General features: G+C 43.7%; 3 protein-coding genes across 3 annotated transcripts; 2 read left to right on the top strand and 1 right to left on the bottom strand.

Annotated features, from left to right (window-relative positions):
* Positions 1 to 18,183: 18,183 nt before the first annotated feature.
* IPCEF1 (interaction protein for cytohesin exchange factors 1) lies at positions 18,184 to 71,070 on the top strand. The gene is made up of 11 exons (XM_069955381.1): positions 18,184 to 18,355; positions 23,486 to 23,517; positions 34,113 to 34,149; positions 34,537 to 34,706; positions 57,743 to 57,816; positions 60,214 to 60,285; positions 63,608 to 63,669; positions 64,658 to 64,716; positions 66,709 to 66,982; positions 68,130 to 68,311; positions 70,177 to 71,070. The coding sequence occupies exons 2-11, from the start codon at positions 23,494 to 23,496 to the stop codon at positions 70,348 to 70,350; spliced, it is 1,128 nt and encodes a 375-aa protein (XP_069811482.1). The 5' UTR covers positions 18,184 to 18,355; positions 23,486 to 23,493; the 3' UTR covers positions 70,351 to 71,070.
* A 4,701-nt stretch (positions 71,071 to 75,771) lies between these two features.
* TBP (TATA-box binding protein) lies at positions 75,772 to 94,204 on the bottom strand. The gene is made up of 8 exons (XM_069954698.1): positions 94,106 to 94,204; positions 89,423 to 89,579; positions 88,241 to 88,563; positions 86,957 to 87,044; positions 79,430 to 79,521; positions 78,542 to 78,709; positions 77,524 to 77,618; positions 75,772 to 76,389 (listed from the first exon to the last, which is right to left on the bottom strand). Exons 2-8 carry the CDS (start codon positions 89,471 to 89,473, stop codon positions 76,310 to 76,312), a joined length of 897 nt encoding a protein of 298 aa, XP_069810799.1. The 5' UTR covers positions 89,474 to 89,579; positions 94,106 to 94,204; the 3' UTR covers positions 75,772 to 76,309.
* An 8,120-nt stretch (positions 94,205 to 102,324) lies between these two features.
* PSMB1 (proteasome 20S subunit beta 1) lies at positions 102,325 to 109,650 on the top strand. The gene is made up of 6 exons (XM_069954418.1): positions 102,325 to 102,505; positions 103,479 to 103,586; positions 105,012 to 105,093; positions 106,234 to 106,363; positions 107,323 to 107,429; positions 109,377 to 109,650. Exons 1-6 carry the CDS (start codon positions 102,396 to 102,398, stop codon positions 109,560 to 109,562), a joined length of 723 nt encoding a protein of 240 aa, XP_069810519.1. The 5' UTR covers positions 102,325 to 102,395; the 3' UTR covers positions 109,563 to 109,650.
* Positions 109,651 to 126,107: the final 16,457 nt, after the last annotated feature.

The following is a 126,107-nucleotide window of genomic DNA, read 5'->3' as shown; positions in this document are numbered from 1 at the left end:
AAATTGCTAGAGTTCCCCTTTAATACGCCAGTAAGGACAGTCCTTATAAGTTATTAATATAAAGGTGCCTTATACATGAAGACATTCACACACTTAGAATACAGGTCACCGTATCAGCTCATCTGCATCCCAGACTCTAGACTTTCCATGTAGATTTGTGAGGATCCTTCCTCTTCCTCCTCCTCCTCCTCCTCTTCTTTCTTTCTACACCTTATAAACATGATTGCACTTACTGGCCAAGCAAAGGGGCAAAGTCGTAAAGCGAAGGGGGCGACAGGAAGATGACGGGACGATCTGTTTAGTACAAAGACTATGCAAAATGCCTTTTAAATCTAGAGACAATGAGAAAGAACGGTGACGTTTTCTCACCCTTGTGTCCCCTGATGAAGATGAGCTTAGAGTGCCTTCACCCAGCATCACTTACTATGTTCACAATGTCCATTGCGTTGTCATATACATACTAACCCATACATCCAAAGTGTAAAATAGTCTCTGCACATGTGTCAGTCGGAGTGACCCCTTAGCTGCGACTTGTCTGTAATACAATGCCCAGTGTACAGTGTATGTATGCATCATTGTTTAGTATAGCTCTGTATATGAACATATGCTTTACGCTTGGCCTTTGGCACTAAGCGCTATTTATCCAGTAAATCATCTATAATCACTGATCATCAGGTCGGGTATTGAAAGCCATGTGTCGCACTAGCAGGGATATTTGTCATGTGCTTAGACATTAAAATCTTCTTTTTATGTTATGTTTTTGGTTTTTTTTGCCTTACGCTATCATATGGGATAACTATTTATATACTTTGTTATATTAGCCCTTCACAACTGAAGGGGAACTCCGGCAAAGTTTTTCTTCTTTCAAATCATCTGGTGTAAAAAAGGTTCTACAGTTTTGTAATTTGTCTTCCAGTACTTATCAGCTGCTGTATGTCTTGCAGGAAGTAGTGAATTCTCTCCAGTCTGACACAGAGCTCTCTGCTGCCACCTCTGTCCATGTTAGGAGAGGTTTTCTATAGGGCAGGGGTAGGGAACCTTCGGCCCTCCAGCTGTTGCAAAACTACAACTTCCATCATGCCTGGACAGCCAAAGCTAAAGCAGGACCACTTCCTGCAGGACATACAGCAGTTTATAAGTACTTGAAGACTTTAGATTTTGAAATAGAAGTCATTTACATTTAAAAGTCAGGACATGTCCAGAGCAGCAGCAAATCTCTATTGAAAACCTCTCCTGCTCTGGACAGTTCCTGACACGGACAGAGGTGGCAGCAGAGAGCACTGTGTCAGACTGGAAAGAAAACACCACTTCCTGCAGGACATACAGCAGCTGATAAGTACTGGAACAGTGGAGATTTTTAAATAGAAGTAATTAACAGATCTGTATAACTTTCTGATACCAGTTGATTTGAAAGATTTTATTTTATCTTTTTGGCCTAGTTCCCCTTTAAGGGAATACAAAAACAACACGGGCCTGTTATACACTTACATCCGTGTGAATATTTTTTCAAATTATTTTATTGCTGAGACAAATTTATATATGTATATATAATGAGACGACGATGATAAATTCTCTGCTGTGACATATACCCTATAGTATGGATTCATGTGTTTCCATAGGATTGTGTCATTCCATCATCCTGTCCTATAGCCAGGCCTTCCTTATGTAGACAGGTCAATGGTTTGTGGCTGTACAGACTATTTATTTGCATTTTGAGCTCAGTTTGATCCATTTTCCTTACATTTTACTAGCACTGTGGTTTTAGCTGAAAGGATTCTTCTCACCACAAGTATTTATGACCAATTAATAATGGACTCTCAAAGTGAGAGAAAGCCGCATGTGTGGCCTCGGCCTATGGAAATGAAAGCAGATTCTATTAGCGACTGCCTGCATGTGGTTTCCACAACCCCTCATATAACCATCAACCGCCATGAACGTAAAGCGGCCGGTTCTTTAGATTGTCCACGTCCCCGTAGATATATGTTTTGTATAGGTCGTAAACCTTTGGGTGGGGAGCTCTAAAGAAAGTGGGCGCTTAATACACAACCTGGGGAAAATATTATGGAATCGCCACTCTTTGTGGATGAACACCTAGCTTTCTTGACCCAAAAAATTGTTTAAAGCGTACCTGTCACAGTTTAAAAAAAAAAACATTTTTTAAGAAATCAGCAGGGGTTATGATCTCAAGTAGTTTTGCAATAGACTCGCTTTATTTTTCTATGTTTAAATCAATGTTACACATACAGCCAAACTGCAGCTTACCAGGAAACAATGCTCTTTGTTATGTATAATGTCACTGTGAGGTTACAGAGGTTTTGGTGCTGTGTGACAGGAGAGCCGACCATACAATGCAAGCACCCCCAGGATTCTTTGCTCCTGAATGTGGATGCCCAGCAGTATGCACAGTGAAGGGGAGACATGTATAAACGTTGATTTAAACGTAGAAAACACAACAACAAAAAATTGCAAAACTGCCTGCAATCACAACCCTTGTAGATTTAATTAAAAAGAATCTCAACCGATCATGAGACTGGGGCTCTGTGTCTGGGAAAAACATACGTCATCCCTTGATGTAAAAGATGGATGTCCATTTGTTTGCGGGTGTTTCACGAACCCGGAAGGTTCAGCTATTAAAGTGTCACTGTCGTTTAGATTTTTTTTTGCAGAAATCAATAGTGCAGACGATTTTAAGAAAGTTTGTTATTGGGTTTATTAGGTGAAAAATTTATTTTTATTATGAAAAAGCAGTTTGAAGCTCTCCCCCTGTCTTCATGGTTCTCTTATGTAGAGGGGAGAGGTGGTGGAGATGAGGCACCAAAATAGGACAACAAAGAGTTAATTTACAGCTACATCATCGGGCTATCTCCTCTGAAGTTTGCACTGACCTCTCTGACCTCTGAATACCAGCTTTCACACAGCTCTCTCTGTTCTCTGCTCTCTGCTGCCGACTACTCTCCCTCCTCCCCTCTCCCCTCTCCATAGAACAGACAGGGCTTGAGTGATGTAAAAGAGTCGAGATTTCTTGATAATGAGCAGTGAATGTGAGAGAGGAGGGAGGGGGGATCCTGGGAAAAGGATTTTTCAATGCAGATAATGGCATAGTTGCCTAATAAACCCAATTACAAAGTTCCTTAAAATCACTTGTACTATTGATTTCTGCAAAAAAAAAAAAAAAAAACCATCAGTGACACTTTAAATTTTAAATTTTTTTGCCAGGGTTGATTTCCATAGACTGACTGCTGCCTCTAATCCCAGGAGCTAAGCTTGGGGAAACATTTTTACAAGAAGGATATTGGAAAGTCTCAGTATATTTCTGGACCCGTTTTAAAGGGATTATCCAGCATTAGAAAAACATGGCCACTTTCTTCCACAGACAGCACCGCTCTTGTCTCTAGTTAAGGTCGGTTCCATTAAAGTGAATGGAGCTTAATTGCAAACCGCACCTAAACTGGAGACATCTGCATTTTATTATCTGACCCTTATAGAAAACAGTGACCTACAGGATTAGCGGCCATTTATTCTGCCTCATTCTTGTGGTTTGATAGAGAAGATAATAGCTGCAGTTTATAAGGATAGTAGGACATCTGTATAATGGGAAATTATTATTATTTTCTAAATAATGTGGTTAATATATAGAATGCTACAGAATAAATCTAATGCTATGTAAATGGATCCTATATTGTTGTTACTGCAGCATCCCACACTATAATATATAGACTGACTTCATGTGACCTTAGTTATCCAGGCTTACTAAAAGATAGCCGCTTTCTTCCAGAAACAGCGCCTCTCCTGTCCTCAGTTTGGGTGCGGTATTGCAGCTCAGTTACATCAAAGTGAATGGAGCTGAATTGTAATACCACACACAACCTGAGGACAGGGGTGGCGCTGTTTTTGCTAGAAAGTAGCTCTTTGTTTTCATAACCTCTTTAACACAGTTATAATTTAGCATCTGTATCTCAACCAATCTCTGGATCTGGTTGTTTGCTGGAATACAGATGCTAAAACGCATGTTAGATGGGCCTGAACAGCGGTAACCTTTCCTCTTGTGTGAGCTTCTGTTATCCGTCGCCGTACTTTATCCGTTTCGAGGGTTTATAGACCGAGCGGCGTTCACTTTTAGGTATTTTCCTCTAAGAGCTACAATAAGATAATGTCTATTTTTATGCAATATATGAAGATTAGAGGTATATTTATAAGGTTTTTATGTTGATGGTTTCTTTTCGCTGCAGTTTATGTACAACCCTTATTATGTGGAGAAAGTCTGTAATACTTAACCAGAACTGCCTTCCAGAAAACCGGACATTTCACGTTTGGAATATTTGATTTACAAAAGATATAAATATTAAATGCATTTTACAGAAACCTCCTGTGCCTTGTTCTGTTTACTTAGTGTTTTTTTTTTTATTGTACTTTGTATAAGGAAATCACATGTTACATTGTGGTCAGTAACGTGTATTTACTTTGTGTGACGGTATTTCTTGTGCTTTAGTCTGCAGATAAAACAGTAGGGGGGAGATTTATCAAACATGGTGTAAAGTGAGACTGGCCCAGTTGCCCCTAGCAACCAATCAGATTCCACCTTTCATCCCTCACAGACTCTTTGGAAAATGAAAGGTGGAATCTGATTGGTTGCTAGGGGTAACTGGGCCTGTTTCACTTTACACCATGTTTGATAAATCTAGTTCACCAACACATTCACATGAAATGCCTATTACACCAAGAGATTTGGCAGATTATGGGCCGTTACGTCTGATAACCGCTTGGTGTAATAGCTAGTGTTAAAAAGCAACAATCAGCCGACATGCATGATGTCGACTGATCCTTGTCTTTCAACATGTTGAACAAAATTACAACAATAACGACGGTCTGCTGGCCGTCGCTCTGTGCAATAGGATATCTCCTATGGGCTCCCAAGACCCCCCCCCTCTTACCCGCTCGCTGTCAGCGCTTGTAATAGCGCCAGCAGCAAGCAGGGAACGAGGAGCAAGCGAGCGCTGACCTGACAAGTCGGCACTTGCTTGCTCCTCCAGATCAGCCCATGTCCGATCTGGGGGTCTGTCTTTCTTCTGGGCCTGGTATCTTGGCAAAAAACAAGTTTTATTCCAATGGAAAGAAAATGAGACATCCTGAGATACTGGTTGTGGTGTGTTACTTTCATGCTTTAAGATGCTGTCTCGGGGGTGGAGGAATAGCCGCCCTGAGACACTGTTGGGGTTTGGGTGCGAGACGCTCTGGGATGCTCTTCCAGGAGCATCGCAGCTAGTACCATGGGAGCAGGCCATGCTGTGCCAGGGGGAGCCCAGGCCTACCTGCCACACGTGCCCCTTAGCAGTTGCGTGATCTGCCTCCATGGTTGGTGCGCCACTGATCCCCGTCGTGCAGTGTGTTGGTGAAGGACATCAAGTTTCTTGACATACCTGGAAACTTTACTGAACAGTTCTTCAAAGTGTACCTGTCATGAAAATAAACTTTTTACATATCAGATAGACATGTGAAACATTTTTATCAGTCTGGTCTGTGTGTTCTGACTGATCCTGACTGGGCCGCTCCCCGCTCTGTGTCAGAGTGAAGAGACGTGTCCCATAGACTTCCATTGTGCAGCCATCTCCTTACGTGACACAGAGCTGGGAGAGGACTGCGCTGAACACTGACTTTTTCCCGCTTGTTTTACCGATTGGTTGTGATCTGAATGCTCGGGCCCAAACCGATCAAAACTTATGTCAAAATTTTATTTTCATGTCAGTGCCTCTTAAAATACAGTCCAATACAATACACAAGGTGCAGAGAAGCTTGTTACTCTGGGAACTAGTAATCTGGGCAGTTTCCCTTTTTAGTATCTCTGCTGCTAGAAGGTGAACTGGAGTTTGAGCTGGGAAAGGAGTTTGTAGTAAAAAGAGGTCACACGAACTGAGATGGGCAACTACATCAGGTATGCTCAGTCCAATTAGACCTAAACCCTGCTGGCGTGGGCCTGCGCAGTTTGGCTGGCTGCACGTTGAGAGAAGAGGGGAAAATCCTAAATTCACTGGGAATTCTGCGAAAACTGTCAAATAAAACCAGTGGGTCATATAAAGGAGCACGTCCATCAATGTGAAAGCCGATCAGCACTGTCTGTTACTGGAGGCCTGGAGGAAGACAGTGAGCACTGTGTCAGACTGGAAAGAATACACTACTTCCTGTAGGACATACAGCGGCTGATGAGTACAGATTTTTAAATAGAAGTAAATTACAAATCTATATAACTTTCTGACATCAGTTAATTTAAAAGAATTTTTCCCCCCGTTGGAGTACCCCTTTAAGGGGTTAAATCGCCCACGTAACTGAATGGCATGGCATAGTACTAATAATGTTATACCAGCTGTGTTTTGAAAGCACAGTGATATCAGTGTATGATGATTCTACTATGGTGCTTGTCTCCTGTTATGATTCGTGTTTTTGTTGTGCTGGCGTGATACTGGAATTTCCCTGGGGATCAATAACGTGTATTGTATTGTATCGTGCAAAGGCAAACTGTTCTGCGGCTGCAATTCCAGGAGGGCATTATTAGCCATATAAGAAGATCTTAAAGCACACACTCTCTCTCCTGGCCACTTCTGCACCTGTTCACATTGTTTGTATGATCAGTTGCAATTTTGGTAGTTTTCTTCATAGCTTTATTGCACTACAATAGATGACATATACCTCTCAACATGTTCTGTACCTTCATTTCTAAAACTCTTAATAAAAATTTATTTTGCTATTGATGCAGAATGCGTTGCCCAGTTGTGCTGGGGAGACATGAATTGGGAAGATTGGTGCTCAATGCAGAATAGCAACAGCGCCACCTTGTGGCTTCTCCAGTCCGGACTTCTCATAGTAGCACTCAGTTGTACCACGGCCGTGATTATTACGAGAATATACGTTGCATTGCTATCTATAGGATCCTGGCAGGAGCGTATACACATAATATACACTCTGGCCGGGATCCCTAGCGGCGTCGCAAAAAACATATGTCAGTTTTCTGCGGCCGCTATTCATTGAAACCATGTCAGTGCACACTGTGGAGTGAGCTGCTCCGACCATACACTCCACAGCGTGCAGTATAAAGTTCTGATGCGGGCGCGCAGTGCTGTACCAGCCGGGATGATCTCTTCAGAGACCGGATGTTCCATGGCCCAGCAGGGTCATGGAACGGCCGGTCTTTAACCCTATGTGAACATAGCCTCTGCCAAAGCAGACGCTGACTTATTTCTGTATCCGGAGACCGCGCTGGGGACAAAATTATTGCTGTAGTGCTGCCACTGCAGCGACTAAGCACAGTCACTCTAGGTCCTGGGAGCACACATGCCTCCCATGTACCGCACCCCGCTCGGTCTTAAACAAGGGCCAGTGAGTAGCCGCTGAGCGGCAAATAATGACTTTATGTACACTGTTAAGCCCATCCAATGCATACCCTGCATGTATATAGGCATACAGCTCATACAGAGCTACAGACCCCTACTCTTGGGCATGCTGGCACTTTGAACTATAAGCACCAATTTCCACCACTTTTGGCACTGGTGCTGATATACTCCCCTGATGACGCCGCGATAACGAGTGGCAGAAACGCGTTGGAAGAATACGACGCTAACATATTATATTTGGGGCTCACCTAGCCTCTTTATGGTTCATTCATACTAATCAATTTTGGTTGAGTACGCACTCCGGATATGCGACTATCCAAACCATTCATTTTAAATTTGTAACTTGGTGATGGGTACACGATTTATGGTGTTTATTAATCATCTCTAATAAAAGTTACGTTTTAGGCACTTTCCCTCTTTTTCTTTAACTATGTGAACATAGCCTAAGCTTGTAACAGAGGAATAGAATTCCACTGATATTACAGGGATATTCTATAGGAATTTTTTCCTTATATATAAGGTTTGTCAGGCTGAAGGTAAACATATACAAGGACTTACCTCCCTTGCTCCCCTGCCACTGTAGATTATTGTAATGATTTTTTATGAAATTTAACAATTTGTGGCTTCTCTCAGGCTCATCAGATGGAAGCTCTTCAAATTCCGGGGAAATTCTCGAAAATAAAAATCACAGGCTGGCAGGGGGAGGGGGGGTTCAGGAACATAATAGATATAGTAAGGAGAAAGTGTGTTATATGGTTTGTTATTTTGCTGCTGATTCTCCCAGTTTCTCAGGACTGGATCCAGCTTTTCCAGACACCAAAGTGTCACAGAGTTCAAAGGCAGCAGGTTGATAAGCCGACCGCTGAGCTGACCAAATGCTTCACTTCATTGTTACTGTAAATTCGCTCATCACCAATATAAATATCATAAGTTCCCATTGCTTAGTCTCCCAGTTTCACCTTTTTCTCTGCGACCAGAACCTTTTCCTTTGATCTGTGTCTGTATTTGCCATAACATGTAGATAGCTCCGTGGTTAAAGGCCTATAAAATGTGTGTGTGGGGCGGTACTTTGCCTGTTTTGCCCCCTACCTACAGTCAGCAGGTTAGATATGCTGGGACCCCACATACATTTCCTGTCCAGTCCATGTCTAACACGCACAGGAAATTCCATAGGCTTCTGTTTATATGAAATATGTTTCCATTCCGCTCCTGTATTCCCGGCTGGTTACTTACACCAGGACAATGTGCTCTGTCACACTGGGAGATGGCAAAGAGCTGCTAGTGATGACTTGGTGTCCAACGTGGTTCCTCAGATCTGCAGGACGCTCTGGAAAACTGTCGGATTCATGGAACGTTGAGTTACTATCAATGCAATGTTATTGCCAGTATTTGTTATAGTGAGGTGGACTGAGGGCTCTGTCACACGTTCAGAAAATCTGACGGATTTCTGGACCCATAGACTTTACATTAGTCACGGACACCCTTCAGGATTTTTCCTGAAAGGTGTCCATTCCGGAAAATAGGTCAGCAAACAATTAGAGGCAGCGCTCATCCAATAAAATAAAGAAATAGGTAGACTCACCAGGTGATAATGCTGGGAGAACCACACAGATGTAAGGGTATTTCTTATATATATATATATATATATATATATATATATATATATATGTGTGTGTGTGTGTGTGTGTGTGTGTGTGTGTGTGTGTGTGTGTGTGTGGAATATGATGGTTTATTTATATGGCTTGAGAAAGGTGACAGTGTAGTCCCCGAAACGCGTCGCCTATGTACTTTTGGAATAAAATACTGGCATCTTAGGAACTTGGTTCCCTGATTAACTACATGCTAACCTGGAGGAGGGTTGTTTCAGCTCAAAGGAGAAGTCCAGTGAAAATTTTTATTAAAGTACTAATACTAGGGCATCCGGCACCTCTCACAGACCCCTGACTCGTAAGCCTTAAACTATCAGGTCTCCCCTGATACGACTGAGGCCCTATTCACACCTCTGTGGTTCTGTCCAGACCCGTCACTGCAGAGAGAAAATGAGGCCAATAAATTTCAATGGCCCCATACACGTGGACGGCTCTGCGATCCTCTATGACGCTCGGAGCACTACTGATGGACATTCATAGTGCAGCCGATGGATGTGTGAATGAGGCCTTACCGTGTGTCTCATACATAAAACCACAAGGACAGATGGCATTACAGGTGGTTAACCCCTACGTGCTGGAAATAAAAGAAGATCCACCCCATATAGAGAGAAAATGGTATCCCAATGGTTACCCCACTTTTAGAGGAGCCTGCCTTTTGTTCCTCTATATATAGTGGCCACTGCTTTTATAATCCACTGACCTTACAACAAATAATACCAAATCTCAGCAGCCTACTCCATATACTCTGCTAACAACAATATCTCCCCCCAGAAAACCAGGAAGGAAGACATGATGAAGGCTTTTAGTTTTCTCTCTCTGTTCTGATCATAAAACATTCCCAGCGGTTATCTGGCGCCATCTAGTGGCCGTTTTCTGTATAACTCATAAACACCTTGAGGGACATTTACTAAGGAATCTAATGTGTTTGTCGCTTCTACAGTGTAATGGGGATTGGTGTATATTTTCTTCCAATATCTGGTGACTGATTTATTAACATGAAGCACTCCCATAGTGAATGTATTTAGGTAGAAAGTCACAAAACAAAGTCGCAGAAAAAGTAACAAAAAAGCAAAATTGCGCAAGCATATTCCCCTGCTACTGACCAGACGTAGGCCTGTTCCTCTTTAAAAAGTTGCAAATGATAAATTAGGGTTAATCCCAGATTATGCAAATGTTTGGGTGAATACTCAAAATAGGCAGATTTTTTTTTTTTTTTAAAGTTGTATCTAAAAAATGGATAAACCATCTTCTCCAACTGCTGGTAAGACCTGGATTTCTCCATTACACCAGGGATGTACTGGGAAGCTGTGACAATGTGGTTTCTCCCAAACGGACCTGGTCAATGTACGATATCAACACACTGTACATCTCCATCCTGCGTAATGTAGCTATACAGGCGTTGACATCTCCGATAATGATGACTTCAAACTCTATATGAAGACATGGGGGGAGATTTATCAAAGGGTGTAAAATTTAGACTGGTGCAAACTGCCCACAGCAACCAATCACAGCTCAGCTTTAGGCAGTGCTGAAAGGAAAGCTGAGCTGTGATTGGTTGCTGTGGGCAGTTTGCACCAGTCTAAATTTTACACCCTTTGATAAATCTCCCCCATGGAGTTCAGATATTACACTCAATCCATTTTATTAAAGAAAGGCACATTTACAGCTGTGATAACCCATTCTCATTCTTATCTTAGATACATAGATCATACAAATAATACTGTTTTGTTGGGATTTACCATTTTTCCTAAGCCTATGTCTGGCAATACAATTGTGTATTCCTCCAGTAATCATTCAACACATACTATGGCATCCACACCAGTGGGGGACCTCAGCAGATACGAAAAGAATTTTAGTAGACCCCAAGATTTGAGGTTTCCCTTCAAAAAGAGTAGATACTCAAGAAAATGCTGCAGTTAGCCTACGTATCCTACTGCAACGCATGGCTGTTCTGAAAAGTTTCAGGAAGTCTTCTGAACCCAGCGCAGGGACCTGGGGCCTTGTACTATCCTAGCAGGATGGGTATCTTGACACTGTAGGGCATATGGTGGTCAAATCTAAGTTATCTATACATGAGTATGTTGCTTGAAAAAGGTTTCATTGAGAAACTGAAACGTTGTATTGCACATAATGGGTAAATAAATTCACTTGCTTTATTCACTATATCTTCTTCACTATATCTGGAATGGCGCCTCATCGCTACGTTGTTTGGAATACATGAGTATGAGTATCTTCTCCTTCTGCTTCTCTTCTCAACTACGCTATCCTGGCAGAGTACACAGCTACCTTGGACAGGGTACTCAAGACACTCCTCTACTCTCACTTCTACACTTACTACTTCTTCTACCTCTCGCCTGCACCTACAGTTTTTTAAGCCTTATTGTTGTATTGAACTGAAGAACTTAAGTAAATGGACGTTATTCTGGTTAAGCTACTGGACTCTGTCTATCATTCTGCACCTACACACCAGGTTACACTTGGGTTATCCAAACCTGTGGAAGCAGTGCCTGTCTGACCGGGAGTGGGTACCACCACCACCCCAGGCTACCGTGGCAAGTGCCCAAGTGACCCTACACCCACCTAGCAACCACAACACCACCAAAGCTACCAATGGCAATCTAACTGCTTCGCCAGTTGGGTATATATTTATATACTTTTACTTATTGGTATATATTTATACTTGTTTATAATGTTGTTTTTACTTTTATCTATGTTTTGATGGTTTGCACTGGTAGAACGTGGGTTATTGGGTTAATTAATGTGGCTTTTTACGATGGTGTCATCGCCAGTTTCTATCATTGTACGTCAATAAAGAAAATGTGGTTTTAGAGGAACCAGCTGCATCTGCTACAGCTCTTCCTGTGTGGTAATATCCAATTGAAAGTGGCAGACCTTATGGTCATGGCTCCCCAGCTATTGGTTGAACCCTTACGTTTCATTAAGGGTCAAAAGGAGGTTACCCACTCCCACAGTATGCCTGACCTGGAATTATTCAGAGAGTTGCTGCAGTGACCCAGGGGGGGCCAGGTGTGATGTGGCTGGGCTAGTTGTTGAAGCATCACTAAGGCCTGGGTGGTAGGTTGCTCACCCCTGGATACACTGGTACGGCCGCTCTTTTTTCCTAGGGGTTTGTGTTGTGCAGAGTGTTGCATACTAATGAGCACCAAGTCCAAGTAACCATTTAGGGTCTTTACTGTAGAACTTTGTAGTGCAATACAGGTTATAAGAACTCTCTGTAAACACTACATAAGATAATACAACAGCGATCTGAGATTCCCTTGGATGGGGTTTGACCTTGGAATATAATTGAATAGGTTGTTAAAGGGGTTGGCCACTTTATAGTAAAATAGGTCAGTACAAAGTATTAGTAAGTGCACTCACTGTATATACTGACAGCAGCTCCCTGTGTACCTCATAGAGCTAATATCAGACTCCCCTTCACCAGGCTGGGCTGCCCTGCTCTGTTTTGTTTCAGTCCACAAAATGGCTGACATGGAGGAGCATGTGACCATGCCCTGTCCACTGTGTTCTCCATAGACATATAAAGGCTCAGTGGTGGACACTGGGGGGCGGGGCGTGGTCACATGTTCCTCCGTGTCAGCCATCTTATGGACCAAAACACCACAGAGCAGGGCAGCACAGCCTGAAGGAGGGGAGTCTGATATTAGCTCTATGAGGTACACAGGGAGCGGCTGTCAGTATATACAGTGAGTACACTTACTAATACTGTGCATTGAGCAATTTTACTATAAAGTGGCCATCCCCTTTAAGGACAAGTTGCACCTGGACGTTGTTAGGTTCGGCTATGTTCTTGGCTTTAGCTTAATGCAGAGTAGTTACTCAAGTGAAGGGGGCTTATCAAGGCCTGAAGATTCTCAACAAGTGGTAGCTCTGGCCACCTTAGGATTGGCAATAGAAAATACCTGCTTCCACTGGAATGAATGTCCACCTTAGCTATCCTGTGGGCACTGAGTGACACATGATCAGAGATGCAGGGCTTGACTTAACCGTTCTTGATAGTGTTAATAGTGTTCTATGGAACAGTGACACCAAGTGGTGGGAGTAGCATACTACAGACCTTAGTCTCAGCACCTATACATACACAAAGTACTGACCTTTAGTTGCTAAAAATGAGCAGTGGACACCTGCTCCGGGACACTGCATTGCAACAACCACTTGAGTATGATGCCCCTGCACCTCCAAGGGTGTGTATGAACACTATATCACTACTTGCTGCCACTTGCTTCCAGAATCACCTTAAAGGGTTTTTCTAACTTAACCTTACTTGTCCCCTATGCAGAAACTCCATAGAGAATGAATGAAGCAGCTGGTCACACAACTCTATTTATAAAAAAAAAACGATCCAGGGCGCCAATCTCCAGGAGACACGGAAGTGGGTCCCCCCACGATCTCATACTTGACCCCTATGGACATAGAGACCTGGGACCTGACATGGCAGACGAGCTCAGTCATTCAGCGGCTGTAGTACTGTCCTGTCACGGCGCTGAATGGCTAGCCGGCCTGCCACGTCACAACCAAGGTCTCTGCTCACCACCAGAAAGTGTCTGGGGACCAGAGCCTCAGACTGCGGGTATCAGTGCTGGAGGTAAGTGAAAGTTTTTGTTTTCACCAACCCACTCCCTGGGCATATTGAAAAAAGTGTCCTGCCCGAGTTCTCCTTTAGTGTATGAAGAACAGACCAGGCACGCATTCTCCTCATTCTCCACCTAGATGGCAGCATATTACCACATTTCACAGTATCATCAGGAAACAAATATGGAATACACAGTGTAATCAAATGGCGATGACACATAGTAACAACACTGCAGTCATCCTACAACCAACTCGCTCTATGTAGTAAAATCTGTACAGAGATACTGCTAGCGTCTGTACATAAGTCTGTGTGGACCCCATCGCACCTTTGTTTTGGTGATGGTTGATGTCCTGTTAATGAACATACACAACGTTGTTTGACTAATATTGGCGTCTTTGTTATCTGTAGAGATCCTGTCCTTGACTGCATCTGCATCTTTTACAGTCTGAACTAGAACGTTTTCTTTAAAGGGGAACTCAGGCCAAATCTAAAAATCCAATGCAGACAGGAGATGAGGGATCACATAATAAAGTAGCTATACTTACCTGTCCCTGTACCCCCGCAGTGCTGCATCAGTAGCTCTCTGACAGCAGCCAGTCTCCCGTTTCTCCCGGGTTCCTGCCTCGTCACGTCCCTGCAGGAAGTACCCGCTCAGCCAATCAGTGACTACAGCGGTGTACTGCCACAATTACTGGCTGGCTAAATGGGCAGTTCTGAGTCACGACATGGCTGGCAGGAGCTGCAGGAGGCCAGTGGCTGTCAGGTCGCTGAAGATGCTGTACTGCGGGGGCACATTGACAGGTAAGTATAGCTTCTTTATTGTGTTCTCCCCACCCCCTGTCCGCACTAGATTTTTAGACTAAGAAATTCTGTTACCAAGTACACATCAAATAAACAACAAATGGCTGTTGTGTTTTGGTAACGGACAAGTCGTGTTGATCTGTTGAATAAAAATGAGGAAGTAAAAATGTGAAATATCTGGTGAAAAGAGCCGACAGGAAATGTCAGCACTAAACTGCAGGCAGTGTCATAACGGAGAGAAGAAAAGAGAAAAGCTCGGTGTAAAAACAGAATGTAACCATGAGCGCGTTCTTAGAGTTGCCATCAATTCGTATAGATATGATGATAGAACTGTAACGGGTGAGTGCTCGACCGAGCTCAGGGATGGGTAGTTTAGCAATGGGAGTATTCAGCGCACTGCTAATCTCATGTGCCCTAGAGATGTGAAAATATACAAAATAGTAGGCTCTCAAGATTAGTCCTTAAAGGGGTCGTTCACTAAAAAAAAAAAAAATTAAATCAACTGGTACCAGAAAGAAGTGACAGAGATTTGTAATTTACTTTTATTTAAAAAATATCGGGTCTTCTAGTAATTATCAGCTGCTGTAAGTCCTGCAGAGACTGGTGTATTCTTTCCAGTCTGACACAGTGGTCTCTGCTGCCACCTCTGTCCATGTCAGGAACTGTCCAGACCTGCAGCAAATCCCCATAGAAAACCTCTCCTGCTCTCCAGACTACAAAGAATTTTACCACTTCCTGCAGGTCATACAACAGCTGATAAGTACTGGAAGACTCAAGATTTTTTAATAGAACTAAACTACAAATCTGTGGCACTTTTTGGCACTAGTTGATTTGAAAGAAAAAAATTGGGGGGCGAACAACCTCTTTAACATGTGTTATTTAAAAAAAATATTTATCGTAGATGATAAAAACATATCTATATATTATAAACAATATAAGATAAAGGTAAAAACATAATGGACACAGAAAAGAAAAGACAACAGAAATTGACTTTCACAGTTTTGAATAGATGGTTTGTGCCCTTGCAAGACAATCCCCGTATTGTATTATTATTATTATTATTATTATTATTATTATTATTATTATTTATAGTTCAGCCCAAAATTGCAAATGTAGGATACAATGTTTTAACTAGATTACAGTCTTATTGATAATATGCATAAATTGCTGTTATTGGGTACTATGGGGGAGATTTATCACGGTGTAAATTGAACCAGGCCCAGTTGCCCCTAGCAACCAATCAGATTCCTCCTTTCATTCCTCACAGACTCTTTGGAAAATGAAAGGTGGAATCTGATTGGTTGCTAGGGGCAACTGGGCCAGTTTCACTTTACACCATGTTTGATAAATTTCCCCCTATGTTTGTAAATAGTATTAGAGATTAATGAATTTTCAGTATTAAGTGAAGCACTTTGCTAGTCTCAGGTGTCAGCCTGTCAGTCAGCTGCCTTTAAACTCTGTGCCGCTCTGCTCCAGGTGCCGGGAAAAGCTGGATCCAACCCTGGGAAACTTCTCCCAGCTTCCCAGGACTGGATCCTGCCTTCCAGGTACCCGGAGTAGAGCGGCACAGAGTTTAAAGCGACTCTGTACCCACAATCTGTCCCCCCCCCAAACCACTTGTACCTTCAGATAGCTGCTTTTAATCCAGGATCTGTCCTGGGGTCCGTTCGGCAGGTGATGCAGTTATTGTCGAAAAAAACTACTTTTAATCCAGCAGTGCTGTGTCTAACGGCCGGGGCTTACATTTCTATATGCATTAGGCTGGCACCACCTCTCTGTCCTTCCTCCCCACCCTCCTCATTATTAGGAATGATCCAGGAACATTTACTGCTGTTTGAGCTTTGCACAGGTGTATTAACAATCCAGCCCATGTTCATTATACACACAGGTGGGGAATAGGAAGCAATCTGCCTGGAGCATTCCTAATGATGAGGAGGGTGAGGAGGAAGGACGGAGAGGTGGTGCCAGCCTAATGCATATACAAGTGTAAGCCCCGGCCGTTAGACACAGCGCTGCAGGATTAAAAGTTGTTTTTTATGGACAATAACTGCATCCCCTGCCGAACGGACCCCAGGACAGATCTTGGATTAAAAGCAGCTATCCGAAGGTACAAGTGGTTTGGGAGGGGTCAGATTGTGGGTACAGAGTCGCTTTATAGGTATCCGGCTGATAAGCCGTCAGCCGAGACTAGCGAAACGTTTCACTGTGTTAGGCTGGGTTCACACTATGTTTTTGCAATCCATTTTTTTCATGCACTTGCGTGCATCTGTTTTGATCTGTTTTTCCATTGACTTTCAGCATAAAAAAAAACCAACAATCAAAACGAATCCATTTTTTTTAACATACACATAAAAGAGGTCTACCACGTTAAATAAAAAGTAACCGTTTTAATCTTTTCAATGGAAATCCATGGAAAATCGGATCAAAACGGATGCACACAAATGCATGTTTTTTTCATCCGTTTGTTTTTTTTTGTTGCAAATAACGCATGAAAAAAAATGGATTGCAAAATTTGCTCATTTCTAGTTAGTATAGTCCGGTAGGTGTAGATAAAAGCACACAGTTCATTAGTTATATAATAGCAGCATATTGTCGCAGTACAGAATCAGAAGTTGCCGTTCTGTGACCCAACCGGGGTCTCAGAAAAGGTCATCCCAGCCGGTACTGCAGTACTGGCCAGATGATCTTTAGCGCCGCTGAATTCCCCGCTGCTCACAATGGAGCTTGCGGCCGGAGCCGCACGCTCCATTGTGTAAACTGACAGGGTTTTTTTGCGGACGCTATTAAATGAAGAAACATGTCAGTTTCTCACGGCGCAGCTAGGGATCCCAGCCAGAGTGCATACTATGTGTATACACTCCGTCCGGGATTCCTCAGAAGGCAGCACTATGTAAGTACTGTAGAAATCACGGCCATTGTTACAATGGCCGTGATTACTACGGAACTTACGTAGCCTTAGAGTGCGACCAGAGTCCCTTATATTTCTCCCCACGTCCTAACTAGTGCGAGTCTTAGTGGACAAGAGTATCCAAAATTCAAAAAAGAACGGCAACAAAAAGGTTCTGGCCGTATAGTCCTATATAATAACTACACCTACATCTACATTGATTGGCCGTACCAATTTATAGAGCACATTGGGACGTCAGTGTGGTTAGTTTGGGCTGATATCAGTTATCGGAGGTGACTGTGTAATATTTCCTGTCTCTGCCAGTGATTGAGTGGTCATTTCCTGGTGTCAGAACAGAACCAGGAAGTTGTGATCAGTGGGGACCTGGTAAGCGTCAGGACATCGGCTGCAGGAAAGAAGGCAGGTCAGTGCTCTTATCTTTTATTTATATATGTTTTTTCCAAAAAGACAACCCCTTTAATTAAAGCAATATCAGCACTTATCAGCTGCTGTATGTCCTGCAGGAAGTGGTGTATTCTTTTTCAGTCTGACACAGTGCTCTCTGCTGCCACCTCTGTCCATGTCAGGAACTTTCCAGAGCAGGAGAGGTTTTCTATGGGGATTTGCTGCTGCTCTGGACAGTAAAAGTAAAAGTAAAAATTTGCTGAAAAACCCGTTAAGCTCCATTCACTTCAATGAAACTAAAACCTCACCCAAACTGGAAACAAGAGCGGTGCTGTCTCTGGAAGAAAGCGGCCATGTTTTTCTAACCCCTTTAACATAACAAACATAACTTTGCACACTTTGTTTGTTTCATTTCCGCTCTAACACATTACGCAACTTCTACATTCAGGAGCGGCGACCGTGATTATTAGAAGGTGACGTCCCTTCTATCGGACACATCGGATACATCAGCGTGCACATGCTACTTTCCTCTTAAGCAATCTTAGTAACGTAACCAGCTTGTGAAAAGGGTTTCCTGTCCCTGAGATGTCGGCAGTAGGTCTAGCACCTGACTAATGCTGCTGCACACGACTACGGGGTATGTCGCTTCTTCTCTATTTTGCTTCTTTTAAGCGTTTCGTGTGATATTTAAATTACAGGTTTTGCTATTTGTCTTCTTACTCCGAAACTGTTGTTATACGCGAATGCCGGAGAAACCATTTGCATATATTATCGGGTTCAAAAAGTGCTATTTCCCTTCTGCTACAACGTCTTTCTACTTCTCTATGTTTAGTTCCTGAATTAGAATGTTCTACAGCAAATGCCGCCTGCAGAGATCCCGGGCCTAGAGATATTAGATTAACATACGACTATATTAACTGTATACATTGGAAGTGATGGTACATAGCTGTCTAGAGCAGGGGTAGGGAACCTTGGTTCTCTAGCTGTTGTAAAACTACAACTCCCATCATGCCATCAGGCATGATGGGAGTTGTAGTTTTTGCAACAGCTGGAGAGCCAAGGTTCCATTCCCCTGCTCTAGAATATGGGGGAGATTTATCAAACAAGGTGTAAAGTGAAACTGGCTCAGTTGCCCCTAGCAACCAATCAGATTCCACCTATCATTCCTCACAGATGCTTTGGAAAATGAAAGGTGGAATCTGATTGGTTGCTAGGGGTGACTGGGCCTGTTTCACTTTACACCATGTTTGATAAATCTCCCCCATGGTGTAAAGTGAAACTGGCTCAGTTGCCCCTAGCAACCAATCAGATTCCACCTTTCATTTTCCAAAGCATCTGTGAGGAATGATAGGTGGAATCTGATTGGTTGCCGGGGGCAACTGAGCCAGTTTCACTTTTCACCATGTTTGATAAATCTCCCCCTGTGAATCCATTTGTCTATTTATCTAGAATCTACCTATCTGTCTCATATATATATATATATATATATATATATATATTTCTCATCCGTTTGTTAGATTTTTAAGAAAGAGGAAGCGGCAGTCTCTTTGAGGCGTTCTTCTTCTGGTGTAATTATACTTCATCTATTTCTGTACCAATGTTCTTTGAACCGCGCTTCATTGTACGCGAACTGTAATGTCATCCTAGAAAACGCCTTTACTATATCTTATATATTATTATTATTGTTATTATTATAGGACTTTGTTCCCCCGTACAATTATTTCTCCGCCATGCCTCCCACTCATGGTTATATACGGCCTGTGACTAAATATTCCAATGAGTTGACACTCATACACCCACAAAAATGGAGTAGATCAGCGTGCGGCGTGCACAGCCTGGATTGTGCGTTCTCTGATTTTATTCTTTGTGGTGACCACTGGGAAGTGGTCTTTTATGGGGGTGGCCTTCTTAACTCTTTCACGACCAGAGCTATTTTAATTTTCACACTTTTGTTTTTTGCCCCTTGTGTTTTATTTTCCACCTCCAGCCTTTTTTCTTTATGACACCGATTGTACTTTTTTTTTTTTGCAATGACATAATTATTTTTCCATAAAATAAGCTGCAAAGAAGGGAAAAAAAATTTGCATAGTGAGACCATGTTTACACAACGTATGGTTTATATAAATCCCGGCCGTTGTTGCAATTTGCAACAACGGCTGTGATTTCTACAAACCATACATTCTCTGTGAATGAATGGAATCCCGGCCGGAGCCGGGTGTCAGTTTTCTGCGGCTGCCACTTAACAATCCCCTGCCACTTAACAATCAAGACCCCCGCAGTGTGACTGCGGGAGTCCCGATCGTTGTAATGGACCGCCAGAGGTCTCTCACCTGCACAGGCAGGCTCAATGAGCAGATCGCCTATCACACTGACCAATGCTATGCCTATGGCATAGCAGTGATCAGTGTATGAAATCAAACAAATGTATGTAAAAGTCCCCCAAAGGGACTTAAAATGTGTAAAAAAAAAAAAAAAAGTAAAAAACATTATTACACTACCCCAAAGCCCCTCCCCCAATAAAAGTTCAAATCACCCCCCCCTTTCCTACTATATAAATAAAACATATAAAAATAAACATATTATATACAGTAGCGTGCGTAATTGTCTGATCTATTAAAATATAATAAGCGTCATCCGCGCTACACAAATATGGTATTAATAGAAACTAGAGATCATGATAGAAAAAAATGACACCCCATACAGCCCCATAGGTGAAAAAATAAAACTGTTATAATGAAAAAAAAACAAAAATGAAAATTACGTGGCCCATTTTGAGCCTGGTCCTCAAAGGTTTAAGGTAACTTTTTACTTACTGGCGAAACTCAGCAGTGATGTAACTGTATGTAATACGTGCTCAAGGATGGTTAAAGTGTAGATTTAACCTCGTGTGAAGTAATATTTGGAGTCCATTATTGTCATTTTAAGACAACTTAAAAGTCATTGTCAAATAAATTAAAATTCAATTTCAGTCTCCTATAATCTTAACTAAATTAAATCCCAATTTTCCATAATTAACAATAATGGAGGGAGACAGTAGGAGTATTCGAAATGACATCTAGTACATAGTTCTATTCAAAATGTGACAGCAGAACTTTTCATGTATTTTTAAAGCTTTTCAAGTTATTACTTTTACAGATGACAAGAGTCTGAGATGAAGTAGGAGGACAGTAAAACATATCAAATAAAATGGTGATAACTGACAATATTAAAGGGGTAGTTCACAAAAAAAAATCTTTTAAATCAACTGGTGTCAGAAAGTTATATAGATTTGTAACTTACTTTTTTAAAAAAAAAAAGTCTTCCAGTACTTACAAGTACTTATCTATAGGGATTTTCTACTACTCTGGACAGTTCCTGACCTGGACAGAGGTGGGAGCAGAGAGCACTGTGTCAGACTGGAGAGAATACACCACTTCCTGCAGGACATACAGCAGCTGATAAGTACTGGAAGACTGAAAATGTTTAAATAGAAGTAAATTACAAATCTGTATAACTTCCTGACACCAGCTGATGTGAAAGGAAAAAAGATTTCGCCGAAGTACCCCTTTAACTATTTAAGTATCCATGACGTACAGGTAGGCCAGTGGGTCCAGTGGTGCTATGATGTGAGCTCACTTCATAGCATGTGGGGAGCGACTGCTATATGTTCTCAATGTTAATTACGGACCACCGAACGCAGTGACAGGAGCTGCAGCTCCTGTCACTGACTGATCGGGACCCTCGCAGTGTGACTGCGGGGGTTCTGATCGTTCTATCTCACTGCCAGACGTCTCTTACCTTCCTCCCGGCAGTCAGATCGGCAATCACTGTATAGAGTCTGCACAGGCAGGCTCTATGCATTGATCACAGATAACACTGATCAATGCTATGCTATGGCATGGCAATGATCAGTGTATTAAATGCAATGTAAAAATTCTAAAGTCCCCTAGGGGGACATAAAAAGTGTAAGATAAAAAAGTGTAAAAAGTTTTTACAAACACACCATAGCCCCTCCCCCAATAAAAAATTCAATCACCCCCCCCCCTTTCCCATTTTATACTATAAATAAAACACATAAAAACAAATAAATAAACATATAATATAGGGTAGCGTGCATTATCGTTCGATTTATTAAAATAAAATAATATTGTTCCTGCACGGTGAACGGTGTAAACAAAAAGCGATAAAAAACACCAAGATTGATGATTTTTATTACATTTTATTAAAAAAAATAATAAGAGTAAAAATAGATTAATACGTCTCATCTACACAATTATGGAACTAATAAAAAGTAGAGATCATGGCGCAAAAAAAATGACACCCCATACAGCCGCGTAGGTGATAAAGATAGCATGTCAGCTTTACTGTAAAGTGCATTACATAAACACGGAACCCCTCCTTAAATTTGCTGAATTGCGGTTTTTTTTTTCCAATTTCACCCCATAAATTATATTCTGGGGGTTCCGTCCTATATGTATTGGTAGATCGAAAGACGCCATTACATATGATCTAGATACTTTTGTACTTATTTCCTTCAGCTTCCGCCCAATGTTATCTGCTGCTCTTCTTGGATTGATTTGTACTATTACACCTTCCAATGTGATCCCATGGTGTTTAAACTTACATATTATCATTTCAACATATGAATGTGGTATCTTCAAGCATTTGGAGATTCCCCCCCATGAAGCACCAGGTACAGGTACAGGTACAGATAGACCTCCAGTTACCTAACTTACTTTAATAGGAGTTTCCCTGCGATAGGCCAGAACCACTGCTAACCAGAAATGGAGCCAACTGCTTCCACCATGTATATGCACTAACACTGCAGCACTCTGATCGGTAAAAGTAACATTACTGACATTACTGACATTGATGGTCTATCCTGTAACTAGGCCATCATTGCCATCAAATACCCCCCAAAAAGCCCCCCTTAAAGGGGCACTCTGGAAAAGTTATATAGATTTGTAAATTAATTCTATTTCCAGTCTCCAGTATTTATCAGCTGCTGTATGTCCTGCAGGAAGTGGTGTATCCTTTTTAGTCTGACACAGTGCTCTCTGCTGCCACCTCTGTCCACGTCAGGAACTGTCCAGAGCAGGAGAGATTTTCTATGGGGATTTGCTGCTGCTCTGGACAGTTCCTGACATGGACAGAGGTGGCAGCAGAGAGCACTGTGTCAGACTGGAAAGAATACACCACTTCCTGCAGGACACACAGCAGCTGATAAGTACTGGAAGACTGGAAATTTATTTTAAATTATTTTATTTATTTTTTCATGGAAGCAGCACAGACCCAAAAGGCAATAAAATAGCCAATAGAATAGTTGTTGGTTTTTATTCATTAAAAAGCTGGAAAAATGCAATATCTACTAATTTGTCTAAACTGATGACAACCTGGGGGTTGGTGGTGACTTGCTTGACAAGCTCTGTATACAGACCCAACTTACATACGTGAGATTCTTATGTCTTTTGTGCACCCATAAATTAAAATTAGACACCTACAGCTTTGCATGTCACGTTATAGGAGTCCCTGTAACCATAGGATACAATAGCAGAAGCCACATGAGCTCCCCTTCCTGGTAGGCCATCTCATCATTGTAGATAAGGCTGTATTGGTCAGAATGGCTGCTTTAAGGTGTTACTGCGGGTTCGGAGGAGGTTGACGAACAGTTTGACAGGTCCGGTCAACATTAGTTAGAAGACCAGAAGAAGCAACCAAAAAAGAAAACCTGATAACTGGCTTCGTTTCCAAAGGGTGAATTGACTCTGTTCATTTTGCTTCTTTGCAGGTATCATAATGGCTTCTGAGGGAGGAGAAGAGGTGAGCACCATAATGTCCTATATTACATTCAGACTGTCAGTTTCTCATTGAGTCCGTCTTTGTTCATTGCACAGGCAGCCAAGAACCTGGTAATTTCTAGCTGGAGGTTAATTATCATTATCACATAAGGGTGTATTAGATGGTATTTTTTTCCTTTTTAGTTTTTATTAAATACCATTAATTATATCTTTGAATTTCTCTTTTCAGTATTTGTTCTTAGAGGGTGTTTTATATGGAAAATAAGGTTAAAGGGGTACTCCAGCGAAAATCTTTTTCTTTCACATCAACTGGTTTCAGAAAGTTTTATAGATTTGTGATTTACTTACTTATTTAAAAATCTCAAGTCTTTCAGTACTTATTAGCTGCTGTATGTCCTGCAGGAAGTGGTGTATTCTTTCCAGTCTGACATAGTGCTCTCTGCTGCCACCACTGTCCATGTCAGGAACTGTCCAGATCAGGAGAGGTTTTTTTTATTGGGATTTGTGACTGCTCTGGACAGTTCCTGACATGGACAGAGGTGGCAGCAGAGACCACTGTTATTCTGGAGAGAATATGCCAGTGGTAGCTAAGTTCTCGAACATCCTGCGTGAAATTCAAACCGTCCGGCGACCAGTACAGGAGCCTAGAGAGGGGTGCCAGGAGCTGGGCAGACCGGCAGGGGTGATCCCCGTAGCTTGGGGAGTCGGTAGAGGTGGCGGGAAGAAGTGGGAGCCGGCGGCCGTGGTTCTAGAGAAGGGTGCTGAGAGGACGGGGGGAAGAGTCAGATCTGCTGGGGGAAGAGGGACCCAGCGGCTGCTAGGTGAGCAGTGCGGGGGGCCAAACGTGCAAGGGACTCCCATCATTATGACAGGAATCCCCGCTCTGTGTTACCGCAGCAGAGAGTGAGGCATGAGTAGGCGGCTGTTTAACCTCGCCTGTAAACCCAGGAACCCCCTGTAAAAAAAGCAGGGATGCCTGTCATAATGATGGGAATCCCCAGTCCTGTAACCTTGATGTTCCCGAACACCCCAATAACTGTCAGCTGTACAGCTATCTCTCCTGATTTTGTTCGGCTACCAAAGTGTTCGAACACCGAGGGGAAACGAGGTATAACTGTATAACAAAGAAAAAGGGGGAAATATCGTAGTTATGGTATTCTCTTTATTAATATCAAAAACTTCACAAAGTGGAATAAAACTGTGCACACAAGGAGTACTGTCACAACCAAGGAAATAACGTCACATCAATATGAACTACGCCACTATATATATATATATATATATATATACACACACACAATCCAGATATGAACTACACCACTATATATATATATATATATATATATACATATACACACACAATCCAGATATGAACTATGCCACTATAAATTATATATATATATATATATATATATATATATATATATATATATATATTTATAGTGGCATAGTTCATACCTGGATTGTGTGTGTGTGTGTGTGTGTGTGTGTATGTATATATATATATGCAAAAAAGGGGTCCGTGGAGCCTCAGTTACGAGTCTCAAAACATGGGAATAGCCAGATATCCCTCTCTCCAGAGAAGAAAGCCCATTGGACCTGAGGGACTACGTATCAGGGTGGTTTGGTGCTCTCCCCACTAGGAGGCGCCCCTTGGCAATGGGCTTCCTTCTCTGGAGAGAGGGATATCTGGCTATTCCCGTGTTTAGAGACTCGCAACTGAGGCTCCACGGACCCCTTTTTTGCATATTTAAATTTTGTATGGGACAATCAATGGAGACTCGTAAATGAGTACTCCATTGGAATTTTTCACTGTTCTCCCTGAGTTCAGTGATTGTTGTGTTTTGTTGGTCTATATATATATATATATATATATATATATATATATATATATATATATATTTATATTTATAGTGGCATAGTTCATATCTGGATTGTGTGTGTATATACATATATATTTATAGTGGCATAGTTCATATCTGGATTGTGTGTGTGTGTGTGTGTGTATATATATATATATATATATATATATATATATATATATATATATATATATATATTTATAGTGGCATAGTTCATATCTGGATTGTGTGTGTTTATATATATATATATATTTATAGTGGCATAGTTCATATCTGGATTGTGTGTGTGTGTATATATATATATATACACACACACACACAATCCAGATATGAACTATGCCACTATAAATATATATATATATATATATATATACACACACACACACACACAATCCAGGTATGAACTATGCCACTACACATTATATATATATATACACACACACACACAATCCAGATATGAACTATGCCACTATAAATATATATATATATATATATATATATATATATATATATATATATATATACACACACACACACACACAATCCAGGTATGAACTATGCCACTACACATTATATATATATGTGTAGTGGCATAGTTCATATCTGGATTGTGTGTGTGTGTGTGTGTGTGTATATATATATATATATATATATATATATATATACACACACACAATCCAGATATGAACTATGCCAATATATATATATATATACACACACAATCCAGATATGAACTATGCCAATATATATATATATATATATATATATATATATATACACACACACAATCCAGATATGAACTATGCCAATATATATATATATATATACACAATCTCCACCATAATAGAAACATCATTCAGAGCCCCATAATCTCTCTGCAAAGTTATTTTATTGCACTTCTGTCCCACATATATTTGAGCAAAAACGCCCACGGCCAGATGTTAGCTGCGATTCAATGGAATATGGATGCCCTATGGATCAAATATAGCCAAGTGAAATAGTAAAGACTGGTAATATGGATCCGCAATATAGACTTGAAATGGCATCAGTATGTGATCAGTATTTTATCACTATTAATAGATTATAGGCTCATACTGTGGATGGAAAGAAAAACTAATGGAAGGCAGCAGCTTTTGTTTTAGTAGCTGGTAAATCTGAATTAAAGGGGTACTCCAGCTAAAATAATTTTCTTTCAAATCATCTGGTGTCAAAAAAATGAAATATAGATTTGGTGACTGACATATCACTTGCAGCCCCGGCATGATCATTAATGATCAATTTATCTTGGAAAAACCCTTTAAGGCAATCCCTATGACAGATGTAAGAAGAGTACAGAAGAGCACGGCTACATGTTAGAGCATGACATTTTTTAAACGTTTCATTTTCTCAGTAATTTCACCATTTTGTGCATATGTTAAATCATTTGGTCTGCATTATAAAAATGACTGATGTAGGAAGCATAATAACATTTCAGCAGCCGTTTTTCTTAAAGTGACGTCTTCTGATTTAATCTGATGTAATTGTTTTATCCTCACGTATATTATGTTGGAAAAGGGGGAAAAAAATCAATTTTACAGTTCCGATTAGCTCTCAAATGAAGGGAGACAGGTGTAATTATATCTGGTTGTACCATCAATTATCCGAAAGACATAACGCTATAGTACAAGCTAACACAATACTATGGACTTTGTAAACAACCATTATAAAACGATGGATCCACATTATTCACTTCTCTAAGGTATCTATAGCAGTTAGCTGAAAAAATACTAAAAATGTTTTAAAAGGGGTCCATGTGCCTTAAAGTGACTCTGTACCGGCACCTTGCTGCCCCTAACCGCCGACACAGCAATGTAGAGCTCCTCACGCTGTGCCTGGCTCGGGGGTCGGCCCGTCTCCTGGTGCCAGTATTTAGAAGATAAATTACTTTTATCAATGTGGAGCTGGCAGTCAAACTGGCGTGGCCTATAGCATCAGTGCCCCAGGCCTGCGGTGCCTCTCTCCCAGATTCCCTTCACTGGGCTGGATGGAAGCAGGTAGAGAGGCCTAGGGCACTGATGTTATAGGCCACGCCAGGTTAACCGCCTGCCCCGCTGCATTAATAAAAATTGTTTTCCTTCTAAATACCGTGAGACAGGCCGGGAACCGGGAACAGCGTGAGTACCTCTACAATATGGTGCCGGCGGTCCGCGGGGCGGCAAGGTGCAGGTATGGAGTGACTTTAAAATACAAAATAAGGAATACTTATCTGGTCTGCCATTTGGCTGGTGCCTGGACCCCTTCTGCTTCCTGATGATGATGATGATGATAATGCACAGGATCCTGAGCTCGGGGAACAATATTATCATAGATAAACACATAAGTAGGTGGCGGTCGGTCCGTGCAGTGAGGGGCCAGGGAACACCGCAGCTCATACAAGGACCTAACTTACATATCTGTATCTGTATATAATCTGTATATTCTTGTATGTACGAACCTGCTATTAGTTCTCCATAGACTGATGATGGAGTGAGTGCACAAGTATATGACTCCAAACGCTATTTTAGGGACCATTCACACTACGGAATCGGTGGCAAAATTCTGTGCAAAACCCACATGCGCAAACTCGGTGCCGGATCCTGCCTGCTATCTGTTTGAAGACATGTCAATTCTTTGAGCGGAGAGGCGAGGAGAGTGGAGAGGCGAGGAGAGTGGAGAGGTGCGGAGAGCGGGGAGGTGCGGTGAGCGGATAGGCGAGGAGAGTGGAGAGGCGGGGAGAGCATAGAGGTCCGGAGAGCGGGGAGGTGTGGTGAGCGGAGAGGAGAGTGGAGAGGCGGGGAGAGCATAGAGGTGCGGAGAGTGGGGAGGTGTGGTGAGCGGAGAGGCGAGGAGAGTGGAGAGGCGGGGAGAGCATAGAGGTGCGGAGAGCGAAGAGGCAAGGAGAGTGGAGAGGCGGGGAGAGCATAGAGGTGCGGAGAGCGGGGAGGTGTGGTAAGCGGAGAGGCGAGGAGAGTGGAGAGGCGGGGAGAGCATAGAGGTGCGGAGAGCGAAGAGGTGTGGTGAGCGGAGAGGCGGGGAGAGCATAGAGGTGCGGAGAGCGGGGAGGTGTGGTGAGCGGAGAGGCGAGGAGAGTGGAGAGGCAGGGAGAGCATAGAGGTGTGGAGAGCGGGGAGGTGTGGTGAGCGGAGAGGTGAGGAGAGTAGAGAGGCGGGGAGAGCATAGAGGTGCGGAGAGCATAGAGGTGCGGAGAGCGGGGAGGTGTGGTGAGCGGAGAGGCGGGGAGAGCATAGAGGTGCGGAGAGCATAGAGGTGCGGAGAGCGGAGAGGCGAGGAGAGTGGAGAGGCGGGGAGAGCATAGAGGTGCGGAGAGCGGGGAGGTGTGGTGAGCGGAGAGGCGGGGAGAGCATAGAGGTGCGGAGAGCGGGGAGGTGTGGTCAGAGCCGGCTCCAGCTTTTTGTGGGCCCTTGGGCGACAGAGCCTCGGCGGGCCCCTTTGAGGAGCAAATCATGGAGAGACAGGCGAGGAAAGATTTGCAGCAGAAGAAACATGCGGCTGCTGCATATCTTTCTCCTCCTGTATCTCCTGATCTCTGCAGTAGTCAGGACTCTGGAGGAGTCAGACCCAGTCACAGGATTATATATATATATCATGCTGGTGCTGCTAGTTCTCTAGTATACAGCTCCTTCTGTGTGTGTGTGTGTGTGTGTGTGTGTATATACATACACACACACAGAGCAGGAGCTGTATACTAGAGAACTAGCAGCACCAGCATTATATATATATATATATATATATATTTATTTATAATATGAACATGGTGAGACCTCTAGTACTCCTATATACAGGCCCTGCAGTGATATACAGTGTGTGTGTATATGTATATATATATATATATATATATATATATATATATATATATATATACACACACACTGTATATCACTGCAGGGCCTGAATATAGGAGAACTAGAGGTCTCACCATGTTCATATAATAGATAGGAGATAGGGAAATAGATAGATAGATAGATAGATAGGAGATAGGGAAATAGATAGATAGATAGATAGATAGATAGATAGGAGATAGATAGATAGATAGATAGATAGATAGATAGATAGATAGATAGATAGATAGATACAGATATCTAGTTGTTTTGTGTATAGAGGTCCTGCTGTAATATATATATATATATATATATACTGCTGTAATAGATATATATATATATTACAGCAGGATCTCTATACACAAAACAAGTAGAAGAACCAGCACATACAGGACACTTAGTTTGCAGAGCCTACCTGCTGCCCTCTATCAGGTCATGTGTCCGATCACATGACCCGTGACATCATCAAAGGTCCTTCAGACTCAAAGGTCCTCTTTCCTACTCGGCTGTAGGGAAGATTTGTGATGGAAGACAGGTGCTCGGGGGCCCCAGTATGGATCGGCGGGCCCCTAACTGTCACATGCGGCCTCTAGGGGCCCAGTCCCCTTTGTTACTACACTTTTTTTTCTTTTTTACGAACAAAAAAAATGTAGTAACAAACGGGAGTGGGCCCCTAGAGGAGCTGGGGGCCCCGGCATTTGCCCTACTTAGCCGGGTGCTGACGCCGGCCCTGGGTGTGGTGAGCGGAGAGGCGAGGAGAGTGGAGGTGTGCGAGCCCTCCCATTCGCGCGGGGGTTCCACATGGAATTTTGACATTTTTTGGCCTCAAAATGGTCAAACGAACAACAACAAAAAAAACGGTGTGAACCTAGTTTCAATCAAAAAAAAAAATCATAAAAAAAAAATTAAATAATATTAACAATTATGATACTAATAAAAACTGGAGATTGTGGCTTAAAAAATGACACCCCAACCAGCCCTGTAGGGGGGAAAATAAAAATGCTATTGAGCTTGGAAGGCAAGGAGAAAAAAAAAAAAAAAAAATAGCCTGCGATAGTTCTCACAAAAAAAAAAAAAAGAAAAAAATAATAATAATTCTTTTCAATCAACCAGTGCCAGAAAGTGCCAAAAATGTGAATTTTTTTTTTCTATGAAAAAGTATCTAGTCTTCCAGTACATATCAGCTGCTGTATGTCCTGCAGGAAATAGTGTATTCTTTCCAATCTGGCGAGCAGGATAGTTTCTCTAAGGGGATTTGCTACTAATCTGGAAAGTTTCAGAGGTGGCAGCAGACTGGAAAGAATACACCACTTCCTGCAGGACACACAGCAGCTGATAAGTACTGGACGGCTTGAGATTTTTGTAATAGAAGTAAATTACAAATCTCTGGCACCAATTGATTGGAAATAATTTTTTACTTTTATTTTTTGCTGAACTACCCCTTTAAGGGGTTAAGAGGGCCCAGGCACAAGCAATCTTCTATTGTAATATAAAGAGCTAAGAAAAAAAAAACACAGCTGCTAGAGGTAGCAATTCATAATAAAGTGTATATTTCTTTCAGTTCAATAGGATTTATATACTTTCTTATGGATTGATAACTCTAGTTTTTTGTAAGTGTTTAACATTTAGTCATGTGGAAACCCATGAAATAAACTGAACGCTAAACCCTAGTATGCATGAGTGCCAGTGCAGGTGGCAGGGCGGACGCTTATGTCAATGGGATTTCTACCTCCACCTGCATTCCCCCAGAGCTGAGAGCCGCTATTGATGTGGTTCTCAGCTGGAACATACACAGTTTGTGACCTCAGCTTGCCTAACAGAGCATATAAGCAGGAGGTTGTGTGTAACAGTCAACTGTATGTATGTATGTATATATATATATATATATATATATATATATATTTCAAATCAACTGGTTTCAGAAAGTTATATAGATTTGTAATTTACATCTATTTAAAAATCTCCAGTCTTCCAGTACTTATCAGCTGCTGAATGTCCTACAGGAAATGGTGTGTTCTTTCCAGTCTTTCACAGTGCTCTCTGCTGCCACCTCTGTCCATGTCAGGAACTGTCCAGGGTAGCAGCAAGTCCCCACAGAAAAACTCTTCCAGATAGTTCCTGACATGGACAGAGGTGGCAGCAGAGAGCACTGTGTCAGACTGGAAAGAATACACCACTTCCTGCAGGATATAAAAATCTATATAATTTTCTGTAACCAGTTGATTTGAAAATAAAAAAGCTGGAGTGCCCCTTTAACAAGCTCATCATCCTTTTGGAATTCTCTTTTTTTTATTTACTTTTCACTTTTTTTTAGGGAAGTTAAATTGACTTGTGGCTTATTGGTATGAAAGTCTCTGTATTAGTGAATCTAATGTTACAGTTTAAAGGGATTTTTCAGGCTAGGAGGTATTTTAGCTATTGTCTCCTGGTACAGTGGAAATAAGAAAGCAGCTCTATTCACCTGCTGCCGTCTTCTTTCTTTTTTATATGACATTTCATTTTGGCAGGGGAGGCCCACTCAGCCCAAACTAAACATTCCAAGCATTAAAGGGGAACACCAGATAAGAAAGATTTAACCTTGTTCATTCCCCACCAATAATCTTAGCTTGTGTGTAATAGGTTTCTATTACATGAATTGGGCCATTTGTCTGCAGCACATCCTGATTCTGAAAATCCTCACTTTCTGCTCCGCTCTGTCGCCCCTACTCTGTCTTCCCCCTCCCTTCTGAGACAGAGGTCATGTGATCTCTGTCTCTTCTGTTACCAGGCAAGCAGTAACACCTCATCTGTACCTTGCCCACCACTGGCATCACACAGTGATCACCTGGCCCTAGGCGGGGAAACAACAGCCTCTCCTGAGACGTATAGGGGAAAGGAGACACTGTTGTTTCATCTAGATAGATAGATAGATAGAAGATAGATGATAGATAGATAGATAGATAGATAGGAGATAGATGATAGATAGATAGATAGATAGATAGATAGGAGATAGATAGATAGATAGATAGATAGATAGATAGATACTGTGCTAAGTAGAAGCAGATGGAACCATTGGTGTGCGGATACTACAAGACAGGGGTGGGTACCCAGCAGTTGGCTCTGATGTGCAATGCATGCTGGGAGATGTAGTTTCCCAGCTGGGTGCCCTGATATAAAACTTGGACTATTTGTGTCAAAATTGTAAATCCGGGGCTAGGAGCAGCGTAGACAAGCATGAAGGGTGTCCAATAATTGGTTGTGGTATCGGTGAGTGCACCTATATACCTTTTGAGCATTTTATTTTTTCATGGGATCACTGGAGTTCCCCCTTAAAGAGTGAAAGGTGTCAGAGCATCAGATTGGCAGAGTGAGGCAGGGGAGTACAGCTGCTTTTATATTTCACTGCATCAGGCATTTGCTAAAAGAACCTCCCAGCCAACAAGACCCCTTTAAATAAATTTACTACTATAAAGACTTTCATAGCAATAAGCAACACGTCAGATCGATAGGAGATAGATAGATAGATAATAGATAGATAGACTGACATGTAGATGGATAGATAGATAGATAGATATAGATAAATAGATAGATAAATAGATAGATAGGAGATAGATAGATAGATAGATATTTCAACGAATTTCCTGCAGCACAATTTGTAGTGAAAAATTCAGTGAAATTTATTTAATCTCAAGGTAGAAAAACATGAGTGCAGCACAGCAAAATTATATACAGGTATGATGCAACGTTTCGGTGACCTCCGTCACCCTTTTCAAATGTCGCATCATACCTGTATATAATTTTGCTGTGCTGCACTCATGTTTTTCTACCTTGAGATTAAATAAATTTCACTGAATTTTTCACTACAAATTGTGCTGCAGGAAATTCGTTGAAATAGCTAATTTTGTACTTCGGTCAAGTACGTTCCTGCTGGCACAGAGTATTCACTAACAGGAGGTAGTGCCGCTAGTATATTGTTGGACTAGATAGATAGATAGATAGATAGAGAGATAGATAGGAGATAGATAGATAGATAGGAGATAGATAGGAGATAGATAGATAGAGAGATAGATAAGAGATAGATAGATAGGAGATAGATAGATAGGAGATAGATAGGAGATAGATAGATAGATAGATAGATAGATAGATAGATAGATAGATAGATAGATAGGAGATAGATAGATAGATAGATAGATAGATAGATAGGAGATAGATAGATAGGAGATAGATAGATAGATAGATAGATAGGAGATAGATAGATAGATAGATAGGAGATAGATAGATAGATAGATAGATAGATAGGAGATAGAGAGAGAGATAGATAGGAGATAGAGAGATAGATAGATAGATAGGAGATAGATAGATAGATAGGAGATAGATAGATAGGAGATAGATAGATAGATAGATAGATAGATAGATAGATAGATAGATAGATAGATAGATAGATAGGAGATAGATAGGAGATAGATAGGAGATAGATAGGAGATAGATAGGAGATAGATAGGAGATAGATAGATAGATGATAGATAGATAGATAGATAGATAGATAGATAGATAGATAGGAGATAGATAGATAGATAGATAGATAGGAGATAGATAGATTCTAGGATCTTACAGAACACTCCGCCCATCTTTTATTCTTTTATTACCTAGAAGTAAACATAAAACTTGATGGATTTTATGGCAAATCAACTTCTCATTAAAATGTCAGCACTGCGAGCGCCTGATTCATCAGGAAAGAGAACTGATCTGCAAGTGAAGCATTTCAGTGGAGCTTCCTCATTTGCGGGTGGCCGTGTGTGTGCAGTGTATAGACTGTCCTCCTCACAGACCCTCCTTTTCTTCTAACTCCAGCCTCTTCCATAACAAGCACAATAAGAAATTTCCTCTCCATCTCGCTTTCCTCTGTCCGTTTCCTGCAGGTTTCCTTGCGGTCAAAGCAAAAGAAGAAATCTCGAGGTAAGCTCCAGCCGGGCTACGTTCTCATTTGGATAGAATATGGATTTGCCATTGACTAGTTTGGAGCTTTGTATAGACGTAGCTATAGATTAAGAACAAAAAAGAAAAGTACTGGCTTATCTGGAGCAGTTCTATCTGTTAGGGACTGTTAGCATTTCCTAAGTGTTCTGTATATGTCATGTTTGTACTGTGATCACCATAGCAATAAAATAGTGTTATAATGAATAGAAGGACTTGCAGATTGTAGGGTTGATGGTCATATAAACCCAGCGTAGTGTCGGGAATATAGAAGTAGGTTCTGGCATTTTATACCCTGCTAATATCTGTATCCGATTGTTGCATAGGTCTGTATTGCTAAAAATATTATCGTCTTTATTTATCGTACAGTTAGTATATTTAAAATGAGCCGAAGAAGGATCTCCTGCAAAGAATTAGGAAACGCCGATTGTCAAGGATGGCTGTATAAGAAGAAGGAAAAATCATTCCTTGGCAACAAGTGGAAAAAGATTTGGGCAGTTCTGAAGGGTTCGTGTTTGTATTGGTATACTGGTCAGATGGTAAGTGCTCATGTTTACTATCTCCATTTGTTATGTTTGTCCAGGTTTGGCTTAAAGGGAACCTGTCACCAAGACAATGCTATCTAATCCATCGCCATCATGTTATAGAGCAGGAAGAGCTGAGCAGATTGATATATAACTTTGTGGGAAAAGAGTCAGTATAACTTGTAACTTGTTGATTGAAATCCCTGATCATTCTTTGTTAAGGAGTCAAGTGGGCGGTGTCATTCAATGGCCTGGACTCTTAAGCATGAAAAGATCAATAAATTACAAATTATACTGAAACTTTTCCCACAAAGAGATATATCAATCCGCTCAGCTCCTTCTGCTCTATAACATGATGCCGATAGCTTAGGTAGCATTTTCATGGTGACAGGTTCCCTTTAAGGTGCCTGTTTTTTTATATTGTTAGCATTACTCTATGGTTATTTAATCTTTGTCACTGACACATAGTATAGATGATGTTAGAATATATCAAGACAGAATATAACAGCACAGGAAGATACAGACAGTACGGTGCCCGCCTCACCAGACTGGACCCAGGTCCGATTTCACAAATAAAAATACAATATCCAAGATGGCGGCAAAGATTCCGGAGCTTCTACTGCGCATGTGTCACCTGTCCCTCTGACTTACATCATTGGATATGTGACACATGCCGAAGAAGCTCAGGTCGTTGTTTGTAGTCTCTAGGAAGTCGCCATTATGCAAAGGGGTAGCGCCATTGCTGGTAATTATAGATTATTTTCTTTGAATAATATTGTATCAATTATAGTGCACGCTAAACCGCTCAGGTTACCAAAAATACAAAGAATTTTTATCAATTAAAAAAACAATACACAAAATATATGTATGCATGATGGTCCGCAGAACATTAAACTGACAGAACATTGACAGAGGCTGACAAACGTGGACTGCTACTATAAGGCCATGTGCAGACCTTGTAGGAGACCGGAACGGCCGGTCTCAGAAAAGATCATCCCAGCCAGTACTGCAGTACCGGCCAGATGATCTTTAGTGCCGCAGAGTTCTGATGCGGGCACATCTGTACGCGCCTGCATCAGAACTCCCCACTATGGAGCGTGCGGCCAGAGCCGTTTGCTCCACAGTGTGCACTGACAGGGTTTTCTGTGGCCGCTATTCAATGAATAGCGGCCGCAGAAAACTGACATGTCAGTTTCTCGCGGCGCCGCTAAGGATCCTGGCCGAAGTGTATACTATGTGTATACACTCTGGCCGGGATTCCATCGGCGGCAATGTTACGTATATTTTCAGAATAATCACGGCCATTGTTGCAATCGGCAACAATGGCCGTAGTTTTAAGAAAAATATATACGTAGTGTGAACATAGCCTAATTCTGCATTATATCTGAATCCAGTGCAAGTGCCATGAATGCATGGCAACAGGAAACACTCCATAATAACATATATATATATATATATATATATATATATATATATATATATATATATATATGTGTGTGTTATCAGTGAGTGTTTCCTGTTACCATGTATTTTAGTAGCAGTCCACGTTTGTCAGCCTCCCGTGTGTTCTTTTGGTGTTTTTAATGTTCTGTCAGTTGCAGATCATCATGCATACATTTATTTAGTGTATTTTTTGTGTTTTTGGTAATTTGAGTGGTTCAGCGTTTTTTTGTATTGGTAGAGTCCGAATGTTCGGCATTTGATTTGAATACCGGTGGCTTAAGAAGTTGGATGCAGCCCTAGGGAGTCTGGGAAAACTTAAATACAGCCTATGGCCTATGGCTGTATCTATACTTTCCAGGACTCCCTAGGGCTGCGCCATCGGTAATCAAATGCAGAAAAATTGCACTTGAGATGAGTTGCGCTCATCTCTGTTTTTAGCCAATTAACAGGATTCTTGTAATGTTTCATATGTCCCTTGGTTCAATATTTTTTTTTTTTTTTTTTATATACACTTTGGATTTATTATGCACTTACCTGTACGTGACTTTGTATATAATATCCTCTTTGCACGCTTAACTATATGTAAAACAAAGGATATTGATTTTTTTGGCACCCCTGTTTGTAATGCGCACGTATCTGATGATACCCTTCACCTGTGTCTGAATGTCTGCTGTGGCATATATTCTTCATATTCTTTATGCTTTAGAAAGTCCAAAACGTTGCATCTAGGGGGAAAAAAACGTTGCATCGGGGGGCGATAAACATTGCAGCTGGAGGCAAAAAACGCTGCAACTGGGGGCAATAAACGTTGCATCGGGGGGCAAAAAACGTTGCATCGGGGGGCAATAAACGTTGCATCGGGGGGCAATAAACATTGCATCGGGGGCCATAAACGTTGCATCTGGGGGCAAAAATGCTGTATCTGGGGGCAAAAACGCTGTATCTGGGGGTCATAAACGTTGCATCGGGGGGGCAATAAATGTTGCATCTGGGGCCAATAAATGTCGCATCTGGGGGCAATAAACGTCTTATCTGGGGTAATAAATGTCGCATCTGGGGGCCAATAAATGTCGCATCTGGGGGCAATAAACGTCTTATCTGGGGGCAATAAACGTCTTATATTTAAATAAGCGCTGCGGAATCTGTTGGCGCTATACAAATAAATATTATTATTATTATTATCTGGGGGCAATAAACGTCTTATCTGGGGTAATAAATGTCGCATCTTGGGCCAATAAATGTCACATCTGGGGGCAATAAATGTCGCCATTCAAAAAAAACCATTGCCGTCTCATATTTAGTTTTTTTGAGGTTCGCATAAGTCCTGTATGTGCATACTATGGCAGAAACTTTTTGAAAGCTTTTTGTTCTTTACTTTTTTATATTTGTTCTATCTAAGAAAGCAATGGTAGAATAGATGTTGGCGTTAGTTACTGACATCGTCTCGCCCATGCCTCCTGTCAGAGCAGAACATGGCTCTTTTACATTGGGACCTTCTGGTATATTGTTTTCTGTTTTTGTGCTCATCTGCCTGTAGGTCCAGTAAAGTCTTTGATAATAAAATAGAGGATGTATTTTTGAGGCTGTATCCTATATTGCATGTTCTGTTGCATAATCACCATTTAGGTTTCGTTTTCTTCCTCTATATATTTTGCGGTTGCCATTCCAGAGCAGACTTGAATGCTATTAGGGCAAATCCCCATAGAAAACCTCTCCTGCTGTGGACAGTTCCTGCCATGGACAGAGGTGGCAGCAGAGAGCACTGTGTCAGACTGGAAAGAATACACAATATGTTTTATATATCTTCCCCAGTATCTGGATTTTTTTAGAGTTTCTTTAGGAATGGGACATCTCATTGGATCATGTATTTCTCTGCATAGATGGCTCTAAACTAAAGGGAAATGATCAGAGACATATGACGGATAAACTCATTATAGAAACCCTTTAACAAAGCCGGCCGTGCTTATCTCTGTTCTGTAACAGGGTCTGGCTTTTGTTAAAGGAAGAACATAGACTCGGTATCAGTTTCAGACAGGAGATTGAAATGGAAAGATTCTGTTGTCCTGAGATAGACGATAATCACTTGCCGCAAGCGCCATTGTAACTGCAATACTAATACAATGGGGAAAGGAGAGATTTCCAAAGTTTGGAAAGTTTTAGGCTTTGATCAGGTGGAATCCCTGTATCACAATAATTTGTTTAAAAAAAGGGGGGTGGTGGATAGTACCCTGTTTTCCCGAAAAAAAAACCATCAGCTGAAAATAAGAGTTAGTAGCGAATTTGGTAAATTGCTAAATATAAGGCCTCCCCCGAAAGTTTGGAAGCATACCTGGCGAACAGAACACCAGGGCATGCAGCTGGGATTCTTTTTAGCCCGCCCCCATTGTCCCCTACCTTCACCATCCAATGCAGAGCAGCTGCATGCAGGACATGAAGACAGCCACCTTTCACCAACCCCGATGTTCCCTTCTGCTGCTGTCACTTGTAATTGTGCCCATAGGAGATACTACATGGTGCAGTAGATTGTTGCCACTGTCGTTAGTCTTTCAACATGTTGAAAGACATTGAAAGACAACAATCAGACAACATCGTGCATGTCGGCTGATGGTTGCCTTTTATTACACAAAGCGATTATCGGCCGTTAATATGGCCGATAATCGGGATTATCCAGCGATACAAAATCATGGCCACTTTTGCACCACTCTTGTCTCCAGTTCAGGTGCGGTTTGCAATTAAGCTCCATTTACTTCAATGGAACTGAGTTTCAAACCCCACCCAATCTGGAGACAAGAGTCGTGCAAAAGTGGCCATATTTTTGTAGCACTGGATATCCCTTTTAAAGGGGAACTCCTGGTAGAGGTTAAAAAAATGAAACTTCTGCAGAAGCATATAGCATTACTTACCTATCTATCCCAGTTTTGAAACAACCAAAATCCATTTGGGGGGGGTGGGGGGTTGTTCTGTATTGCGTTTCTGTCCTTCCTGGTTGAGCAGTTCCCAGAATGCAATGCTTTCCCTCAGCTGATTATCACAGTCCCACACTCATCACAATCAGTAAAATTAGTGCTGCACCTGCTTCTGGCCATTTAGAGATGATAAATCACTCAAGGGATTGCGGGATTCAGCCCCGCCTCCTGTGACATCACGCCCTGCCCCCTGTCTGCATCATCAGCCTGTGCTCAGAAAACACACACAATGTGAGACAGAGGCATGAAAGATTTGTCTCCTAAGGGGGGAGAGCAGCAGGAGCAGGAGACAATGTGAATTGGCACAGGGGCCATTTTTTTCACTTCCTGGATTTCTATCAGCTATCAGTGTGGCAAAACTGTACAAATACGGTAATACATCGTATAGACACATCTATATAACTTTTAATGTACTTTTAATAGAAAACAAGTTTTTCTTATCCGGAGTTCCCCTTTAAGAGTCTTCAGAAATGCAGCTCAGAAGCTTCCTTGTATTCTCCCACACAACATATAACCACACTGTAGGCCGGACAATGCCTCTTTTTTCACTTTATGACCTTTTGTAAAAGTATGAAAGTATTTGTGTACAAGAGACTATGGGGGAGATTTATCAGTTAAACTGGCTTAGTTGCCCCTAGCAACCAATAAGATTCCACCTTTTATTTGCCATCTGATGGAATCTGATTGGTTGCTAGGGGCGACTGAGACAGTTTAACTTTACACCATGTTTGATAAATCTCCCCTTATGTCTATGTGTGAAGCTCCCTTAGTGCCAGTGACGGAGTGCGAAATGTTTTATATACAAACCTACCCGTTACTTTATAATAAACCTCAGTTTTCATAATCGCTGTTTTTCCAGTTCTCTGAGTGCAGCCAGCAGTAAATAATAGATTTTTTTTCATTCTGGTTGCTATGGCTCCATCTATCTCTGTGTATAAGTATACAAACATCTAGCTCAAGTTTGTACTTAAAGTGGTCTTCCTATTTGAGCATGTTATCCACGATCTATAGTAGAAGGTATAACATGCTGATCGGTGGGGGTTCAACCTAAATGTTCGGGGGTCCCATTGAGAATCATTGGAGCGCTAACAGTGCATATGCATAGGGGATTACATGCTCAGATGCTTGCATGCTTAGAATATCTCTCTACTCCAGAAACAAAATAATTTTTTTCAGATCCACTGGTGTCAAAAAGTTTTATGGATTTGTAATTTACTTCTATCTTAAAATCTCCAGTCTTTCAGTACTTATCAGCTGCTGTATGTCCTGCAGGAAGTGGTGTATTTTTTCCAGTCTGACACAGTGCTCTCTGCTGCCACCTCTGTCCGTGTCAGGAACTGTCCAGAGCAGCAGCAAATCCCAATAGAATACCTTTTCAGGTCTGGTCAAGTTCCTGACATGAGCTTGTAATGACAGCCATTGGTCTATTATGTAAGTTTAGCTTGAATGATAGCCGCATTCAACATGGGTGTGGCTATTATTAAAGATCCATTGAATTGTGTTGAAAATACGGTGAAAGCGTGGGCCAAAAAATTGGGTTTATTATGTAAGTTTGCCATTATCTGCATTCAAAAAGACTTTCCCCAGGTCCCCCCCCCCCTCTCTCATCCACTGCTCATTATCAGAAAATCTCGACTAGTTTACATCAGCGGAGCCCTGTCTAACCTATGGAGAGGGGAGGGGGGAGGAGGGAGATTAGTCACCAGCAGAGAGCAGAGAACAAAGGATTACACAGTGGGAGCTGTGTGAAAGCCGGTAATTAGAGGTCAGAGAGGTCAGTGCTGACTTCAGAGGAGATAGCCCGGTGATGTAGCTGTAAATTTACTCTTTGTTGTCCTGTTTTGGTGCTTCATCTCCCTCCACCTCTCTCCTTTCTATAGAAAACCATGAAGACAGGGGGAGAGCTTCACACTGCTTTTTCATGATAAAAAATGCATCTTTCAGCTAATAAACCCAATTACAAAGTTTCTTAAAATCGCCTGTACTAAAAAAAAAAAAATTAAACGGCACTGACACTTTAAACATTTATATAAAGGTTTACAAAGTATTTTTTTTTTCACGGCCAGCTTATTTATAAGACGTTTAAACCCCCCTGACAATCCTCCTCAGATACAATACTGCACTACACACCCACATTAACTTGAATAGCAGCCAGTGCTACAATACTGAAATACATGGGAAGCAGTGTAACTGTACAAAACAAAGAAAAAGATTAAGGAAAGAAAAGAATTCCCTCTGTTTATGTGTATGCTCATACGTTTTGTACTCTGTTAACTCTTAAAAAACTTAATAAAAACTTATTGAAACGAAAGAAAAGAATTTCCCACTCTTCCACCTTCTCTCCCTCTGTAATCTGTGCTATGATGTGTACAGCCTATGTAGTGCTCACAGCTATTCCGAGCCCTCGGTTGTCACAGGGCACACAGGTGGGAGCCATGAGCCGGGGTCAACAGGAAGTAAGTTGTTCCTGCTGATGCTCTACAGGAAGCTCCGTACTGCTGGCAGATGATATCTATATGATACCAGTATTGTTATTTTTTGCTTTCACTTATTAATGAAAAAGATCAAACAGGCTTCACAGCAAAAAGACAGAAGTGATTGAAAAGGAAAACAATGCCTTGTGTCCCATATATTCAGCACTGTCAATGGGCTGACTAGGCTTAAAGGGGAACTCCACTGGAAAAAAATTATTTCAAATCATCTGATTTCAGAAAGTTATACAGATTTGCAATTTACTTCTAATAAAAAATCTCCTGTCTTCCAGTATTTATCAGCTGCTGTATGTCCTGCAGGAAGTGGTGTATTTTTTTACGTCAGGAACTGTCCAGAGCAGGAGAGGTTTTCTGTTTCAATATATTTTATTGAATTTTCTCAATAGAGTATTGCATACATAGCAAGTTTTGCAATCAAAAAGGAACAATATATTCAAACACATTGTATAGATAAAGTATAAAGAAAGGCAAAGAAAGTAAACAATAATCACAATATAACATATATTCAAGCAATAGGTCTTTAGAGTTATTCATAAAAATGTGATAAGTCTGCATGTATTACGTTCATACACGCAATTATTCTATGTTCATAAACAAATAATAAACAAATGGTAAAAACAATTAGAAAAGAATTAAGGTAAAAAGAGTGGACTTGACGTCCATGGTGACCACATCTCTCTGAATTTGACAATAGTATTGTTGCCATAGGCTATATTTGTACGATCTATTTATCTCCTGAACCAGCTCAATTTTAGATGGTATATCAGGTGTTTTCCAACGTCTAGTAATTAGTAATTTTGCTATTGTTATAAGCAGGCAGAATAGTGACCTGTGTTGAGGTACAATACGTTGTATTCCCAAAAATAACATCGCTAGTTGTGGTGTAATAGGCATTGGATATCTGAAAATTTTGTGGATTATATCTGAAACTTCTGACCAGTACTTAGTCACGAGAGGGCAACTCCATAAAACATGTATTAAAGAACCTTCATTTCCACAATTCCTCCAACACATTTGTGAGGTGGAGGGGAACATTTTATGGAGTTTCAAAGGGGTGTAATACCATTGTAGCCTGGTTTTAATGCTATTCTCCACATGTGAGACGCAGTGGAGGGCTTTATGTGACCAGCAAAAAGCTTGTTTCCAATCATTTTCGGAAGGTGATATATTTAGTTCTGACACCCATTTTTTTAAAAGGGCCTATGGGCTCAAACATCATTAGGTTACCTAGTAAATTGTATATATGTTTAATGCCTTTCGGTTGCAAGTTAAATAGTCGTGTAAGCTCCGAACTATATTTCAAGGAAGCGTGTTTCTTTGTCATTAAGTAGTATCTTATTTTTAAAAATTTATAAAGGTCTTTTTTCGGTAAATCATAAGTATTTTGTAGTTCTAAATAGGAGTGGAGAATGCCCTCTCGGAACAACTGGTTTACTTCAGATAGGCCTCGTGTGATCCAGTTAGCTAAGTCTATCGTAGGAATAGCAATATGAAGTACATCCAATGGCAAATGTGGTAAAATAATATTTTGTCTTTTGCCTACCACAGTATGCGACACAATCCAGGTTTTTAACTTCCTGGATAACATGGTAATGTCACTTCCTGGATAACATAGGGGTGTCACTTCCTTGATAAAATGGTGATGTCACGACCCTACTCCCAGAGCTGTGCAGGCTGTGGCTGCTGGAGAGGATGATGGCAGAGGGATGCTCAGTGTCCCTCCAGTGCCCTGTGTCCCTCAGTGTCCCCCTGCTACCATTCTCTCCAGCAGCCACAGCCTGCACAGCTCTGGGAGTCGGGTCGTGACATCACCATTTTATCCAGGAAGTGACATCACCATGTTATCCAGGAAGTGACATCACCATGTTATCCAGAAAGTGACATCACCATGTTATCCAGAAAGTGACATCACCATGTTATCCAGGAAGTGACATCATCATGTTATCCAGGAAGTGACATCACCATGTTATCAAGGAAGTGACATCACCATGTTATCCAGGAAGTGAAGCCTTGATAACGCCCCCTGAGGAAGCGCCAAACGTGAAACGTACGTTGGGGAGACGCTGACATGGGTGAGTGGTGATTTGATTACGGGCTCACAGGGTTTATGGTTCTCTTGGGTGGAAGTTAGGAGATAGTCCCCATTGTGGAAAGCTTGTGCTTGGTCTTATCCCATCCCCCTGTGTATAACCTATGCTTATACTGCACTGAGCACTTTCGGAGCAGTTGCCTGTTTGAGCCTATGCTACCCATCTCACTGTGTCAGTTTATCTGGATTGCCATAATACACCATGTAATGTAGTTTTTTATATTTTTTATCATGAGCAGTGTTATTGATAAAGATTTCTTGTCATTATACTTGGTCCCTTTTTTGTATATACTGCCATTGTGGTGCATGAACAAATTTTTGGGGTGGGTAGGTGCCATAGATACACATACATTAGTGACTTAAGTGTATGTGGTTTGACCAAGTACTGCTCAATGGTCATCCAGGGAGGAACTGTGCTGTTCTTAAACCATGCATAAGTTCCGCCTGGATTCCGCCTGCTGAACTGTGTTTATAAAGCAGGAGAGGTTTTCTATGGGGATTTGCTGCTGCTCTGGACAGTTCCTGACATGGACAGAGGTGGCAGCAGAGAGCACTGTGTCAGACTCGAACGTATACACCACTTCCTGCAGGACATGGAACATTTGTAAATAGACGTAATTTACAAATCTGTATAACTTTTTGACACCAGTTGATTTCAAAGAAAAAACTTTTTGCCGGAGTGCTCCTTTAATCATATATAATTGCTATGAGAAGTCAGAAAATGTCAAATATTCATCTCTGTTTGCCTACTGTAACCCACTACCACCACAGTACAGAATACAAGCCTTGTCTGATACATCTTGGCATTGTGCCTATACATCCACAGATCTGTTGGTCATATCAGTCTCTTGACAAGGTCACATGACCACATTGAAGAATGCACTGTATATAGCACTCAGCACAATGTACAGGCTGGCCAGGAAGCACAGTGTTACGTATGGCTTGGGGCATATAGGAAGCACAGTGTTACGTATGGTGCACATAGGCAGCACAGTGTTACGTATGGCTTGGTGTATATAGGAAGCACAGTGTTACGGATCTTTTGGGGCATATAGGAAGCACAGTGTTATGTATGGCTTGGGGCATATAGGAAGCACAGTGTTACGTATGGATTGGGGCATATAGGAAGCACAGTGTTACGTATGGCTTGGTCCATATAGGAAGCACAGTGTTACGTATGGCTTGGGGCATATAGGAAGCACAGTGTTATGTATGGCTTGGGGCATATAGGAAGCACAGTGTTACGTATGGCTTGGGGCATATAGGAAGCACAGTGTTACATATGGCTTGGGGCATATAGGAAGCACAGTGTTACGTATGGTGCATATAGGAAGCACAGTGTTACGTATGGCTTGGGGCATATAGGAAGCTCAGTGTTACATATGGCTTGGGGCATATAGGAAGCACAGTGTTACGTATGGCTTGGGGCATATAGGAACCACAGTGTTACATATGGCTTGGGGCATATAGGAAGCATAGTGTTACGTATGGTGCATATAGGAAGCACAGTGTTACATATGGCTTGGGGCATATAGAAGGCACAGTGTAACGTATGGCTTGGGGCATATAGGAAGCACAGTGTTACGTATGGGGCATATAGGAAGCACAGTGTTACGTATGGCTTGGGGCATATAGGAAGCACAGTGTTACGTATGGGGCATATAGGAAGCACAGTGTTACGTATGGCTTGGTCCATATAGGAAGCACAGTGTTACGTATGGCTTGGGGCATATAGGAAGCACAGTGTTATGTATGGCTTGGGGCATATAGGAAGCACAGTGTTACGTATGGATTGGGGCATATAGGAAGCACAGTGTTACATATGGCTTGGGGCATATAGGAAGCACAGTGTTACGTATGGTGCATATAGGAAGCACAGTGTTACGTATGGCTTGGGGCATATAGGAAGCTCAGTGTTACATATGGCTTGGGGCATATAGGAAGCACAGTGTTACGTATGGCTTGGGGCATATAGGAACCACAGTGTTACATATGGCTTGGGGCATATAGGAAGCACAGTGTTACTTATGGCTTGGGGCATATAGGAAGCACAGTGTTACATATGGCTTGGGGCATATAGAAGGCACAGTGTAACGTATGGCTTGGGGCATATAGGAAGCACAGTGTTATGTATGGCTTGGGGCATATAGGAAGCACAGTGTTACGTATGGATTGGGGCATATAGGAAGCACAGTGTTACGTACGGCTTGGTGCATATAGGAAGCACAGTGTTACGTATGGCTTGGGGCATATAGGAAGCACAGTGTTACGTACGGCTTGGGGCATATAGGAAGCACAGTGTTACGTATGGCTTGGGGCATATAGGAAGCACAGTGTAACGTATGGCTTGGGGCATATAGGAAGCACAGTGTTACATATGGTGCATATAGGAAGCACAGTGTAACGTATGGCTTGGTGCATATAGGAAGCACAGTGTTACGTATGGCTTGGGGCATATAGGAAGCACAGTGTTACGTACGGCTTGGGGCATATAGGAAGCACAGTGTTACTTATGGCTTGGGGCATATAGGAAGCACAGTGTTACGTATGGCTTGGGGCATATAGGAAGCACAGTGTAACGTATGGCTTGGGGCATATAGGAAGCACAGTGTTACATATGGCTTGGGGCATATAGGAAGCACAGTGTAACGTATGGCTTGGGGCATATAGGAAGCACAGTGTTACGTACGGCTTGGGGCATATAGGAAACACAGTGTTACATATGGTGCATATAGGAAGCACAGTGTAATGTATGGCTTGGGGCATATAGGAAGCACAGTGTTACATATGGTGCATATAGGAAGCACAGTGTAACGTATGGCTTGGTGCATTTAGGAAGCACAGTGTTACGTATGGATTGGGGCATATAGGCAGCACAGTGTTACGTATGGATTGGGGCATATAGGAAGCACAGTGTTACGTATGGATTGGGGCATATAGGCAGCACAGTGTTACGTATGGCTTGGGGCATATAGGAAGCACAGTGTTACGTATGGCTTGGGGCATATAGGAAGCACAGTGTTACGTATGGCTTGGGGCATATAGGAAGCACAGTGTTACGTATGGCTTGGGGCATACAGGAAGCACAGTGTGACCAGAGCAGAATGTTTCTGATTAAAATACAAATCCCACAGACTGAGATTTTCCAAAATGCACTTTAAATTCACATTTTAAACACTTGATCTTCTATAGAAATGTCATTTCACTTGGGAAACATTTAGGGAGACAAACAGCAGCTTTAAATGTATTTACAGAGATAGAACGGTATCTATGGAAACAAGGAAATGGCTTTAGTGAAAAGTTTGTGTATCTGTAAAAAAATCATTGTGCTTAGATAAAAAATGTATCCTCAGATGAGATGAATACCAATGGACCTCCACAATTATACATAACATGCGCATTGCATTAAAGGAAAACTCCAGTGATTTTATTTATTTCAGAAAGTTATACTATTTGCAATTGTATAGCAATTTGCAACAACGGCCGTGATTTATGCCAAACATACATTGTATTTGGACGAATGGAATCCCGGTTGGAGTGTATACACACATGGGAGGAGATTTATTAAACATGGTTTAAAGAAACTGGCTCAGTTGCCCCTAGCAACCAATCAGATTCCACCTTTCATTCCTCACAGACTCTTTGGAAAATGAAAGGTGGAATCTGATTGGTTGCTAGGGGCGACTGAGCCAGTTTCACTTTACACCATGTTTCTTCAGAAATGAAGATCATCCGGCCGGTACTGCAGTACCAGCCTGGATGATCTTCAGTAACATCGGCCGTTCTGTGACCCGGCCAGGTCACAGAATGGCCGGTGTTATACCATGTGTGAACATGGCCTTAACAAGTAACTTCTTTCTATAGCCCAATCAGCCATCAATGGATGCCTTTTATTTTCAATGCTTAGTATTTTTGCCTCTCCCACCATGTAGTAAATGGCGATGTGAGTGCTTTCTGCCCAGGGGTTTTAATGCTCTTTAACCCTAATATATTTAGATATTGGACTTAGATGTATACAACTGGGTTGTCAGGAAATACACCTAGAAACCAAAGTGAGATTACTCTGTTTCGAAGGCTAGGAGACTAGCCATTTATAGTAGTCTGTCATATGTTAAAGGAGAAGTCCAGAGAAAATTTTTATCAAAGTATTGTATTGTCCCCCAAAAGTTATAGAAATCACCAATATACACTTATTACGGGAAATGCTTTTTTCCCCTGCACTTACTACTGCATCAAGGCTTCACTTCCTGGATAACATGGTGATGTCACTTCCTGGATAACATGGTGATGTCACTTCCTGGATAACATGGTGATGTCACTTCCTGGATAACATGGTGATGTCACTTCTTGGATAACATGGTGATGTCACTTCCTCGATAAAATGGTGATGTCACCTACTGGATGAAATGGTGATGTCACTTCCTGGATAACATGGTAATGTCACTTCCTGGATAACATAGTGGTGTCACTTCCTGGATAACATGGTAATGTCACTTCCTGGATAACATCGGGGTGTCACTTCCTGGATAAAATGGTGATGTCACTTCCTGGATGAAATGATGATGTCACGAACAGACTCCCAGAGCTGTGCAGGCTGTGGCTGCTGGAGAGGATGATGGCAGGGGGATGCTCAGTGTCCCTCCAGTGCCCTGTGTCCCTCAGTGTCCCCCTGCTATCATTCTCTCCACCAGCCACAGCCTGCACAGCTCTGGGAGTCGGGTCGTGACATCACCATGTTATCCAGGAAGTGACATCACCATGTTATCCAGGAAGTGACATCACCATTTTATCCAGGAAGTGACATCACCATGTTATCCAGAAAGTGACATCACCATGTTATCCAGGAAGTGACATCATCATGTTATCCAGGAAAATACATCACCATGTTATCAAGGAAGTGACATCACCATGTTATCCAGGAAGTGAAGCCTTGATGCAGTAGTAAGTGCAGGGAAAAAAGCACTTTATAAGCATTTCCTCTAATAAGTGTATATTGGGGATTTGTATAACTTTTGGGGGGCAATGCAATACTTTAATAAAAAATTTCGCCAGACTTCTCCTTTAAAAGAAAAATTGATCAGTTTCACATCTGTGTTTTCCGTATATTCTAGTTTTTCCCCACTGGCATTGTATCAGGTATGTAGAATATTTGGTTAGTAAAGACACAGCTGTTTGTTACAGTCACTCAGTTACACCCCAGATATTGTTATTAATCCAAGGAGGAGACGCCCCTCAGTTTCCAAACACCACGGCTTACATATTCTTCTTATTTGAAGAGCATTTCGGGGAACATTTCTGAATTGATTTGCTCCAAACAACATGGTTTGGAAGGGCAAGATTAACCCCTCAACAACAGATAACGTGTAATTAGCCATTTAAAAGCAGATGTCAAAACTGACAGCTGCATTTATATGCTAATAAAACCACACCCGTGATGGTATACTGGGCGCATCTTCCCCCCATCCCCATGCACGCAATGCAATCTACCCGCCGGGGTGGGTATTCACAATGATGTTGATCCTGGCTACGTTCTCCAGGGGAACTAAAAATATTTTTTTTTATTGACATTATTAAAAAAAAAAGAAAAAAAAATGCACAAATAATTTGTGTCTGGTTTCGCAGCATATTTCATGGGAAATATGAAGTCTCTCATTGCAAAGTACAAATGGTTTTGCAAAAAATAAGGGACCATGTGGGTCTCTAGGTATAAAAATGCAAGCGCTACGGCAGTTTGGTAGATTTGCTGAACTTTGAAGAAAAGTTTGGGTTTGGTTGGGACTACCCAAACTTTTCTCAAAGGCGAACTATAAATAAATATATTCATAAGTGAATATACACAAAACAAGCTGGTGGGGTAGAAAGCACTCAGCACACATGGGGATCAAGTCTATTGCTTTCTACTCCGCCAGCTTGTTTTGTGTATATTCACTTATGAATATTTGGCAGCAGAGAACACTGTGTCAGACTGGAGAGAATACACCACTTCCTGCAGGACATAGAGCAGTTGATAAGTACTGGAAGTAAATGAGAGCTTAGTGCTGCTTTCATTGTCTTTCCTATAAAGCTTCACATTTCAAGTCAAATTTATATTCACCAGCAGTAACAGCTTTTACAGACGTCTGTGCGTTCATTGTGTGTAGGTCATAAAACCGCCTATGGCGAAAGCCAGAACTATATGGAAAAGGTGATAAACCTGGAAGCTCGGACAGATAATCAGAGAAGTGGAAGACAGAAAAACATTCACATGATGCAAAGTGTTACACGGACCCCTGACATTCTGTTGCTAAGTAACTGACATAAAGCATTACATTAAGTTACAGGCAAAATTCAAATTCCGGGTCACTGCATTATGGACCATTGTCATCGCACATGTCAGATTCGTGCACATTCGGGAGTTATTGAATCTTCATGGAAAAATATGTCAGATTTGAAAATCTATAATAGGCTATGTTAACATGAGAGAAAAGGCGGCCTCCTTTTCTATTTAAAAAGACGTCAGTTTTTGCCACTATGTAATTGACTTCAATGCAATGCAGAAGTTAGTTGGAGGTCATAGAAGTTTACGATATGCCTTACACACATGCCGTTTTTTTGGTGTAGTGTTTTCTCGCCTCTGGTGTTTTTGGGACTCTTTGGCAGTTTTTCCAAAACGCAGCAAGAGGGGGTGTTTTTTTTTGGGGGGGGGGGGAGGGTTGAACTGTGGCTTTTTTTTTTTTTTTTACTATAGACTTCAGGGTGCCCTCACACACACTTTTTGTCTGTTTTTTTTTTTTTTTTTTTATGCACTTGCGTTTTTTAGTAGTGTTTTTTACTATATGTGTGGATGATCTTTTTGTGGTTTAAGAGTTTTTGTGTGCTGAATTTTTTTTTTCCTCTGCCATCACATGACCTAGCTGTTGGACCATAAAAGGGAAAGGGCTTTTTGAATGCAGATAATGGCATATTTGCCTAATAAACCCAATTACAAAGTTCCTAAAATCGCCTATACTATTGATTTCAGCAAAAAAAAAAAAACAAACCAAAAAAAAAACTGTGACACTTTAACCCCTCAAGGACCGGGCCAATTTCGATTTTTGCTTTTCCGTTTTTTCCTCCTTGTGCTGAAAAAAAAGCATTTTGTTTATTTGGGGGGTATTTGTTTTTACCCTGTTCGCCCTGGGGTAAAACTGAATTACAACGATATGTAACATGTATAACTTTTCTTTTATTTGATGGCTAGTAAAAAATTCAAACCATTGACAACAAATATATGTTTCTTAAAATCGCTCCATTCCCAGGCTTATAGCGCTTTTATCCTTTGGTCTATGGGGCTGTGTGAGGTGTCATTTTTTGGTCCATGATGTGTTCTTTCTATCGGTATCTTGGCTGCGCATATGTGACTTTTTGATCACTTTTTATTACAATTTTTCTGGATTTGATGCGACCAAAAATGCACAAATTACCACTTTGGGATTTTTTTACTCTTACGTCGTTTACGGTGCGAGATCAGGAATATGATAAATTACGTATACGGCGATACCAAACATGTTTGTTTATTTATTTTTATTTATAACATGGGAAAAGGGGGGTGATTCAAACTTTTATTAGGGGAGGGGGCTTTTTATTAATAATGACACTTTTTTTTTTTCCCCACTTATACTAGAAGTCCCCTGGGGTTAGAGTTATTCCCCCTGGGGTTAGGGTTATTCCCCCCTGGGGTTAGGGTTATTCCCCCTCGGGTTAGGGTTATTCCCCCTGTGGGACTTCTAGTATATGCACTCTGATCTCTCATTGAGATCTATGCTGTATTGTTATATAGCATAGATCAATGAGAAAGGCATTGGATTGCTTTCGGCTGCTGCAGCCAGAGGCAATCGAGTGCCGAGCCGGGATCAGCGCCATTACGGAGCTGACCCCGTCCGGTAAAGGATGTGTGGATCACTCCTCCAGGACAACGTCCCGGGGGGTGATCCACCCCACTAGACACCAGGGAATCGGCTGCATAAAGGATTCAGAGGAAGCTGTCAACTTTGAAAGCTGCATCTGAATCCTTAATTAGCGGGCACGGCGATCGGACCATGCCCGCTAATTGCCGTGGTCCCGGGCTACATGGCGCACCCGGGACCGCGGCGGTTCAGAGCTCTGAACTCCCCAAGGCAGCCGTAGGGCGTAAATATACGCCTGCGGTCATTAAGGGGTTAAGCCAGCCTCAATGGGATTGTTCTGGTTGTCTCTAAAACGCCAGTGCTGTGCGTATATACAATATATATATATATATATATATATATATATATATATATATACATACCAACAAAACACAACAATCACTGAACTCAGGGAGAACAGTGAAAAATTCCTGTGAAAATTCCAGTGAAAAAGTACTCATTTACGAGTCTCCATTGATTGTCCCATACAAAATTTGAATATGCAAAAAAGGGGTCCGTGGAGCCTCAGTTACGAGTCTCAAAACACGGGAATAGCCAGATATCCCTCTCTCCAGAGAAGGAAGCCCATTGCCAAGGGGTGCCTCCTAGTGGGGAGAGCACCAAACCACCCTGATACGTAGTCCCTCAGGTCCTCACTCTGTTGCGAGCTTTGGGACCTAAATAGGGAAACACCAGGGTGGCCCCTGTGAGTCAAAGTCTAACTCTGTGGCGAGTATAACGACATAAGACAAGGGTAACCAAGGCTAGGCATCCATCCACAGACTGCAGTTTCAGGGTATTTGCCCCTCGTCAGTGTGGAGCAGGATTCTGGCTACTGGGGTAATGATAAATAGACCAACAAAACACAACAATCAGTGAACTCAGGGAGAACAGTGAAAAATTTCAATGGAGTACTCATTTACGAGTCTCCATTGATTGTCCCATACAAAATTTGAATATGCAAAAAAGGGGTCCGTGGAGCCTCAGTTACGAGTCTCAAAACACGGGAATAGCCAGATATCCCTCTCTCCAGAGAAGGAAGCCCATTGCCAAGGGATATCTGGCTATTCCCGTGTTTTGAGACTCGTAACTGAGGCTCCACAGACCCCTTTTTTGCATATATATATATATATATATATATATATATATATATATATTTATTTATTTATTTATTTATTTTTCTGGTCTTTTTGTCACCTTTTGTGGTCCAGATTGCTCACACATAAAGTCAAAAACAAAAATGAAAAAATGAAAAAAAAAATGCATAAAAAAAAAAAAGCCATGTGCTGGTAGTTTTTTCGGAGGGGGCCTGAAAAATGCCAGACAAAAGTGTGTGTGAGAGCACCCTAAAGACTGAAAGGGTGGGTTCACACTACAGAATTCTGCGGAATTCTGTTGGCTGTCCGCGGCTTTCCGCCGGCTTCATAGACACCATTCTATCGGCCGGCGTATTCCGCATTCCGTCACACTTCTTTCGGCGGATAGCGGAATACACGGCCCATAGAATGGTGTCCATGGAGCCTACGGAAAGGCTCGCGGCTGTGCGTGCGGACAGCCGACGGAATTCCGCTGCGTTTATCCGCGAGAATTCCGTAGTGTGAACCCACCCACCCCACCCTTGATTCTGGAATGAAGGCCGCTCTAACAATAAACAAATAAATAAATAATAATAATTTTTGCTTCCTGGCCATTTGTCATCCAGACATCACTCTCACTCACCTTATAATAGGTTTCTGTTTTCCTCCCAGTAACCTCTAACTTGTTTTATAACATAATGATCTGCTCTATTTCCCATGATGCCTTGCCCATGTATGAAAGGACACTATTGTGGCTAAATCACATCTATTAGAAATTTCAAAAAACCCATGATTTTCTGTGAGAGGCGACAGGACTGTCTGCTAGGCAGCGGCATCCATGTCAAGGGAGTGTGCAATCTGTAGGCCAAGCAGAGGCATTATATAATAGCCAGTTACAATCTACAGAATAAAAGAAGAAATATAGGTCCTCTAGACAAGTTAATACAATGAGTAATTGCAAATCATACGAATAAAATTATATAGTTTACTGTATAAAAATAGTCAACAATAAAACAAGGCATGTAAATAGCGTGGTGTGCGATAAAATCACATATACTCATTAGACAAATGATAAAAGGGTCATTTAGCGGAAATATCCGGATGAGGGTAAAATGAAAAATGAGGATATAAAAAATAAAATTATCATCAAAAGGAAAATGAAAAAAATAATAAAAAATGCTATATATTTAGTGTCACCAGACACCAAATAGGTTAACCTCGTCAAGTTATCAGCAGTCGAACTCACATTAACCCTATCCTCTGTTGTAGTTACAATCTACAGGATGTATAGCCAATAGAGATGAGCGAACCGGGTTCGGGTTCAAGTTCAAGTCCATCCGAACCCGAACGATCAGCATTTGATTAGTGGTGGCTGCTGAGCTCTAAGGTTGTCTGGAAAACATAGATACAGCCAATGACTATATCCATGATTTCCACATAGGCTTAGAGCTTCATCCAACTTCAGCAGCACCCGCTAATCAAATGCCGAAAGTTCGGGTTCGGATGGACTCCAGCTGCTCAAGGTTCGCTCATCTCTTATAGCCAACAATATTGCGGTGCAGTGCTAGCCAAAAAATATGTGTGATGCTAAGTGCTTTTGTGTCAAACAAGTGTTAGAGAAGTGATGTGTTTGTTGGTTAGCCAATGGTCACCCAAGACACCCTTACTTTGCTGTTATTAAGCGCATGTATTGGCTAATGTATTATTTTCAATTGCTTCTCATAAGATCTAACATGTAGCTGTAGTTTCGAGTAGCTTTTCAGGGTAAGTTGTCCTGTGTGTGTGCATGAGGAGTATCCCTATATCTGGCCTTTATATAACTTTTTCATGGCTTTTTAATAGAGATGAGCGAAGTGAATCTGATGAATTCTGATTTGCAGCAAGTCTGGCATTATACTCAATTCATAGTGATTTGCGAATTAGCCACATTCGCTTTGCAAATTCACCAAACATGGCAGCCGTACATGTTATCTTACAGAACTGTCTTTTGGCTGGAACAAGGTATAATACACAATCCCTTGCGCCCGTCCAATCAGCTGCAAACCCCACTGTGATGTCAGAACCCCCTCCCCCTCTATATAAGGTGATTGGCTTCCTGGAAGCGGCCAGTCGGCTGTGTATAGTGGAGAGTAGGATGGCAGCAAAGAGAGAAATACAGAGAGATAGGGACAGAGAGGAGAGGAGGGTGGAGTATGGGTGGTTTTCTGTGGGAGAAGTAAAGCCATTGTCCAGTATACCAAGTAACTGGGTGCTGGGTGCTGGGTGTGCATTATAGGAAGTCACTGGGTGCTGGGTGTACATTATAGGAAGTCACTGGGTGCTGGGTGTGCATTATAGGAATTCACTTGGTGCTGGTTGTGCATTATAGGAAGTCACTGGGTGCTGGGTGTGCATTATAGGAAGTCACTGGGTGCAGGGTGTGTATTATAGGGAGTCACTGGGTGCTGGGTGTACATTATAGGGAGTTACTGGGTGCTGGGTGTGCATTATAGGAAGTCACTGGGTGCTGGGTGTACATTATAGGGAGTCACTGGGTGCTGGGTGTGTATTATACCAAGTAACTGGGTACTGGGTGTGCATTATAGGAAGTCACTGGGTGCTGGGTGTGCATTATAGGAAGTCACTGGGTGCTGGGTGTACATTATAGGGAGTCACTGGGTGCTGGGTGTGTATTATAGGAAGTCACTGGGTGCTGGGTGTGGATTATAGGAAGTCACTGGGTGCTGGGTGTACATTATAGGAAGTCGCTGGGTGTGTAATATAGGAAGTCACTGGGTGCTGGGTGTACATTATAGGAAGTCACTGGGTGCTGGGTGTGCATTATAGGAAGTCACTGGGTGCTGGGTGTGCATTATAGGAAGTCACTGGGTGCTGGGTCTGCAGTATAGGAAGTCACTGGGTGCTGGGTGTGCATTATAGGAAGTCACTGGGTGCTGGGTGTGCATTATAGGAAGTCACTGGGTGCTGGGTGTACATTATAGGAAGTCACTGGGTGCTGGGTGTACATTATAGGAAGTCACTGGGTGCTGGGTCTGCATTATAGGAAGTCACTGGGTGCTGGGTGTGCATTATAGGAAGTTACTGGGTGCTGGGTGTACATTATAGGAAGTCACTGGGTGCTGGGTGTGCATTATAGGAAGTCACTGGGTGCATTATAGGAAGTCACTGGGTGCTGGGTGTACATTATAGGAAGTCACTGGGTGCTGGGTGCGCATTATACGAAGTCACTGGGTGCTGGGTGCGCATTATAGGAAGTCACTGGGTGCTGGGTGTGCATTATAGGAAGTCACTGGGTGCTGGGTGTGCATTATACGAAGTCACTGGGTGCTGGGTGTGCATTATAGGAAGTCACTGGGTGCTGGGTGTACATTATAGGAAGTCGCTGGGTGTGTATTATAGGAAGTCACTGGGTGCTAGGTGTGCATTATAGGAAGTCACTGGGTGCTGGGTGTGCATTATAGGAAGTCACTGGGTGCTGGGTGTGCATTATAGGAAGTCACTGGGTGCTGGGTCTGCATTATAGGAAGTCACTGGGTGCTGGGTGTGCATTATAGGAAGTCACTGGGTGCTGGGTGTGCATTATACGAAGTCACTGGGTGCTGGGTGTGCATTATAGGAAGTCACTGGGTGCTGGGTGTACATTATAGGAAGTCGCTGGGTGTGTATTATAGGAAGTCACTGGGTGCTAGGTGTGCATTATAGGAAGTCACTGGGTGCTGGGTGTGCATTATAGGAAGTCACTGGGTGCTGGGTGTGCATTATAGGAAGTCACTGGGTGCTGGGTCTGCATTATAGGAAGTCACTGGGTGCTGGGTGTGCATTATAGGAAATCACAGTGAACACATTGTCAATCATAATACCTCACTGCTTATTTACCAATGTCTACTGCTGTCCTGGGAGAAAATTATTACACCGCTAATCCACCAACATCCACTACTGTCCATAGCGGAAATTGAATGATTGACAGGCTGATTGACATTTTAAAAAAATTTACATTTTTAAATTCTGACACTCACAGCAAGAGCTCTTGAAAAAATCGCTACTCTGTAGTAGTCCCAGTATTGTAGCACAGGGACCTGGGACCTTGTGCTACCCTAGCAGGATGGGTATCCCAACATTATAGGGCATAAGGCGGTCAGATCAGAAAAGGGATCTATACATGAGTACGAGTAACTTCTTCTTCCTCTTATATATTCAGCTATGCTATCCCGGCAGAGTACATGGTGACCCTACACCCACAGAGCTGCCACAACTCTGCACAAGCTACCCCAGTATACAGCACCAGCACTACTGTATGTTCCTATCATTCTCTTTACCTCTTTGTGAGTAGCTATTCCACCTTTGAGCCCCCTATTTCTTCAGTATTCCACAATCTTCTCCTTGTCTTGTTCCGGTGCTTATCAGTACAGCAGGGGTAAGTTACACAATACAGTGGTACCTTGGTTTAAGAGTAACTTGGTTTAGGAGCGTTTTGGTTTAAGAGCTCACAGTTTTTCAAAATTGTGACTTGGTTTAAGAGCATTGCTTTGGTTTAAGAGCTCCCTGTACTGGGTGGGAGGGGGGAATGGGGGAGGGACATGGTCTACATAGCGGGGTCTACAGCTCTGTACTCTGACCCAGGAAGTCTCCCTTACCTTCCAAATCATAGCAGATCAGGCTGGGGCTTACATCAGGGGACAGGACTGTGGAGGTAATCTCTCCATAGCTGTAACCCCTTTCTCCCCGGACAGAGAGTGCTGCATGTATGTGCCCACATCTGCCCTGCTCATTCCTTCCTGCTCCCTGCAGTCTCTGTCCGCCCTTGTGTTTCCCATTCTCTCCATTACTCTACAGTAACTTATACTATCACATATTCTGCTGTTTCTCATTGTTTGTTTCATTTGTTTTACATGTTATTCAGAATAATAAATCATTATTTTGGGGTGTGGAACCAATTGTCTGCATATCAGTGATTTCTTATGGGAAAAATTGCTTTGGTATAAGAGTGGATTTGGATTACAACCCCAAATAAATGTACATTGTGTCACTAGTAATATAACATGATGGAAATAATAAAAACTAAAGAAAATTCTACATTACAGGCAGAGAAAGCTGAAGGTTTCATCAAACTTCCCGAGTTCATTGTGAATCCGGCCACTGAATGCAAGAAAAAATAGTGAGTGGAGAAACATTCTGTACTGGTTTATTTGTCTACTTATATAAAATATCATTGTGAGGGACAAAATGTGCCCGTCCAGCATTGATGTGAATTACAGCTATCACCGGCGTGTTCCAGGCAGGTTTTTTTCTAGTCAAAGTTTAATTAGATGAATGTCCTAGATTATTTTACAATAAGACAATATATCAAATCAGACGTAATGCACCAACTCACAATAGGATGTCCCTGACACCCACCCACCTGAGAAAAAGAAATTCTACAAAATAATTTTTATTTATTAATGTATGATAGCTTATAGGATATTGTAAATTTATCTTTTAAGCTATGTTCACACAACGTAAAATTTCACATTGCATTAAAGTCAGAGGGAATCCCGGCCAGAGTGTTTACACATGGGGGGGATTTATGAAGACCGACGTACAAGTAAGCTGGTCTTATATTAGGCCCCACCCTCTTTCCCCCCGCAGGATTCACTAAGAGGCACACACCTCTTAGTGAATCCGGCCAGCCAGGTGCCCAAAATCTGGGAGCTGGGAGCTGGTGTAGATACCTGCGAGCAGGCGTAAATCATGATAAATGAGGCGCGGGAGGAGGCCACGTCTCCTCCATGCTTTGTGCGGAGCGTACAGCAGGCGTACGCCAGGGAGAAGGGGCGAATCTGCACCTTCTCCCTGGCATACGCCTCGGGCGGACGCTTTGTAAATGTCCCCCATAGTATACGCTCCAGCCGGGATCCCTATCGGCCGCAGAAAAAACTGACATGTCAGTTTTGTGCGGCTGCTATTCATTGAATAGCGGCTGCACACCACTGTCTGTTCACACAATGGTAAGTGCGGCTCCGGCTGCACTCTCCTTTGTGTGCAATGGTGAATTGGGATGCGGGGGCACACGGATACGCATACCTGTCCATGCTCCCCTGGTGTTCAGCCGCCTCCAGTCCCGCTCAGGCAATCACTGACTGAGGGACAGAGCCGCGACCAGTGATTGGCTGAGCGGGCTGTTACTCTCCAGACACAAGAGTGACAGCCCCTTCAGCCAATCACTGGCCACAGTGATGTCCCTTCTTAGTCAGACAGCGATTGGCTGAGTGGTCTGTCAATCTCTGCTTGATAAATGTCTCCCTAAATATTATTCCAAATGAATTATATGATATAGAATGATACAGCCAGGTCTAATACCTGCAAAACAGATTACCATTCCTCGTGTCCATTTACTGGGGACTAGAGATGAGTGAACCTCGAGCACACTCAAGAACACTCGTCCGAACCTTCATTCCCTGGGTGAGGAAGTTGGATGCAGACCCATGGAGTCCTGAAAAACATGCAGATAGCTCATGGCCTACAGTTATATCGATGTTTTCCAGGACTTCCTAGGGCTGCATCCAACTTCTTCAGCCACCGGTAATCAAATGCCAAGACTTTGGGTTCAGATTAAAAGAAATGGCCAATTTTGAGCTGTAAAAAAGCAGTTTTATACCCCAAAACAAGATCCTAAAAGACATAGGGGGAGATTTATCAAACATGGTGTCAAGTGAAACTGGCTCAGTTGCCCCTAGCAACCAATCAGATTCCACCTTTCATTCCTCACAGACTCTTTGGAAAATGAAAGGTGGAATCTGATTGGTTGCTAGGGGCAACTGAGCCAGTTTCACTTTACACCATGTTTGATAAATCTCCCCCATAGTCTTGATGTTAGGCAGCATTAGTGAACCTGCAGCAGTATTTAAAGGGGTATTTTGGGAAAAATTTACTTTTCCTCTCTTCACTGGATAGGGGAAAAGTAGGAGATCTGACCCCTGAACCCCCCCGGAAATCTCAGCTCTGTTATGAATAGAGTCCCAGGTCGGCACGTGACCCACGGCTGTATTTATTCCTATGGAGCGAAGGAAAGAGCTAAGTACTCGGTGTACTCGGCTGCTTCTGTCACTCCATACGAATGAATAGAGCCGTGGGTAACGTGCCGACATGGGTCAATATTCATAACAGAGCCTGTGGGGTCCAATATGGAGATCGCCAGAGGGTTCCGAGGTCAGACCCCCCCCCCCCCCCTGCGATCTTCTCCTTTTCCTCTATTTAATTTTTCCCGGAATACCCCTTTAATAAACTCCTATGACTACATGGCAGAACTGTGCGGATAGATCTGTGATTGACCCACTGATTCAGGGTCCATTTACACAGACAGATTATCTGACAGATTATCTGCCAAAAATTTGAAGCCAAAGCCAGAAACAGACTATAAACAGAGATCAGGTCATAAAGGAAAGCCTGAGATTTCTCCTCTTTTCAAATCCATTCCTGGCTTTGACTTCAAATCTTTGGCAGATAATCTGTCAGATAATCTTTCTGTGTAAATGGACCCTCATACTAATGTCAATTCTGTTTGCTTCTTTCATAGTGCTATAAAGATCAGTCATCCCAAGACCAAAGCGTTTTACTTTGCTGCTGAAAACAGAGAGGAGATGAATAAGTAAGTGGAGAGAAGTCATCCTCTGTATCTGAATAATTATTTGTAATTGTCTCTAGATTTTATCCCACATCAGGTGTGTTGGGGCATCGCTCCCTCCAGCCAAATGCTGCCGCCATTCTTGGACATCATGTCCGCCTGACACATCTGCCTCTTCTTCCTTCCGTATTTGTCTTTACTAACCTTATTTGTTAGTTTATTTTTGTATTGTAATGAAATCTCAGACTTCTTTACCATATTTCTTCTTATCATATTCAGTCCAAGTCTTTATGCACATGGTTGTAGTTAAGCTAAGTTTTTGTACAAAGCCATAATAGAACTCTCATTGTAGTGCATGGGACATTTGCACATGCACATATGATGTTTTTTTTTTCAAAATTCATATAAATCCAGCACAAATAAATCTAGTTTTAAAGCCTCATGTCACACAGACATAGTATAAGTGTATGGAGCATCTCCTACATGGAAAGTATGGGAGAAGTAACCTACCCTGATATACATATAACCTAGGTCAGTGATGGGGAACCTGTGGCTCTCCAGCTGATGCAAAACTACAATTCCCATCATACCTGGACAGCCAATACCATATCTTTATTTGTCCAGGCATGATGGGCATTGTAGTTCTGCAACAGCCTTCAATTGATGAAGTTATGATCACTTAATAAATCCCCATCACACCATCATTATAGTGAGATATAAGTCGCAGTTACCAGTGAGGAGGAAGCTGTAATAAGTCACATGAGAAGTTGTAGTTTATAACATTTATTGATAATATAAAGTATAAGAGCTGATGTCCCAGAGCTTGATGTCTGCTCAGGCTCTTCCATGATGGTAGCCGGCAGATGGACGGCCGTTTTCTAGGTCTTACAGGCCCCAAAGCATATCTAATAGTTTCTCCTTAGGGATTTGTCCGAATGTCTGTTCCACATATCACCCAGGAAGCGGATACAGACACAGGTAGAGATGAGCAGGATTCCCAGGACCATCAGCAGCCACGTGCTCCAGGACATACCGCCATCTTTCTTCTGCGGACACGAGCTCTCAGCACGGTGTCTTATCTTATGCAGAGGATTGTGGGTAGCTGGATCTTCTGGCTTTGATGTTCTATCCAGGGGTGAGGTCCATCCTTCCACCCCTCTTCTCAGGGCTTCATATGGAACGGGGTCTTGGACATTTCCCCTGTAGCCGCTCCTCATAGGACTTATGTACACCTTGATCTTCTTGATCTACCGGCTTTCCAGTCTGACAAACTGATCTCTGCTGCCACCTCTGTCCAAGTCAGGAACTGTCCAGAGCAGTAGCAAATCCCCATAGAAAATCTCTCCTGCTCTGGACAGTTCCTGACATGGACAGAGGTGGCAGCATAGAGCATGGTGTCAGACTGGAAAGAATACACCACTTCCTGCAGGACATACAGCAGCTGATAAGTACTGGAAGACTGTGGATTGGGGAGATTTATCCAGGTGTCTTACAGTAAGATCGGCCTTTGTTGCCCTAAGCAACCAATCACAGCTCAGCTTTCAACTATTCATGAGCCCTGATAACATGAAAGCTGAGCTCTGATTGGTTGCTATGGGCAACAAAAGCCGATCTTAATGTAAGCGTCCATTCACACATACAGGATCTGCTGCAGATTAGATTTGTTCAGTGTGTTTGTATCTGAGCTTTTTCTTTAGATTAACCAAGCTCACAAAACCTCCAAACAACATGTGCAAATAACCCAAGCTCCATGCGTCACATAGAAGCAGCAATCCCCAATGACCTTCCCCAATGTCTGCGGATGAGAACTTGGTTTCTATAGTAGCACATTATATATCTACTGCTGGATTCCAACAAAACCACTCATTATAAGCCACTGCCAGCTCCTATAACAATGGAAAGTATTCATTACCAACCCACAGTGATTTCATATTATATATGGAAATATATAGAGATATAGATATAGATAGATAGATAGATAGATAGATAGATAGATAGATAGATAGGAGATAGATAGATAGATAGATAGATAGATAATAGATAGAAGATAGATAGATAGATAGATAGATAGATAGATAGATAGATAGATAAATAGATAGATAGATAGGAGATATGCAGATAGACAGATTTATCTGACAGATCTTTGAAGCCAAAACCAGGAACAGACTATAAACAGGGATCAGGTCATAAAGGAAAGACTGGGATCTATCCTCTTTTCAAATCCGGTCCTGGCTTTGGCTTCCAAAATCTGTCAAATAAATCTGTCTGTGTAAACGCACCAATAGATAGATAGATAGGAGATTGATTGATTTGGTACTGCTCTGGACAGTTCCTGACATGGACAGAGGTGGCAGCAGAGAGCACTGGGTCAGACTGGAAGATCAGAAGCAACATAAGAAAATATTATTTTTCTGAAAGAGTAGTAGATACTTGGAACAACAACTTCAAGCAGATGTGGTTGGTAAATCTACAATAAAAGAATTTAAACATGCCTGGGATAAACATATATCTATCCTAGGATAATAAGAAAGGAAATACTAAAAGGGAAGACTAGATGGACCCAGTGGTCTTCTTCTGCCGACAATCTTCTATGTTTCTATGGAAAGAATACATCACTTCCTGCAGGACATACAGCAGCTGATAAGTACTAGAACACTGGAGATATTTAAATAGAAGTAATTCACTAATCTGTATAAGTTTCTGTCACCAGATGATTAAAAAAAAAAATTTTATCAACAGAATTCCCCTTTAGGGTAGCTTCACACGTACCGGATCCGTAGCGGATTTCACGCTGCAAGTTTGCAGCGAAATTTGCTATGGTTCCTGGTAGTGTAAAGTGAATGGGTCACATACCCGCAGCGGAATTTTCATTCCGCTGCCAGTATGTAACCCGGCCCCTTTAACCCTCCCGCATCCCGCGGCCTGCAGCATACATTAACTGCACGGCACAGCGGCTGTGTGTGAGGCTTCCGGCTCCTCTCACTGCACTGATTGGCTGATGGGGAGCGAGGGGAGCCAGGAGCCTCACACACAGCTGCGGCACCGAGCTGGTAATGTATGCTGCGGGCAGCGGGATGCGGGGGGTTAAAGGGGCCGGGTTACATACCGCTGCAGGTATGTGACCCATTCATTTCACACTACCAGGAAACGCAGGGGATTTCGCTGCAAACTGGCAGCGTGAAATCCACTGCGGATCCGGTACGTGTGAAGCTACCCTTAACCTATAAATCTATATTCTTAGGAGAAAGGTCATTCCCATAGACAAAGCACAGGCATGTTGGAAATGCAACTTTAAAGACCTACAACATCTGGTGAAAAGTATCATTTTTTTACCTTCTCTTTTCAGATGGCTGAATAAGCTGGGCCTCGCTGTAATCACTCATCCAATCAAAGATAAGAAAGATGAAGGTAATATTGTAATACTGTGTAATGGGTATAATGGTCCTTTTACACGGAACGATTGTCGTTCGTTTTTGCACGATAACGATCGCATTTGAGCGATAATCGTTCCGTGTAAACGCTGCGAACGATCAAACGACGAGCGAAAAATCGTTCATTTTGATCTTTCAACATGTTCTCAAATCGTCGTTGATCGTTCGCAAAAAATTCGCAGATCGTTCCGTGTAATACCACCCTAAATCTGCACTATTGTCTGAGCTTCTCAGAATTAATAGGGCTCAAGAAGAAGATACCCATTGACATGGGGTTTGGGCATTTAACATGTATGTATATATGCAGCATTGTATGTAAACATATATATATATATATATATATATATATATATATATATATATATATATATATATATACACACACACACATTTAAGACCTCCAGTGTTTGTTTCTACACATTGCATTGCTGCATTAAAGGGGTACCCCAAAGGAAAAAGAATAATTTCAAATCAACTGATGACAGAAAGTTCTACAGATTTGTAAATTACTTTTATTAAAAAAATCCAAAGTACTTATCAGCTGCTGTATACCCTGCAGGAAGTGGTGTATTCTTTCTAGTCTGACACAGTGCTCTCTGCTGCCACCTCTGTCCATGTCAGGAACTGCCCAGAGCAGTAGCAAATCCCCATCAAAAATGTCTCCTGCTCTGGACAGTTCCTGACATGGACAGAGGTGGCAGCAGAGAGCACTATGTCAGACTAGAAAGAATACACCACTTCCTGCAGGGCATACAGCAGATGATAAGTACTGGAAGACTGGAGATTTTTAATAGAAGTCATTTACAAATCTGTATAACATTCTGGCACCAGTTGATTTGAACATGTATATTTTATTCTCCCGAGTTCCCCTTTATGTAACAACCACAGTAGAGAAATGGCAGAAAGCAGCAGACGTCATTGCCAGCCAGCCAGTTAACAGAATTCCGCTTTTGCTTCTCTTGTAGATTGCTGGAGTGAGAGTGAACACGATGATTCTGATCTCGCGGCGGAGACGCCTCCCTTTGTACGTGCTACACTGGAAAATGTTATGATTTCTTGTGTTATAGCAATTAGGCTGTCTGCCATCCTGTTGTCAGTGCAGCATTGTCACATCCTTCATGCACTTCATTCAGGTTTATAAGTAGAACATCAAGTAATTGTGAGTAATTATACAGCGAATGACAACCCAAGACTGACATTTTATAATGGAGGCTTTAATAAGGTGCTGGTGGGGATAGAAAATATGGGGTGCCTTTCTATAGTGCTACCTTGTGTTTTGCAGCACATGCTGACCTGTTACACATTACAGACTACGGCCATGTTCACACAACGTATATTTTCGTAAAATTACGGCCATTGTTGCCGATTGCAACAACGGCCGTGATTAATACGAAAATATACGCTACGTTGCCGTCTATGGAATCTCGGGCGGAGTGTATACACATAGGAGATTTATGAAAGGGTGTAAATATACACCTGGTGTAAACTGCCCACAGCAACCAATCACAGCTCAGCTTTCAGCTCTGGTAAAATAAAAGAGGAGCTGTGACTGGTTGCAGTGGGCAGTTTACACCAGGTGTATATTTACACCCTTTCATAAATCTCCCCCATAGTCTACGCTCCGGCCGGGATCCCTAGCGGCGCCGCGAGAAACTGACATGTCAGTTTTCTGCGGCCGCTATTCATTGAATAGCAGCCACAGAAAACCCTGTCAGTGCACACAGTGCAGCGAGCGGCTCTGGCCGCACGCTCTATTGGCGCTCAGCAGTGCTAAAGATCATCCAAACGGTACTGCAGTACTGGCCGGGATGATCTTTTCTGAGAACGGAATGGCCAGTCTCATACAATGTCTGAACATAGCCTACAAAAAGAACCCAAAACCAATTAGTCATACAAGAACAAAACTAGACTAGAACAAGGAAATAGAAAGCACAAAAGATACTGGAAATACAGAGCTTACACTATAGTCCGCATCATACATCATAAGCCAGGGATCTTTAAAGAGGTATTTCCAGCTCAACTAACATTGAAAAAAAATGAACTTGCTGATCCCTATCAGTTTAGCTAATACACTGTACATCCTTCTAACAGATTTGCCTCCTTCTCCTGATATTCCTGTTCCTTTCCCCCCTGCGTTGATAGGAAAAGCCCAATATTTGAGATGTCTTGTTTACTATACTATATTTTAGTCTGTTAATTCATTATGTTTGCCAAGTCGGAAGCCGTGCGACATGACTCCGAGCGTTCTCATTCTCTGAGCGTTGGACTCATCTCTGATGAGCACGCGCACGGCTTCCGACAGCGATATCACGGGAGCGGGTCCAGGAGCGGGACTTTGTGCACGGGGTAAGTATAAGGGTCTCCACCAGGGGGTCGGTCGGGCTCTGCCCCAACACAGGGGTGACAGGTTCCCTTAAAAGCAGTGGTCTGGTTGGTGTATATATACAGGGGGAGATTTATCAAACATGGTATAAAGTGAAACTGGCCCAGTTGCCCCTAGCAACCAATCAGATTCCACCTTTCATTCCTCACAGACTCTTTGGAAAATGAAAGGTGGAATCTGATTGGTTGCTAGGGGCAACTGAGCCAGTCTCACTTTACACCATGCTTGATAAATCTCCCCCAGTGTGTAGATGTATAGAGATAATAGTGGGTATTCAAGAAGCTGCCAACAATGGGAGGGAAAGGGCAGCATATCAGGAGGAGACTGGTTGGCTACAATAATGTAAAAATATTTAAAGGGATATTTTCCAATAATAACTGCCTCACCTTGTTATGCACCTCACCTACCAAGGGAAAAAACAGCTTGATCCAGCATTCAGGGTAAAATATATACTTTTGTATTAGTATTACACAGCAGCATATTCCAGGGGAATAAGGTGGCGGTCTGTCAGATCGCTGCTGGACCAGCTGGAAACTCCTTTCTCTTTGATCAGAGATGGCGCCAGGCTTGGTAGGTGAGAGAACGTCAGATTGCCCTAATCCTATTACTTATTGTATATTTCTCTGCCTGCAGACAAAACATAATTCACCATCAATTTCTTCTGAACTTGCTTTACCACTACATGATAGTTCCCTAGCCCACAACTCCGGATCATCACTATGTATCATGGAATATCGAGAAAAAGTATCCCGCCATCACATGACCAACAGTTCATCCGCTCCAGAACTTGAGAAATTGTTTACACAACAGAATTTTCCCCAAAAGAAAGAGTCCAACGAGGAGGGACCAGTGTTAGACAACAGTTTGCCTTCCGTGGTTACAGACGGCCTTCATATGAAAACTAAAGGTAAGTACGCATGGGTACTGGGCGCCCTAGGCAACACCCCCCCCCAGTAGATGTGAATAGATAAAAATGTATGTAAGTCAACACATGCATTCTATATCCATGTGCCCGGCGCATCTCTGTTGGTCCCATAGATTCCATTCTATAGTCAGGCAGATTTGGCCATCTGACCAAAGAATAAACAGGTTCATTCTTCGGGTGGACGGCAAAATCTGCTTGTGCATAGAATGGAGTCTATGGGACCGGCGGAGAGGCGCACGGGCGTGAGCAGGGGTGAGCGGTGGAATCCATGGCAGGTGATCCGCCTGGATTCCTTAGTGTGAACCCACCCTAATTCTAGGCAAACCTTTTAAAGTTTTTTTCCTTTTTAGGCTATGTTCACACAATGTAGAAACAATGGCTGCTGTTTTTAATAAAAATTGAATGGAAGTCTATGGACAACAGCCAGAAGTAATTGACATGATCATAATTTCGACGTCCATTTTAAACCACGGCCAGTTGTTCAATATATTGTGTGTATTGACTTCAATGCAAACCATTGCAGTATGAAAAGAACGGCGTTGTTTTAATTGAAAACAATGGCCCTTTTTTTTTTGTAAAAAGTATGTTGGGTAAAGTTGCATTAAAGGAGACATGTCACCCCCCCCCCCCCTGTGACGGGGTGAAGGCCGCTCGACCCCCTGCTAGAGACCCTTATACTTACCCCTTCTCTCCAAGTCCCGTGCCTGGAGCCGGTCCTGGGACGGAGATATCCCCGTCGGAAGCCCAGCGCGCGCTCCTGAGGTGGGTCCGATGCCCAGAGAGAATGAATGGAGCCATTCATTCTCTCTGAGCGCCGGACTCATCTTAGGAGCGTGCGCGCACGGCTTCCGACGGGGATATCTCCGTCCCGGGACCGGCTCCAGGCACGGGACTTGGAGAGAAGGGGTAAGTATAAGGGTCTCTAGCAGGGGGTCGAGCGGCCTTCACCCCGTCACAGGGGGTGACAGGTTCCCTTTAAAATGCAATAAATGTACACAAAACACAATGTAAACCTAGCTACCAAGCCTTAGTATCCATGAATGATTTGTAATACAGCCATAAAAGGCGGTGTGACAAACATCCCTGAATTACATTTTCATGCCTAAATGTTCCTATTTTCCTCTCCAAGAACCAGATGATGATGAAATGGAGAAATTATACAAATCTTTAGAAGAAGCAAGTCTGTCACCAATTGGAGATCGCCGTCCCTCATCTAAAATTGAACTGAGAAAGTCGTTTATTAAACGCAGCAAGAACCCTTCAATCAATGAAAAACTGCACAAAATCAGGACTTTAAACAGCACTCTGAAGGTAAGGATACATGTCAGGCCTGGTCCAGCTCATCCTAAACAGTACTCTGAAGGTAAGTATATAGGTCAGGCCTGGTCTGACTCATCCTAAACACTACTCTGAAGGTAAAGATACAGGTCAGGCCTCATCCAGCTCATCCTAAACAGTACTCTGAAGGTAAGTATACAGGTCAGGCCTGGTCCGACTCATCCTAAACAGTACTCTGAAGGTAAGTATACATGTCAGGCCTGGTCCAGCTCATCCTAAACAGTACTCTGATGGTAAGGTTACATGTCAGCCCTGGTCCAGCTCATCCTAAACAGCACTCTGAAGGTAAGTATACAGGTCAGGCCTCATCCAGCTCATCCTAAACACTACTCTGATGGTAAGGTTACATGTCAGGCCTGGTCCAGCTCATCCTAAACAGCACTCTGAAGGTAAGGATACATGTTGTCAGGCCTCGTCCGACTCATCCTAAACACTACTCTGAAGGTAAATATACATGTCAGGCCTGGTCCGATTTAGCCTAAACAGTACTCTGAAGGTAAGGTTACATGTCAGGCCTGGTCCGACTCATCCTAAACAGCACTCTGATGGTAAGTATACAGGTCAGGCCTGGTCTGACTCATCCTAAACAGCACTCTGATGGTAAGTATACATGTCAGGCCTGGTCCAGCTCATCCTAAACACTACTCTGGGCAACTATGGGCAACTTAAAGGGGTACTCCAGCCAAAAAAACCCTTTTAAATCAACTGGTGTTAGAAAGGTCTATAGATTTGTAAATTACTTCTATGTAAAAAAATCTCCAGTCTTCCAGTTCTTATCAGCTGGTGTATGTCCTGCAGGAAGTGGTGTATTCTTTCCAGTCTGACACAGTGCTCTCTGCTGCCACCTCTGTCCACAGTCTTCCAGTACTTATCAGCTGGTGTATGTCCTGTGGGCAGTGGAGTATTCTTTCCAGTCTGACAGGAACTGTCCAGAGCTGGAAAGGTTTTCTCTTTGCTAATACTTTGGACAGTTCCTGTCACGGACAAAGGTGGCAGCAGAGAGCACTGTGTCAGACTGGAAAGAATACACCACTTCCTGCAGGACATACAGCAGATAATATGTACTAGAATACTGGAGATTTTTTAATAGAAGTAAATTAGAAATCAATATAACTTTCTGAAACCTGAAGTTCTATGTATTGTAGTATAGTATAGTAAGAGTTCTATGTATTGTAGTATAGTATAGTGAGAGTTCTATGTATTGTAGTATAGTATAGTAAGAGTTCTATGTATTGTAGTATAGTATAGTAAGAGTTCTATGTATTGTAGTATAGTATAGTGAGAGTTCTATGTATTGTAGTATAGTATAGTAAGAGTTCTATGTATTGTAGTATAGTGAGTGTTCTATGTATTGTAGTATAGTATAGTAAGAGTTCTATGTATTGTAGTATAGTATAGTAAGGGCCCTATTCCACCGGCCGATTATCGTTCAGATTATCGTTAAATCGTTCGAATCTAAACGATAATCGTTCGGTTGAAATGCAGTTAACGATTAACGACCGAACGAGAAATCGTTGATCGCTATATAAGACCTGGACCTATTTTTATCGTTGCTCGTTCGCAAATCGTTCGCATTGAATAAGACATCGTTCAGTCGTTCGCAATAGATGTGAACGCATTAGCGAATAAATAGCGAAGAAAAACGATCGCAATTACGATCATAAGTAACGATTATCGTTCCATGGAAATGAGTGTACATTTTCAGGTCTTTCGCAATAGCGGTCGTTTGAGATCGTTAATTGTTAACGATTATGCAAACGATAATCGTCCGGTGGAATAGGGCCCTAAGAGTTCTATGTATTGTAGTATAGTAAGAGTTCTCTGTATTGTCTTTTTAGTGCAAAGAACACGACTTGGCGATGATTAACCAACTCCTGGACAGTGGTGAAATCACTAGTGCAAAATACAAAGAGTGGAAGGATAACAACACAATTCTGTTCCAAGACCTCTACCCCTCGCCTTGTCTTCAGGTCTGTGCTGACAGCGCCACACAAGAGACACTCTGCAGCTGAACGCAACAGCCATGGAGTTACCTGGGCTATTTGTACATATTTGACCCCTTATTAAATATTTTTTAAACCCTCCCAGTGAAGACAGACAAAGGAAATGCTATGGGAATGTATTCTATGCATAGCCAGGGTATATATATGTAATATATATATATGTATTTGCCGCCACCGGTTAGAATCTCCTAAAGTCCTCAAAAATATTACCAGTTCTGGCGTCGTCTCCTTCCACTTATACAGTGACTTTACGGTAAATTCTTACAGTACTTGGACAAGACTTGGACAATAAAGTACTCTCACTTCGGAGTGGATTGGCTGAACGTGCATTGCGGTAAAGCGAAACGCTGCTGATAAATGAAGAGGGCATTTTCAAAAGGAAAAGGAAATTTTGGGGGGCAGAAAGGATATACAGAATAGCTCTCACACTGCTTGGGCAAAGTGATTTCCCTTCAAGTATCCTTTTGACCCACATGGGAATTTTCTGACGTTCCCCCAGCAGTTGTGGCACCTATAGTTCTGGACTGAGCTTCAGCTATAGGCTTATTATAACCCAGAGATACATGGACTATTGTGCTGGTTGTCATTGGAAATGGTCGACATGTTTGTTACCAGACACATCCCCAACAGCTTAGGGGCCTACAATGTATCGGCTCAGTTCTTCTTCTATCAGAATACTGGACACTGGCTCGGAGATAGATGTCGGTGTGCATACCCTTTTCAGCAGGGATGTGGAATCTTCAGCCCTCCAGCTGTTGCAAAACTACAATTGCCATCATGCCTGGACAGCTGAAGCCTTAGCTGTCCAGGCATGATGGAAATTGTAGTTTTGCAACAGCTGGAGGGCCGAATGGTTCCCCATCCCAGCTTTACAGTTTACTCTGAGGACCATTGCCTTGTATACAATGAATGTGCTGTCATGCATTGTGCCGTCTTGTATTTTGTCAGTCACTTCTTTTATTTATGAACTCACTGAATATTTTTATGATTTTTGTGCTTTTTACAGCAACCAGATGATTTTAGTTTCCTATATGGTCAGTAGAATAATCTTTTTACGGTGGGTTCACACATAACGTATCCACAGCAGAGTTGGTAGCAAAATCCGCTGCGGATACCATCACCATCACTTTCAATGAGATTACATATTCTCAGCGGAATTGTCATTGTGCCGCGAGTATGTAAAAGGCAGCCCTCTTAACCTCTCCCTCCCCCCCTAGTACATACATTACCAGGGCCGCGTTCTGGCTTGCTCGACGTCCTGCTCAGCCAATCAGTGCTCTGCCCCACTGCTGCCATTGATTGGCTGAGCGGGAACCAGACACTAGGAACAGAAGCAAGCTGGAGCGGGGACTGGTAATGTATGCACCTGGGCCGTGGGGGATTAAGGGAGCTGCCGCTTATATACTCTCAGCGTGATAACAATTCCGCTGCGAGTATGTAATCTTATTGCAAGTTACAGTGATCGTATCCGCAGCGGATTGCGCTGTGAACTCGCAGCGTGAAATCCGCTGCGGATACGTTATGTGTGAACACTTCTCTGCAGTTACTTTATTCTCAATACAGTATATTGGGGAACTGGAGGATGGATATAAATCATATATCAGTATTATTTTCTGCTTTATTTATTGTTTACAAAATAATGAACATAACATATATGTGGTTATAATATTTACAATTACAGACCTGAATATTATACAAATTCCATATTGTTCATGTTATAAGACGCACCTGACTGTAAGATGCACTCCTAGTTTAGACAATGGAAAATAGGGAAAAAAAAGAAATCATATTAAACTACCCTGGTGGTCTAAGGAAGTGAATGGGTTAAAGTAGTGAAAGGTCCATGTTAAAGGGGTTATCCAGTGCTACAAAAACATGGCCACTTTTCCCCCCTATCTTGTCTCCAGATTGGGTGGGGCTTCAAACTCAGTTCCTTGGACCTTAATTGCAAACCACACCTGACCTGGGGACAAGAGAGGGGGAAAAGTGGCCATGTTTTTGTAGAGCTGGATAACAACTTTAAAGGAGTTATCCAGCGCTACAAAAACATGGCCACTTTCCCCCCTACTGTTGTCTCCAGTTCAGGTGCGGTTTGCAATTAAAGGGAACCTGTCACCCCCCGTGCCGGGGTGACAGGTTCCCGACCCCCCGTTAGAGACCCCTATACTTACCTCATCGCGCCGGGTCCCGCTTCTGAAGATGGTCGGGTCCCGGAGATCTCAGCCGCCGCAGCCCGGCGCGCGCGCTGAGAGATGAGTCCAACGCTCATAGAGAATGACAGGAGAGTCCAGCGCTCCGTCATTCTCTATGAGCGTTGGACTCATCTCTCAGCGCGCGCGCCGGGCTGCGGCGGCTGAGATCTCCGGGACCTGACCATCTTCAGAAGCGGGACCCGGCGCGATGAGGTAAGTATAGGGGTCTCTAACGGGGGGTCGGGAACCTGTCACCCCGGCACGGGGGGTGACAGGTTCCCTTTAAGCTCTATTTACTTCAATGGAACTGAGTTTCAAAACCACACCCAATCTGGAGACAAGAGTAGGGGGAAAGTGGCCATGTTTTTGTAGTGCCGGATAACCCCTTTAACACTCTCCATGAGGCTAGATTCACACGTAACAGATCTGCAGTAGACTTCACAGCACTATCCGCTGCAAATCCCTTACTGACAATCTGAATAGGGTTACATACTCGCAGCAGAATTTTCATTCCACTGCAAGTATGTAAATACTCTCCTCCCCGTTAACCCATAGCGACCTGATGCCCGCGCTCCGGCCTCCTCCTGTGGCTCCCGGCATCCTGCTCAGCCAATCAGTGGCAGCTGCAGGATGTCAGGAGCAGGCCTTGTGTACGTAGTCACATGCTTCCTTGTAATGTATGCAGACGACATTTCCTCCAGAAGGAAGAAAAACCTTCTCTATAGCCAACATATAATCCACATCTCACTCATTATAAAGCCTGAAACAATCCTATAGACTGGCAACACTAGACGGAATTGTTTTTCCTTTTGCTTTCAGCTCTCATGATAAGGCCCATTTACCCAAGAATAAGCGTTTATACTTATACGTGGACAAAGTGATCATTGGTGAATACTGTACTTCTAGTGTGACAATACAATCAGTGAAAGTCTTATATGGACAAGAGATGATGTTTACACTGTTACAGAGTGGATGATACGTGTGATAGTGAGGGGGTGGCCGTCAGTGAGAAGGTACAATGTATTCTATGCTTGTATAATGCTCATGTATATTCATGTTATACTAAGATCTAGTGGTCAATACAAATAATTACAATTGTGATCATTCTGCAGTTTACATGGAAATAGCAAATCAGACTACCCTAAAGATTTATGTGAAAAAAAATCTAATTTATATTTAAAAAAGAAATCTATAATAAGAAAATCAACATTTTAGTGTCCCTATTGTTTTTAAAATCAACTGGTGTCGGATTTGTTAATTATTTTTTTTAATCACCAGTACTTATCAGCTGTTGTATGTCCTGCAGGAAGTTGTGTACTCTTTCCAGTCTGACTCTCTGCTGCCACCTAAGTCTATGACAGGAACTGTGCAGAGCAGCAGCAAATCCCCAGAGAAAAGTAAACAAAAGTTACCAGTCCTGTAGTCCATTCAAGAGTAAAAGCAGCCCACGTATTTTTATATATATATATATATATATATATATATATATATATATATATATATATATATATATAAATAAAAGGTAATGGCATCCACACGGTATAAAGTGCAAAAATCACAAAGTGCTTTATTTCTTCATAGCAAATAACAGCGACATTTCGACCTACATGGTATTCTTCATGCTGAGGTTGCTGTTATTATTTGCCATGAAGGAATAAAGCACCCTATACCGCCTAGATGCCATTACCTTTTCTTTTTAACTAGGCCTTTTACTGCCAGAGGGTGACAGCAGTACTAAAGCAGTAGTTGTTACTGTTAAAGATTGTGCTCCCTGATGGGGAAGGACTATTTTATTTGTTGACCATTATATAAAGTTTCCAGGTAAATAAACTCACATCCATGTATTAAGGAAGCAAAAAGGGGGAAGGTGCTTTAGGTGTTGCACAGCCCGAAGCATACCGCCTGTACAAGTCAGACTGTGAAATTCCAGCTCTCCTAGATCCATTTACATTAACTGCAGTGTGTGCTGTTATTGTGCAGTGGCTCCAAATCCACAATAAGAGGAGAGGAAACCAAGTGCTGAGAGTATAGTATACAGTGACATGAATTGGGGCAGTGAAAATACTGTATTTCTCGCTTTATAAAACACTTTTTTTCTATCCCAAAGTTGGAGGAAAAGGTTAGACAGTATAAAAAAAAAAAAGTGAAAGTAGCCCCCTTTTAATACTCGCCACATCTGATACTGTAAAGGGGCAGTGAGGGCAGCTAGAACATCCGCCAAATGGCACATCAGGAACATCCAGCAGCCATAGATATCAGGAGAAGGGTTAAAAGAGTATTTCAGTGCTACAAAAACATAGCCACTTTTCTCCAGAGACAGCACCACTCGTCTCCAATTTAAGTGCAGGTTTTGTGACTCCATTCCATTAAAGTGAATGGAGCTTAATTGCAAACCACACCTGACCTGGAGAGCGGTGCTGTCTCTGGAAGAAAGTAGCCATGTTTGTGTAGCACTGGATAACCCCTTTGGAGTGCCAGAAGAGACACTGACAACCAATGATCAAAAACGCATTAAAAGGAGCACATGGCATTGCAAACTGTGTCAAGCCCTGTTGCTGTACCTGATAGTTGTCCATTAGTGTACCCTACTGTCACCGCTGTTACTGTACGTAAAATCTGAAGAATTTGCTTCTAAACTTCTAAGCCCTATAACATCCTAAGAAGTAAAATGACCTTTACCAAATAATGCAGACATTACACCCACTTTTCGTTTGAAAATATTTCCCCCCCTATTTTTCCTACCCTAAAACTCAGATGTCTTATCAGGTGCAAAAAAATACTGTACATCCTCTGAAGTTCCTAATCAAGTAAGGGTCCCTTTACACTTACACACACACAATCTGACAGATTTTTGCAGTCAAAAACAGGAAAGGATTTGAAAAGTGGAGACATCTCAGTCTTTCCTTTATGACCTGGTCTGTGTTTGTCTGTTCCTGGCTTTGGCTGCAAAAATCTGTCAGATAATCTGTGTGTTCAGGGACCCTTACACTGGCAGTCTGATGGACAAATCTGGGCTTGCCAGAGAATGCTACTTACCAGAAGCCATTGTGCCTACTACAAGACAAGTGGACAGATCAGCAGTTCGACAACCTATTTTCAGTTGCGGGTAATGATATTGTATAACATGAGATCTGGGAAAGTTTCATACTTGCAGCTTTGGTCCAGGGGTTTGGGGGCAGGCCATATTTCCCAGTATGACTGGGCAGGTGGTCATTGCTTCAGTCAAACATGTATTACATTCGGAGAATAAAACTTTATTTTTGTCCAGCTAAACACTGAGATTCAGGAATGTTTCTGGCACAAGAAAGTCATAAAATGTGCACTGGAGCAATTTACAAACAATGGCGGCTTAAAGTGGCTTTACTGAAATTAAAAAGACATGAAATACTGCAGATTAACAGTACCAAGAAAACCCATAGGGGAAGAGTATGGGCCCCATGTGGCATATGTACAAGTGCTGGGCCTCCTTCCAAGAGATGCAGAGTAATAAAATAAAAACTCTGAAAAAAAAGTTATACAATGGTAAAACTCAGTAAAATGCAGTATTAGACGCCTCATAAAACTATTAAAACAAAATTTTTTACATAAAATCTGCATTCTCTGAACCATTTGGCAATTAAATAAAATGTGAAATTGGGCGAGAGGAACATACTGAAGTCATTGGAACACCATATGTAACTAGAGTCCATCTCTTCTGATAACGGGATGTCAACCATGTAGAAAGGCTTTTGGATTGCAAAACACATACAAAAAAGGTAAAACTGCAAAAGCGGCTGCTATGTTGTCTTTCTAAAGCCTTTAAGGATAGGGTATATGTTTTCAAACGCTTCATAGATCTCTCCTCTAACTTTAGCACCTGAAAAAAAGGAAAAAACAGTAATGATGTCATTTAAAGAAAGAGGAAAACCCCTGGATGCAGCAAAAATTACCATGTGTGAACATGGCCTGAGAACAAAAAATCTCAGGAGGTCTAGAGGGTAATGCTGGGACTTTTAGTTCTTCAATACAGTGGAAGAGTGTATTATATTGTAAAGTACCTATTCTAGACAGGGTCTGGGTGCTACCACATGCACTGCTGGAATACTAGCAGACTGTAGGGCTGTACTACAATCACTGGGAGAGGGGGGTGCAGGGGCTTGAGCAGGATTCACAGCCATCGAACGTCTGCAGAAATCTGCAAGATTCAGCCTATTCTTACCTTTCCGCTCTCTTCTGGTGTCCTCCTACGTCATCTTTGTCCCCGGCTAAACGATCCATCCTCTACTTATAAGCTGGACTCGCCTGGCGGTGACAGCCACTGGCCATAGCTCTGTCCCATCTCAGTCAGTGACCGGCTGCCGGGGCTGTCACCCTCAGATGAGTGTCTCAGAAGTGGAGTCAGGATCGTTCAGCCGAGGACCGGAGATGACGCAGGACGACACCGAGACAGCATGGAAAGTTAAAAATAGGCTGTTTGTTATGTCCTGCACCAGGGAAGCAACATATTAAAGAAAAGTTAATTATGAGTGGAATATCCTATGAAGTTGTAAATTTGAAAAATAAATAAATAAATAAAATAAAATAAAATTCACTCGTGTCTTTAGTGAAATTAGATGTTTTGCAACAGCTTTAGGAAGGGTACTGGCAAGAGTGCTGGGGGAGGGGTGTAGGCAGGGTGGGAGGACTATGATGGTGAGCTGAGTAAATGCAATGCATTCTAGTACTGAGCAATTGCTCAACCAGGAGTGCAACCACAAAATACAGAACTAAGACACCAAAACAAATGTATTTTAGGTGTCAGACAGGTAAGGAATGCTATATGCTTCTGCAGCGCATCTACTTGTGTTACCAGATGTCTGAGAAACCCTTTAAGAATACGCTGACATGTACATAATCTGCTACAGATATTATACTGCAGAAAATACCTAACAGAGGTGGAAAAATACCAAAAACCCGGGCAGCAAATCCATTACATTTATTTCCATAACACATTGAGATGATTGTCACTTACCTGTTAATACCACTTTTCCAGACACAAATATCAGTAGAACAATTCTTGGCTTGATCATTCTGTAAATAAGACCTGGAAATAACTCTGGTTCATAGCTAGACAAAAAAAAGGAGGGGAAAAAAAGTTTCTAACTTTAGCATAAGAGTGAAAAAAAAATTATTAAAAGGAGTTGCCAGGCTAAAACAACTGATTTGTAAAAGTGAATTGTGGATCCCATGGGCAGCCTATCAATAGTTGATTAACAGGATGGTAAAACCTGGCTCCCCGACTGATCAGCTTCTCTCTATTCATTGGGTAGCACTGGCAATGTGTAACTAACTCTGCTTCTATTCAATCGAATAGGACCTTAGCTGCAGTTACACATTGCCACTGCTACACATCTTGTGACATATCAGGCATGTCAAAAGTTATTGATCTCATCAGGTTTCACTGCTGTGATGAGGAGATATAGCCAGGGAGAAAAGGGCGACAGCAGCGAGATTCACACCCCGGCAAAACCTCCTGATCGTCTAATTTCAACAATGTAAGTCTACAAGGCTACATTGTTGAAATTAGCGCCGGACAGAGAGTTGATAACATGGCCGCTACACACTCTCCCTGGGTAAATCTCCCCATCATAGTGGGACCCGATGTGATCAATAAACTTTTGAAATACCTGATGACATGTTAAAAGTTATTTTTAACACAGGTTTAAAGCATTCAAATGATTGGTGAGACAGTACACTGCAATACCATTATACTGGACTGCAAATGTAACCCTGCAGCCACAGATACCTACAGGTGCAGGACCGGCGGCAGTGAAACCATTGTCTAAATGCAGCAGCTGTAAGCAGCAGCACATACAGTCCCTAAGGCGGTGTACTATAAATGTTAAAACGCTATACACGCAGCCAAGTGGCAAACACGTTTCGTGATATATATGAAATAAAGATATATATCTACATAAGTAGATATTGGTGTATTTACAGCAATATACCCCACTAAATACTGTGGAAAAAAAAAAAAAGTTCGATTTTACCTGCTAAACTGTTGATGCGTAAGCACCAGACCTTCTAATCGGATTGGAAACTTCACATCGCAGCTCCCCACCATATTTTGGATTTTAAAATCTAAAAACTTTGCAGGGAATCCTAACTTCTGTACAACTCGAGCGTACTTTCTCGCCGCTAACCGGGACTGTTCTTCACTATAAATAAAAAAGATAAACAATTAAGCTCATGGATATCTCACTGCTGCAGTACAAATAACATTCAGTTTAATGTTTTCCAAGAGTAAGATAGATGGGATATTCTTTTATTAGTCATCAGCATATAATCAGCGAGCGCCCAGAACCTCAAAGTCAGGGAAAACTTATAATTTCTGAAAACTAGACATTCGTGTACCACCAGCCTATTCAGGTCCTTTCGAAACCGCATGCAGCACTTGATTAGCGGTGGCTGCAGAGGTTGGATGTTGCCCTAGTAAGTCCTAAAAAACATGGCACATATAGCTTATGGCCTATGGATGTATCCATGTTTTCCAGGCAGCATACAACTTCTGCAGCCACCTCTAATCAAATACCACACGCTCAAAGACAGTAGCATGCATGGCATTCGTCTCAAATATATAATCAGAGTGGGTCTCACTGCTGACACTCGCTCTCATAAGATGAGAGCAAAGGAAAGATCGTGGCAGCACAGTCTGTCAAAAATCATTATCAAAATCTATGGGAAATTTTGACATTCCGAGCTGTCGGCTGGGAAGTGGATCGTGCTGCCGTGATCTTTCCCTGGTTATATCTTCTGATTACAGGATGTGTCAGCTGTCAGACCCGCTCTGATCAATACCTTTCGACAAGTATGATGACGCATCAAAAGTTTTTAGTGACATTGCCCATTTACTCTGCAACAGATCAGTGAATACTTGCCTTTTAGCTCCTGTGCAAACCATTTTACCCGAGCTAAATATAAGCGCCGTTGTACGTGGTTCTCTTATCCTCATAATTACAGCAGCAAAACGCTAGATGGAGATAGAAAGAAACCAATGTTATACATATTTCCTGACAAAACGTAACAATTCTTCTAATATTCCTGGATAATGTCAGCAATAAGATTAAGGGTCCATTTACACAAAAAAATTGTCTGACAGATTATCTGCCAAAGATTTGAAGCCAAAGCCAGAAACAGACTATAAACAGGGAACAGGTCATAAAGGAAAGCCTGAGATTTCTCCTCTTTTCAAATCCATTCCTAGCTTTGGTTTCAAATCTTTGGCAGATAATCTGTCAGATAATCTCTCTGTGTATATGGGCCCTAAGATGGGTGACAGCTTAAGATTTTCAATGAAGCATATACACTGGGATAGCAGACCTGTGATGATTAAAAATAAACCAAAGACACTTAAAGGCTTGAGTTTTATCATAAATTACTCAAGAGTTGTATAGAGTATACTGTACTTTGATATGTCCGGTGGCTCCACAGAGAATGAATGACGCTTTGGGTAACGCACAAACCTGCAGCTCCATTCATAACAAAGGAACCGGGGAGACTATCTACAGATCTCTGGGGGGCAGATCCCCCATGATAAGGAACAAACAAGTTTAAATTGGCAAACCCCTTTAAAGTAATATATTCATCTGCAACATAAGATGAACAATATCTTGACTCTTCTTTCCTAGAAAAAACATACTGCTACTACTGGTGACTAAGGCCCCATTCACACGTCCGTGTCAGTTTTTACTGTCAGGAAATCCTGATCAGGAGGCCTCAAATATCATCCGGAAAGTATCAGGATTTCCTGACAGTAATCCGTTTTTACCATCAGGAAAAGCCTTCAGGATTTCCTGATGGAAAAAAAAAGCCGGAGTTACTCACCGGTAATGTAGTTTCCCCGAGTACATGACAGCACCACCAGAGAGAGGGACTCCGCCCCCCAGGGACAGGAAACCTAGAGAATAAAAGGAAAGGCCCTCCTCTCCACCCTCAGTGAATATCCGAGACTGAAGAGAGCCTTATAATTTTTAATCATGCATATACACGGTGTACAAACATATAATCATAACATAAATTTATCCATCTTGCTTTTAGAATAGGAAACACCTCCTTACCTATGAACTGTTAACAGAACCCCCTAGGTGTTCACCCAGTGAGAAATAGAGTATTAAGGGGTGGGAATGTAATGGTGCTGTCATGTACTCGGGGAAACTACATTACCGGTGAGTAACTCCGGCTTTCCCCATCGACATGACAGCACCACCAGAGAGAATACCAGAGAGGAATTCAGGGTGGGACTACAGCTTGCAAGACCCTTCTACCAAAGGAAATATCAGAAGTAGAAGACAGATCCAAACGGTAGTGACGAAAAAAAGTGTGAGGAGAAGACCAAGTGGCAGCCTTACAGATCTGCTCTAGAGAGACATCTCCCTTCTCTGCCCAAGATGTTGACACTGCTCGCGTGGAGTGAGCCTTAAGAGAGAGAGGAGGCGAAAGACCGGTGGAAACATAACATAAACTTATGGCCTGTCTGATCCAGTTTGCTAGCGTACCTCTAGCCACCTTGTTCCCTTTATTGGGACCAGAAAATTGTACAAATAAATTTTTTGACTTCCTAAATGGTCTAGTGATGTCTAAATAGGCAAGGACTGCCCTCCTAACATCTAGACAATGATACTCTCTCTCTTCCTCATTTGTGGGCTTATCAAAAAAGGAAGGCAAAACCACTACTTGGGACCTGTGAAAACTTGAAGCAACCTTCGGCAGGAAAGCTGGATCTGGGGTAAGTATAATTCTATCCTCTAGAACCTTTGTATAGGGTTCCGAGGCCGAGAAGTGAATCATCTCACTTACCCTCCTGGCCGACGTAATTGCTACCAACAGGACAGTTTTTAGAGTTAGCAATTTTAGAGACGTCTCTGCTAGCGGCTCAAAAGGGGCTTTTATTAGGGCTGAGAGAACTATATTAAGATCCCAAGGGGCCACTCTATTAGTAATCTTAGGACAGAGTCTAGTTAAGGCCCTAAAGAATCTAACAATCCAAGGGTGTTTTGCTAACGGGTGATTGTATAATGCTCCTAGAGCCGAGACCTGTACCTTAAGAGTAGCTGCTTTTAGTCCTTTCTCAAGTCCTTTTTGCAGGAAGTCCAGAATCGCAGCCAGGTTCGGTTTGTCAAGGTCTATTGTCGTGGTGCCTATAAAAGTAAAATATGCCTGCCAAATCCTAAAATAAATTTTACATGTTATAGGCTTTCTACTTTTTTGTAATGTCGTGATGACTGCATCCGACAACCCTTTACCTTTCAGGATTAACCTTTCAAGAGCCAGGCCGTCAAGTGGAGCTTGTCCACTTGTGGATGCTGCACTGGCCCCTGAAGAAGAAGATCCGGACGGTCCGGGAGAACCCATGGGTCTGATATGGACATCTGAGTTAGGCAGGAAAACCACGCTCTTCTGGGCCAAAAGGGGGCCACTAGAATCACCCTGGCCCTGTCCTGCCTTATCTTCCTCAGTACCCTTGGAAGAAGAGGTAACGGCGGAAAGGCATACATTAGCCTCCACCTCCAAGTCTGTGACAATGCGTCTATTGCTAGAGGCTGGTCCCGGGGAGACAGCGAACAGAACTTTGTCACCTGCCGGTTGGCTCTTGTGGCGAATAGATCCACCTCCGGTATTCCCCATAAGTCCGTGATCATGTGAAAAACTTCCGGGTTTAGTTGCCATTCTCCCTGGTGCAGTGAATTCCGGCTGAGGTAATCTGCCCTGATGTTTTGTGTTCCTTTTAGGTGAACCGCTGATAAGGATAGTAGATTTTTTTCTGCAAAGGAGAATATTTTGTAACAGAGGTCCAGCAAAGCCGTACTTTTTGTGGTTCCTTGCTTGTTTACAAGTGCCACTGAGGTGGAATTGTCTGATAATATTTTCACGTTAGAGTTTTTAACATAATGTTTTGCCGATTTTAGGGCTTCTAATATTGCTGCTAACTCACGATAGTTTGAGGATCTATCCCTGAAAGATCCATCCCAACTACCCTGGAAGTCCAACTCCCCTAAGTGTGCTCCCCACCCCCTAGGGCTAGCATCAGTTGTGACCAAAATTGGAGAATACATATTCCAACCTAAACCTATTGTGAGATTTTTCTCTACTAACCACCAGGAAAGACTATCCGTGACTTCATGGGGAATGACTGTCTTTTTGTCTAACCCTTTGGGAGACCCATCCCACACCTCCAAAAGGCGTCTTTGTAAGGGTCTACTGTGGATTAGGGCCCAAGGTACTGCTGGGATGGTTGCAGTGAATAGACCTAATAGAGACATACCCTTCCTTATGGTTATTCTGGGGTTTTGTAGTACTGCGGTTACTGTATCCCTTAGTTTGCGTATTTTGTCTTCTGGTAGGTAGGATTTTTGAGAAGATGAGTCTAAGTCTATTCCTAGGAATCTTTTCTGCTGGGCTGGGGATAGAAAGGATTTTTCATTATTTACAATCCATCCTAGCTTATCTAGAATATCTAGGGTTCTCACTATTTGAGTATTTAGTTTCTGCTCTGACTCAGCTACCAGCAAAAAATCATCCAGGTATGGAATGAACAAACCTGGACCTTCCCGAATGTGCGCTGCCATCTCTGCGATTATTTTGGTGAAAACTCTCGGGGCTATTGCAATTCCAAAGGGAAGGGCCTGGAATTGAAGGTGACACAGGTTATTATTAATCCGTATAGCAATCCTCAAGTATTTTTGATATTGTTTGTGTATGGGTACATGCAGGTAGGCATCTTTTAAATCAATGGAGGCCATAAAGCAATTTTTCTGTAATAAATTTATTGTGGACTTAATGGATTCCATTTTAAATCTCTGATACTTTAGGAATCTGTTAAGGGGTTTTAAATTAATAATGACCCTAAAGGATAAATCGGGTTTTTGAACTAAAAAGAGTGTAGAGTAAAACCCCTGTTCTATTTCACCGTGTGGCACCGGGACAAGCACGTCCTTATCAATAAGAGAAATAACTTCTTTCTCTAGAGTCTTAGCCCCTACTTCTCCCATTTGGCTCTTCGTTATTACGAATCGTGTGGGGGGGTCGGGAGATAAAGTCAAAGTCCACACCTTCCTGAATGTATCTCAGGACCCAGGAGCTGCCACAGATCTTCTTCCACTCCTGGGCAAAAAATTTTAATCTACCCCCCACCCTGATCCCAGTATTACTGGGTAGATGGCTTCTTATAGGTATCGGATTTTTGGTTGAAGAGGTAGCCCCTAGATTTACCGTATCCTCTACCTCTTCCTCCTCTGTCCGATCCTCTTCTACTGAATCCACCCCTACTTTGGGGACGAAAAAATCTATAGGCGTTTGGTTGAAAGGAGGAGGGAAACCCCTTCTTTTTATCTCCTGCCTTCTCCAATAATTTGTCCAGTTCTGACCCAAACAAAAATTCTCCTTCACACGGAAAACTGCAAATTTTTGCTTTTGCAACTGCATCGCCAGACCAGTTCTTAAGCCAAATAGCTCTTCTGGCTGAGTTTGATGATGCTGCTGACCTGGCTGAGAATCTGAGCGCATCGGCTGAGGCATCTGCCAAAAAAGAGGTAGACTTCTTAAGTTGAGCCAAGGAGGATAGAATAGTCTCTTCTGACTCCTTGGCCTTAATTGCATCCTCCAGTTGTGTTAACCAGACTAACATTGACCGGGCAACACAGGTACCAGCTACATTAGGTTTAAACGTAGCCGTAGAAGACTCCCAGGCTTTTTTAAGGTAACCATCCGCTTTTTTGTCCATGGGGTCTTTTAACGTGCCTAGGTCTTCAAAAGGCAGCTGAGACCTTTTTGAAACCTTTGCAATAGCTGCGTCTATCTTGGGGGGCCCTTCCCAAGATGGGACCTCCTTTTCGTCAAACGGATACTTCCGTTTTACGGCACGAGGAATAAAGCCTTTACGGTCAGGTTTTGCCCATTCTCTATTAATCAGTGCTGATATGGTTCTGTGCACCGGGAACACCCTTCTTTTCTTGGATTCTAAGCCACTGAACATGATATCCTGCACGGATCTCTGTTCCTTCTGCTCCTCAATCTCCATAGTGGAGCGCACCTCCTTAACTAGAGTATCCACATCCTCCACTGAGAATAAAGGCTTCCCGGAAAGTTCATCATCTGAATACTCCGCCTCTATCTCATCAATAACCCCCTCTTCAAACTCAGTGTCTGCAAGGGCTACTGCTTCCTGAGAGGTACTTGGAGTAGCGGGGTTAGGAGCAGAAACAGGTGCAACCGCAGGAGATACCTGCACAAGGGATTTTTGGATTTCCTCTTTAATTAAATCCCTAAAAATAGAAAAAAATAATTCCTGAGAGAGCTGCCCTTATTATATTATTTAACATAATAGAGAAACAGAGAGAAGGAGAAAAACAGGAAAAAAGAAACCGTCTCACTTCATGGATGATAGAATAGAGGATATATTAGGTGTTTCTGCAGCCACCATCTTATCAATGCAGGATTCGCATGTTGGTCTGTCATAATCTGTAGGCAGTCTCCCCTTGCAAATTCTACACTCCTTCTTTGCAGGCCTAGACTCCTATCAAAACACATTTCATTCAGTAATGTAACAAAAAATACAGACAGATACTGCTCACCACTCTGTGCCTCCGTCTGTTACCCTGGATTTCTCTGCTGGCCCAGCAGCATCCTTCTTCCTCTCGCTCATGCTGGCTGGCACACAACAAACACTGTGAGATGCTGGCCACCACTCACTCCGGCACGATGTGCAGCTTTTGAATTCCCCGCCTCGCTTCCTGGTGCCCGGCGTGTGACGTCACATCCGCCGCGCGCTCCGAGAATCCCGTGACGCGTCACCGCGCGTCACTTCCGGGTATTCTCCCGCCGGCCGGATCAAGCTCCACAGCCCTGCGATGAGGCGCACGAGCGTCCGGCCGGCCTCCAGGACTGTGAGTGTGGGCTTATGAACCCAACTAGGGCCCGTTTGAGACTCCCCCTCGGCCGCACCGAGCCACCAGGGATTAGAGGGAGCTCCAGCATGCTACATCTCCAGGCTCCCTGCAGGGACAGGAAACCACTGAGGGTGGAGAGGAGGGCCTTTCCTTTTATTCTCTAGGTTTCCTGTCCCTGGGGGGCGGAGTCCCTCTCTCTGGTGGTGCTGTCATGTCGATGGGGAAAAAAGTGATTTCAATATGGTGTAGTATGCCAACACATATCACAAGTACCCACATCACCCGTCATGTACCCTGCCACCGCGTCCCCCTCGTGTACCCTGCCACCACGTCCCCCTCGTGTACCCTACCAATGCGTCCCCCTCCTGTACATATTCACAGTCTCCCCCTCATGCCGTGTATTATCCTCTAATCTGTTGCAGAACTACAACTCCCATTATGTGATGTAGTCTTGCGTATTACCACGCAAACCATGATGGGAGATGTAGTTCTACTGTGCCCCTGCCTCCCCCTTCCTATACTGTGTCATCTTCTAATCTGTTGCAGAATTACAACTCCCATCATGGACTGTTAGCAGGACATGATGGGAGAAGTAGTTCTGCATCCTGAATGGCCACATGTTGCAGAACTACAACTCCCATCATGGACTGTCAGCAGGACATGATGGGAGTAGTAGTTTTAGGGGATAATCTCACCTGTCCTGGATCCTGCTCTGGCCTCCGTAGTCCTCTTCTCCTTTTGATGGTCCCCGAGGTGAGGGGTGGGGGGTGCCGCAGTCCTGGGGGTGCTGCGGTCCTGGGGGTGGTGATCGGGCTCCTGGCATGGGATTGGGGGGGTCGCTGAGGAGGGGGAAAGGGGGAGAAGAATGGGGGTGCCGGGTGCCGATCACTGAGGTCCGTGGGGGGGGGGGGGGGGGGGGGGCAGTATGGGGGTGTCGGACGGCGTGCGCTGCGGCCCCGGGGGGGGCATAACGGAGGGCATGTGCGGCGGCTGCTGAGGTCCGGGGGCGGAATGAGGGTGCTGGGCAGCGTGCGCTATGGACCGGGTGGGGGGAGCGGCGGTACGGAGATGCCGCGGCGCGCCAGGGGTCCGAGGGGCAGTATGGGGGATCAGGCTGCAGGAGGCCGGGAAATACCTGAGGCGGCGGAAGGAAGAGGCCGGGGGACCGGAGCACACCAGCGGAGCAGACCAGGAACAGCAGGAGGCCGGAGCCGGAGGAGACAACGGGTGAGATTCAGGGGAGAGGGGTACGGGTGGTGGCCAGACAATGCTGAACCCCGGACGCTTTCCTGATATGCATCAGGAAAGCGTCCGCGGTTCCGGCGTTCCCATAGGCTTCTATGGGGGCGTCCGGGCCGGAATCTATTTTCCGGAACGGACACCCTTCCGGAAAAATCCGGAAGGGTGTCCGTGACTAATTAAAGCCTATGGGTCTGGAAATCCGTCCGGATTTCCTGATAGGAAATCCGGGTGGATTTTCCGGACGTGTGAAGGGGGCCTAAGAGGAAACATACGTTTTACCTTTGGATTATATTCAGCATTTCGAGCTCTAAGTGCAATTGTTTTTAAGTCCAATTTGCAGCCAAGATTCACTGTGGACACGATATTTCTAGAGAGAAAAAAAAACAAAAAAAAAAACAACAGAATAAGCTCAACATAAAGCTTGCAGATACAATATTACCAGTCATTCTATACCCCTAAAAAGTTATTCAGGTCTAGCAATTATAGAAGTAAATTACAATTCTATATAAAACTTTCTGAAACCAGTTGATCCGCAAGGAAAAGATTTTTGCTGTAGTACTGCTTTAAGCTGGTGTGGTGCAGTTCTTTCAAGAAAGTAGCTGTTTTTTTCCATGTCCTGAATAAGCCCAGATAGGCTGCGGATCTGCAGCGGGTTTCTCGCTGCGAATTTGCAGCAAGACCCGCTGCGGATCGCTGCCCAGTGCACCCTATGGGCAGACAAACTCCCAGCAGGATGCACATCCCGCTGCAAGTATATCCACAGCCCGCCCCATTAACACCCCCCCCCCCCCCCCCCCGGCCACCGGAGCCTATACGTCACCAGGTTCCCGCTCCGGCTTGCTTCGGGGCCCCCAGTGTCTTCACGTCCCACTCAGCCAATCAGTGCGCTGCGGCGGGGCACCCCCAAAGCAAGCCGGAGCGGGGACCAGGTGAAGTATTGGCTCCGGCGGCCAGGGGATTAACGGGGCGGGCTGCGGACATACTCGCAGCGAAATCCACTGTGGATCCCTTCACTGTCACTTTCAATACAATTACATACTAGCGGCGGAAAATTGTAATCCCGCTGCGAGTATGTAAAAGGCAGCCCAAAGGTTCACACAAACCCAAAAGGTCACCATTTAACTCCAGGTGTCTGGAGAAGTTGATACAGCCAGGACTCCCTAGGACGGCATCCAATTTCTCCAGACACCAGGAGTCAAATGCCACGCGCATTCAGATGAATGGGGCTTAACCTGAACTTTCGGCAAGCTTGCTCAATACTTGAGCACACTATACATGTTCTTCGCTTAGTCCAAACCCAAGCACGCGGCATAAACATACTGGTGGCTGAACTTAGATGCAGCCCAAGGGAGTTCTGTAAAACATGGATAAAGCCATAGGCTGTATCCACCAGGATTCCCTAGCACTGCATTCAACGGCAGCCGAGTCGATAGTACACTGTTTACAAATATTGAAAACCTCCCTAAGAACATATAATCCCAGGTACAGGTATATAAGTACTATTAGGTAAACCAGCTAACAACTTACTTTCAATTTAGATCTATAAATCCAAAGAGTACTTACTGCAACTGAGGTACAATTCCAGAACTTTCTGAGGCAGGAGTGGCTGGGGTGATAGGAGTCATGGGGGTCATAGGGGAAGGATACAGAGGTGTATTGCCAGGTAGAGGTGCTGTAGTTAGAGTCTGTGAGTGAAACAATTGTGGGGTTTGGCCTGACCCCGGGACGCCTTGCTGGGATGTAGACTGCTGAGCCTGCTGTTGCTGCTGTCTCTGTTGTTCTTCAAGAATCGATAAACTGTTGGTTGTTTGTACGGGTTGTGGGGTTAAACCAGTTCCATATGGCATCATAGGACTGAAGATGGGGATACCAGGTGTCATTGCTCCCTGCAAGGTGCGGTGCAAGAAGTACAAGAGAAAATATGAGAGAAACATTTTACATTCAGCAGGTATGGTTCTCATAAGACAAGACAGACCGATTAAAGGCATAGTTCACATCATCTGGTGCCAGAGATTTGTAATTTACTCCTATTAAAAAAAATCTCAAGTCTTCCCATACTTATTAGCTGCTGTATGTCCTGCAGGAAGTGGTGTACTCTTTCCAGTGTGACACACTGATCTCTGCTGCCACCTCTGTCCATGTCAGGGACTGTCCAGAACAGGAGCAAATCCCCATAGAAAACCTCTCTTGCTTTCCAGACTGGAAATATTTCACCACTTCCTGCGGGACATACAGCAGCCGATAAGTACAGGAACACATGAGGTTTTTTTTTTTTTATAGAAGTAAATTACAATTCTCTGGCACCAGCTGATTTGAAGGAAAGTTTTTTTTTGTGAACGACACCTTCAATAAAGATGAAGGCTCAAGAGACAGCCAAATAACACTGATACAGTGAGTGCAGGAGGAATAATACATCAATACTACAGAACTTCCCCTGTTGTAAAAAAAAAATAATATATATATAAACTCAATTTAACCTTACAGCCTATATATTAAAGCTTGGGTTTTGTCAGTCTGATATCCCAGGGGACTAACTGGTATAGGAGGAAATTAGCCACATGGGAATTATGGCCAACAGAACATTGGTTGGGGTGGTTTATATGTATAATTTTGAGGTATGGCACCTTCTTCCTCTTTTCAGAGGGATGTATATAATATGTATGGAGATTTTATTATTATTGAAAATGAATAAAAAATTTTGTTAAGTAAAAAAAAACAAAATTTTTTTGGTATGATGTTACTCACCTGGGGGGATGCAAGACCCTGGAAAGGGGGCAAACTATTATTCTGATCCATCTTCTCTAACACTTCACACAAAGGGACAAATTAAACAGAAACAGAAAAGGTTTTCACGTTTTTAGGCTTTCAGGTTTCATCGAATCATCCCGAATGTTCATCAAATCTGCAAAGGTACAAAGAAAAAAAATCCATCATACGTATGTAGGCCACTGGTGTATCGACAACTAGATGGTTAGAGTATTATTCAGATGCCTATGATCAGTAATGAGGCTTCAGCCCCTAGACAGAGCATCAATACTGAAGGCAGCAGCCATGCTTATCCCCATCCCTCATCTGTTCTATAAGACACCTATATCCTGGAATTATGGAGATTTTAACCAAATACTAAAGGGGGAAATTTATCGAGACCGGCGTCTCTATAGACCAGTGTTCCATACATCCCATCGCTGGATTTAACAAGAGGCGTAAACCTGGCAGATGCCGTATGGCAGGCGAAGGACTCCACACCTCCTCCATAGCAGACATAGATCTCTGCCATGATTTACTCCAGCCTAGTAGGCGTAAATACTGATAAATCAGGCGTGAAAGGGGTCACACCCCGCCCTAAATTTCCCTTTAAGTAACTGTTTGGCAGCCAAGCACATTTTAGCCCATATCGGCCGTTGTCACACTGGCCGTGCAAGATCACTGACAGACAGGGACGGGCAAAAGTAACCCACAGATACTACACAGGACCACTCGTGGGTTATACTCTTCTATATGTACTGTACAGACATTGGAAGAATGAGAGAGAAGACTGTGCTGAGTGCGATCCTCTTTCCTCTGTGTCACATGATTAGTTGGGCTCATAATGTAAGTCTATGAAGCCAAACTGATTATGCTGACACAAAGCAGGGAGCATTTGTACTGTAGTGCTGTAGTTCTGACAATCGGTGCGGGTCCGAATCCTCAGACCTGGACCGATCAAAACACGTCAAACGTTTTCTATGACAGTGCTATTTTTAATATATTACAGTGTTATTCCCATTTGGTATGGCCCCTCTGGCTTGTTTGGCCAGTAAGAAGAAGCAGGTCTCACTGCTGACACCCAATGTGATCAGGAGATATAGCCGGGGAGAGAATGCGGCAATACGGACGGCTACTAATTCCATCAATGTATTCTAATAGACTAACAGTGACATAATCATGAGTGGCCAACTGGGGATGAGGCTGCCGCGCTCTCTCCGGCTATATCTCCTGGTATCAGCAGTGAGACCCGTTGTGATCAATAACCTTTCACATGTCTGATCATACTTCAAAAGGTTATTTGTGCCTTTGATTGGAACATAAAAATATATAAAATGAGGTAGTTTGGTGCTCTGGTGGTGTTCCCCGGCCCCTCATGGCTGTGATTCTCCTGCAGCACCACCTAGATATGTGACACATTATGTAGTAATGCAGTGACCTCTGCTCTCCCAGCCAAAGATCCCACACCTGTACTGTAAGGAGGCAATCATACATTCCACGAATCAGAACCTACAGACGGGTCATCGGCGTATAAATAAAGCGTCTGAATCTGTGCAGCTGCGTCATTACAGGGTCTCATGGAACGTGACTGCCCCCTAACAGCGCTGGTTCTGCACTGGGCCAGTGTTAGGGCCCATTCACACTACAGAACTTGCACAGAATTTTAAAGTGACTGTACCACCAGGCCCAGGCTGAAGCACTGGAGGCGGGCCTTAATGTTAGGAAACCCCCGCCCCTCTATGATAGGGTTCCATTGATTCTAATAGAGTCACGTCATGGAGGGGCTGGGGTTTCTTCCCACTAAGGGTGGGTTGGCCGCCTCCAGTGCTTCAGCCTGGGCCGGGTGGTACAGTCACTTTAAAGGGGTTATCCAGCGCTATAAAAACATGGCCACTTTTGCACCACTCTTGTCTCCAGATTGGGTGGGGTTTGAAACTTAGTTCCATTGAAGTAAATGGAGCTTAACCCTTAGACGACCCAGGGCGTATAGTTACGCCATGGAAGTCTGTCCCCAGACGACCTAGGGCGTAACTGTACGCCCTGGGTGTTTCTCCCGCTATGAAGCGTGCTCCGGAGCGGAGCGCGCTTCATAGCAGGTGGGGGCCGGCTGCAATCAGCAGCCGGGACCTCACCGGTAATGACACGCTGCAGCGATCGCGCTGCCGCGTGTCATTAACTCCTTAAACGCCGCGATCGCGGCGCGACCACGGCGTTTAAGTGTAAGTGACAGGGGGAGTCCCCTGTCACTTACCGATCGGGACCCCCGCAGTGTGACTGCGGGGGTCCCGATCGGTAAAACGGGCCGCCGGAGGTCTCTCACCTGCCTCCGTGCGGTCCGATCGGCGATCTGCTACACTGAGCCTGCACAGGCAGGCTCAATGAGCAGAGCGCCGATAACACTGATCAATGCTATGCCTATGGCATAGCATTCATCAGTGTAAAAATCCAAGTAGTGAATGTAAAAGTCCCCCAAAGGGACTTCAAATGTGTAAAAAAAAAAAAGTTAAAAACACTATTACACTACCCCAAAACCCCTCCCCCAATAAAAGTCTAAATCACCCCCCTTTCCCATTATATAAATAAAACATATAAAAATAAATAAATAGATAAACATAATATACCGTAGCGTGCGTAATTGTCCGATCTATTAAAATATAACAAGCGTCATTGTGATCGGTAAACGGCGTACACGAAAAGAGGGAAAAAAGTGCGCGGATTACCGATTTTATGTAACATTATATATATAAAAAAATTAATAAAAAGTGATCAAAACGTCCGATCTTTACAAATATGGTATTAATAAAAACTAGAGATCATGGCGGAAAAAATGACACCCCATACAGCCCCGTAGGTGAAAAAATAAAACCGTTATAAGCGTCTCAATAGTCCCATTTTATTTATAATTAATTGCCAAAAAAAAGGATTTCATTTAAAAAAAATATATAACATTAGAGAATCTGTGTAACCTGCATATGGTTGTGTTCAGACTGACCTATAGAGTAATAGTATCATGTCGCTGTTACCATATAGTGCATTACGTAGACACAGGAACCCCCCAAACGTTACCATATTGCATTCTTTTTTGCGATTTCACCTATTTATATCTTCATAAATAATATATTTGGGATTCCGTCATACATGTTATGGTAAAATGAATGACGCCATTACACAGTACAACTATTCCTGTAACAAACAAGCACTTACATGGCTTGTAGATAGAAAACAGAGTGCTGGAGCTCTTAGAAGGGGAGGAGGGGAAAACGGAAACACTAAGATCAAAATTTGCGCGGTCCACTGGGTCATTTTGGGCCTGGTCCTCAAAGGGTTAAAGGGGTTATCCAACGCTACAAAAACATGGCCACTTTTCCCCCTACTGTTGTCTCCAGTTCAGGTGCGGTTTGCAATTAAGCTCCATTTACTTCAATGGAACTGAGTTTCAAAACCCCACCCACCTGGAGACAACAGTAGGGGGAAAGTGGCCATATTTTTGTAGCGCTGGATAACCCCTTTAATTGCAAACCACACCTGAACTGGAGACAAGGGAGGGGGAGTGGCCATGTTTTTGAAGCACTGAATAACCCCTTTAGGGTGCGTTCACACCTACCGCATCCGCAGCTTATTTTTCCGTGGAAATCCGCAGGTGCAGATTTCAACCTGCGAGAAATCCGCGTATGTGTGCGTTTTGCAGTTTTTCTGCAGCAAGTTTATCGCAACTGAAATGTCCGTTTAGAATGAGAGACATTTTAAACAGACATTTCAGTTGCGATAAACTTGCTGCGGAAAAAACGCAAAACGCACACATACGCGGATATCTCGCAGGTTGAAATCTGCACTATCAGACCTGCGGATTTCCGCAGAAAAATAAGCTGCGGATGCGGTAGGTGTGAACGCACCCTTAATCTGTTTTTCCCAACCAGAACAAGTCAGAAAATCTGCCTTCTGGAGACTGGACCTGGATTTCTGGTAAGTATAGCTTTGTATACTGCAAACTTGCTTTATATCACATCTACTGTTGGTTTTGCAAGTTATATGGACAGGTACACTAAGTTCTGTCGGCCCCATTGATTGGATAGGATTTCTCACATGCACTCCGCGTGAGACGCCACTCCCGAAATTCTACACAAATTCTGTGTTGTGAACTGACCCTTACAGCACAATCGCAGCTGGGAAAGCAAAAAGCACCAGGAGGCCGATGGGCACTATGAGGGTAGGGAATCCCCCCCCTAGGGAATCCCATACCCCCCCCCCCCCCAGGGCACCAAACCAGCTCATTTACATATAAGAAATTGCACAAAACCACAAGACAGCAATTGGATCAGGATGAAGAGCAACAGGTGCACAGGAGGGAGGTATACAGCCCTGACAGCACAGCATAGCACTGCATGCAGCCACACACAGGAGGGACCCCTCCTACACCGACTACCGACACCGCCGGGATGTAGGGGGCAGCACCGGTCTCTGCCTGCAGCACATTATCGGGCCTATGGTGACCAAAGCAAATGCCCTCACAGCCAGCCGTGCACTCCCGGAGACCCACACCGGGTGCTGCCTCCTATAATCCCGGAGAACCGCCGGTCCTCACCTCGCCATAACATAAACAAGAGCGTAGACCACTGCAAGCACCAACCCGAATACCGGCGCAGGCAGCTGCAAAACACCTAAATCCAATGTCGCCCCCATTACCTGCCGGACCGCGGACAGTCTGTACACACGGCTCACCGAGCGCCCCTCACGCCATACCACCGGCGCCACTATCGTCTGCACATGCGCAGTGACTTACTCTCGCACAGGTCAACCAATCAACGGCGTTTCCCAGCGCTCTGCCTACGTCATTTCCGGTTACTGCTCGGCGCTCTATAACCAGACGCGGAAGAGCCTAGGCATCAATGTAGATGAGAACTGGGTGGGCGTGGCTTGCAAGTCTCGCGTCCAATAGGCGACGGCGAGATTTCAAAGGCCGCGTTATAAGTACTAGCTGTGAGGCGTGTATGTATGCGTTATTATGAGGGGAAGTCCATCACAGGAGCTAGTATAACTATGTATAAACCATACATATGATATTTGCCATGCAGGAATTACAGGAAATACCCCCTCCCTTCTGTATGGTTCTGATTCTCAGATTACTTACGAAGCGATACTCTCCTGCCTGATCCCCCACCATCGGTGCCGGTCCTCATTTGGAAGTCTCCAGATCAAAGTGCTTTATTAGTTACTTCCATGTCCTGGTATGGGAGGTATATACCTATATAGACAACCTCCTCCTGGTATGGGAGGTATATACCTATATAGACAACCTCCTCCTGGTATGGGAGGTATATACCTATATAGACAACCCCATCTGGTGTGGGAGGTATATACCTATATAGACAACCTCCTCCTGGTATGGGAGGTATATACCTATATAGACAACCTCCTCTTGGTGTGGAGGGAAGATCCTACAGAAATTCAGTCGTTTTTTAATTTTTGAATCACAACCGGTATAACCATGGAAACTGTATACAGCACCAGGGACCTGTATAGAAGAAGGAGGGGACTAAGGCAGGGGTGTAGGGGAGTAATGAGGCCCCATAGCAAAAAACTGCATGGGGCCCCATGAAACCTTGAATGGGGTGGTGTGCAATTAGAACTGGGGAAGCTGGGGGTGACTGGGGCAGAGGGACAGTTGGGGGGTGATTGGGGCAGGCTTGGGTTAGTCTGGGGGGGTACTGGGGCAGGCTGGGGGGGGACTTGGAAAGACTGGGGGAGACTAGGACAGACTGGGGCAGCTAGAGTGACTGGGGCAGAGGGAAAGCTGGGGGTGACTGGCAGACTAAGGCAGCTGGGGGTGACTGGGGAAGGGGGGCAGGCTTGGGTTAGACTGCAAGGGAATGGGGCAGGCTGGGGGGGGACTCGGAAAGACTGGGGGCAGCTGAGGCAGGCTAGGGGCGACTGGGGATGACTGGGACAGGCTGGGGGCAGAGGGAGAGCTGGGGGGGAGACTGGGGCAGAAGGAGAGCTGGGGTGGGGGCTGGGGCAGAGGGAGAGCTAGGGTGAAGGCAGAGGGAGAGCTGGGGTGGGGTCGTGGGTAGAAGGAGAGCTGGGGTGGGGGCTGGGGTAGAGGGAGAGCTGTGGTGGGGGCCGAGGGAGAGCTGGGGGGGGGACTGGGGCAGAGGGAGAGCTGGGGGGGGGGCTTGGGGGAGGGAGACCTGGGGGGGGGGGACTGGGGCAGAGGGTGAGCTCTGAGGACACAGGCTCCCCTCCTGGTCTCCTGCACTTGCACCGGAGGTCCCCGGTGTCCGGAGGAGGCAGCTGCCGCAGGGACAGCTACGTTCGGTGCTGGAGTTGCTGGAGATGTACAGCGGGATAGAGGGGTGCAGTGCAGCCCCCCGATCCCGCTGTACATCTCTAGCAACTGTAACTCCAGCCCCGAACGTAGCTGTCCCTGCGGCGGCTGCCTCCTCCGCACACCAGGGACCTTCAGTGCACGAGATCAGGAGAGGAGCCGTTGGGAAGGGAGTTGAGGAGGCTGCCGATGGGAGACGGGGCCGCTGATTATGCCGTGGGTCCGGGTGGCCTCCTAGCCTTCGGCGCCCATGCGGTGGCCCGGCCTGCCCGGACATAGAAACGGCCCTGCTTAGGGGGATGGGCTAAAGGCGGCCTGTGATGGAGGAAAGCTGTTGGTCGGGTGAAGTGACGCGCGGGAGGGACGGCTGCACGCGCGATCTTGATGTCACGCGGCAAGCGCTGTTTCACCCACGAGGAAAGTTTTATTGCGGGGGCCCAGGCCCCTGGCCCCCCCGGGCCTCATAGCGACGGCGTACTCTGCCCCCATGGTAGCTACGCCACTGGACTAAGGGCCATTCACACTATGGAATTGGCGAGGAGATTCCGCTCGGAACCTCTGCCTGTGGACTCCACGCTGAATCCCATCTGCTATGTCTTTCCATGGGAGGTCTTGTGCGCCTCCGCTCTCCACGCCTCTCTGCTCTTAGTGTGATTTCGTATTGTGAATGGGCTTTAAAGTGGAGTGGGTGCAGAGGAGGCAACCAAGGTCATTAAAGAGGTACTTCGGACTAGGGGTATTTTTACTGTATGGCCGGGGAGGGGGTGGATATAGACGCCGTCCACTTACCTCCCTGGTTCCAGCGCCCGTTCTCGGATCACGCCACCCTGTTCTCCATTCCTAATGCCGCTTCCTGGTCTGAGCTGCGGCTTAAGACATAACATCTCAAGGCCGCTTAGCCATTCAGCAGTTGTAGCGGGGTCCCGCCTCGGCTGAGCTGCAGCTTAAGGGAATGGTTGGGTTACAGGACCAAGACAGACGTGGATTCTTTACTGTAAGAGCAGTGAGACTATGAAACTCTGCCACATGATGCTGTGATGGCTTATTCATTAAATGCGTTTTAGGGAGGCCTGGATGCTTTTCTCGATAAATATAATATTATGGGCACTAGATTACATAGGATAGGACGCTGATCTAGGGATTATTGATTGTCATTGGTGGGGAAGAATTTCTCTCCCTGTGATGGGATAATTGTCATCTGCCTCATGAGGGTTTTTGCCTTCTTCTGGATCCACACAGTAGGGTTATAGCTGGAACTTCATGAACTCTTGTCTTTTTTTCAACCTTATTAACTATGTAACCTCAAATGTACTACTCTCTATTTCTGTTAACATTCATTTCTTGGATGTCACTTTGAGGGTGACCAGATAACTACATGGGAAATCCTCTGTGGGCAATGGCGTATTACATGCCACCATTATAAAATCCTTCACATACCATCCACAATCTCTCCAGACACAAATGTGTCAGAATAGGTAGGGCCCTCCCAATTGTACTATATATATTTTCCTGGGATGTGATGCTGACATGGATCTTGCCTTCATCTCAGCCTGGGAGAAAGAGCTCAAGGATTCCCTTTCGGAAGCAGTTCAACTTAACCCCTTAAGGACGGGGCCCATTTTCGTTTTTGCATTTTCGGTTTTTCCTCCTTGTATTTAAAAGGCCATAGCACTTGCATTTTTCCACCTAGAAACCCATATGGGCCCTTATTTTTTGCATCACTAATTGTACTTTGCAATGACAGGCTGAATTTTTGCATTAAGTACACTACGAAACCAGAAAAAAATTCAAAGTGTGGTGAAATTGAAAAAAAAAACGCATTTCCTTTATTTGGGGGAACTGTGTTTTTATGCCATTCGCCCTGGGGTAAAACTGACTTGTTATGCATGTTCCAGAGATCAATGAGATAGGCACTCATTGCTGCAGAGATCAATGAGATAGGCACTCGTTTACTTCCGGCTGCTGCAGCCGGAAGTAAACGAGTGCCGAGCCGGGGACGGCGCCATCTTGGACGAGTCCCCGGCCGGCATCAGTAACGGAGATCGTTGTCCCGGAGGAGCGATCTCCCCCACTAGACACCAGGGAAAGGTTGCCTCCGGTAATCGGAGGCAGCTGTCAACTTTGACAGCTGCCTCCGATTAGCTAATTAGCGGGCAGGGCGATCAGACCGTGCCCGCTAATAGCAGCGGTCCCGGGCTACACGGGCACCCGGGACCGCAGCGCGGCCCCGCTTTGAAGTGCTAATGAGGACATATGACGTACCGGTACGTCATATGTCCTTAAGAGGTTAAAGGAGAAGTCAGGCATAAATTTTTATTACAGTATTGTATTGCCCCCCAAAAGTTATACAAATCCCCAATATACACTTATTACGGGAAATGCTTATAAAGTGCTTTTTCCCCTGCACTTACTACTGCATCAAGGCTTCACTTCCTGGATAAAATGGTGATGTCACTTCCTGGATAACATGGTGATGTCACTTCCTGGATAACATGGCGATGTCACTTCCTGGATAACATGGTGATGTCACTTCCTGGATAACATGGTGATGTCCCTTCCTGGATAACATGGTGATGTCACTTCCTGGATAACATGGTGATGTCACATCCCGACTCCCAGAGCTGTGCGGGCTGTGGCTACTGGAGAGGATGATGGCAGGGGGACACTGAGGGACACAGGGCACTGGGGGGACACTGAGCATCCCTCTGCCATCATACCCTTACCGGCCTGTTTACCACAAGTGGCGTGGACTGCGCTGCCTTCTCCCGGCAGCATAGTCCAGCCACTTCCAGTGAGCGTGTGCAAGCCGGACGGTAAGGGGGAGTAGGTGAGTAGTCAGATGCGATGGCAATGTGCGCTCCTGTCATCTCTGCTGCCGGGAGGTGGGGGGGATCGTGTGAATGAGGCCTAATGATAGAGCCGCGCGCCCCTTAGACTTGTCCTGCTCTGCTGGTGTCTCCTTTTGTTGTACTGCTGTAGATACAGGGGCGTAACTACCACTGTAGCAGCCATAGCGGCTGCTATGGGGCCCACCGCATCAGGGCCCCACTCTTGCAATGCACTGGGCCCACTGAGATGTCATCATTTGCAGCGCCAGGTGGCCAATCCGGCCTCTCAGGTTCTGCAAATGTCCCTCAACTGCAATCGCTCCTGAAGAGCACTTGCAGTTTTGATGGCTTAGTAGTCAGTCATGAAGGAGGGGGGCCCAATCAAAAGCTTGCTATGGGGCCCAGCTATTTCTAGTTACGCCACTGTGTAGATATCTGACTTTCTTAGGCAGAGCGGCCGGTGCTGCAGCACATCCTCTCCTGGCTCGTTCTCCAGATCGGTGCAGGTGTGAACACTGAGTCCCGGACTGATCAAAACTTTTACAAACGAAAGGTACACCTAACAGTTAGTGCCCACTGATTTCCATATCAGTAGTTAAGGAGTATGCAATATGTCAAGCAAAAAAAAAAAAGGACATGTCCTGGTACGGACCCTCATTTTCCTGTGGATTCGGCAATTGAAGTCTATGGGATCCGCTAATTTTTGTGGACGGTAACGTTTTATAGCGGATCTGCGCTTTATCACAGGTTGTGTCTCTAAACAACCAGGACCCAGGAAGCAGATCCGACAAAAATACTGATTGTGAATGCACCACAGGTGCAATATAGCGATGGTTTATACATAATAATATACATACAAGAAAAATACACTAGACGTGTGAACGAGGCCTTATCATGGGGGTGAAGCGCATAACTGGGCACTTCTCCCTGATCAGTGGGGGGTCTCAGTACAGTGGGGGTGTATGGAGCAATATATTTCATAGCATGTTCTGTCCATACACAAGTATAAGCTCTATAGAGATGAGAGTGAGAGTTCCTGGTGTATATCATAGGTAAGGATGAGCACATAGGAGATCTCAGAGGAGGATGGACCGTACATAGGCGATCGCAGAGGAGGATGGACCACACATAGGCGATCTCAGAGGAGGATGGACCGTACATAGGCGATCGCAGAGAAGGATGGACCGCACATAGGCGATCTGAGAGGATGGACCGCACATAGGCGATCTGAGAGGAGGATGGACCGTACATAGGAGATCTGAGAGGAGGATGGACCGCACATAGGAGATCTCAGAGGAGGATGGACCGCACATAGATCTCAGAGGAGGATGGACCGCACATAGGAGATCTCAGAGGAGGATGGACCGCACATAGGAGATCTCAGAGGAGGATGGACCGCACATAGGAGATCTCAGAGGAGGATGGACCGCACATAGGAGATCTCAGAGGAGGATGAACCGTACATAGGAGATCACAGAGGAGGATGGACCGTACATAGGCGATCTCAGAGGAGAATGGACCGTACATAGGAGATCTCAGAGGAGGATGGACTGTACATAGGAGATCTCAGAGGATGGACCGCACATAGGAGATCTGAGAGGAGGATGGACCACACATAGGAAATCTGAGAGGAGGATGGACCGCACATAGGAGATCTGAGAGGAGGATGGACCGTACATAGGAGATCTGAGAGGAGGATGGACCGCACATAGGAGATCTGAGAGGAGGATGGACCGCACATAGGAGATCTGAGAGGAGGATGGACTATACATAGGAGATCTGAGAGGAGGATGGACCGTACATAGGAGATCTCAGAGGAGGATGGACCGCACATAGATCACAGAGTAGGATGGACCATACATAGGAGATCTCAGAAGAGGATGGACCGCACATAGGAGATTTTAGAGGATGGACCGTACATAGGAGATCTCAGAGGAGGATGGACCGCACATAGGAGATCACAGAGGAGGATGGACCGCACATAGGAGATCACAGAGAAGGATGGACCGTACATTGGAGATCACAGAGGAGGATGGACCGTACATAGGAGATCACAGAGGAAGATGGACCGCACATAGGAGATCTGAGAGGAGGATGGACCGCACATAGGAGATCTGAGAGGAGGATGGACCGCACATAGGAGATCTGAGAGGAGGATGGACCGCACATAGGAGATCACAGAGGAGGATGGACCGCACATAGGAGATCACAGAGGAGGATGGACCGCACATAGGAGATCTCAGAGGAGGATGGACCGTACATAAAAGATCTCAGAGGAGGATGGACCGCACATAGGAGATCTGAGGAGGATGGACCGTACATAGGAGATCTCAGAGGAGGATGGGCCGCACATAGGAGATCTCAGAGGAGGATGGACCGCACATAAGAGATCTGAGAGGAGGATGGACCGCACATAAGAGATCTCAGAGGAGGATGGACCGTACATAGGAGATCTCAGAGGAGGATGGACTGTACATAGGAGATCTCAGAGGATGGACCGCACATAGGAGATCTGAGAGGAGGATGGACCACACATAGGAAATCTGAGAGGAGGATGGACCGCACATAGGAGATCTCAGAGGAGGATGGACCGTACATAGGAGATCTGAGAGGAGGATGGACCGCACATAGGAGATCTGAGAGGAGGATGGACCGTACATAGGAGATCTGAGAGGAGGATGGACCGTACATAGGAGATCTCAGAGGAGGATAGACCGTACATAGGAGATCTCAGAGGAGGATGAACCGTACATAGGAGATCTCAGAGGAGGATGGACCGCACATATGCGATCTCAGAGGAGGATGGGCCGCACATAGGAGATCTGAGAGGAGGATGGACCGTACATAGGAGATCTCAGAGGAGGATAGACCGTACATAGGAGATCTGAGAGGAGGATGAACCGTACATAGGAGATCTCAGAGGAGGATAGACCGTACATAGGCGATCTCAGAGGAGGATGGACCGCACATAGGAGATCTCAGAGGAGGATGGACCGTACATAGGCGATCTCAGAGGAGGATGAACCGTACATAGGAGATCTGAGAGGAGGATGGACCGCACATAGGAGATCTGAGAGGAGGATGGACCGTACATAGGAGATCTGAGAGGAGGATGGACCGTACATAGGAGATCTGAGAGGAGGATGGACCGTACATAGGAGATCTCAGAGGAGGATAGACCGTACATAGGAGATCTCAGAGGAGGATGAACCGTACATAGGAGATCTCAGAGGAGGATGGACCGCACATATGCGATCTCAGAGGAGGATGGGCCGCACATAGGAGATCTGAGAGGAGGATGGACCGTACATAGGAGATCTCAGAGGAGGATAGACTGTACATAGGAGATCTGAGAGGAGGATGAACCGTACATAGGAGATCTCAGAGGAGGATAGACCGTACATAGGCGATCTCAGAGGATGGACCGCACATAGGACATCTCAGAGGAGGATGGACCGTACATAGGAGATCTCAGAGGAAGATGGACCGTACATAGGAGATCTCAGAGGAAGATGGACCGTACATAGGAGATCTGAGAGGAGGATGGGCCGCACATAGATCACAGAGGAGGATGGACCGTACATAGGAGATCTTAGAGGAGGATGGACCTACACAGACCGTACAGACCGATCCTCCGATCACTGCAGAGACCGGTTCATTACAGCCACCAGTCTGCCCGGCCTGACAATGACAAGACAAGGGGGCGGGGCCTGGCAGCCGGGAACCATCACCGGAAGTAGAATGCCGGAAACCGGAAGTGCAGTTTTCGCCATCTCTACAGTGATACAGCAGTGCGGTGTGAGGTAGAGCTGCAGCTGCCGGGATGTATGTTTCCAGCGCCGCCCGTCCTGAGCAGAGGCTGTACCGGGACATGGATTACCACTACACCGGGCCCGTGGAGCAGCGCTTCAGTCCCTACACGTTCAACGGGGGGTAAGGCTGCTGGCCGCCGCAGGGAGGCGCTCTATCTCCCCCTCTCTCTATCTCTCCCTCAGGACCGGGTTCTCTTCTGCCATAGATCGCTCCCTGCTCCTGGGGAAGTGATCGTTCATTTCAGGAGACGTTTATTTTTCTCCTTTCACTTTCGGTTTGGGGCCGGTTATCAGGGTAGAACAGGAGGGCGCCCTCCTGTGGACGGGGACAGTGCTACAGCCTTAGGGTGGTATTACATGGGCCGAGCACGGACGATAATACCTGCAAACGAGCGCCGATCTGCTAGATCGTCGCTCGTTTACTGGTCCTATTACACGGCCGATAATCATTTAACAAGCGCTGCAGGGACGTTGTTACCGATGTCCTTGCAGCCCTTGCTAAACTGGCATACATTACCCATCCAGGTTCCAGGGCTGCTCCTGCCGTCCGCTTCTCCCCGGGTCTAGCGCTCTAGCTTCACATCGGCCTGTCAGCTGATAGGAACAGCCCTGGAACGTGGATGGGTAATGTATATCGTTAGTCGCCGCCTGTGCTCCGCTATTACACGCAGCGGTGCGCGGTCGGCGCCCAACAAAAATAGGTTCTAACCTTTATCATTGATCAGCTAATGATCGTTGTCATCGGCTGATCATTGCATTTATTACACGGAGTGATATTCGGCCGATTATCGTTCCGTGTAATAGGGCCCTTAGGGTCCAATTCCAGGGCCCGATCAATAATGTAAATAGCACCCATCTGCTAGATCGGCGCTCGTTTACTGGGCCTATTCCACGGCCTGATAATCGTTTAGCGAGGGCTGCAGGGACATCGTTAGAAAACCTTAGTGAAAAAGTTCTTGAAACGTATAAAACTGCTCATCGTCACTTGGCCATCAGTATTAGCTGAGGAGAGGGGCTACGTGTCAGACCCCCACAGATATCATAATAAAAGTGGTCCAGCAGATAATAACACTATCTCTCCTCTTTCTTCCTAGCACTGTTCTGGCTCTGGCAGGGGAAGACTTTGCTTTAGTTGCATCGGATACGAGACTCAGCGAAGGTTATTCCATCCACAGCAGAGACACTCCCAAGTGCTACAAACTGTAAGTCACGTCTTATGCTGAATATACTGGTGGTGACTGTACATGAGAGGAGAGCCGGCAGTCCCAGCCATCAGTGCCTGGAGTGTTATATCCCTGCAGGGACCTGTGATTGTCGGCTCATGTGATGGACATCGTGGCGGAGGATCAAACTCTCAATCTGGCACAGATTTCTAAGACTGGCGCTTGGACTCCCACAGAGAGATTTTTGACATATAAACTGCTGATCTAAGTAAATCCCCGATCCTGCCATAAGATTTGTGTTTGCACTACTGATTTCTGCAAAAAAAAAAAAATACAACAGTGACCCTTAAAACTTTAAAGGGGTTATCCAGTGCTACAGAAACATGGCCACTTCTTTCAGAGACAACACGACTCTTGTCTCCAGGTCAGGTGCGGTTTGCAATTAAGCTCCATTCACTTCAATGGAAATGAGCAGCAAAACCTGCACCCAAACTGGAGACGAGTGGTGCTATCTCTGGAAGAAAGTGGCCATGTTTTTGTAGCGCTGTATAATCCCTTTAAAGTTTGCCAGTTCCATTTTGTCCAGTGTATTTACCCCTCACCTTTTTATTCAGTAGTGCCACACTCTGCCTACTCTTTCAAATGAACTGGTGTTAGAAAGTTACTCAGATCTGTCAATTACTTCTATTTAAAAATCTCAAATCTTCCAGTACTTATCAGCTGCTGCATGTCCTGCAGGAAGTGGTTTATTCTTTCCAGTCTGACACAGTGCTCTCTGCTGCCACCTCTGTCCATGTCAGGTACTGTCCAGAGCAACAGCAAATCCCCATAGAAAACTACTTATGCTCTGCACAGTTCTTGACATGGACAGCAGAGAGCACTGTGCCAGACAGGAAGGAATACACCACTTCCTGCAGGACATACAGCAGCTAAGTACTGGAAGACTGGAGATTTTTAAAGAGGGTCTGTCACCCCCTGTGCCGGGGTGACAGGCTCCCGGCCCCCCCCCCCCCCCCCCCCCCGCTAGAGCCCCCTATACTTACCTGATCGCGCTCCTGAGATGGGTCCGATGCCCATAGAGAATGAATGCTGAGTCTGACGCTCCACTCATTCTCTATGAGCGTCGGACTCATCTCAGAAGCGCGCGTGCCGGGCTTCGGGCGCTGAAATCTCCGTCACCGGACCGGATCAAGAAGCGGGACCCGGCACAATCAGGTAAGTATAGGGGGCTCTAGTGGGGGGTTGGGAGCCTGTCACCCCGGCACGGGGGTGTGACAGGTTCCCTTTAAATAAAACTAAATTACAAATCCTATATAACTTTCTGCCACCAGTTGAATTGAAAGAGAACATTTTTGCCGGAGTACTCCTTTAATACTACTAGAAATTGTTGACTCCAGATGATTGGACATCAGCATTACCTGTGTAGTAAATACTTTTACCATTGTTTTCCTTCTCGTGCTGCAGGACAGACAAGACAGTCATTGGCTGCAGTGGGTTTCATGGGGACTGCCTCACACTGACTAAAATCATTGAGGCCAGGTTAAAGGTAAGTCACAAGTCACAATTCTTTTTTCTATTCCTAATATGGTTGGTACAGGAAACATCACTGATCTCAGGGAGACCAGCCAAAGAAGACACTGTTGGCTGGTTAAAGTGCTCAGTACTGTGATATCCTAAGTACATTGCTCCCTGGGAAACATCAATATGCAAAAAAGTCTGCGGCACCTCATTTACAAGTATCAAAACATATGACTGGCCAGATATCCCTGCAGGGAAGGGCCTAGAAAAGGGAGGGCTCTTGTATGGAGACCACCAAATTAAGTGGCCACTTCAGTCAATATTCCAGTAAATTACGAATCAGATAATATGACTAGGAAAATACCAAGGCCAGGTATCCATCCACATACAGCTGTTTCTGGGTGTTGCCCCTCATCAGTGTGGAGCAGGATTCTGGCTAGGTGGGAGCAATGCCTAGTAGAGCCATTAAATAAACGGATCACTGATCTCACGGAGACCAGCCGAACGATAATACAGTGAGATCCTAGGTGCATTGCTCCCTGGGAAACAACAAAAGGTCAGTGGAGCCTCATTTACGAGTTTCAAAACACAGGACTAGCAAATCTATCCAGAATCCTGCTCCACGCAGATGAGGGGCAATGCCTGAAACAGCTGTCTGTGGATGGATACCTGGTATTTTCCTGGTCATATTATCTGACTCGTAATTTAGTGGGATATTGACTGAAGGGGCCACTTATTGAGGTGGTTTTGGTGGTCTCCATACAAGAGTTTGTTAAGCACTTCCCTGGAGGCATATCTGGCTAGTCCCGTGCCTATGTTCCTCCTGGCTAGTCCCGTGTTCTATGATTACAGCGATAGGTAAGTACTAGAAGAACTGACACCAGTTGATTTGAAAGAAAAAAAAAAATCACTGGAGTACCCCTTTATGTCGTGTGGGATTATTTTAGGCTATGTTCACATCTGCGTTGGAAGTTTCGGTAGAATTGAAGATAGTTGTGGATTACATGACTATATGGCTGTGATGAAGCAGAACAATGGGAATAAATGTGCAGCTATGAACCCAGCCTTACATACATTCAAAAAATTATGTTGTGTTCCTTCCCACAAACACTGAGACCTTACATTGATGTATACTTATTCTTTTATGCTCCTTTTCTCTCATGTTAAGATGTACAAGCACTCAAACAACAAGACTATGACAAGTGGAGCCATCGCAGCCATGCTTTCCACAATCCTCTACTCAAGACGCTTCTTTCCTTACTATGTGTACAATATTATTGGAGGACTTGATGAAGACGGTGAGCTGTGGTTTATAACTCGTTCATGTAACAATAGTGACCAAATCCTACATTTCTATAGGCCTTCTGCACATAACACTGGAACCTTGAGTATAATATATAAGAAGCTGTTATCCACATGGATGTTTTTACCCCTGTTTGCTAAGGGGAACACATACTCCAGCTTGCTTGGGTAGTGCTGGGATGTAAGGACTATGTCCAACCTTATGGCTGGTAATTTAGTGTTTTGTTTTTTTTCTTCTGCTTTTTCTGATTATTGGCAACGACCTTTCCTAGAAACGCTATTTCGACCAATAATCATCTGTTGTAAAAGTGGCTGGGATCAGCTGTGGAGCGTGAAAATGCCCGCCCCTCTGTCGATCACTTAAAAATGTATCATTTTTCATACACACACCCTCCTGTGTGCTTAGATTATATATATAAGTTGAAGATACCAGATCACAGCAGCGTTGATGGTAAGTGTATACTGCTGATGTGATGGCATTTGGAAACTAGCAGCACGTATATTACATATCTGTGATGTCAGTTCCCCTGGCCACATGAATGTTACATACATTGTACATGCGCCTGGCTGCTCGATAAATTGTGCCGTGTAAATGTACTGCAAATTATCACTGATTGGCGCTTGTTTGCACTCTTGCACTACCCCATGATGGGCCATGTAAAAGGACCCTAAGGGATATACCAGCAATATCCCCTACCCACAGGTTTATCATGGAATGCCTGACCTTTGGGGGTCCCAATCTCAGTCTCCAGCTGAGTAGAGCTGTGGGTTGACATGCACACCCAGCCACTCTATGTAACCGTACACTGCACTCGGCTATGTCTGGCAATGGAGAGTGGACCAATCCACCGTTCTGTTCTCATTGTTGTGATCATTACCCCTTTAATTTAATCCATTATTATTCAGTAAAACACATATGTACTTTGTGACATTAACATCAAACTTTTCCTTTTAGGTAAAGGAGCAGTGTACAGCTTTGATCCAGTGGGATCCTACCAGAGAGATGCGTACAAGGCCGGTGGTTCTGCCAGCGCCATGCTTCAGCCCCTCTTAGATAACCAGGTATAATTGTTGGTGTATCATTTTACAGTCCTAAGCCCCATGTAATACCAGCTGTAACAATAGTCCAGCTGTCTAACTGAAGCTCAATGATGCAGACTTTAGAGCCACTGTGGTAAAATGATTAATGTAAATGCTGCCAGTGATATCTACAATAGTTTGTACTTAAAGGAAATAGCTGTCAAATCTTCAGCTGTGATTATTGTGGTGAGGTTGTCAATTATATCCTTTAACCCTTTAGTAAGTGGCCGATTTTAGGCCTAAGGCTGGGTTCACACTGTTTTTGCTGTCTGTTTAAAGGGAACCAATGAGTACGATTGTGCTAATATGGTTCCCAGCTGCACAGTATAGAGGTACTGTGCAGCTCCCCAAGGCTGCCAGCAGCGTCTGCAGCATTCACTTTAGATCAGGGAAAAAAGGTGTGCGAGGCCGGGAAAGGTGCGGCAGCTAATCAATCTGGATGGGGAGCTGCCCCAGAGATTGATGGGTTCCGTTTAATGGAAGAAAAGAGATGCATTTATGTACATCAGTTTTGATCGGTTTTTCCATTGGCTTCAATTATTAGGATCAAACCGCATCCTTTTTTTTTTTTTTTTTTAGCGTACTGAAGTGTGGTTGGTACACTGTATAAAGTTTTTTGTTTTTTTTTTAAATCCCTTTTTATAATGGAAGCCAATGAATAAATGCAACGCAAATGCATCAATTTTATTTGTTTTCATTAAAGAGAAAGCAAAAACAGAGTGTAAACCTGTTGGCGAGCAGTGCGGGCATGATTGGCCAGTAATAGGTCTCTCTGCCTGTCAATCATCACCACATTGCACTCTGACAGGCAGAGAGTCATGACTAGTCACAGACAGCTCCCCGCCCAGATGACTAGTTGCTGCCCCTCTCCAGGCCTGGCGCAGAATAATAAAACTTCTTTTTTACCTTTTATAAAGCTACTGCTGTAGCCGCGGCTGGTATGTTTCCCGAGCTGCTCGGTAGCTCTATGTTATGATTCTGGGAACCATATCGGCACAATTTTTGGTTCCCTTTACCTTATGTGATTTATCAATTATTTGGAAGAACAATATTCAAAGTAATAAGCCTCGGACTCCCTTCACATGTCCATGGCTGGTTTTACGGTTAAGAAACACTTATGAGGAAGCCTTTTAGGAGGCTTCAGGAGACCGTCAGTGTTTCCTGGTCGTAAAAAAGGAGTAAAAGAAAAGCATACTCTCCTTGCTACAGGCTGCAGCAGTGTCCTCCTCTGACTTCTTCTTTGCTCTCTAATGCGCACAAGTGACGTGACTTTTTTGCGGGAAGGTGTGGGGGGGGTGCAGTTGATGGAGTCTGGAAATATAATGCTGCTTCCAGCCACATGAGTAATTGACAGGATCGGGAGCTAGAGGTTCCCGGCCAAGACAAACACATCGCTGCTATTGACTATATGCACTTCTGTTTAGGAGCATGTACAGTTAAAGGGCCAAGATCAGCATCTGGTGGCACTTGCGTCTGGTGTTGGCCCGGACTGCCATTCAATGCATCCCAAATTCAGCACAGATTCTAGATGTGCATCCATGCCAGAATTCCAGATAAATATAGGCCATATTTTCTAGCATGGACACCTTTCAGGAAACGACCTGAAGGGGACACATACCCAATAGAACCCTATAGGTCTGGAAATTTAGCCGGATATCATTACAACAAATCTGGTAGATTTCACGGACGTGTGAAGGGGGCCTTATGGAGCAGAGGAAACTTACCCGTTACAGAAACCATTTCTACTGACCTGGGACAGGGGATGAGGCATCAGTTTGCAATAGAACCCTAGGGTCGCCCTAGTCCGCCCTTATATTATTTCCTTTCTCATTATCCTAGGATACATATACTCTATCCCAGGCAGGTTTACATTCATCTACCATGCTGTAGCATAAATCATTAGTAATAATTCTCGGCTTATGCTCTTAGATTGGATTCAAGAACATGCAGAACGTGGAGCAGCTTCCTCTGACTTTGGAGAAGGCGCTACAACTTGTCAAAGACGTATTTATTTCTGCCGCAGAACGAGACGTGTACACAGGAGATGCCCTGAAAATCAGCATTGTTACCAAGGATGGTATAAGGGAGGAGTCCGTTCCTCTGAGAAAAGATTAATTCCCCTGATTTTTTTGCAATCCGATAATTTTACGCCTGTGACTTTTTTTCTTTATAAAATAAAATATCAACTTTAGGGAAAAATGGGGTTCTGCCTCCTAGTTGTCATTTAGCTGATCCACATTCACCTACATTTCTCTCTGCAAATCCTGAGAAATTCACAGAATACACAATGAGGTGTAAAACTCTATCCATAGTGTGTGTGTGTGTGGGGGAGGGGTATTCTATCTGTCATCCCTGCAACAGATCTGTGGTGAAAAAAGTCTACTGAAACGTTCGCTTCTATAGGTCCAGACCCAAAATCATCAGCCGCCGACCGTGCGTTGCTTCGTGTAAAAGCAATGCGCGGCCAACGCCTGACAAGTAATACTTTACCTGTCCACGGTTGTCTTTTTTTTCTGCGCTTTGCATCTATCCCAGACAGTGATTGGCTGAGCGGCCTGTCAGCTCACACAGGCTGCACTGAAGCTGCAGCGTGCGGTGGCGGGAAGGAAAGCAGAGGGCAGGAGAACATCAGGAACGTGGACAGGTAATGTAAACTATTTGGGTAAAGGCGGCACGGACATCGCTAACAATGTCCATGCAGCCCTTACTAAACGATTAACGCCCAGTAAATGACCATTGATCTAGCAAACTGGTGCTGGTTTACAATATAGATCGGGTCACCACATGCTGGTGTAACACTACCCTAAGGCTTATAGGTCCTCTCCCTGCTCTTTCTCGTCTTGCTGCAGCAGACTTATTCCATAGACTTACAATGGAGCGCATAAAGGCAGAGATCGTAGTGGGAGAGTTGCTTAAAAGGGTACTCCGGGCAAAATGTATTTTTAAATATGTTATAACATAAAGAAAGTTATACAAATCTCTAATGTACAATAATTATGGGAAATGCACATATAGTGCTATTTCCCCAATTCAGTAGATCAGACAGGCTTTACTTCCTGAAAAAAAAATGTGATGTCACGTCTCAAGTGTAGCTTCTGGCAGGGCGCGCATGTAGAAGTATAGAATAGGGAATAGACGTCTATTCTCCCTCCCTGTGCTGGTCCCCCCTGCCCGGTCCTATTACACTTGCTGAAGTGGGGTGAGCGCTCCTTATCTGACGCTCACCCCAACTAGCCGCCCGTTTCCGTGCAGGAGCGCTCACCCTCCGCCCAGTCCGGGCGGAGTGAGCGCTCATGCACCTGATCCAAATCCGCCGCCCCGTCCCGGCAGGGTGAGTGCTCATGAATTTTCGGACTTGCAGCCCCTGATGTAAGCCGGCTGCTCCGTCCTGTGCACGAGCGCTCACCCGTCGCCCGGTCCCGACGGGGTAAGCGCTCGTGCATCTTCTAAGCAGCTGCACCTTCTGCCAAGCAGCTTGCTTCATCGTGCACGGGAGCGGGTGGTGGCGGCGGCTCAGATGAAGCAAGCTGCTTGGCAGAAGGTGCAGCTGCTTAGGAGAAGATGCACGAGCGCTCACCCCGCTGGGACCGGGTGGCGCGTGAGCGCTCGTGCACAGGACGGAGCAGCCGATTTGGAGCAGGTGCATGAGCGCTCACTCCGCCGGGACTGGGCACCCCACTTCAGCAAGTGTAATAGGACCGGGCAGGGGGGTGGGACAGAGGGAGGGGGGACCAGCACAGGGAAGGAGAATAGACGTCTATTCCCTTTCTATACTTCTACATACGCCCCCTGCCGGAAGCTACACTTGAGACGTGACATCACATGTTTTTTTGAGGAAGTAAAGCCTGCCTGATCTACTGAATTGTGGGAAATAGCACTATATGTGCATTTCCCATAATTAGTGTATATTAGGGATTTGTATAACTTTCTTTATGTAATATATTTTAAAAAATATGCCCGGAGTACCCCTTTAAGGGCCTTCTACACAGACCAATTGCCGTTTAAAAGAGTTGCTTGAAACGCTCCCTTACCTGTGAACACTCTGCCATATTGTTTATGATTGGAGGGCCGCAATACTCACTAGCTATAACAGGAGTTCAAGGGTTAGATCCCCAGACAGCGGCTATGCTGTGGATTCTGCAGAGCTGGGGGGGGACCATCTACCTCAGCTGTCACTCTTCTCCCAGGTACAGATTCCTGATCCCCGGGGCTCTGAACCTATGCTCAGGGACTTGTTGAAGGTTAGTGCAATGCGGCTATTACATTTGTCGGTGAATGCAGGTGATAGCCTCATGGAGTAATCGGCTTTAGTGTGACAAAATCTACAGAAAATCACTGAGGCCCCCTGCTGTGGAGGGCACATTGAGGACAAGCTGTCTTCTATTATTTATTGCAACCACCGGAACAATCCGGTAATGCACATCCAAGATGGATGACTAAGGGTCCATTTACACAGAAAGATTATCTGCCAAAGATTTGAAGCCAAAGCCAGGAATGGACTATAAACAGAGATACGTCATATATAAAAGCCTGAGATTTCTCTTATTTTCAAATCCATTCCTGGCTTTGGCTTCAAATCTGTGGCAGATAATCTTTCTGTGTAAATGGACCCTAACAGAACAGACTGTGCAGAAACAAACCATTTGCAGGCTGCTTGTTCTCAGCAGCTTATTACCATCTAGAAGCCTATCCAGAAGTGATAGGCTTAATTCACCAACATCAAGTGCTGGCTCTGCAACCTCCATGTGTCCTCTATGGTCTATCCTGCCTGTTTGCAGGGCAGAGAGCACCCACTTTGCTTACAGATGCCCTGAGACACCCAAACTGATGACAGGAGAGGTGCTGTTCCTGATAGAAAGCAGCCATGTTTTCCTAAGACAGGATAACCTTACTTTGTGAGTGGAAAGCTCTAATGCATTGGGGTTTATGTAGAGGTAAGGGTCTGTGTTTGCTTGTGTGCTGTCAGGGATTTTTTGAGGCCAGCAATGTGAGATGCCTCTCTTATAAATCCCCCCCATGTATTATTGTACTTTTGTACATTGTGTTTCTCCTGCCATCTAGTGGCCTTATGCCGGTACTACTTTTGTGTATCATGGACTTACTATTTTGCTTCCATGGTTTTGCAGTTAACTTTTCTTAGTTGAAACATAAAAAACATAAAAAACACCCAGTTATCTTTTCCTGGAACATAAACACAAAAATAAATAAGTTAATCTTTCTGAAAGAGAGATCCCATGCATAATTATATACAATGTGTGACATAGCCAGAGGATAGATGATGAGTGGTGGATGGTGCTAGACCACTGTGACCCTGACCGATTGCACAAAGTTGGGTCCTTTGGGAATGAAGCTGCAATATGCATACTGGACTGTGGCTTTATTCACCCTTTTCCCTGGCCCGCTGTTGTCCACCTGTATCCTTGATATTCTCAGCCTTCAGCTGCTTCTCTTTCTACTTATCCAAATGGGGATTTCCTACTGCTCTTGGCAGTTCCTGACACTGACAGAGGTGGCAGCAGAGAGCAGGACATACAGCAGCTGATAAGTACTGGAAGACTGAAGATTTTTAAATTGAAGTACTTTTAGAAATCTATGTAACTTTATGACACCTGTGTCACTGTCGTGAATTTTTTTTTGCATAAATCAATAGTACAGGCGATTTTAAGAAACTTTGTAATTGGGTTTATTAGCCGAAAAATGCATTTTTATCATGAAAAAGCAGTTTGAGGCTTCCCCCCCCCGTCTTCATTGTTCTCCTATGGAGAGAGCTAAATGAAAGATCAAAACAGAACAAGAAAGAGTTAATATACAAATGCATCGCCCTTTATCTCCTCTGACAGTCACCAGTGATCTCTCTGAGCTCTGATTACAGCTGTCACCCAGCTCCCTGCCTGTAATCCTCTGTTCTCAGCTTTCTGCTGCCGGCTAACTCCCTCCATCCTCCTCCCCCCTCCCCTCTCCCTAGAACAGACAAGGTTGTGTCTGATGCACCAAGTCACAATTTCCTGAATTTTTGCAGTGGATGGAAAAGAGGAAGGAGGGGGGGACCTGGGGAAAGGCTTTTTAAATGCAGATAATGGCATATTTGGCTAATAAACCCAATTACAAAGTTTCTTAAAATCGCCTTAACTATTGATTTCTGCCCAAAAAAAAAAATAAATAAATAACCGACAATGACTCTTTAAAGTCACTCCATCGCTTCCTCCTTGCCTGAGCTGATGCCTCTCCAGTTGCCTGCCCTGATCCTGATTAAGTATACTGCTGTCTCTTCCCTGGTACCGTGCTGATTCTGTACTTAAAAACCTAACCTGCTGACTATACTGGTTTCATCTGTTCTCCGGTAGCCCACAATGACTCTGTCTGGTTCTTAGCACCAGCCACTACTGACACCGGGGCCACAGAGGTAAAATGACCTGGAGTTGTCCAGCCATTGAAGTCCATCTTCCATATCCTGGCTAGAGAGTGAAAACTTAGAGGGGACTTTGCTCCCTGGTGTGGCTCAAAGCTAAACCAGTTTGGTATCACAGCCCACATCCACTGCCCCTTGTTTATTAAAGTGGATTTCAGGTCAACACATAGATGGATGATTCTAAGGACCACTAAAATGGACATAGTTACCTTCAATTGCCGTAAGGAGTTAACTGCTGAAGCAATAGACCACCAGCAACATTACAGGAATTCTACAGGAACATTTGTTCATATATTATTTTAATAATTATTTTTTATGCTTATTTTCATGCATAAAGATTAAAATCCACCTGTCTGAATGACTTTGTGACGTCTTGTTTGCAGTTGTTAGTATTTTTATTGTTTACATACCACATACTGAGTCTGGTGTGTTATATGGTGCTTTTCCCATAGACTTCTCTATAGGTTTTGAAAAACACCAAAAATGCATTTTAGAAGAAAAAAAAAAGAAGAAAAACAATGAAATTTATTGAAATTCTTGTTAAAACAAAAAACAAAAAAATAGATAAAAGCAGAAAAAAAGTGTAAATGACTCATGCTGTTCTCAATTTAAAACCAAGCTGTGTATTTTGTATTTAACCACAAGATGGCGCTGTTACTTCTCACTAGTACATGTATGGTTTCCACATTAGTTAGGACTCCATGTCACTGTTCCCCTCACCTCCGCTCCTCTGTCAGACAGTGCAGCAATCCTTAGCTTTGACTTAGAATTATTTTGGGCTCCCGTCCCGCTACCCCGAACACTGTCTTCCAAAAATCCAAATCAAAGAGCTTCTACCAGAGCCAATTCCCCATGATATAATAATAATTTTAAAGGGGTTATCCAGTGTTAGAAAAACATGTCCACTTTCTTCCAGAGACAGCACCACTCTTGTCTCCAGGTCAGGTGTGGTTTGCAATTAAGCTCCATTCACTTCATTGGAACTGAGTTACAAAACCTGCACCCAAACTGGAGACAAGAGCGGTGCTGTCTCTGGAAGAAAGTGGCCATGTTCTTCTAACGCTGGATAACCCCTTTAATTTTCAGACCACTTTCCCATCACTGTTCTTCCATTGCCCCCTACAGTACTAATACATATCACAGTCCTGAAAGTGAAGTATCATCAGTTACATCAATTTTTTTTAACATTTCCCGATCTGCACCAGTGCAGGGAACCTGGTGACGTGGCTGGAGCTCAGGGCGGTGCTGAGGAGATCAGTGGGGTCTGGAGGGAGGGAGGGTTTGGTGGATGCTTGCTGGGCTGAGCGTGTACAGCTCAGAGCTCAGCGGGGTCCGGGGAGGTGGAGGGGACTGGGCGCTGCCGGGGTGCAGACAGCTAGGGGTGACCCAACCCGTCTGGTCCTAGAAACGGCCCTGGCAATGAAGAACTTAAAGAGGATGTACCATCAGGTACATCCTGATTGTTATTGTTTTCAACAGTAACATTGGAGCGATGACATGCTGTGATAAAAATAAATAAAATAAACACGAAACAAATGGCAAGGTAGAGAGCGATAGACGTGATTCCCATGTATGCGGATTGCTTTCTACACCACCAGCTTGTTTTCTGTATACAGTGGTACCTTGGTTTAAGAGTAACTTGGATTAAGAGCGTTTTGCAAGAAGAGCTCACAGTTTTTCAAAATTGTGACTTGGTTTAAAAGCATTGCTTTGGTGTAAGAGCTCCCTGTACTGGGTGGAGCTGGGGAGGGGCATGGTCTGCATAGCGGGGTCTACAGCACTGTACTCTGACCCAGGAAGTCTCCCTCATCTACTAAATCATAACAGATCCACTGTATGCTGGGGCTTACATCAGGGGACAGGACTGTGGGGGTAATCTCTTCCTAGCTGTAACCCCTTTCTCCCCGGACAGAGAGTGCTGCATGTATGTGCCCACATCTGCCCTCATCTCATTCTTTCATGCTCCCTGCAGTCTGTCAGTCCTTGTGTTTCCCATCCTCTCCATTCTTGCTACAATGTGCCTGCACTTACACTCAGCTATACACACTGCTGCTATATTGTGCCTGCACTTACACTCAGCTATGCACACTGCTGCTATAATGTGCCTGCACTTACACTCAGCCATTCACACTGCTGTATATAGAAGTTTCTGTCACCGTCCTAGTTATAATGGGAGCCTATGGAGGCTCCCATTATAATTGCATAGACTGTTTCTATTAGCAGAGATGAAGGGGCAGAGTGTACGTTGCTTAGTGCATCTTCCCTTTCATTCTAGCGATCAGTGGGGGTCTCAGCACCTGGCATAGCATGTCGCTATGATTTCAAAAAGTTTTTTCAAAGTGTCACTGTCATTAAATTTTTTTTTGCAGAAATCTATAGTCCAGGCGATTTTAAGAAACTTAGTAATTGGGTTTATTAGCTGAAAAATGCATTTTTATTAGGAAAAAGCAGTTTGAAGCCCCCCCCCCCCATCTTCATTGTTCTCTATGGAGAGGGGAGAGATGAGGCACCAAAACAGGACAACAAAGAGTTAATTTATAACTACATCGCCGGGCTATCTCCTCTGACAGTCAGCACTGACTTCTCTGACCTCTAAATAGGTGCTTTCAGCGGCTCCCTGTGCTGTAATCCTCTGTTCTCTGCTGGCGACTAATCTCCCTCCCCCCCCTCCCCTCTCCATAGAACAGACAGGGCTCCGCTGATGTAAAACAGTCGTGATTTCCTGATAATGAGCAGTGGATGAGGGGGGGGGGACCTGGGGAAAGTCTTTTTGAATGCAGATAATGGCATATTTGCCTAATAAACCCAATTACAAAGTTTCTTAAAATCGCCTGGACTATTGATTTCTGCAAAAAAAAAATAATAATAATTTAACGACAGTGACACTTTAAGTCATAGTTACATGTTACGATGAATCAACACCGATTTTTACTTTAAAAGCTAATAAAGAAAACCCCTACACCCTGTATAAGCTGTGGAGAGCTGGTCTTGATGTGAATCTGCCGTAACATTTTGGAGGGGCTTCAGTTGTCCATCCTGGAGTAAGATAATACTTTTCAACAGAGCTAAAACTCAATACAACAACAACGAAAAGGTAAATTTGCTTTCAATAGTCGCTGATTGATCCATATTAGCAGATGCCGTCACTCCAACCTGTAGCGGCGACCGCTTCAAAGAAACTCCCAGACTTCTGCTTTGTGTTGAAAGAGTAAATGAAGCCGCGTAGCCGGTCAGCTGTTTCTTTTGTCGTCTGGCTGTTGTCACGGTGGTCAAATATATCTGTCTCTTCTACAGCTCCCCCTGAAATACTATCTCATACCTTACATAAACTATGGTAACTTACTGGTGCCCAAACCACAAGGAGAACGGTCTCAGAATATAGACTGCTGTGGTATCCTTTACTGAGAGACTGTAGGTTATAGCACTGTACATATGATAATAAATATATATATATATATATATATATATATATATGTGACTGTACACTATATATGTCATTTGGAGATTGCTCAAATGGCTCAGACAGATTAGGATGTGCTGCAGTGTTCAGATAACGTAACCTGTACTGCCACCAAGTGGCCAGAATAAATATTGCTGCACTACAATTAGATTTGGCTTATAGAGCAGGGGCAGGGAACCTTGGCTCTCCACCTGTTGCAAAACTACAACTCCCATTATGCCTGGGAGTTGGCATGATGGGAGATGTAGTTTTGCAGCAGCTAGAGAGCCAAGGTTCCCTACCCCTGCTTTAAAGTGTCGTTATAACTTTCAAAATCTAAATCAACAGTAGATGTGATATAAAGCAACTTTGCAATTTACATTCATTATTTTTATTTATTTACTTTTTGTTATCATGCTCTAAAACAAAGCTGTATCCAGGTCCAGTCTCCTGAAGGCAGCTATATAACAGCTATACTTACTGTATCCAGGTCCAGTCTCCTGAAGGCAGCTATATAACAGCTATACTTACTGTATCCAGGTCCAGTCTCCTGAAGGCAGCTATATAACAGCTATACTTACTGTATCCAGGTCCAGTCTCCTGATGACTGCTACATAACAGCTATACTTACTGTATCCAGGTCCAGTCTCCTGAAGGCAGCTATATAACAGCTATACTTACTGTATCCAGGCCCAGTCTCCTGAAGGCAGCTATATAACAGCTATACTTACTGTATCCAGGCCCAGTCTCCTGAAGGCAGCTATATAACAGCTATACTTACTGTATCCAGGTCCAGTCTCCTGAAGGCAGCTATATAACAGCTATACTTACTGTATTCAGGTCCAGTCTCCTGATGACTGCTACATAACAGCTATACTTACTGTATCCAGGTCCAGTCTCCTGAAGGCAGCTATATAACAGCTATACTTACTGTATCCAGGTCCAGTCTCCTGAAGGCAGCTACATAACAGCTATACTTACTGTATCCAGGTCCATCCTCCTGAAGGCTGCTATATAACAGCTATACTTACTGTATCCAGGTCCAGTCTCCTGAAGGCAGCTATATAACAGCTATACTTACTGTATCCAGGCCCAGTCTCCTGAAGGCAGCTATATAACAGCTATACTTACTGTATCCAGGTCCAGTCTCCTGAAGGCAGCTATATAACAGCTATACTTACTGTTTCCAGGTCCAGTCTCCTGAAGGCAGCTATATAACAGCTATACTTACTGTATCCAGGTCCAGTCTCCTGATGACTGCTACATAACAGCTATACTTACTGTATCCAGGTCCAGTCTCCTGAAGGCAGCTATATAACAGCTATACTTACTGTATCCAGGTCCAGTCTCCTGATGACTGCTACATAACAGCTATACTTACTGTATCCAGGTCCAGTCTCCTGAAGGCAGCTATATAACAGCTATACTTACTGTATCCAGGTCCAGTCTCCTGAAGGCAGCTACATAACAGCTATACTTACTGTATCCAGGTCCATCCTCCTGAAGGCTGCTATATAACAGCTATACTTACTGTATCCAGGTCCAGTCTCCTGAAGGCAGCTATATAACAGCTATACTTACTGTATCCAGGTCCATCCTCCTGAAGGCTGCTATATAACAGCTATACTTACTGTATCCAGGTCCAGTCTTCTGAAGGCAGCTATATAACAGCTATACTTACTGTATCCAGGTCCAGTCTCCTGAAGGCAGCTATATAACAGCTATACTTACGGTATCCAGGTCCAGTCTCCTGAAGGCAGCTATATAACACCTATACTTACAATATCCAGGTCCAGTCTCCTGAAGCAGATTCAGGACGTGTCCATTAATCACATGACTGCCTTCTCTCTGTGAGTGCTCAGATGGCCTGGGATACACAGGACTTCCTGTTTTCTGTTTTTTTTTTGTTTTGTTTTTTTTAGAAAAAAAGTGTCAGAAAACAGGAAGTGCCGTGTTCTCCAGGATAACAAAAAAAAAAAAGACTGTAAATTGCAAACTTGCTTTATATCACATCAACTGTTGATTTAGGTTTTGAAAGTTATAACGACAGCGACACTTTAAGGAATTCATAAATCCACAGATAGTGTATATTTTTCCTGTCTGTCCTATATTTATATAATAACACTTTGGATGTGCATTATGCATTACACGTACATTGTGCATGTACAGTTCTTGTTTGGATCTGTATATATAGAGCACTGTGTCAGACTGTAGAGAAGGCACCACTTCAGGGCTTACAGCAGCTGATACGTACTGGAAGATTGGAGACTTTTAACCCCTTGTTTGCGTATATGTAACTCTTTGATCACTTTTTTTTTTACAATTTTTGTGGATTTGATGTGCTCAAAAATTGTCAATTTTGCACTTTGGCAGGGTCTGCGCTTACACCGTTTACCGTGAGAGATTACTTTATTAATAATAAAAGTCCCCCAGGGGCGCTAAAAGTTAAAGTATAAAAAAATTAATGTCTTTTCCTTGAAGTTTTTTCTGTCTATTTGCAACATATAAACTGTTTTCCCAATTTTTCTATGATGCATTAGTTTATTATGTATTTATTATTTATAGACGACGATTTATATAGTAAATAAAGCTATATGTTTTATACCATTTTACACCTATACAGTCTTCCTTGAGGACCTGTCACCCTTCTTTTCCAAACGATCAGTGCTGTATTGCTCTAGGTTGCTGCAGCCCAGATCTGTGGATTACCCAGTCGGGATCAGCGTCAGTCCGATGCTAGGGCCTGGGCGGGCAAGAGAAAGGAGAGAAAGGCTATTTAGTGCCATTTAAATGCAGCTATCAGTTCTGGGCGATTGGGCCGCACCCACTAATAGCTGCTGTCCGTACAGCCCCTCTCTGAAGCCCCTCACCCACGGCAGAATGTACATTTAAATTCTGATGTGGGAAGAAGTTAATAGAAGTAAATTACAAATCTATATAACTTTCAATTGACAATTGACATCACTTCCTGCATTTGGTCTTATATTTTGCCGTTACTAAAGACCAAATGACCTTAGTGACGGAGCCTCAACTGCAGTTTTACAATAAGTGAGACACCTAGTGGCCAACTTTATAGCATTGTATTTAATATAGAAAACTTCCATAGCTTGTCATCCCTGTTAGTGCTCACATTCTAAATTCACCTTTCTGTAGAAAATTCATATTTTTGCATAAAATCTCAGTTTATATCTCAGTACTGGAGTGATAGATTGAAATAAGAGTTATATCTCCTGAATCAGAGTAAGAGGCCCTCTTATTCACCCTGTTTTACTTTAGTTAGCAAAAAGCTGTTGACAGATCCTTGTTAACCCCTTCACGTTAGCAATCTGTAAATATACATTCCCGTGCAGTAGGTGTGTCGGGCTGCTTCAGTGTGATCAGTCCCACGCACATTAGTGTTCCAGGAGCTGGGAATAATGACAGGAAGCCGCGATCACACAGCTGCCCACCATAACCCCCTTACCCTCCGTTACTACCTCCAACAGCACCAATAGCCCCTCACAAGCATTGCATAAAACAAGAGAGGGAGGTTGGGAACGCTGTACTGTTCCCGCCTAAAGTGAGGCCACGGGTGAGAAACCAATTGAATTTATCAACCAGTCCCCGCCCCCGGTTCCACCTCTACCCAGGCCCTACTACAAGCCCCCACGCTCCGGCCCTTCTTTTTATAAATAAAATAAATAAATAAATATACATATTTGGTATCGCCGCGTGCGGAATGACCAACACTATTACATTTCACATTCCTGATCTCACACAGTAGACAGTGTAAGTACAAAAATGTCAGATTTTTGGACAAATTTCAATAAAAAGTGAACAAAAAGTTGAATATACGCAAGCAAGATACTGATAAAAAGTACAGATCATGGTTCAAAAAATGACGCCTAACAGCCCCATAGACCAAAAACATCAGTGTTATAAGGATCAGAATACAGCAACTTTAAACTTTATAAAAGAAAAGATATACGTTGCCTATCGTTGTAATTTTATAAAAAAAAAAAGCTTTTTTTTTTCTTTTTTTTCCCCCCAATTTAAACACTATTTTTTTTTTCCAATTTCCAGTAGTAGCAGATACGCTTCTTCTGCAAATTTACACCATGTACATATGGGCAAGAGACAAACAAGCGCGGCCAGTAAGTTCAATAACCTGTGTGACTGTGGGCGAGATGTGAGGCATTATGCAGAATGCGCGGGGCACGAACATCTGTCAGGCCTCAGAGAGCAGAGCAGCTGAAACAAAGGGGAGGATTATTCCCCGTCCAGCTCTTCTTCAGGCTCAGCAGGCAACTTTCCATCTATTATAAGACTCAAGCACTGCAGTATTATGGACTTCTATTTTGCCATTAAAGACAGACAAAAAGTTTTTTTTTTTCTTTATTGCGGGAGACAAAAGAGGGCATTAAAAACAGAAAGTTTGCCCTGACAAAGCATGAAGAGGATGACACAACACCCGTCCGGCAGCAGAAGCCGCTACTACAGTCAATACAATCATCAATATATTGCGGTAAAGCAGAACATAGCCTATTGATGTTTTAAACCCGCTTCTGTTCGGGGAGAAACGCCAATCGCCGGGCCTAGGGAATGACTCTTACCACTTATCTTACAGATCGAAGATTGGATTTAATCATTGGAACGGCAACAGATTATCTGCACTTTTTAGGATTAAACATCTTGTATTCTGCTGTAAAGAAAAATCAAGATTTATCTATCGATAATGGAGCGTGAAGATTAGGTTGTGTGTTCCCCAGAAACAAACAAAACAAAAAAAAAATAACAAAAAATAACAAACTATTTTGTACAGTGAGAAATAGTGTGTGACGAATGCGAGATGCACTGCTTAAAGGGAATCTGTCACTGATACATAGCTGTTAGGATAAGGAGGCACAGTGCTCTTTGCTGCCACCTCTGGCCATGTCAGGAACTGTCCAGAGCAGGAGGGGGTTTTGAAAGGGATTTGCTTCTGCTCTGGACAGTTCCTGACATGGACAGAGGTGGCAGCAGAGAGCGCTGTGTCAGACTGGAAAGAAAACACCACCTCCTGCAGGACATACAGCAGCTGATAAGTATGTATTACTTTCTGACACCAGTTGATTTAAAAACCTCTTTTGCATTACAACTTGTATCCATTGCTCAGTTACAATGGAAAACTGTTTAGAACATGAAAAGAACCTAAATAGGTTTGTTTTGCAGTGTATATATAGGGAGAAGCCAAGGGTTACTGCGGCAAAGCAGTCAGATTGCTGTTGGCCGGGGAAGCTTTGGTGGTGTTGTGGTAACTTGGTGGGCATAGGGTAATTTGGGCACTTGTCACGGTAGCCTGGAGTGGCATTGGTACCCACTCCCGGTCAGACAGACACTGCTTCCACAGGTTTGAATAAGCCAAGTGTAACCTGGTGTGTAGGTGCAGAATGATAGGCAGAGTCCAGTAGTTTAACCAGAATAACGTCCATTTACTGAAAATCTTCAGGGCAATACAACAATAAGGCTTCAGTAACTGCAGTTGCAGGAAAGAGAAAGAAGAGCATCTTGAGGGCCCTATCCAAATGTAGCTGTGTACTCTGCCAGGATAGCGTAGTGAAGAACAGAAGAAGAAGATACTCATACTCCTGGGTTGAGCAGACTTCCCGGGCTTTCCCAGAATAGCCGTGTATTGCAGTAGGATACGTAGGCTAACTGCAGCTTTGTCCTACTTGGGTCAGTACCTAGCTCAGGTATGCTGCCCTGTATCTTGTATAGAATATCTGTGGTGTTTACAAAGTGATCCTCAGAGGATGTCCTTTCTTCCTGAGGGGTCTAGCACTGCATGCTAGCGGTGGTGAACAGCTTAAGAAAAGGTCTCGCACTGGGTCTCTCCCACACTCCTGACAAAAGACTCCAGAACTCCCCCCACCAGGAACTAACCTCCCTTTTATAGGGGCAAAACAAACCTCCTAGTGATTGGTGGGGCTGTGTGTCCACAGGAGAGGATGAAGGAAATAGGACAGAAAAAGAGGGAAAACATGCCTGCACCTGTGATAGGAGGAAAACAAACATGTAACACACAACAGTTAACCCAATGCTTCCTTCAGCCGTGCTCAATACAATACATACAATAAACACAGCAGTGACACCTAGTGGGGAAAACACAGAATACACTTTGACCATATCCCACTGTGGAAACCTGAGTGAGTTACTTTGCCCAGGTGCATTAAATCTTACTGCCACACCTGTGCTGGGACACTACGTTACTTTCTTGTTTTTTATGTTTATTATTTTATTTACAGTGATGTCATTTATTTGCATGTTCCAAACACCAACCTGTGAGTAGTTACAGCCACCTGCTATATCCTGCCGGAAGGGAAGAGAGGCTTCACCATCCCAAAGCAGTCCCATCAAATAAGTCATATACAGTACTCCTATGGGCTTATACTACTGGCGGCATGTGATGTGTATAAGTAGAACTACTCAGACATACACAGATTGGTCTTTGGAACATGCAAATAAATGACATCACTATGAATAAAATAATAAACAAAAAAAGAAAGAGAGTAACCCTTGGCTTCTCCCTGTATATACACTGCAATACAAAACTTTTTATGATATTCATGTTTTAAACAGTTTTCCACTGTAAACGAGCAATGGATACAAGTGTTAATGCAATATTAGGGAATTAGCCTAAAGTTATACTCTGGAGAATTTTTTTTTTTAAATCAACTGGTGTCAGAAAGCTATACAGATTTGTAAATTACTTCATTAAAAAAATAAAAAAATCTCCAGTCTTCCGGTACTTATCAGCTGCTGTTTGTCCTGCAGGAAGTGGTGTATTCTTTCCAGTCTGACACAGTGCTCTCTGCTGCCACCTTTGTCCATGTCAGGAACTGTCCAGAGCAGGAGAGGTTTTCTATGGGGATTTGCTGCTGCTCTGGACAGTTCCTGATATGGACAGAGGTGGCAGCAGAGAGCACTGTGTCAGACTAGAAAGAATACACCCCTTCATGCAGGACATACAGCAGCTAATAAGTACTGGAAGACTGGAGATTTTGAAATAGAAGGAAATTACAAATCTATATAACTTTCGGGCACCAGTTGATTTGAAAGAATATTTCCCCCCGCCAGAGTACCCCTTAAATTGAGAGCAACCTCACCCCGACATATGTATATATTATTATTGATGTTCTGAGCACCAACGTCTATGTTGCCTATAAAGAGCTCTGTTATGGTGGCAATACTAGAGTTCCTCTGTTTCAGTTACCATCATTGATCCCAATCTGCAAAGCGAGAGGACTGGTAACTTACTGACATCTTTACTATTGAATGTAAGGGAAATTTTATTGACTGACAACGGTTTCTGATCCAATACTGAATGTGGAGACATTGAAATGCAGAACTGCAGAACACATATAGCAGAGCTGTAGCTGCTTAGTGGGTTGATATATAATTATGTGAGAAAAGTTCCAAAAAGAACTTGTGATTAATGAAATATCTGCTCATCCAGGGCTAAGTAGTCAAGTGGGTAGTGATACTATAGTGATGTGTGTATATATTGCAAGAAGAGCTCATAGTTTTTCAAAATTGAAACTTGGTTTAAGAGCATTGCTTTGGTTTAAGAGCTTCCTGTACTGGGTGGGAGGGGGAGTGGGGGAGGGGCATGGTCTGCATAGCGGGGTCTACAGCCCTGTACTCTGACCCAGGAAGTCTCCCTCTCCTTCCAAATCATGGCAGATCTGTGTCAACCCTTGTGTCTCCCATCCTCTCCATTCCTGCTATAATGTGTCTGCACTCACACTCAGCTATACACACTGCTGCTATAATGTGCCTGCACTTACACTCAGCCTTTCACACTGCTGTATATAAAGTTTCTGTCACTGTCCTCCTGCACAGCTGTGATTCTCACTTCCTGATTAGTCCATTCTGAACACACACGCCTCCACCATTGCTGTCATGTGACCACACAGACCTCTGACAGCAGCCCTGCTTCTCTATTCTAGCCTAATTATTTGTAATAATAATAATAATAATAAAAAATAGTAATAATATAATATTTGTAATAATAATAATAAAAATAGTAATAATAATATTTGTAATAATAAAAAAATTGTTATAATATTTGTAATAATAAATAAAATTGTAATAATAATAAAAAATTGTAATAATAATATTTGTAATAATAATGATGCTAATAAATAGTAATAATATTTAATAAATAAACATTAGAAAGTTAGAAAAGTAAGATGAATCCTGACGGTAATAGGTTTAAGAGTATGGAAAACTATAGGAGGAAGAGAATTTCCAGAACTCTTTCAGTTTTTTTTTTGTTTCTTTTTTTTTTTGGGGGGGGGGTTGGGGTTGGGGGCAAATGTAGATGAGGCCACTAAACAATAGCGGTAGGCACCGGACTTCGCCTGTGAGAAACACCCAGAGAGATTAATCTAAATCAATTACAGAAATACAAGCTGAAATGTCTGAATTGCGCTGACACAATTAATATAGTGGCTGTTTTCCACCACATCAGAAGTCTTTCAAGAATCACTATACATGTGCTAAGAGGGTGCTGGCTTCCCTGCATACTATAGGGGCAAGACATTAGCTGGAGTGGAAATTATTCCATAAGTGTATTTCATGGTAGCTGAGTGTTTAAAAGCACAAGAGCGCTGGGAGGGCAGAGCGATGGGGAACAGCTGGGACGTGGTAAAAATGCCAAAAAATAGCCTGGAAGAAAGGAATAAGAAAAGGGTATAGGTCAAGGAAAGGAGGAGGGGGACAAAGGGCTATTAACTTAATCAACATTACACTCAGTATTAAGAAAAAAATACATACATACGCGACCACATTA

This window comes from Dendropsophus ebraccatus, chromosome 15 (assembly GCF_027789765.1).
Source record: "Dendropsophus ebraccatus isolate aDenEbr1 chromosome 15, aDenEbr1.pat, whole genome shotgun sequence".
NCBI lineage: Eukaryota > Metazoa > Chordata > Amphibia > Anura > Hylidae > Dendropsophus > Dendropsophus ebraccatus.
Note: the sequence above shows the minus strand (reverse complement) of the source record. Positions and strands in the feature narration are given on the sequence as shown.

Bases quoted from the DNA above. Each gene is read 5' to 3' on its own strand.
- IPCEF1 (XM_069955381.1), top strand. From the start codon at position 23,494: ATGGCTTCTGAGGGAGGAGAAGAG. The intron at 57,817-60,213 runs GTGAGTGGAGAA...CTTCTTTCATAG, and splicing joins ACTGAATGCAAGAAAAAATA to TGCTATAAAGATCAGTCATC. The intron at 68,312-70,176 runs GTAAGGATACAT...TTGTCTTTTTAG, and splicing joins CTTTAAACAGCACTCTGAAG to TGCAAAGAACACGACTTGGC.
- TBP (XM_069954698.1), bottom strand. From the start codon at position 89,473: ATGGATCAGAATAATAGTTTGCCCCCTTTCCAGGGTCTTGCATCCCCC. The intron at 87,045-88,240 runs GTAAGTACTCTT...TTTTCTCTCTAG, and splicing joins GGAATTGTACCTCAGTTGCA to AAATATCGTGTCCACAGTGA. The intron at 78,710-79,429 runs GCAAGTATTCAC...TTTTATTTATAG, and splicing joins GTTTGCACAGGAGCTAAAAG to TGAAGAACAGTCCCGGTTAG.
- PSMB1 (XM_069954418.1), top strand. From the start codon at position 102,396: ATGTATGTTTCCAGCGCCGCCCGTCCTGAGCAGAGGCTGTACCGGGAC. The intron at 106,364-107,322 runs GTGAGCTGTGGT...TTTTCCTTTTAG, and splicing joins TGGAGGACTTGATGAAGACG to GTAAAGGAGCAGTGTACAGC. The intron at 107,430-109,376 runs GTATAATTGTTG...TTATGCTCTTAG, and splicing joins AGCCCCTCTTAGATAACCAG to ATTGGATTCAAGAACATGCA.